At 32.5% G+C, this 144,179-nt stretch overlaps 5 protein-coding genes across 5 annotated transcripts; 2 read left to right on the forward strand and 3 right to left on the reverse strand.

The window, feature by feature from the left end:
* Positions 1-14,080: 14,080 nt before the first annotated feature.
* On the forward strand, positions 14,081-19,942 carry LOTGIDRAFT_225566 (hypothetical protein). Its single transcript, XM_009050117.1, has 14 exons — positions 14,081-14,255; positions 14,813-14,924; positions 15,088-15,139; positions 15,372-15,475; positions 15,700-15,806; positions 16,179-16,243; positions 16,470-16,571; positions 16,852-16,915; positions 17,177-17,277; positions 17,657-17,796; positions 18,123-18,181; positions 18,556-18,667; positions 18,945-19,084; positions 19,414-19,942. The coding sequence occupies exons 1-14, from the start codon at positions 14,156-14,158 to the stop codon at positions 19,584-19,586; spliced, it is 1,431 nt and encodes a 476-aa protein (XP_009048365.1). The 5' UTR covers positions 14,081-14,155; the 3' UTR covers positions 19,587-19,942.
* Positions 19,943-20,576: 634 nt separating this feature from the next.
* LOTGIDRAFT_238413 (hypothetical protein) lies at positions 20,577-22,869 on the reverse strand. Its single transcript, XM_009050118.1, has 4 exons — positions 22,635-22,869; positions 22,113-22,215; positions 21,447-21,547; positions 20,577-20,902 (listed from the first exon to the last, which is right to left on the reverse strand). The coding sequence occupies exons 1-4, from the start codon at positions 22,663-22,665 to the stop codon at positions 20,826-20,828; spliced, it is 312 nt and encodes a 103-aa protein (XP_009048366.1). The 5' UTR covers positions 22,666-22,869; the 3' UTR covers positions 20,577-20,825.
* A 4,062-nt stretch (positions 22,870-26,931) lies between these two features.
* LOTGIDRAFT_238414 (hypothetical protein) lies at positions 26,932-30,789 on the reverse strand. Its single transcript, XM_009050119.1, has 4 exons — positions 30,712-30,789; positions 28,474-28,579; positions 27,929-28,029; positions 26,932-27,358 (listed from the first exon to the last, which is right to left on the reverse strand). The coding sequence occupies exons 1-4, from the start codon at positions 30,740-30,742 to the stop codon at positions 27,285-27,287; spliced, it is 312 nt and encodes a 103-aa protein (XP_009048367.1). The 5' UTR covers positions 30,743-30,789; the 3' UTR covers positions 26,932-27,284.
* A 4,382-nt stretch (positions 30,790-35,171) lies between these two features.
* On the forward strand, positions 35,172-42,598 carry LOTGIDRAFT_238415 (hypothetical protein). The gene is made up of 16 exons (XM_009050120.1): positions 35,172-35,234; positions 35,460-35,580; positions 35,952-36,079; positions 36,664-36,708; positions 37,381-37,440; positions 37,739-37,853; positions 38,067-38,191; positions 38,624-38,665; positions 38,988-39,090; positions 39,368-39,495; positions 39,873-39,914; positions 40,376-40,438; positions 40,556-40,670; positions 40,915-41,039; positions 41,649-41,684; positions 42,503-42,598. Exons 1-16 carry the CDS (start codon positions 35,180-35,182, stop codon positions 42,580-42,582), a joined length of 1,383 nt encoding a protein of 460 aa, XP_009048368.1. The 5' UTR covers positions 35,172-35,179; the 3' UTR covers positions 42,583-42,598.
* A 9,775-nt stretch (positions 42,599-52,373) lies between these two features.
* Positions 52,374-60,257, reverse strand: LOTGIDRAFT_140188 (hypothetical protein; the record flags this gene model as incomplete). The annotated part of the gene is made up of 5 exons (XM_009050121.1): positions 52,374-52,528; positions 53,907-54,008; positions 54,946-55,045; positions 58,394-58,501; positions 60,159-60,257. Coding segments are annotated over 5 exons (564 nt in total), but the record flags the coding sequence as incomplete, so codon positions are not given.
* Between the last annotated feature and the right edge of the window lie 83,922 nt (positions 60,258-144,179).

A 144,179-nucleotide genomic window follows, 5' to 3' on the forward strand; every position in this document is an offset into this window, starting at 1 on the left:
CAAATTCATCATGAAATGTAAGTTGTCACATTTCATCTTCATAATGATGATATATAAGACCAATGATGTAAAACATGTTAGCTATGTTATTTTCAATGTAAAAAAAAAACAAAAAAAGACATGAAACGCTCTCAGTATCAATCAAATTCAATTCTAAAAGTGCAAATTATAAAATTCGCCAAAAGGACATGATTAGTTTTTCTTATCTACATTATGAAAAAAAAAACTTGTTTTAATGTGATTTCTGTGGTTGTCAAAGTTCCGGAAACTATTACAGATGCAACTATTTGATCTTGTGGCAAAATATGAAAATGTTTCAGTAAATGTGAATCGTCATCATCAGACGACTTAATTCTTCTGAACAATCTTTTGTTAGATTACTTATGTTTTGCTTATATTAAGATTTCCTCTTCAGTTACTCTGCGTTTTTTGGAGATTTTCTTCATGATGATTCTTTTGAAATGCTTAAATTTACACATGTGTATAAATAGTTGGAAAGCATAGAATCAATGGTATGGTTTAACGCTAAGTACGCTTAAAGAAAACCAATTTATATATGTGTTTACTTATATCATGTTTTCAAAACGATTACCAACAAATTTATATCCGAATATTTTATTGGCTTCCTGTTGATTAAGCTACACTTAATTTTTGATTCCGTCCGCTATTATGATTCATGCGATATTTATGACTCGGGCCATAAAATAGCAATGAAAATTTATCACACAATGTGTTACGTGTACTATTGTTACAAAATATATTTTTGAATTCTAAAAGCAAAAGATATAAACATATTTTTGTGATTGGTTTCGAGCAACACCAAATCTTCCCTTTCAAACTCAAATAAATTTCAAAGCCCTTTAATGACCCAGAATAATAACTACTCGAATGACCCAGAATAATAACTACTCGAATGATCCAGAATAATAACTACTCGAATGATCCAGAATAATAACTACTCAAATGATCCAGAATAATAACTACTCGAATGACCCAGAATAATAACTACTCGAATGACCCAGAATAATAACTACTCGAATGATCCAGAATGATAACTACTCAAATGATCCAGAATAATAACTACTCGAATAATCCAGAATAATAACTACTCGAATGACCCAGAATAATAACTACTCGAATGATCCAGAATAATAACTACTCGAGAATAACAGCTTGAATGATTCAGATTTAAAAAAAAGATTTCATAAATCAGGATAACAGCCTGGATGATCCAGGATAATGACAGCTTAAAAGATATGTTGTGGAAAAGGGCTGAATCCCATTCATCTATGGTATGTCTACATCCTGTTTGTCTCCAATGAATGAACACCAATGCCCTTCAGGAATCGTGTAGTTAATTATGTTTGTAAGCTTGGATGGTAATTGTAATTGTACAATATGACCTTGGCGAGTACACTGGACAAGAAGCGCGTACGCCTTCTGCGGACACCTTGTCTTCTATAACAGCTTGGATTTCTGTTTCCAGATGCTCATTTCAGATTTACCCAATTAATATTGTCATTCATTTGCCATATAAGACTGTGTTTTTTTTCTCAGACGATTGAAGCGCTCTTAAATATTGTATTATCTGTTGACAAAAAGTATAAATTAAAATATTTTATGACGATAATACACACCAAATGTGTGAGTGACATACGTGACATAAATGCAAAGCAATTGTAAACCAAATATGACATCGATTGTAATCAGTTCATTTCACGGGTGTTAAATTGGAATAACTTTTCCACATTTATAATGAAGTTGATAAACGAGGAGTGAAGGCAAGGTGACATGTTTTCACCCTTTTGTTTCATTTGTTCCATGAACGAAATGAATAGGTAGGGGCGTTTGCTTTTTGATGAATTCAAATAGTTCGACCATGACGAGACGCAGTCGTCAGTACAAAACTAATTTTTTTGTTTTTAAAATAGATGATTTTGTTTAAGCAATTAGGTCTTTTTTATACAATGGTTTCCTCATTTGAAAAAAATATGAAACATGTGCTCTATTTGAGAATCAATTTACATTTTCAATGGTCTACAACAGTGACGTTTCAACGGGGTGGCGGTGAGAACCCAGAACCTCCACATCGAAAAGATGCTGCTGGCCCGGCTTTTAACCCCGATTTTAATTTTTTTTAAATTTTTTTATTACCTCTTAGAATGGACATAAAATTTATATTCCCAAGTTGGACCAAATGTCATGCCTAAAGAATAGAATCTCTGTATATATTCATTAAAGTAAATAAATATTGAAACTGGCTTCCAATTTGCCGAACTTTATGAATATATCGGATTATAGAGAGATTCTGTAAAGTTATGATATCAGGTCAGTCCACTGATAAACAAAGACTCATATTTGCCAGTTTTCAATGTGTTTTATCTCCTTAAGAGGTAGTATTCTTTCAGACAGTCTTCGAGCTCGTCGCATGAAAAATGCGATATCCTCCTTTAAATTGAATCATCCCATATTTTACAGGTTTTTAAAGGTACAAGTGTCATAATGGTTTTAACAACAAAAATGACAATAAAATATGATTACTATTTGGGTGTAAAAATATTATTATTACAAACATCTGTCACTGATACTTGCCACCTTGACTCTTTAGATCCAGGTAATCATTAAGGCAAACTTGATTATCAAATCAATAACAACATTGGAAAAGGTTTCTATGAAATAAAATGGGAGTTTTACGACCTACTTTTCTCATTCAGTTTGGGTTCATGAAAACTGGCAAATATTTGTAGTATGCAGTGCGAGACATTTTGCTTCATTAGCCTAACTTTTTGTTCGATTTTCAACTATCGAGGGATCTTTTAAGTACACAGCCCGTGGCACACAAACATTTAAAATATATGAAATTGTATTATAATATTTGACCCTGCACATCGTATCAGGTATTGAGTTGCACTTCCCAGTAATGAGCTGGCATTGAAGTATTAAAGGGGATTCAATCTGGATATTAAATTGACTATATCTTCTACAACGGAGAAAGCTATTGAGATGGAATTGGTATCAAAATGTAACTGATGATGCTAGGAATCCAGATGTACTAATAGCTCTACATACACCAAATGCTACTTAATACCTGGTTTGATGTGCAGGGTCACATATTCATGTTAAAGGAGCAGGGTTATCTTCATTATCCGTTCGACCAATCATATCTTAGTTTCAGACACAGAATATTTTTATCTTACATAATCAGTAATAGTGTTCACAGCTCATCGTCGAAATTTGAGCCTTCAAATCCATGTGTATCCATAATTATTCACATTTGAAAGTCAAAAATTCGATTCAAATTTTAGTGAGACTCTGCCATATATAGAAAACACATATATAGAAATAGACAGTGAAATTTCTAGTTTGAGGCATATTTGAAGGGATTATGTGATTTTCGTGCGTTTAAGTAATTCTTATGACTATTTAAACACATTCAAGACCCAAATCAATCCCTGAAAATGCCGACTGTTCACCTTAAAATTGCTCGCTATACATCTCTCTAAAACCACAAGATCTATGGCTAGAGCTCTGCAGCATATAATACTTTCATTTAAACCTAGGTAGCACTGTCTGAATTGACGACCAATCATTTTTTCCTTGGAATTAGCCGATCAATCTATCACCAATGGGTTCAGGAAACCATATCAGAAAGTCGTGCGAATAGGTAACGTATCTCAATGAAGTTTTCGGAGTACTAAATCATGATTTTGAGAACATTGACAATATCATAAAAAAAATATAAAATATGTTGGTTTTACAATGTCCTGGGTGCCCTTTTGATGAAATCCTAAAGTCTTCTCATCATTTGTGTGTACTGGAAATACAGCACCAAAATAAATAAGTAAAAGAAATATTATGCAACATCAATTCTATTCTATTGAAATTAAATTTAGTTACACATTTTATAAATTGGAAATATAACACCAAACCCTGGGTTACATTTTGCAATGCGTTTTGATGACATTAAATTTAAGAAAAGTCACACTTTGCTAACCTATATTTTTATTTCCGTATCTTTAGGGAAATTGACACAGTGACTTCTGAGTTAAAGTTCATCAATTTAGGCCAGTAGGATATCAATTTATTTTACTGCTATCATTGATCATCAATTACTGCTATGTATTGGATGACCAATGAACATGAGGTGAACGATAGTATGGGCAGGCTTCGACAAAGCCACACACGCACGATGTGCACAGGCACATTTTGCCATATCAATTGATTTAGGAGAGACTGTAACGAAGGGGTTATATTTAACATATGTATTTACCTAACAACAATTATTCCGATTCTGAATATATTGGCCACTGTCGGTACTTAGGAAGTCTTCGGGACGCGGTCGACTTCGTTTGTTCGACCATATAAATAAGAGAGAAAAATAGTTGTCACTATCGTGGGCAGTATACATTTTATGCAATATCTACTGAAGCAAAAGACAAAGAACAATGAGTTACCGCTAATTTGTCTCACCTTAGACTTTTATCGAGTAGGGCTTAGATTCTGTGCAGAAAAAGAAGAAATAAGTTTGAACGTATAGTAACCTAGTTACTATTCAAGTACTAAATTTAAGTACTAAAGCTGGCATGTGGATGGAACATGGATCAGTCGACTAGCACTTCTAAACACTAACCGTCCTTTGTCTTTTATTTACTGCTTATAATGAATCGTTAGTCCACAGTTATGCCGGTAGGTCTGCAGTTTCACACAAGTTTAGTAGTTAGTCATATTGAAAGATCAGGTATGACTGACCCAAGAATGACCACCTAAGGTAGACAGTGATATAAGAATGAAATAGTTTAGATAAGATATACTATATTTTCAATAAGTGACAAATAATTCGGTCATTTGTTCACATAAATGTAAGTAATACAGGCCAAATTTCCAGAATATTCACACTGAATCATCCTGCGACACAATGTAAACTTTAAGGTCGGGGTTTGTATGGAATTACCCATATTTAAGTCGACAAATATCATCGATATCAACCCGTACAAGCAAAACAAAAATCACGTTCAAAGAATGGCAAAATGGTAAAAGATGTATAGTAGTGGACTCCTCCAAAGAGAAGTACCATCAGGTGTTTCCAAAACAGTAAGCTTCGCGATACAACCAGATCAGTTCATACCAGACCAAACAAAAGATGCACGAAACAGATTTAATGTAGGGCCTATGTATCAAGCAGTACTCCATGGTGACCATAAAAATATAATATGTGACATTTGGAAATGGAAATTTTGTGGGATATATTGCAATATGATTACGAGCTAAAAATGTCTCCTCCCGTTCGGGTGAATCATTTGTACTATTGCTCACAAAGAGCCACATTTCCTCGATTAAGTAGGGTATTGCTTGGGTTCTACATAGTTCTAATAGGCGTACTCTTAATCACTCAGAATGAAATATTCGAATAATTAACCAGCCTATATCTTAATGAAATTCATTTTTGGAAGTTTGCATTTTTGACATTTTCTGTGAATTTCAGATATTGCTTTCCAGTGTCCGTGAACCACGTCAATCGAACTGGGCTTGCATGTGATCAGTTTACCTAGGTATAACACAAAACAATATAGTTTTCACAAAGTCTCGATTCTATGCAATACAGCGGTTTCTCATAGAAAGTGGCACGATCATTTGCTTTGAAACAAATTAATATATTATATGAAACGCATACATCTAATTCAGGTTTGCACGAAATGCACCATGAAACACGTCAATGTTGGAAATTTTCGGGCGTTACTATTCCGCCTCTTGAAAAGGCGTTAAAAGAATATACAATATACCACAAGATATAAATTTTATTTTCTAAAGTATGTTATCACTCTTAGACAATTTATGCTGTTTTCCTGATAGCTTTATAAACTATGTGATGACAAATGGAATGTGAATCCTGTATCGTGATTCGGAAACCACATGTCTAAAACTTTGCAATCTGGCGTTTGTGTTATCTATGTAAATCATTACTGAAATATGTTACATTTTGAAGTGGATTTCGCATTCCTAATAGAATGTTATCATATCACATTATCAAGTAAATTATGCCTAACCTGTTGGCTCTCAAGAAATTTGGTGATTCGACTACAGGTGTTTGTGAGAAGGTTACAAGCTTATGAATGACATCTTTTCAAACTGATTAATTTTCTCTGTTACGGAGCCGTAAGACAAGAAAATCCAAACAGTTCAAATGAAGTCCTGTTGCTCATGTATGTGAGTCACATTGTGACTTGACTGCCCATATCACCGGAGGATATGATGAAGATAAAAACACCAGCTTGCGTTGCTGATGGCAAAGTCATCGTAGAACCATCTTCACAATACCAAGTTATTACAAACTTCGTCTTATACTTTGACTGCATTAGCCATCTTTCTTGTATCGCTGAATGAAGCGATTTGATTGTTATGGCATATTGTTTACAGACTTTCTGTCAAGGAATCGGGTTGGCTGTAATTGCTTACATATAATCTAACGAAATCACTGCTCTGCTACGAAAAGGTGATTATTGCAGTCAAGGTATAAGACTGTAACCTGACATTGTGAAGATGAACATGATACTGGTGGATATAATGTTGAAAAAAAAAAAGAGTGGGCGTAACGACCAACTGTGGACCAAAAAATAAGCCTTCGCAATCTATTAGTTTTGTTGACTATACAAAGATTACAGTAATACTTTTTTTGACAGCGATATTTTATTCACATGCAAATTACTTCCTAGTTTAGAGAAAACAAATAGCGCTTACTAGAATGGTAACAATACTGATATTACGACAAAGTAGATAACGTGTTATGTTGTATTGGAACATTGTTGTTCAGAAATGTTTTATGCATGTTCTATACTTTATGGTAGGGTAAATTGCTACACCTTAGAAATTACCATAATATAATGTCTATTATAAGCATGTACGTGTATTATGGTCTATATACATGTACTCTATTATGCGTGGGTGGTTTTCAATTCCTTTGTTATGACTTGCTCTGACAAAAACCTCTTTACATATGCAGAAACAAACTAGAGAGAGTAGATAGGCATGATTACGATTTGAACATTACTAGATCAGAATAATTTGTCTGAAGCCAACGGTTGGACCTATATCACTACCAAGATGGTAGTGGCGGCGCTACCTTCCTGAGACTGGGGGTACAAATAGGGGGCAGACTGACTCAATGGGTGGATGGGTAGTAATACTAGGATGAGAATTGACAGCTCTATGGAAGTGCCATAGATGCAAGCCTCCAAAAGAGCGTCTGAGAGGGTTCTCTCCCAGAAAATTTTGGAAAATAGAATTGGCACAGCATAATTCCGACACATATTGGCAAAAACGAATAAAATGTGATATTTTTGAATTTCTTAAAAATGAAGAGGGATGGTGCATACCACTCGCGCCGCCACTGCATAAGGGCATTTGGTCTTTTAGGTATCGGACATCCATTTCCATGTATGTAGCAGACCATTCGGACACCTTCTTGGTATTACTATTACAATGACGAAATGCGCTCTTCGGTGTGTAAACTGTCATCTTTACCGTAAACCAGTTTATCATGACGATGGACCATCATGTGAAAAATGATGATTTATGTCTTCATTAAAATAAATGTGTAGATGTACTTCACGTAGATTTCCAAGAAAACGTAATGTATTCGTTACCCAGAATTATTCATACCCTGAGGCAATTATCCGCCCAAAACATCAGCGTGGGTTTTATAACTTTATAAATTACTTATATCATTGTTCTAATCCCTTAAGGTTAAACATGTAGAATACGACACTAGTTCAGAAAATAAGAGATAAGATATGATATTTTGCACCAAAAGGACACCTAACGTGCCTTCATACCATATTGATTACCAGTTAGATATGTTTGAGAATCGTGAAAGTGCTTATGAGTACCGAACACAAACACACAACTCGAAACTTGTGTGCTACTATTCGCAACTGGTGATCGCTATGATGTGAGAGTCCCTTTATCTTTTTTCTGGACAAGAACTTTTTAAGATCAACATGTCACAACGTAGCTCACTTATGACCAATTTTGACACCTTATAGCGCGAAAAGATAACTACAACATGTATTCATACACTTAAACAAACCTGTTCTGAACGAGTTTATCAAGGTTATGGGCTCTTTTGTAAAAGTTTACTTGACAAAAAAACATTTTTGGGTCATATGATCGAAGGCGAGCAACTAAGAGACTGCACACAATTTTATTGAAGGGGTTTAGTGAAATAGAGCTCCATGTACTTCTTTGGACGGCAACTCCTTGCAGTGTTCGATAATTGGCTAATTTCAGTCCGACCATTTTGACATAAAAAGTCACAAATAATACATTATAGAATCTTAAAAGCGTTTGTTTTTCTTTTTAAGTGGTACCATATGCCAGACTCCCGAGACTGGGTGTACAATAGATGGCAGACTAACTGGGGGGAGGGGGGACAACAGCCGAGGCTGAATTAAAAATGCGGCAACCCTGTCGACGCGTTTAGTCGCAAAACTCGGAGAGTTTTCTCTTGAGAAAATGTTCGAAAGATTGAATTGATTAGGTGCATTCTGACGCATATGTTGGAGCCAAAACGTGTAAAAATCGCAAACCAGTTTTCTAGGAGCCCCCCCCCCCCCTCCCCCCAGCCACTGCCAAATGAATATTTTACACACAGCTTTCAGGGGCCTGTATTCAGTAGACACAAATTTTACAACTAGTTCAATCTCTTACTAAGCTATGATTATTAAATTTGACATTCAAGTAGTATATATAGGTTAGGTATAGATTTTCCGAGTTGCTAAAGGCTATTTAAAGATCCTTTTGTGTTCGGCCTGCCTTTATATTGGGCAGATAGAAAAGCTTGCAATTTAATTCTTTTGATATGATATCTGTCGAATCGGCAAGTTTTCTAATGTGCAAAAAGCGTAAAAAAAAAAGCACAACACGTATACCACGCGTCACTCACGTGTAACGTTCATGTTTGATAGTGGTGGCTTGACAATATATTGTAAGAAGTAGGCGTAATCTTGAAAATATACTGAAAGCCCATGCAATTACTTTATGCAAAATGGTGATTATTGATAGGATTCGGGATTTGCAAAATAATTCCGAGTGTCACACACTGGTTCAACTGTTGTACTCTGAACGAAGTAAATGTTCATTTTGGTTTAAAGACAGTTAAAAGGAAAATATAAACTCTTATGAAGCGAATAAAAACATGACCTTGAAGATAATCATCTTTCCTTGAGTAAGAATGCGGTAGTTCAATAGAAATTAAACAACCTAGTGATTTCTTATTGGTCTATCAAGTTTGTCACGTGGCAATATAATATCTCGACGAGTTGGTCGGGTCAAATGAGAGTTTTAATTTAATTTGAAGAGGAGTTCGTGACATCTATACAAAAGCATTTAAGAAAATAATTGACAACACTGTTAAAGGGAGCTGATTGTAAGCTTCATTTTTTTCCCACTTATACTATGATTAAGTACAAACATAGGACTAATAAATTTAATTTTGAATCAAGGGCAATAACTCAGTTTTGAAGCGTACAAATATTATCATCATTATACTGCCTCAGAATAAAACAATATGTAGGAAATGTTCAAATTCTGAATAAACTTATCATAATTTCCTTGCAAATGGCAATAATTTGGTTTTCTTCCAGTATGGCTTCGGAACAAATCCAGAAATCATATAGAAGTAATAAAGAATCCGCACAAGCAAGACAATTCCGTTAAAATTAAAAGTTATGTAGTAGTGGTAGTAGTATAAAGGTGTTTCGAAAAGACTAAGTTGGTGGAACTAGATTAAGCGCTGTGGCAAGTAACCTTACTGAACACTTGATGTCACAATGTGACTTGGTTTGTCAACTCGGTACCACATACTTTTGTTAATTTAATGTGGTCATTATGAACCAACAAGCTACAAGATTGTCCTCCAAGATCTTTCTTCGGATTAATAGCTTTCAGTTAAATCCATGTCCCAAACCAGACTTGATTGTTCTGAGGGGCAAGTAATATATCCGGGGGGGCAATAGTGTATGTTGGTCGGTTGTCAGAATAATGTCAAAGAGGGGGGGGGGGGGGCAATTCATTTTTCCAAGCTAACCCCTTCCCCCACCATGTAGTTTGCTAGTAGCCAATAGCAGGAAATGTACTGGCTGCCTTACTGACTCTTTCGTGAATTGAGCATAAACAAAATGTTTATTTGCGGGGAATTGTCACTTCCCTTCACTACCACATTGTGCCTTACACGGATATATTTTGATATTTACTTGGCAATTTTTTTTTAAAAGACTGTCACAGCAGCAGCCATACAAAATTAGTTTCGAATGTTTTAGGGGATTTCCCTTGGCATTATTTATATAGTTCATTTCTTAGAATATGTTTTAAACATCTCTTTTTTATCCGATATCACTTGTAACGAACGCACCTATATTTAAATACAATCCAATCATTATTGTCATTGAGCTCTGAATTACCATAATATGGTAATGAATATATTATAATATTTCTATTCGAAAACAAACGGCATTTCACTTCATACTTGAAAGGCACACAAAACATGCAATAATTGTCAAGAATTCCAGGTACCTTTGTAGACTGAAGGTCGAAAAAATTGAGCTCTTTCTGGAGTTTTGGGAGGAGATGATATTGAAAAGCGTCTAGTCGTTCGGATGACTTGCAAAATGAAGCTTAATCCCGCTATCTTGGAAAAATTTACTGTATCCATTTTCTTTAGCTCTAGCTGTATCAGAAAAATAATGGTATAACTCTCAATTAGCTCCTTGTCTCAGTTCTATAGTATGAAGAAGTTACAATAGGTTGCAGGACGTAAAACTCCATTCATTTCATTTCAATTACAATAGGTTACCATACCAAACGGTTGTAGGCCTACGTATACAATTATAACAATAACAATATTATATTCGACTTCGATATTCGTACGTGTGCGAAATACTGCATATAATAATTTATTTTTTTTTAATTCTTCGGGATTTAACTTTTATTCGAAAGGCGTGCTTCATGGAAAAAAAAAACAAGCCCATGCAAGTCATACCGAAATATGGGAGACATTTGGGCTATAAAGTGTATGAATGATATGCAAGAAAGTTGTTAAATAAAATTATAAATTTTTTCTTTACCTTTCTACACACTGGTGTACATAAGCTAGTAAATCAAAATAGATTGATCAACTTAACCGTAATCGCACCTAACCTAACCGTTTTGAAAATAAAACCTAAGGACCTACACGGAGAATTGAAATAAGACTACTTACTCGAGATCGTTAATGAAGACGAGCAACTCGATGCATTGAGCGACGGATTTTATTTTCAGCTTTATAGTACATTTATTGTTGATTTCAAACTAATCCATGTACAGGCTATCATTTTTACAAAGCTTTGATCAGTTGAACGAATGACAAAAAAAACTTTAGTGAAAGCGTAAAAATCGATAGGGAAATACGAGCATAAAAATGTTACCGAATGCTATCCAAATCAATTCCTACAAAATGACTTTGTTATAATTATAAAATAATGTCGAATGGCCAATGGTGGTCGTAGCAACTAGGAAGTTTGCAATGTAAGTTAAACAAGCAATTGAACTATTTACATTGTTACAATATTTGGTTGATAGGTGTTAAACGAGGGCTGGCTGAAAAGACTTCATCTATTTCTCTTCATAGTTCCCTTCCAAATTTACACGTTTTACCAGCGGTGCTGTAAGGTATGGATGCAGGTCACCTTTAAAAAGCCATTCACGGTGGAAATGACGCCAACATTACCAGAAAAATGGCATTTTTGGAGTCAGGTGGATATCTGAGTAGCCAAATCGGAGTATAACATCATGGGCATAAATATTATTTAGAAAATCTTGTCACTGGGCAAGTTGGTCAACAGAAATATTGTAATATAGCAATAATAAAATCATCTTTGGCGAATTCTGGCAGTCAAAAGCTGATCGAAATAAATATAGAACAATTGAGGTGAATGTATCAATTTCACTTATTATATATTCAACGAGATTTTATTCAAATTTCAAAGGTGCAACTTAAGAGCATGAACACTAAATTACATTCTTAAAGGGATTGTAAAGAGGTTTTTTGAATTTTTTTTTATGTGTATCGGGAACACTGCTAGCACCATTCCAGTTTTTAATTAGACATCTGTGGTTCCTGCAATTCCACTAAAACTAAATGTTTGATGACGTCACTAATCCCAAAATATGCTTTGTCACTTATCGCAGAATCTGCTTTATCACTTAAGGACTTCATAAAACGTTTAGTTTTAGTGGAATTGCAGGAACCACAGACATTTGGTAGAAAATTGGAATGGGGCAAATTGATGCTATCAGTGTCCCTGATACGCATATTTTTTTTAAAAAAAAACCTCTTAACAATCCCTTTAAGTAATTGAAAGTTTCAAGTGTAGTGTATTTTTCTGTAAATTTGTAAAAATCGTTGGTTTTCTATAGATAAATATTATAATTGGACGAATGTAAATAGAACCATGACAAACTCTCAAACAGATCTCGAAGGCCTGTATATTATATTATATTAACAATAGATACGGTTTTACAAATGTTTCTATGACATTTTACAGGGATGAGCAACGCGACTTCTTCATTTTGGACCAAAGAATTAAAGGGGAATCCCCCAAAAAATCTTTATAGAAGAGAATTGTTCAAATTTTGCCAGGACAACGGCATTAGTTTGCTTATTTTCGATTTCCATCTGTCGAAGGATCATTAACATGCACAGCCTGAAGCACACAGGGCCTCGGTTTATTGTCTCATCCGAACGACTTGACGCTTTTTCCATGTCAGTCCCTCTTGGAAAATCGGGAAAAATTTGTTTAGTAGTGGACTCCTCCAAAGAGAAGTACCATCAGGTACCAAGAGTAAACATGGTCTGCTTCACTCGTGATACCCGCCACTTCTGTATAGGTCGCAATCAAGAGATACAATCAGATCAGATACCAAACATAAGATATTTCTGTCTTGTCAGAATGACTATGCATTATTTGTGGATTGTTTTTAATGTTTTATGTACTGTGAAATAAGGCAATAATTATAAATAACTATAATTATAATTTAAAAAAATGGTTAACTATTTGTTCAGCAATAAAGATAATCATTTCAATATCGGCCTCTCTGGTCAAGCGAGATCACATTCATCGTGAAAGGTTAGAATTCTCCCAAAGCATAAATTTCATAACTATTTTGGACATTGATGTTAATTTTTGCTACAAGTGCTTCCAATGGAAATGGCATCGATGAATACCCAGAATTCGATTTTTTGAAACGAAGTGCATTTTAAACCAAAAACCCTTGCAATATCGGATGTCCCATAGCAAAAAGTACAGAACCAGTGAGATCGGTATGTTCACATATTAAGGGAGGTAATCCAAAGTAACATGGTTAAATCAGACTACTCTCAAGTTATGTTTTACAATCGAATGTAAAATCACCAGTCTGGGTGGGTCTGGGTTTCTATCATAATACTTTACGGACTACCACTAACCCAGCAGTATTAACGATACAGCTGTATCTACGACACATCGATCGAAATAAGGATAGCATTCGGAGGAAACTTTTTGATTTTATTGAGAAATCAGTCTTGTCTTTGGCTTGATTTAATGCATGTTAATGGTAGTAAGAAAGAATCAATATACTCCTTAGTCCGATATGATAACCTGTTAGGGATAAACTATTCCTTCGAAGAAGAAAAAAACAGTCCTGAAAAAAATGGCACGAAACGTAAAGGTGTAAATAGAAGAGGTAAGGTGTAGATTATGGCTATATCACACCCCATTCGTCATAGTTCCTCCAATGTTAATCAGACTAGTCAAATCGAGTATTTTTGATACGATGATCGAACCCCTTACCTGGTTTTTCACAGCTTAAAGAGTTGTGGAGCTCTTGTTACTTAAAAGCTATCACGCTCATTCACATTAAGTAGCTTTGCGTGCATTTATAAAGCATGTGATGTTGTATGCAAAATCTATATTTGTAAATACAAGTAGGGCCTAATGGCTAAAGCATTAATAGCTCACAAATTCGTTACGTCAGGTGAGACATGTGACAAAAAAGAAGTATTGGGGTTAATAAATAGGACAGCTGTCTATATGTGAGTCGGTATCTGCATTGATCCGAACTATTACTAATTGTTTAGACGGATAGCATGGATGTCTTACTCTTTACATGTGTTATCTGTGCCTTATTTGGAGGATATGTTAACGCCAAATCGCCCCATATAGTGTTTATAGTAGGGGATGATTTAGGTAAGTGAATGAATATAATATTCATAGACTATATTGAATGAATAGATCTAGCAAATACGATGGTTATATAGGTCAAGGAAAGAGACACTTAAATATATGAATAAGGAAACAATAATGTCTAATAGTTCATGGGAAGATGTACGCAGATGACGATAAATTTACATTGGTAAAGACATATTTACAAGGATAACGGAGCATTTACATGAATTAATTGGCGTTAAAATCGATAAAGTGGCATTTACATTGTTAAAGACAACTTTACGTGGATAAAGACAAATTTACGTGGATAAAGATACTCTTACATGGATAAAGACACGTTCAGGTGGATTAAGACACGTTTACGTTAATAAAGACACATTTACGTGGATGAAGATACTTTTGAGTTTTACACGGATACACACACATTACATGGATAATGAAATATTGCATGAATAAAGAGACACTGGCATGGATAACGATATATCGGGATAAGACATTAAGCTCCCCAATTACGGATGCATGCACGACCATATATTCATTGATTTCCACACCTTCTGCTTATCAACCTTTTTTTGCAGGGTGGAATGATGTTGGATGGCACAATCCTGCGATGAAAACACCAAATTTAGATAAGTTAGCCCAAAATGGAGTGATCTTGAATTCAAGTTATGTTCAACCCCTTTGTACACCGTAAGTCTAAATGTTTCTTACTTCTCATAAATATTACCGTATCGTCTTAATACAAATTGCATTGAAATTGCTGCTGTGTGTTAGAATTGGGCGACGAAAGATTGCATAATAGGAAAGGCATACCATCCTCCCAGCCTCGTAGATCATATAATTTTTTTTTTAGATCGAGAACTGCCTTTCTATCTGGTTACTATCCATACCGAACGGGATTACAGGTAACATATTACTTGGATTTTAACTTGACACTAAAATATTAATATTAAATATTTTAACTTGAAATTGAAAAACTCGACACTAAAATATTACTTGGAACTTCACAAAAATATATTAATCGCTTGTAGATATCGATATTCGAATTTCGTCATCCTATGGGCAATACCAGGTAAAAACAGAATGATAACACATGAATGAAAACCTCTTTTACACATTTTTACAAACATGTTACAGCATTTGGTGATATTGCCGTACAGTCCAGCATATTTACGTCTAAATTACACCTTATTGCCCCAAAGGCTGAAAGAAGTTGGGTATAAAACTCATATGGTGGGGAAGTAAGTATTCTTAATCAACTTTTTATTTTAACTTAGCCTGGAAAAATACATTTTAATTGTGACCAAGTGACAGAAAAGTGGCATGTATAAAAAGAAAAAAAAATACTAGGATGGAGTAAATCTATCACCGGTTGCATGTTTGTGCTGAAGGTTTCAAATGGTATAAGTTTCGGCATTTGACAGTTTTATGAACATGAAAATATCAGTTCCAATGCATCTTGTAGATGGCATCTAGGATTTTGTAACTGGAACTATACACCAACTTATCGTGGATTTGATAGTTTCTATGGATATTACAATGGAGCAGAAGATTATTACAGTCACGAGCTATGTAAGTATAAGTCCTTCAACATATCAAACACTTAGTTTAAGATGGAACTACAGGAACCGCAGATGTCTGATCGAATCTTCTAATGGTGCAAATTAATGCTATCATTTTCCCCAATACACATCCAAAATTTAGAAAAAGAAATTAAATGGAGTTTACGTCTTGCACCTAATTCAATTCAAACAAAGATCAAAACTAATTAAGGAGCTTAACCTAAATCCAAAACAACATACATGTATAGCCAAAAATATTACAAGCTTGGTCGAAACTCAAATGTACAAGCCTAGGATGAAACAAAATAAGCTAACTTCACTCAGAAACTGGAATAAGCGGTCTGAACTGATGGGTATTTTTCTTATGTTCTGTTTATCTTAGTATATGGTCTGGATTTGAGATTCAATAAAACCGCTGTCCGGGATCAGAAAAACATTTACTCAGCGGTAAGTTAAGAAAAAACAAACAAACGGATGGCTTACTAACTTGAAGCATATGAACATTGAGCATTCTCCGTACTTCGTATACACCCTATCCAGATACACCATTTCTTGCATACAGCGACATAAAGTCGTTAAAAACAGTATCGTGTTCAGGTCGCATAAAACGTAGTTAAACCAAATTGAAAACTTTAAGAAAATTTAAGTTTTGATTAATATTTCTAACTTACAGATGAGTTTTACCAAACGTGCAGAAGACATTATCAAGGCACACGATAAGAAAGACCCCCTATTCCTCTACCTCCCTTATCAAACCGTCCATGCTCCTCTAGAGGTAAGAATACGTGTTATAAGGAAGAACACATGTCGTAAGGAAGAACACAATTAGATGGTAGATTCACTAGATTCTTGAAGAAACACATTAATACATTGTCAAATTTGGTCCCAATTTCAGGTTAGCAAGTAGACTGGACACGATTAGCTTTATCGATGGTTAAAATTAACAAAAAGATTTGACAGTCAATTCATAATAACATCATATCAAACTATTTCAACGGCAGCATAGGTCTAAGAAAGGGACCTTGCCGGGACGAATGTTTCAAATGTTGTTTTAGGTACCTAAAAGATTTGAAGAAATGTATAGTCACATTCAAGATAAGAATAGACGATTATATAGTGGTAAGTATAAAAACTAACAAACACAAAAATATTTCTAATAAATCATTATTTACAAGTTAGTAACTTTGTGTTCAAATACCACAAATATTGAAGATTAAATTCAAGAAAACTCTTACATAGAGCTATGATGCTTCAACGCTGGAAACTGGTCCTTTCAAGGCTTCGACATTGTTACTTTAAGTAAAAACTTTACGATGTATATCGAAAAGCTTTAAAATATCCAGTTTAATCTATAAGCTAATCATCCAGCACCATTTTAAGGAATGGTATCAGCTCTTGATGAAGGAGTAGGTAATGTTACCAGAGCTTTACAAGAGAACGGCTTCATGAACGAAGATATCCTCATCGTGTTTACAGCTGATGTAAGTGAAAGTCATTTCATTCTATAATGGTGAATTTGGTTCATGCTTCTCTTTCTTTATATGATGAGGGTGATTTTGCATGGGTTGGTTTCACTTCTTTGCTTATTAATATTTTAAATACCAACTGACAAGACATCTGTTAAGTACGTATCATGAACCACGCGTGGCCTCGAACGACTCATAGTATTCCGAATACGGATTCCGACATGGCCATTGTCCTCCCGAAGAAGTATGACGAATGGGGTTTTGGTTTGGACACGAACAACTATACACTTGTCAGTTTTACTGTCGACCTCTAGCAAGGAAATGAGAAAACAGTTTCCGCAAGTGATCCATCACAATATGAGAATGTAGCCTAACAGGTTTTTCATGACTTTAGAATGGTGGTCTTCCTGCTCAAGGTGGCAACAATGCACCATTACGGGGTACAAAAGGATCGATATGGGAAGGTGGTACAAAAGGAGCAGCATTTGTGTACAGTCCTAGCTTGTTGAAGAAGACAAAATACGTCAATACAGGGTAGGTCCGTAGAAACATTTCAACTTATAAGTTACTAACCCAGAAACGCCATTAATCGGTCGGTCAACTGTTTTCACACTAATTCTGTGTTCTAAGAAAAAAAAAGCAGATTAGTAGTTGTGGTTTACTGATTTTTGTCATGCTTTTACACCACTTAGGAACCAATAATGACCCATAACGATTCATAATGAATGCTCTAGACAAGACAAAACTCTTAATTTCACATGGGTCAGATTCTGGTCCATTACTCCAAAATGACTGTCTAGACTAACAATAACAATCTTACACCAGGATTTCAAATTAAATCCTTCAATTTTAACTTCCAGAATGATGCATGCTACTGATTGGTTTGCGACATTTTTGGAAGTTGCTGGTGCCAAACCAGGTAAATCATTGCTTTACCATTCCAATTCAAAATATTCAAACTTTAACCTTAGATGATTGTTGAAAAAAGGATGAAAGATACAACCTATTATTTGTAACAAGGATAAAAACTAATGATCAGTAGGATCCTTGGATCTTGGCCTCTGTGTCGACTGGAATAATGAGGAAATATAACGAATCCAAGGCCAAAGAACTTTCACACGCCGAACAAAATCAGAATCAACGACAACCATTTTTTCGAGGTGACCAAGCAAATTGCGTCATATATTGTTTACTCCGCTTAACCGACAAAGTTGTTTGAGCAACAGATTTATTGAATTAAATTCGTTAAAAAGTCGAACATATTGTGTCACAAAAGTTGTCTCAAAATTGTAGAAAGTGGAATAGACGGCATCAGTCAATGGTCGATGTTGAAATCTGATCAGCCAAGTAAACGGTCAGAATTTATCTATAATATCGACGAAAAGATTCCTAATGCCGGTATAAGGTAGGTAGATGTTGTTGATGTCATGCATTCATTTCAAACCCATGGCCTTATAACATGGGATCAAAATTCCTGATAATATCTGCACATAAACTATTAATATCTGTTAAAAACTCTTTGAAATGACTGCAGTTCATTTTGCATAATATCAGTACTACAATGTTAATTTGACGTTCTATATTGCCTTTTACTTTTAATGGATATACATATCGGCTACTTTTATACAAAATTATACATTTAAATAACATACTACTTCACCGCGCCCTTTTACATTGGACAGGTCGGGAGATTTTAAGCTGTTAGAAGGTAACCCAGGTGATGGTAAATGGTATCCTGTTCCAACTGTCGAGGCAGATAGAAACACCTCTTTGTATTATCTCCCTTTAAAGCAATCTCAATACCGGCTGTTCAATATCGCAGGTACCTTTTCACATTTTACTTTAATCGCTTATACATGTTATTACTTTCGGACGAGATAATAAATCGAGGGTCTTACGTGTTACAGACTGTGCACGTTAAAAATCCCGCGACAGTTGGAAATCGAAAAAGAGTAGGCTAATGCCGTTGTCCTGGCAAACTTTCCCCCCATTGTAATGTACACAGGATGGCGTTGCCTAGGTGCAGAAAAGTTTTTTTCCTGCTGGAAGGATCTGATCCTATTTTGTACATGGATGTGTCAATTTGACAATGCCGTCGGACATTGTACCAAAGGTCATAACATTCACCGTCAAATTAATATTATTTTTCAGATGATCCCACAGAACATGTTGATCTCGCCGACAAGCATCCAGACATTGTCGCCAAATTAAAAACCAAACTAGCAGAATACAAGAAATCGTTAGTCCCAGCATTCAATCCTGGGTTTGTTTTCAAATCCTTACCAATATTTTACGATGGGACTTGGAGTCCTGGGTGGTGCTAAAAATTTGTGCACTGCCGGCATCATTAGCCAAATCGAGAAGAAGCCAATGTAGAATCAAAATTTTTACTCACTGAAACATTAACCACTTTGTTATTTTGAATTTTGTTATAACTTAATGTTGTGTTATCGTCAGTCCAAACTAATATTTAATTCACTTATTTTTGCTTACTTTCTCGTTTACATGCTATTCCCCCAGCAAATAATGAAATTACCTCCCTTCCACCATTCATTTTTTTGTAAATAGACACGCTTACGTTTCATTTTATCATTCCACATAGGAGATCAACATAACCAGATAACCCGATATATTCATTAGAGAAACCATGTACGGTAGCAATAAAATATTATGTAAACTTACAATTCCTGTTTCCCATAAAAAGACCTTAGACCTTAAATCTTATTTTAACTTCTTTGGTTTTAAATGCTCCACTATGCCTGGATATTATTTCTGAATCACAGCTAAGGACCTGTTATCGGCATTTTGGGCTAAGATTTAAAAAAAAAACATCCGTGGAAAACCAATTCAAGTGCCAACAACACCCTGGGACTGAAATTTTGACATCTGAGCATTTGCAATGTATGGTCATTATGCGCTGATTAGCAATCATTCATTATCAATAAAGTATAAGTAACCTTGCGTAACTTTATCTAAATAGCTTCATATGACGCAATGAATTATAACCAATCAAAATGACTTGTCATTACAATGGAGTTGACCGTACTCAGCATACTTTTGGATATCGTGGTGTGTTTTGTTTTTTTACAAAACAAACCTTAACAATGTATTTCTAAAATCGTGTGGATTGGCTGGATGGAAAATCATATGGAATCATCAATAATTTATTACCTCGATCAATTAATACTAGATTCACTTGCCACAGTAAAACACTGAAGAAATATGTAATAATTTCGGACGTGTTGATTAACCATAAACCACAACAAAGAAACAGCAGAAATGGGTAACACGTTTTAGAACACATTATAGCAATCTAACTTTTATAAAACTTTATTCAAGTATAATATTAATAACAGAAGAATATGACAATTTATTAAAAAAAAATTTTTTACAACAAACAACAACAACAATTAGGAAGACAATGTCAATATTTTATTTTAAATTCAAGATGTGAGAAAAAAAAATCCAATTTTAAATTTCAATAGCAAATTTTGTTTTCACATTAGATTACATTTAAAGGAACAGATTAGTATTAACTGGAAAAGGAGAAAATATCATGAACATTAATTCTTAGAGAAATATTTAGCTACTGTAAACATCAGAATTGGTAATGTCCATCCCATAATTATAGCTGATGCTCCTGAAAAAATTTATAATATGTTAAATGAAATTCTGTACTAAGTCGGTACAATATTCAGTATAAACTACATACATAGTATGTACAAAATACAGATGTGATTTATTTATTCAATGGAAGATAGGGGACAAAATCATTGATGACCTGCAATACCTGACCAGTTTGGAAAGCTGCTAGTTTTGTTAAAATTTCAGATTTGCAAACCTGGATGTTCCCTTTTGTTTTTTCTGCGAGCAGCATGCATATCTCAGACTTTACCGGATCGATTTATTGCTCTTAATCGCAAACGATGTGTGCCTTTGTGATGCATGGATCTAGCTGTTCCCTCTACTCTGTTTGATTTTAGCCTAGACGTCTTGGGACGCTGATTGATCCGAATGCTTCTTTGAAAGGTTGTCCGCTAAAAAGTTCTTAGCATTGACCAAGCTACCTAGACAAGCGAACAGAACTCTATGAAATTTTGTGCCAACACGGTGGATGTTGAAGGTCCTGAAGTGACAGCTCTGCGGAATGAGTGTAGAAATGAGGTAGGTCTATCATTACTTACCACAACGTTCGTATTTGTGAAGTGTCACTTGTTTTTTGTAAGTATCATCAGCTCGAGAACACCCCTTATCGCGTAAACACTTGAAAAAAGGTGCCTTGTCTCTGAAAGGAAAATCAGTAAGTGATCAGAAATATGTTCATTTTCATGTGAATTGTTTATCTAACATGTCCATTGGTTATCCTACGATAGGACATTTGATTTTCTAAACAACATATCCTAGTTTATGTTAAGAGTACGTTTTGTTTATTTTGAAATATCTATATTGAAAAGATAGTAAAATCTGAACGTTATGGTGAAAAAAAAATAACACTGACTTAAACGAAAATAAAATTTACAATTTTAACGAAAAAGAAAATTTACAATGTTAACGAAAATTGATATATCCATGTACAACAGGAAACTGTCTAGCATGTGCCTCTTTAGACAAAGATCTGCAATCACAAGACTTTATTTTATTCTCATCAATTTTGTCGATCAAATCATGACCAGGCATCAAAAAATTACCTTAAACAAGGTTGGCTATTTCGACCATGATTTAAGAGCTATGATTATAAAAACCTTATCCGTGAATAGGTAACCAATATTGTTGATAAATAAACCAACATAATTTATAATATCCAAAAAAAGAATTCAAATATCATAACACTAATTAAAAATTTTTCCTACTCGCAAGTTGAAGCATCAAGTATGCCGAGATTGATGGTGCCACATTGAACTGTGGACGAAACACATCCCAGTTCTCCACCATTAACATGATTCAGGGCAATTGCTACAATACAAAAAAACGAATGGAATCAATTAATTTAGTCATGTATAGTATAACATTACAGCAATGCTGAACCCCCTTTTAGTTAAAGGAGCACCTCCACTATCCGTTTGACGAATCATACCTTAGTTTCAGGAAGGGATTATGCGATTTTCGTGTCGTGCGTTTTAGTCCTTCTAAAGACTATTAAAACACATTCAAGACCCAAATCAATCCCCGAAAATGCCGACTGTTCCCGGGGAAAATGTTCCCACAAAAAATCCAATTTTTATGCGTTTTGCAAAAGTGTTGATGATGACTGATATCAGCGTCTGTGCTTACACAGCAATGGTTTGATTTGGGCATATTCCTTCATTTTAAAATTCTTTTTATATTTGTTTTTTTTTTAATCCTGGAACATTAAAAACTATAAAACACCTTACCCAGAAGAGATAGTAGAACAATAGTCTTCATCTTCAGATTTTGATATGATCCTTAGGAAGAGGCTGCGATACGAAATGCAATTTGACTGCTTGAGGCAAAGGTGCGCATCTGCCTCTAACATAGTCTACGTGGATGTTTAATAACTGCACTCATCGTTACATGTTTCTGATTGGATGATGAAAGAATGTTTTAAAATCCTTTGACAAGTTGCTAGGTGGTGGTTGCAATATTTCCACCTCAAAACACGCGCTATAAAGGTGCAAAACATAACAAGTCAACTCACTTAAAACACAACTGGATTAAAATCTATAATAGGAGCTAAAATGATTTTCTTAGAATTGTGTTTCCTCGAAAGCCTCGATTACACCAAACGCCCTAAAGACCAAATAAAGCATTACATTTCGTTTTTTGAACACCACAAACGTTGTACCTTTAAGGGAAAGGCTAAGTTGTCTATCCGAAACGTTTCTCTTTCTGCATGAAAAGAAAACGTTGTTTGAAATGGTAATTTGTCATTTCGAATTGTTGTACATTAGCCATAACCAAAATTTCAGTCAAAAATGGCAAACAAATCATTCTGCCACAGTCGGGTGGTAAGAAGATTTACCATATCTTCGTTCGAAATATTCATAATCATATTTACGATCCGAACAACGAAACGAAACCGAAATTGGTAGCAGCTCGTATTGCAACAATAACAATATTAACTTTTCGGGTAGCGATTGAAATAACCTCCGGCAGACAAGTAGTTTTTTCAGCTGATGCTCTAAAAATAATTAATTTCTCAAAGAAATCCGCCGAAAAATAACGGGCAACAACTCGAAAAACATGATTTTTTTTACCAAACATTTTTTTTTTCAAAGTTTTATCTAGTAAAATGATTAATCTTGACATAAGTTAAGTTACTGTGGATAAATAGTACAAAAGTACTGACTCTGGAGCCCGTTTTTCAAAGATTCGTACGACTAAACTTGCACAAAAGGGGCATTCCACTTTTTGTAGGTCTAAAATATTTTTGAAAACTATCCACCAAAATCTAGAGTGCCCTTTACCGTATCATAAACTTCTAATTAAAATATTCAGCCGTTGAATTTTAAACGTCAAAAATAATTGCCTAATTGTAGCGAAATATATCTATATATTCAAAAGGTTTCAACAATACCAAAACTGGGTCAAACTGCACAAACAAGAAGATATACATAACATACTTATCAAATATTTTCAGGTATAATTTACGACGATTTTGATTATGAAACCTTTTCTGAAAAAAGCAGAATACCCCTTGATGTGAAGAAAAACGTTATATTTGACGCTATCGAATAGTTAGCTTTTACGTTAATCTACGATATTTTAGAAACTCGGTCCAGAGCTTAGCATGTGATAATATTGGGGAAAAAAATCTAATAATTCAATAAAATTGAAAAACTTAACAGAAAACGATGACGTTATGCATTCTTAGAAGTCACCGTTTCGCGTTTTTAGCTAAAAAGAAACCGACATCTTTCTGCGCCATTCCAAAAAATTCTCGGTTGGAGCTCTTCTACAGAAGTGTTAACGATGGCCTGACATTCTTTCACGATAACTACCAATTAACATACTTTTTCCAATACCAAAAATAAAGAATCTGGCTGAAATCGGAATTGGGTGAGAAAATATTATACTTTTCAGTAGATTAAATAGTATGTAATATACGTTCTTTTGTCTAGTTTTCCTTTTGGTTTTCATGATTGATTCACAAACTATACCTAGAAATACAAAGTGTTATCAAAACCGGATCAAAGTGTAGCTTAAACACGCGAAAAGTAAAAACATTATTTCGTAGAATTGCTTGTCATTTTTGTTATTTGGTCATAATATCGTAAAAATTATTGTGAAATTAATATTCAAACTGGTAATACGAGTAGGTCACATGGATTATAGAACAATAGAAAAAATATATTCAAAATTATTGGGTTTCCTCGCACGACAATAATTGTGGCTCTTGTAATAATGAATAAATGGGTTAGATTTCGGTTTTTTTTTATTACGTAGTGTTTGGGACATTTCTTTCATGAAAGTAGGAAATTTTATACGAGTTTTTGTATACTAATGGACAGGGTACCAGTACAGGTATCAAGGGGTGAAACGCTTTGCACGTTGTTGTATGTATGTTGTTTGCAGATGAAAAATAATTCGACTGAGCCAAATCTCACAGAATATCTTCATCGGTTCTGTTCGGATCGGGAAAAGCAACTAAACGAGTTTTCAATTTACGGAATCTCAGATACGAAGTGATTCGTATAATTACTGTTCGCATGGACTCTTGCTACTAGCTCTTATTTGAGAGTATGTATTTAAAAGTATCAAACGCAATGGGTAGATAAAAGATAAACCCGTGCACCGGTGGGAAATTAATACCTGTAATACAGCTATCTTTCTAATCCTTTTCGATTTAGAGTATGGCGAAGGTTTTTACATTATCGCTTACTGGACTTTATTCATATTTTATTTAATGGGATGCAGACAGAAACACAATCAGACCTTCGAAATTTAAAATATTTCACTTGAAGAAATATTAGTTACAGCTTTAACCCAATCCCAATGAAAGTCTGTATATATATACATGTATGTATAAATCTCTTGGCCAAAAGTTAGAAATGGCTATATTCTGCTTAACAGCCTAATGTAAACGATTGAAACTTTGGATAGTACGTCCGATTGGGGCTTTTTAAGGGTGTTCCAGTTAACCTTGGAGAGGATTGACTTTCGGATAGAAGTTATTGGTTTGATATTGAAGAATATCTGGCAATGTCTTGATGGATCCATTGATGGTTCAGCTTTTTATTGCTTTTGTCATGGTGATAATTCTAAAAAAAACTAGTGATACAAAAAATGAATGTGACTTTTGAATCTTGTCCTAACCGACATCCCTATATCACGTGCGAAATAAGGGTGGGGCCAAATTTGTCGAAATTCTGTATGCGCCTGACTAACGAAATAAAATGGATAATACAAACTGTCACATTGCTACTATGAGAAAACATTGACAATTTCTGTACGGTTATTTATATATATAAAATATAAAACCACCCACGTGTAAAACAAAACTTTGCATAATGCTTGGAGAGATTACAAATATTGCCTTTGTTTCAACTATTGAATGCATTCCAGGCTTTCGTTTGAAGTTTGAAATATCAGTTTTAAGTTGCTTTGATAATGGTTTTAGATGAAAATTGACGGAATCTGACAAAGGAAAAAACAACAGCTTTATTAATGACAGCACTGATTCTTATTGTAATTTTTATTTGGAGCTCCATTCCCCCACCACTACCTTTACATATTTCAACTGATATTAATATGACCATTACGCTACTAATAAATGTCATTTGCATCAGGATTCATCAACATATACATGCATATCAAGTTCCGTCAAAATGTCGCTTCTGTTGCGTTTTCAAGCTAAATTTCAAAATTTATGTTAAGTCGAAAGCAAAAACTGAAATCGGTTCAAAATGCTCATGCCTACCAAGTTTCATTAAAATCATAATGATACAAAAACACGTAGCATCTATCGTGTTTTCAAGAAAAGAACGGAAAAGGGCGACGGCACTGCGTCAACATTTCTATATGTTATACTTTTGTCAAGATTTACTTGAAATTACTGTGTATTTATTTTGAAAATATACTATGCTAAAAATCGAAATACATTCTCTGGGACGAACAACAAATGTACACTATACTGATATCACCTCACAAAGCAACATTTCTGTTTCTGTACAGTTATAATTTTACTGTTTAATAATTACTGAGTTATGCCCCTTGTAATGTAAAAGTGTGTCTAATCCTCATTACGAGGCAAAAGCTACAACGTCCAGGCCATTATTAATATCCTCACGTGCAATAATTATCATTAATATTAAGGACGTTTATGACGTAATCTGTAATAACCGCACAACGAAAGATTAACTTTTTACATAACCCTGATCATATCCTTTTCTAGTTGACCATTAAATCTCGAAAGTTATCTGAACTATATGGACTTTAATTATGATCAAGTTCGGCACGACGTGAGGAATAATGTACTTAGACTAAGACAATTTGGGCCAATTTTTTTCATAAAATCAGCACACATCAAAGTGATTCATGGGTGTTATTAGAAATTGGCCAGCCAAAGTCTCGTGAAATAGTGGTCAGAGTTGTCTATTAAAGTTGGTCTCATTTGTTTTTGGTCACAATCGTCCTATTGGTGCATGGTGTTCATTTCCTTCGGCGATGAAGGTTAAGAGACTAATTTGTTTCCAAAAAAACAACAAATTTCTGTCAGATTTTTGAATCAAAATATCATTTAATCATGATAATACAACAGCAAACATTTTAATGGTTCAATTGATACAATGTATATTATTTTGTACAACAATATATGACTAATAAAAAAAAAACAATACATAAGTTAACATGTTACCAATAAAATTTCCAAAAAATGTTTACATCTACATGCATGTGGAAAGCATTTATTAGAAGACAGAAATAAGAAGTCTTTTCCACAATTTTTCAATGTAAATTTCCATAAAAAATATTATTTAAAATTCTCTAAATTTACATGTTTGATTTAGAAAAATTAATTAAAGTCGAATTGAGTAAAAGTGTTCTGTTCTAAAAAGTGCTGTAGTTTATTTAAAGAAATATTTAGCTACTGTAAACATCAGAATTGGTAATGTCCATCCCATAATTATAGCTGATGCTCCTGAAATTACAAGAGAATTAAATTTAATACAACACCGTTTTGTTTTCTGTAGCATTTTTTTTATATACAGTGAAGGAGTAATCCCCCCAAAAAAAAATACAAATCAGCATTAAGGAATCTAATAATATCAAAGGCTTTTTAAAAGTTTTAGAAAACAAGAATTTTCTGTCGATGAAAAAGGGATTTAGCACCAGGTTCCAAATAACAAGAATTGTTTAAAAAAAATCAGGTATCCCTGTGGTATACGGATTTACCAATTTTTCAGTGGCACCAGACTCCCGAGACTGGGGGTACACATAGAGGGCAGACTCACTTAATGGGGGACAACTGTGACCATTTTAAATTGATTCCTGGTAATCATTACTTAAGATTAAAGTATACCATATACCAAGTAAATGAGCAAATACTACCGCTTTAAGATGATATTAAAAAAATCAACATATTCTTCTGCCTGATTTACTTATATATTTGGTTCCTACTATAAACAATTGTTAACTTGTAGGTGTAGTAAGGATTCAGTGGCAACCATTAAAATTATTACTAGTTCCGTAAAATGAAATTAAAACGTACCACAACTTTCATATTTATATGCTGTTACTTGTGCCTTATAAGTCTGGTCGTCTCGTGAACACCCCGCATCTCTCAAACAGGCGAAAAGGGGGGCTTTTTGACTGAAATAAAATCAAATATTATAAAGATCACACTACGTTCTCCTACGTTCACTTTACTTATTTCTTATTTCTTCATAATTTGATGATGTGCCGAAACACCCCTCCTGTGTTGTAACGGTTTGCAAATTTGTCTGAATGACCCACCCTATATCCTAATTTTGCCAGGACAGCTGTGTTAGCCTACTGTCGAAAGATTAGTCTGCTCTTTTTTCTGTCGGGCGAGTTTTAACGAAACGGGGGTCTTTTTCACATGACATTTCTAGGGTGGAAGTGCGCTTATTTCCAAAGTTAAATCTCTTAAATTTCTATATACTCAAAGACATTATAAGACAAATGGTGGTCCTACTGGAACCAGACGTAGTACTTGGCGGTACCATTCCTAATATACAAATAGACAAATTTATACAATTTACTAAGTAAATACAATAGAAACGGTTTACTTACTCGCAAGTTTTGTCCCCTATTAAAAGATCTGTATACTTAGCAGTACATGATCCGGAACCGAAGGCACATTTAATCTCATCTGAAAATACTTGATGACAGGTTACAGCTAAATAATAAAAAAAAAAATATTAAAATAGCCTTAATATACAATATGGATCAAATTTTGCTTGCAAACATACTTCAACTGACAGTGTCATTAATATAATGCATCCAGAAAATGAAATGAAATGAATGGAGTTTTACGTCCTACTTTTCTGTACCATGTGGGCTAAAGAAGACGGGCAACGCCATGCAGGGTGCATTGAGAGAAGATTTGGCAGGACAGTGGCATTAGCCTGCTCTTTTTCGATTCCCAACTGTTGAGGGATCTTTAACGTGCACAGCCTGTAGCACACGGGGCCTCGGTTTATTGTCCCATCAGCCCCTCGTACCTGCATCATTGACCCGGGTAACCGGGTTGAAAAATTCGAAGGTAATATCTCGACCTATGTCGGGATTGAACCCTGGACCTTCAGGTTAGGGAACAAGTGTCTAATTCACTGAGCCACAATAACACAACCAGAAGATTAATGAAATACTTGTCACACGTGAATTCTGGAAACGGTTACAGCCATAAATTCGTATTTAATAAAATATTTAGGCCAAATTTTGAACGTGAATTGTATAAAAGTTGTGTCTGCTAATCCTTGACAGGTTCGCCATCCTTTTGACCAATCGTACCTTAGTCTTAGAAACGGATTTTTTTTTCATTTAAGCTAATCAATATTAGTATTCACAGCTCATCGTCGAAATTTGAACCTTCAAATCCATGTGTGAGTTTTCCGTGTATGAAAGTTAAAATGACGACTCGCTTTTTCTTGAGACTTTGTACGAAATACATACGTAGAAATAAAAAAAATAAATTTCTAGTCTTAGATATTTTTGAAGAAATTTTGCGGTTTTCATACATTTCTGGTACTTCTAAAGACGCATATTCAAGACCTAAATCAACCCCTAAAATGGCAAACCAATCCTTTAAACACGAGCACTCAATGAAAGTCTATAATATTTATATCACTATATATTTGACCCTAAAATAAAGTTTGCTTTGAATCGGATGCTAAATAGCAGAAATATCTTTCATCAAATAGCCTTCAAGGAGTTTAATCAAGAACGTTGCCTTAGTTTAAGCGAGCTCAATTTAGTCATATCGTAAAACTTTCTTGGGTGATATAAACATTTTCATTTCTATCAGATAAAGATAGCTTGCCGGGAAAAATTTCAAACTTTCATCAAGATCCAATAAAAACTGCAGTCTTGATTGTGTCTACAAAATATATGGACGGACGGGACAGGGGCGACAGCAATATACGTCCATATTTTCGTGTGGGTGTATAATAAGGAGGTCTTTTGGAATGTAAATGAGCAACGAGCTAAGTGGAACGAACGCTGGTTTTGCCTTTTTCTTCTAGAATTTATACTATGACATACTCAGATTCAAATGCCCAACAAACCATTGTACAGCACCGTGTAGGCATATTTGTGAAAGTACAGATAATAAGTTATGAGATCTCACATACATGTACCTTAAACTAAATATCAGTTTTCGTGAAAAAAGGACAGTGCTTTTATCTTATCTCTGTATCCTGTATTCTCAAGTATTGGACAGTTTTATCATGCTAGCAATCAAACAATTTGAATAGCGTAATGGCTGATATCATATCAAATATATCCCGAATTAATTGGTTTTCAATAGGATGATTACAGAGTATTAACGGGCTAAAAAAATAAACCCAATTAGGAAAACATGGTCAATAAGTGAATTGAATTATCGTTTAATCCTGTACCGTTTTTTTCTTAGAAATTCAATATTTTTCATGCAGTTTTCTTTGTAATTTTGACCAGGAATAATGGTATCAACTGATTTTTAAACTAATTTAAGATAGTACAGATATATGAACTTTTCTTTTGAAACCCCTATTTGGAATTTTCGATGACAGGTCCTTTACAGTATGTACTTTATTTTGTTATGTAAATGGAAACTATTTTCGATTTTCTAATATCGCAGTGCCATCAATAATTGCCTATTGCCTTTCAGTCTAAGCGCTTTATTTTCTTTAGTCTTGATCATGTTCATAATGGAGTACCCATACATGTGCATTATATATTACATAATTTAAATTAAATCTATGTTTATAATTCTGCATTGAAATATATAAACGAAAAAAGATATAGGTTCTAATCAAGAAGCATACTTACCTAAAATAGCGAGGAAGATGAAGGCTCTCATTTTGGTTATGGGTATAACAGTCGTGTAAAATCCCTTTAGTGGTAAAGACAGAAAGGTGCGCGATTTATGGTGAGCCCCGATTTTATACTCTCCAATTTTAATATTCGTCCAATGAAACTTATGAAACCCTTGGCAACACCTACAATATTTTGAAATGGGGAGATTTTCTTAGCAGGTGATGCGTTGATTATTTACAGGATTGCGACATGACAGGGTTATCGATTGCAAAACCTCAAGATAAAGCATCCTGTTAAGGGGTTCGTTTGAACCATCCCAAAGAAGCCAGTAACGCCCGCTTATCTGTGCAATATCGGTCTATGTCTGTAGTCTATGTTTCATTATAGTTATTCAAATGGTGGATACTAAACAGTTTACCCCATACTTTGGTGTATCACAAATATTATAGAATGGTCTTACAGTATATTTTTACCGGTAGAAATGACGCTTATGGTCGGGAAATTGAGAACAAGTACATTCAGTACTTTGCATTCATTTGTAGACGAATATAATGTTTGTATCTTCAACCTTATGTTTATTGCTAAAGGGGGCCCATTTGCGTTCGGTTGTGAAAAAGAATAGCGGTCATCAGTTTCGAACGCAACTCTCATAGAACTGAGTTGTGAGTGACGCTCGGAAATCATGACCACTTTCATTATTCCCAACTGGCTATCGCTAAGAAAGCGATGTTAAAATCTTATTATATTGAGTTCATCATGACATAACCCCTGGGTGCATAATAATATAAAGTCATTAAAATGAAGAAAAAAAACAAATTTTTTAAAGGAACAGATGCGTCATTTTATTTGACCAATCATACTTTAGTCTCAGAAACGGGAAATTTTTTAGCTAAGCCAATCAGTAATCATGTTCACAACTCACCGTCGAAATTTGAGCCTTCAAATCCATGTGTGTCCAGAATTAACTGCGTTTGAATGTTAAAATGACGAATCGTCAATTTAAGATACTCTGTGATACATAGAAAATAGCGAGTTAAATTCCTAGTTTAAAGTACTTTTAAAGGAATTATGCGATTTTCGTACATTTCTAATACTTCTGAAGACTAACAACAATTATTCAAGACCCAAATCAACCCCTCAAAATGCAGCAACTGTCCCTTTAAAGTGGAGTTTATGTCCTCTTCTACTCTAAATTGGGTGCAGAATATGGGCAACGTCATTTAAGGGACAGATTAGCCATTTTCAGGGACTTAATAATTTCCAGAAGTACTAGAATTGTACGAAAATCGCATAATTTCTGTTTGTCTTTTCTATATAAAACAGATTTTCCAGAAAAGACGAGTCTGACTTTCAAATTTCAACGGTGAGCTGTGAACACTATTACTGAATAGCTTAGCTTAAAAAATTCCCGCGTATAAGTGTGCAATGAAGGAAATTGACAAGTCAATGTCATATGCTTAAATGAAATGGATTTAATTCTGATCACGTTCCTGAAACTTAATACTTGTCTATTTTGAGAACAGTTTGCTAGATTTTTTCTGAAGGTATAGTTTGCATCACATTTCTATGTATCTTTATCAATATTCGCTATAATGGACGTCATGATAGGTCGTCAATGATAATACTAGATAAAACAAAGTTCTTGGTAACTATTTATTTATATACCAAATTTGAGGAGGTATAATTTTGTTTGTTTAGTCAGAGAAATACGACGTATGATCCCGGACATTCATGTTATGACAATTATCAACTATATATCACCTAGTCCGAAACTTAGCGACTCTGACCTAGCTGAAAATCATATATTCAGATATTAGTACGAGGCAAAATATTATTGATCATCAATACATCAATAGTATAATATAACTGAAGTTTGACGGCCTACTACAAAAATAAATATTTATAATATATAGGTTATGATGATTAAATATTCGACTTATTAATACCAAATGAAAAACAAAACATAAGAGAAATTCCCCCATGTCTGTAAGCAGAAAATGATAGTTGCACATTCAAAAAATATAGCAAAAAAAAAAAAAAAAAAAAAAAAAAAAAAAAAAAAAATAAAAACAATCAGTATATAACAGATACTATACTTATACAAACCTTACTTTTCTAATTTCAGATCAGAATAAGAACAGAATAAAACCCCATATCAAGACCCTTAATCCTAATTTCTAAATAAAGTGTCTGCTCCACCCTAGGCCTGTACATTTGGGAGAATCAAACCCTCCCTTCCCCAGAAACCTAATTTTGTGTTTTACTACCATGGATAAATCCTTTTTTTTTTTTTGCCCGACATGGGTACGTTTGTAATAGGAGTGTCCGATTTCCAAAAGATTCCGACTTTAATTTGCAGTTCAAACAATAGTTTAACTGTAAATATGACCTTTAATAAATAATAATATATCATAAATGTGTCTTAATCCGTGCGTCAATGCTATTATCAGTGGCCAGATAGTGTCAACAACGTCTGGACAACGGACATATACATGTAGAAATCAAATAGATTAATATAGCTGTTTGCTGACGAAGCAAAGATTATTATCAGTTTGCAGAGGGAAACATCACAAAAAGCTAGTCACTGAGTGACATGGTAACGGTGCTAAGTGTCACAATGCATAATATTATCTAAAGTATAACAATGTACATAAATATCGATATCATCTTATTTAAAGAGAGTGTGGTCATTGTGCTGCCAGAATCTTAAATGAAACGAAATGGAGTTTTACGTCCCACTCTTCTGCACTGAACCAATGAAGGAAAACGGCCTGAATCTATAATTGGTTGTTGCGTCTAACTTTATAATTAGAGTTGTACCGTCTGCAAAGTATTAATACCTTCGTATTTTTCAACCAGGTTTCCCCTTTGTTAGTGATGCAGGTCGAAAGGGCTGACATGGAAATCGCGGGGCTAAAAACCATAGCTCGTGTGTCACAGGCTGTGCTCGTTACAGATCTCTCGGACAGTTGAAAATTGAAAAAGAGTAGGCTAATACCGCTGCCCTGGTAAAATTTCGTTTGCGTTGCCCGCCTTTGTTAGTTCACAAGGTGCACGAAAGTAGTCTGTAAAACTCCATTCATTTCATCAAAGAAGAATTATTAGCAATTTAGTTTCAATTTTGTTACTTCATTTGCTGTATGGCAGTGCTTTCGCAAAATTACATTACTGCAATGTTACAACCTAGAATTCAATTCTAATTTTAAAGGTTCATAAGGCGTTTTAATTCTTACATAATCATAAAGCGTTTGAAATCTAAACCACAATTGTCGGCGTACACAGGAATATGTGAGCTATTTTGTTCACGAATTTAACAACTACATAACATCAGTTAGTAAACATGTCTACATTTCGCTTGGACGGTACACGTTAAACGGTTTTATTTCGACAATATGTTTTTAACCTAGCCTCAGGCACTTTTCCTTGTTTTCTTTTTTTTGTGTTAAAGATGGATACCGTCAGTTATATTGTTATGAATATCACTCTGGCGCAAATGCAACGCAATCCAACACACGGAAACATCCTGATATAAAATAAGCACACATATCTCAGTATCTATCCAAAGGGGGGAGATGGAATATCATTAGGAAAAAAAAACAAGAATCCAGATATTGAATGCAAAATCTTGGCCAATCACAAACCTGCAATCTGATTATTAAGTCACATTATTGAGCACTCTACCGCGCCCGTTAAAAGATCATATACAAAGCATCTTTTTCTTTATTATAGCGCAAGTCAGTACACCAAAAATGTTTTCATCATTTTTTTAACTAACAAAACAATTACTAAGCTAATCAGCACTTGTAAATGAATAGTCCTTGCTTTTTACCACGGCCCGAGCTTTTTATGAGTTAAATTCACCACCCAAAAATACCCCCCCCCCCCCCTCCTCTCCCTTCTTTAAACTTATGGCTGTTTTTTTCTATTTATTTTTTTTTAGCTGCACAACAAGGAAAATAATTCTTACCAACTAAAAACAACACCTTAAGTAAAGGAGCATCAGAAATAATATATATATATATATATCATAATTATAGTCAAATTGTCCATCATTGATTAATATAAAAAACTAAAAAAAACTGCTTAATATGCAAACATCTTGATCATAAAAAAATCGTTTTTAAAGGAAAATTAGCCATAACTTCTGAGCATCTAAGTAATTGAGTTCACCAAAAAGACACAAGATAACCAGAAAATCATATGACAGTCTGTCCATACAGTTTTAAACAATTCGTCCGTTTTTTATTGCTTTTGGGTATACTATTCTATTTAACTCCAGTTTCAAACTGTGCAACTAGAAGAACTATGGTAGGGTAAGTCATCAAAATATAAATTCTAAGACTGTACACCACCCCAGCTTGAAACAATGGAATACATCAAATTCATTAAATGTATTGTCATGTTTTATGAGTAATAAATCATTTTGTAAAACAATAGACGCCTTTTCATCGATGTTTAAGTGGCACATTTGACTTGGAAAATGGCGACACGTTTAATTTTATTCCTGTGCTTTTTCACTATTGTTTCTTTGGCAGGTAAGCTGAATATAATTAAACAGAAAATTATAATATTTTATTTTTTACGCGTGATGTGCGCAGTAAAATGCATATAATGTAAAATTGAATAATTGTATGCGTAAATTCACGAGAATAGGGCTATGGACCAAAATTCGCTTTACTATTGAAATTACAGTGAAAATACCTCATTTTGGGTTATACATTATTGTGGAAACAAATAGATTTCGTTTGATCCTTTAATAGATTGTCTCAGCAACTCTACAGAAGTCAACCATTGTCAATTAGACAACCCCATACTTGGCTGTTACCGCAATGTCGCTAAAGAGATATTTGATGCTGGTGAAGACGTTGGTAGATACTGCAGGTAAGATAGCTTTGGGACAAGTTATTCTCCATGACATTGTTTGACCATTGCAAAAGATACATGATAGTTGAACACCGTAGTTTGAACGCAAAAACTATATTTCTATCAGCTAGCTTTGTTACAAGTAAATTCTTCATGACATGCCTTAGACATTGGTTTGCCATGGTAAATGATACATATATAAGCTAACAAAGTAGCTTGAACCCTCAAATTCAAATGCATATATAGGTACCGCACAAATACAGAAATGAGGAAAGGTTAACCTATTCTTCGAAAACGAAGATATGTTTTATGTCAAAGATATACCTGGATAATAAAGTAATGAACCGTATCTTGAAATTGCACATTCAGGTTTGTAAAATATTTTAAAGGGCCATCAAAGAATATATGAGCTGTTCAGAGAAAGTTGCCTGTGATTGTCATCTGGGAAATACTGATCTGGTTTTGAGAGAAATAACACGTTATGTTGCAGTTTACAAACATTACAACTGTAGCAAAGGTAAACTTTATGGTTAACCAAACAATTTGCAGTAATATGTTATATTGACCAACATGTTGTATCCTTGCATAAAACGAGATCAAAATAGTATGCCTTCAAGTTCATAGAAGTATATGGCAGATGATTTTATTTTTGAAATAAACACACTTCCCTCCTAGAAATTTCCTGTGAAAATGACCAACCTTTCGCGCTGAAAATTCTATTCTGTAATTCATCAAATTAAAGACAATCTAAGATCAATCAGACTAATTTGTGGGCCTTAGAATGTCACCTTAGAACAACCCGTAAGTGACCAATTATATTCTTATTGCTTGCTTACCACAAGTTACCACTGACATGCTTAATTATGTTAAATGTTTGCCAAATCAACAATCAAGTTATTAATTATATTATTCAGTGCCATTGAAGACTTTTTACCATGTTTTGAGGAAAGTGCTTGTAGCTGTGGACAGACCAATTATATTCTTATTGCTTGCTTACCACAAGTTACCACTGACATGCTTAATTATGTTATACTCTGTTTTAAATGTTATGATTTCGACTGATGTTGGTCACAGATCATAAAGAAACTTTCTATATTTCAGAACTGAAAGAAGATCTACAAATCACCCCTGGTATAACGTGTCCAGGTTAGAAACTTTTTCTAAGTCTAAAATCTAAATTACAATACACATCATGTTGTCACTTACTACTTACAATACACATCATGTTGTCACTTAGTAATTACAATACACATCATGTTGACACACATCATGTTGTCACTTAGTAATTACAATACACATCATGTTGACACTTACTAATTACAATACACATCATGTTGTCACTTAGTAATTACAATACACATCATGTTGTCACTTAGTAATTACAATACACATCATGTTGACACTTACTAATTACAATACACATCAAGTTGTCACTTACTACTTACAATACACATCATGTTGTCACTTAGTAATTACAATACACATCATGTTGACACTTACTAATTACAATACACATCATGTTGTCACTTAGTAATTACAATACACATCATGTTGTCACTTAGTAATTACAATACACATCATGTTGACACTTACTAATTACAATACACATCATGTTGTCACTTAGTAGTTACAATACACATCATGTTGTCACTTAGTAATTACAATACACATCATGTTGACACTTACTAATTACAATACACATCAAGTTGTCACTTACTAATTACAATACACATCATGTTGTTTACTTCATGTTATGTCTGTGGGATACTTCACTAACTTACTGAGTTTTATTTATAATTTAGACTTTTTATTTCGTAGGTGAATCCAAAGACACATACAATATCGATGAAGCTTTGAGGGTGTTATCTTTAGATACATGTAAGTAAACAAACCGTCAAAACGGCAATTTCTGACAAAGGTTTCAAACTGAAACTAATGTCCAAAACATATGAGTAGGAAAAAAAATCAACTTACTATAAAATAATATGTCATATGTTCAAAATAGGTTTCACTATTTTACACGTTTCTATATGTGTAGGTCGTATACAGTAGAAAGTGCAAAAACAAAAGAGAAAAATCAACGACGAAGAATTGCAAAAAGGCAAAAGACCAAATTGTTGCTAGTCAAAAAGAACACCAAAGAACACATTTACAATGAAAATTGAATCTATTTCAGTACCAAATGTAGGAATATTAAATCAGCATTGTGTTGGTATGAAAACGTGTTATAAGACGCTCAGTGATGCAAGCAGTGTAGCTCTTTACTCGAAAAATTTAACTGGGTTTTGCAGGTAATCAATTAAACAAAATATTAACCATAAAATTGATTGAAGCCGACCTCAGATCCATTGAGTGTGTGAATATTTGGTGACATCTACGTAGTAGAAGAAATGATTCAAATATCTTTGAAGATTTCTGAGAAAAACATAAACATTGTAAATCTTAAGTTGTTGGTTTTAAATGTTTGCCAAATCAACAACCAAGTTATTAATTCTATTATTCAGTGCCATTGAAGACTTTTTACCATGTTTTGAGGAAAGTGCTTGTAGCTGTGGACAGAGTCAGAATATGACCTTTGTTCTAACAATTGCAAATGAAAGACAAGCTTACAATGGATATTGCAGCATTTGTAAGTCCTTTTCCCCTTAGTTACTTGACGAAGATAACAATTATGATATAAATATAATTATATTAATGATATAAAGGAGCATAGGGACGCTTGAAGCATGATGTAATAAGACAGGATATCAGATCAACATACAATAATTTAGTAACAAGTTGAGATTATTCTGAATGCCAAGTAGTCTCCTATTCGTGGGCTATCCATGTCGATAACAGAATGGCGTTTGAACTGCAAATATTAAATAACTTATGACCTTTAATTCCTTTTTTGAGACCATACGTAAATCACCCTGCATCTCTGAATATAGTCTAAGAGAATTCAAACAACGAAATTGAAACTTAACTGTGCAAGTATAACATTACCAGATCACCCGCAAATATACAACTGTCTTTATGGATCGCCTTCCACACATCATATTCCAAACTAACTTCATTTCAGTAACAAAGGGGGTATTCTATGAAGCTGGAATCAAATGCCCAGGTATGTAAATTGAATATTCAACAACTACTGAACCATTGTAAAATATTTAACACTGTGAAACAAGCATAAAAGTTTTCTGTAAATTTGGGGGCTGATAACGACGTACATCTGTCATGTTTCACAGGGTTGTAGCCATTATTTCCGGGTATCTTCGGGAAGAAGTTGGGATCTTCAATATACCGTACCTATTTGACAGCACAGCCTCGGTTTGTCCCATTCGAACAACTTTAGGCCTATGTCTTTACTGCCTATATATCCAAACATGACAGGGATAAAAGCGGATAAACGTAGTTTTACAGCCTTTTTTACAACTTTCTTTTAGCTATCACAGATATTTGTGAACAAGAAAATCCTATTTACGACTGTTTTAAAACGTTTATAAAGAAAGTTCGTCCTTTTCGAACAGATCGATCGAAATCTTGTCCGTAAGTAATTCTTACAGTTTATAATTTATATTTCAAAATTCCCTCTAGGACATGCACACTCGAACCCTCCTCATGCTGGCACAAAAACACGAAGTGCATGTGTCATGTGACTTTACTTCCTTGACGACTAAGAAAATAGGTTTTAAATAGGCCCCAAATAACATATCAAATGGGTTGGAAAATTTCCAAATCGTATTCAATAGCTGAATAAACAGTTTTAAAACATGTTGAAATGAATTAAGTCATGCTGCAATATTAACATAATACTTCATTTCAGAGCATATAAGGAATATATCAAATGTACAGAGAACATGGCTTGTAAATGCGGTTTAAGAAATTCTGTTCCTGTATTGCACAGTTTAAAATCCTCTTTTGTTGGTTATGAGAAAATGGGTTGCAATAAAGGTATTTTAGGCAGTATATAGAGTTTGTAAACTTGGTTGGAGTACCAATTTACATGAACAAGTCGTATTTGCATGTATAATATTCTCGCACAAATGGCCATTAGTTCCTTTGTGTTCACGAGTTGCAGTAGCAAACTAGATGTAAGACCATCAGAACAGATGTTCAATTCTAACGGGAAAACTATGAAATATGTATTTTGGGCAAGTCTTTGCTCCTTTTATTCGAAATGCAGGAGTTGTTCGAAAAAATAACAGTAAAATTTAGCATTAGTTTTTATGTGATGAAGTACATAGGGCCTATATTGAGTTCACTACTATGAAAGTGGCGAACCACTAAAACTGCTGGTTTTCTTCATGATTTGGGCTATATAATTTCAGAGAGTGGAAAGTTAGATCTTCAATTCGGTGCCAGTTGTCCTGGTAGGTATTTCTCACAACTTTTCCCGATTCTCTACCAATTTCTGGCATTTTAGAAACGGTTCAGTAACTTACCGTGATCACGAAAGATATACATTTTAAAAATAATCGACAGAAAATAAATCAAAACGGAATAAAAATGAAATGAAGTTATACGTTCTACTTTTCTGCACCATTTGGGCTTATGAAGACGGGCAACGCCATGCAGGGTGCAATGAGGGAAATTTTGCCAGGACAGAAAATTAAAACGAAAATGGCAAAAGTAGGCTAAGGGTGTTTGTTTAAGGGAATTGGAATTTTCGAGCATATATGTAAAAGATATACATTGAAGACAATTGCAAGGTTTGAAATACTACAACCTTCGGAACATCCTTCATCATCTGTCAAATGCTAAAAGCAAGAACAGCACCATGTTTCATCTTATTTGCCAGGTCTTCTTATCAATTCTTTTACGTATTTTTCAGAGGGTTCACCAAACTATGGGAGTAAGGGTAACGAAGTTGTAACCAGTATCGGATTGATGGAAAGTAAGTGGAAAATTTTTTAACTAAACAATATTTTGTGACGTCTGATTATACATATATTAATTCACACTATTGCCGTTCAAAACTGAGACTTTAATTGGCCATTTTTTCTCGTTCAAGATGATATGGTTTTGGCTGTGATTGAACACTGTGAAGCCTTGAAGCCATGTTATTTTCAATTAGATAGTAGTACAGCTAAATCATTTTATAAAAAAGAAGTAGATGCTATGTGTCAGTAAGTACAAAGGCCTAATCTATCCAATAGTCGTTTAATAAGATTTAAGAGAAAAAATGCATGTATTCGCTTTTGAATAATAACGATGCTGAATGCACAAGTATATGTATTTATCAATTTTACTAAGTAAATAGCATATTTTATATTTATTTCTTCTCACTTATAATTTACAACATTCATAATAATGAAAAGGTTTGCATAACGCCCTTCTTTATATACAATACCTTTACAAACAATGTTTCAGAGCTCAGAGTGATTTTATCAAATGTGCTGAAAAGGCTGGATGTACTTGTAACAAGTATAAAGATACCAACTTTATATTGTTTTTAATCAAACAGAAATATTTACATCAACAGACTTGTCCACAAGGTAAGAAGTTTGTCATTATGACGTGGAATCTTGCACTATCTTCCATGACTTGGTGTAAGAGACGATGCTGTAAAACCCCAAAGTTGAAAATATTCTGGCATAGAAAATACTTTTAAGGCATCTCAAATTCTATTGATAACTGACACTGAAAGTGAATCTAACTTGATTCAGATTGAAATTATACTATGAAGCACAAGCTACCAAGCTACTTAAACAAAAAGTTCACTCGGAGGATGCTTTCATGAATGTCCAGCATGCCAAACAAATTAACAAATTCCGCTTTGTCATCTAATGGAACAACTAAGTAAGTAATATCAGAGGTCAAAATTCAAAGTCAAGACAGAATGCGAACAAAAAATAAATGGATGCAACCCAATTTAACAGTTAATTGTCATCTCATTTCCATCCCTTGACCATGTATGTGACCAGAATGTCTGTAAATTCACAGTTTTTAATGTAGAATATGCAGCTTAGAGCTACCAGAAAAAAAGTCTCACCGCTGGTATAACAGGAAACAAATACAATCAAGGCCGCGAATAAGTTAAAATACTATATGAATATCATAGTCACTTTTAAATTTTAAACCATTTATTTATATTCATATTTCAGACATAAGAGTTATGAAAAGTTTCAAACCGAAGTGTGGTAAGTGTTTTTGAATCTATAGTGAACAAATGAAACAAAATTTCTTTTAATCGCGTCCAGTTTTCACCTTTTAAAAATATATATATACAAAGTAATTCGGTGCATACTCTCAATTTAATAACAAAATGATTTTCTCCCATATTTAATTGCAACAGCATTAAGTTGATCTTACACGGCAAATTTTGCACGAGTTACTTTATTATCTATTAAAAGGCCTAGTTACCAAATGAATATATATGTCAAGTTCTCGTTCAGTCAAGGTAAATAACACTAATGAAGGTACAAGTATCAGGTTTCGTTCTGTGTGCTGAGCCTCTGAAAGCTATTTAGACAGATGTCAGCTGGTGTAGAGACAGACAAAATAGGCCCTTATAAATGGGTTATTCCGCATCTCCGCAGATTCGGGGGTTTTAAACCTATTTAGATACCTAAGATCTGCAAAACTTATGACACTTACTTTATAACTAAATTATAACACTTACTTTATCTTTATAACTAACTTATAACACTTACTTTATAACCAACTTATAACTCTAATTTTATAACTAACTTAAAACACTAATTTTATAACTAACTTATAGCACAAATTGTATAACTAACTTATGACACTAATATTATAACTAAATTATAACACTAATTTTATAACTAACTTCAAACACTAATTTTATAACTAACTTTTAACAGAAATATTTTAACTAACTTTGCCTATAACAGGAAAAAATAATTAAAATTTTTTGATTTTCAAAATAGACGGTATCAAGTTACAATTTTATGTTAAAATAGGAAAACTAAAGCTAAAAAATTTAATTTTTTTTTAGGTTCACAGTCCATCAACAAAACTTCAACTGTACCATGTATTTTAATTGTCTTCATACTTTTTACTCTTTTCTTTCAATAAATTCATTTACATCATCATTACTGTACGCTTTTAAATGTGTCTTTAGACAGTAAGAGCTGTGTTTTATTTCTACAGAAAAATATATGCAAACACACACACGAAGGATCGTGAAAGGGTAATATATAAAAAATAAACTGGCTTAAAGGGAAATTTAGTGTAAATAAAAGATAAAATATGTGTCAAATGTCGTATAACATGTCAGTAAGTCAATCACCTATACTGGTAAAGTCAGTCCACAGCGATATAGACCCAACTGATCCGTCAACATCAATAGTGTTTATGATACAAATCTCAACATCAGACTATATATAAAGTTTGAGTGTCATAAGTCATATGGAAATTGAAAACTATAGCTTTACAATTGTTTTAAAAAAATGAAATATCGGTAAAACATTTAATAACCCTCGTCTCTCTCCCCACCCCTTTTATAATAAAATTCTGATTTAAAAAGCACAGGATTGATATGAAAAAAAAAAAGAAACATCGCCCTTTGACCCAACAGAAGCATACAAATGTCTTCTCTTGACACCAACTTTGTGCAGATAATCATCTGTCATTGTTATTCATCACAATAAAATTCTATCAACTCAAGACCAAGATATTCTTTTAAAAAGACCAATTTTACCGAACAGACGACAATTTACCACCTCATCATAGCAGCTTTGTTTTGTTTTTTTTTTTTTTTTTTTTGTATTGGAAGCCTCCTTATTTTATTATGTCTTGAAGTTTTGTTTGGTTTTTGTATTGGTAGCCTCTTTTTTTGTGCTTTAAAATGTTTTCTTTTTGAAAATTCACGAAAAATTATACTCTTAAACATATGAGTTGTAATTTAGCCTACTGTTTGTTGACAGAAAGTGTAGTGTGTTGTGTTTGGTTTTAAAACAAAATGGCTTACCTTCAGGATTACGAACATTGTGCTTATTGGTACTCACTGTCCAAACACATTATTGTTCTTAATTGGCCAGATCCGTACAAATGTTATTCTTTTAACTGTCAACAATAACACGTTGTCAATTATATGCACGCGTTGTTTTGACACACACAAAAATGTACCTTCAACACAATCCAACTCGTTATGGAGTACAAGCACGTGCAAAGTAACGCTGACGTCTTGTTTTTTAAAACGGATGTATTTTCGTTTTCTAAAGTTACGTCTTGTACACTTTTAATTACAGTTTAAAGTTAAAATGCAACAATTATATCTGAACTTCACCGAAATAGTTCGTAAAATTCACAAAATACTTAGAAAGACACAACATAAACAAAAGTCATCCTCACTCAACATCAGGCGAACGTGCTTTGCCAAATATGTCGGTGGAGTCCATTTTGTCGAAAGGGGGGATGGGTTGGACATTTCCAGGTGTTTCTGGACGGTCAAGTTTTACGTTGTGATAAGTTATTCTAATAAAAGTAGCAACCAAAAGAAAATTTTCCATATAATCATTCACTCATAAATCTGTATTTGAATGGCTGATTGAGGAACATCATATCAGATACTCCAAAGCAAGTATTACTCTCTTCTAGTTGCGTTCGATGACAGTATCCAGATCAGAATATCACTTGATTCTGGACAACACTTGGTTCCGCGTTCAGTAAACTAAGCAGTTTCTAATTTTCAGAAAGCGGCGAAAATTCAAACTTGATCTTCGTTTGATGTTTGTGTGGTGTTTACTTCTGTTTAAATGTGAACAGAACGATGGCCGACCCACATAGGTGCTGACAAACTACTTCCATATATGGTCGAGGTGTATGTATACTATAAAAATCATATGGCAAAAAGTAATAATTGAAATTTCGAAGTTAATAGTTTGTATGTAGTGAATTGCCAATCCGTTCCTCGAACATTATTTATGAATGGTTTATCGGCACGTTTAGATGATGATATCGGATCTGTATAGGACATCCGAGGAACGGATAGGACAAGATTTAGGGCGAGGAAGTTAATAAAGGAACATAGTTCAGGAGTTAGTTATTGTGATAATAGAGTTTACGAATGAAATTAATAAGAGAACAGAGTTTAGAAATTAAGTTAATAAGAGAATAGAGTTTAGAAATGAAGTTACTAAGAGAACAGAGTTTAGAAATGAAGTTACTAAGAGAACAGAGTTTAGGAGTTAATAAGAAAATATAGTTTGAGAGTCAATAAAAGATATAGAGTTTAAGAATTGAGTTAACAAGAGAATAGAGTTTAGAAATGGAGTTACTAAGAGAACAGAGTTTAGGAGTTAATAAGAGAATAGAGTTTAAGAGTTAATAAGAGAAGAGAGTTCAGGAATGGGGTTAATAAGTTAATAGAGTTTAGAAATGGAGTAAATAAGAGAACAGAGTTAAGGAGTTAATAAGCAAATAGAGTCTGGGAGTGAAACAATTTTGTACAATCTGTTTTTAAATGAGAGAAGAGTTATCCATATATCTCAAAGAGGTATTGGCCTTCAATTAAAAGTTGATTGACATTTTTATAATTTATTCACAAAATATACATATTCTATATTCATACTTAACAATGATATGGGTGATAAGTGTTTTAATATTCAATTTACATATTACATAAATTAACAAATATTGACCTGGGCATAAAGGGATTATTTTAAAAAAATCTGAGTTTAAAATGCAAATTGCATTCGTTTCAAGTTTTTATCTCACTTTATTTGCCATCGGCAATCTGACAAAATTGTTATGTTTGTTTTGATCATTCAATTCAACCAATCAAATTTGCTGTTTAGGAAAATTTCCTTACAATATGTGAGGAATTTTAGGATATTCATTGCTAAACATTGACTTATATTGCCTTGCAAGAAAACAGGGTTCTCGATGCTATTTGGTCAAAAGTTCCACAGAACAGAATTTGAAGAAGAATTTTATCAGATCAAAGATGGCAAATGTAATAACTAGTAAAAACCATACAGTATTGAAACGTAATAAATATATGAATAATTATATGTGATAATATTCATGTGCATGGAGGTATCATTGAGTTCATAACATTTGTTTAAAAAAAAAAAAAGGGTGTGACAAGTTTTGATATATATAATCAACATATATATATACATCACATACATACAAATATTATGTGAAATATTCGCATTAATAATCAAATTACTTTCATTTGCGTGAAATACTTACATTAAGTATATTAAATCATGGAAGTGTCATCAACATATATTATCATTTTTTTTTTCCTATTTTTTTTTCAAACATGGAAAATATATATACAAAACCAGTTTTGTACATATACCACTTTGTTTTTAAATATATGTGCAACTTTGCTATACATAAAAAACATGTTTTGTTTTTTTGTTTTTAAAAATAAGTGCAACAGTTAACAAAAACATTTTAAGCTTTGCTCTGAACACATGTGTTAACCAAATTTGTATTTTTTTCCCCTAAAACCATCTTGATTTATGTTTTATGAATATGTAAAACTATAATTTCAAAATATTTATAAGGTTTCTTCCAAAAAGTGAAATGTTTCTTTTCAAATAAAATTTATCTGTGTTTTCAAAAACAGCTATCAGTGGTATTTTAGATACACATAATTTATCTCATGTACATATCTAATGCGATATCAGAAATGTATTTTCTGAAACATAATGATAATGCAGATAGCTGAAATTTAAGTTTAAAAGGATACTACCTCTTAGAATGGACATAAAATTTAAAGTCTCAAACTTGGTCAACAAGAGTATTTATTCATCAGTTGGACTTACCAGGTGTCATGACTAAAGAATAGAATCTCTATATAAGACGTTATATCCATTAAACTAAATAATTATTGTAACAGATTTATATATGCTAAATATGGCTGTGTCTCATTAAAAGATGACTCGTCTTTTTAACTTTCATATGCAAATAATTCTGGACACACATGGATTTAAAAGCTAAAATTTTGACAGTGAGCTGTGAACACTATTACTGATAAGCTTAGCTAAAAAAAATCCAGTTTCTGAGACTAAAGTATGATTGGTCAAAAAGAATGGCGCATCTGTCCCTTTAATGTCTTAAAAGTGATAATGAATATGCTCCCTTTGCATCACAGGCAACCTAATATCATTTAATTGAAGCCTGAACAAGAATATCCAGTCTGATAGTACTCTTAGTACACATATTTTGCAATATTGACATAATCGGTTGTGTTACATTGTCATATCTATGCTGAAAGAGATTCAGTTATTATTTTATCAACATTCATGTTAGCGATTGGGAAATAACCAAATATGACCTCACCCAGATTAGGCTTATTGCGAAATGTCTTCAAAAATATAATGCTGTATGATGATATATGTCAACAAAATTTCCTTTGAATTCACCATTGTATAGTATTTTTCCAAGCATTCGAATATGATCTTCTTAAATCAAGACGAGTTTTGTACACATTTCATATTCACATAGATAAAGTATTATTTGCCTGAATCTCACCAGGAAGAAAATGAACAAAAGACATCTGCTTAGGCTAGGATAAAGTGTTTAAGTTTTAGGAGATAGAAGCACTGACCTTGGTCAATGTTTCAATATACAAATAAAATATTGCAGGTATTTATTGAGCAATAGTTTAGTGTGATTCAGAGTCAGAAATTTTGCGTGGATACTTATTTGGTTTTGAAAAATGAAGTACAATCTAATAATTAACACAATGTACACATACATAAATAAATAATAATATAATGACTTATAAAATAATTAACATCAATAATATTTTATATAAATATATATTAACATAAATTTAACAATAATCATAATAAGCTTTTAAACATTTCATAAATTTACAAATATAGGTCTTTTTTGGTTTTCTTATTTTTCTTAGCCAAAGTACTCTTCAGAATGCTTAATGTGTTGATTAAATCAATATATTATTTAATTGTAGACAAAATTTCTCAAGACTTTATCTCTGGAAAGTGTTACAGGTAATTTAATCGATATATTATTGGATTGTAGACAAATTAATTCTCAAGACTTTATCTCTGAAAAGGGATGCAGGTAATTTAATCAATATATCATTTAATTGTAAACAAATTAATTCTCAAGACTTTATATCTGAAAAGGGCTACAGGTAATTTATATTGATTTTTAGGCAGAGAAGTGGAGGAAATTTGCAATATATATTGTGGATGTGTTTTCTCAGTGCAAGACTCAAAGAGTAATAATCTTTCACAAACAATATCAAAACTAACACTTGTCCATAAAGTTGCAATTTTTATTTTCTTTATTGCATTTATTAAAAAGTGCACAAATATGTAAACACAAAAAACGGGATTTGGTGTATGAAAAGATTATCAGGGCACATAACTAACATAACTGCTCATGAACAACTGACAAACTGTTCATGAACAACTGACAAACTGTTCATGAACAACTGATAAACTGTTCATGTACAAATGACAAACTGTTCATGAAGATTTTGGATTTTGATATTTCTATTGAATTTTCAGAAGTATTTTTTTAAATGAAACTGATTGTGAACACAGGACATTATCACACATATCACATTACATAGGGTTGTATCATATATATGGAATCACCATTAAAGGTGATTTAAAGAGGTTTTCTTTTTCTTTTGTACTTGTATCAGAGACACTGATTGCACCAATTTGCACCATTCCAATTTTAAGTCATACGTCTGTGGTTCCTGCAATTCCACTAAAACTTTGGATTTTCTGCTTGCATTACATAAGGCCCTTCGCGATTAGTGAGGTAATCAAACATCAGATTTATTGGAATTGCAGGAACCACAGACGTCTGATTGGAAATTGGAATGGTGCGAATTGATGCTATCCGTGTCCCCGATACACATAAAAATTTTAAAAAAACCTTTTCACAATCCCTTTAATGTCACATCACATTGGATAGTATCATTTCAATGTGAGGCATCACCATGAATATCACACTACATCACATCATTGTGATATGACCATAAATGTGACATCACAATACATATCACATCACATTGGGCTGTGATAAATGCTTCACATAATCAAATACATCAATTTCAATCAACATACGACATGTGATACAACAACAATATCACATAGATCCAATCAAATGAATGTGAACATCACATCACAACATATTATGGTGTGATAACTGTTTATTAATTATTGAGTGGCATTACGAGTCAAAAATCAAAAAAATAAATAAATTTCCACAGTGTTAATGAACACATATTTAGCCTTTGGTCCACAAACAACTTTTGACCTATTGTCTTATGAAAAGTGTGTTAGCCTTGCTTCTTTTCCTGATCCTCTTTATTCTGCCGCCTGATGGACACCAGCTTGTCACCCACTAGGTAATAATAGAAAAAACTGGTTAAAGCTGCAAACAACTGACATCCCATGTACAGATTTCTGTTTTCAGAGGTTGAATTGCTGTCTGATAATAATACATCAACTGAAGAGACTGAAAAAAAAAACAGGATATTATAAGAGTTTGGTTAACAAATCAAAACCTTTACTTCAAATAAATAAGTCCTTTCATAATATAAGCTTAAAAGTTATTTGGAGTCTTTTTTGCACTAATTTCCACTGTTTCTGAAATTTCGGACAAATCTCAAATGAAATGAAATAAAGATCGTGAAGAAGTGAGGGTGATTTTAAAGTAAAAGTGAAATAAAAGAAAATTTAATCAGCAAATTAATCTAAACTTCTTGAAAAAAAATAATAATCTGACAAAGACATTTATGTAGAACCAAATTCCATTTTTGTGGTACAACCATACAATAAGTGTTTAGGTGCACGATGTGAATATACTGGCATCTACATAAATATCTATTGCTAAGAAAATGATTTAATTTCAACTGCTCTGGTCCAAAAAAATTGGAATATGAGCATTCATCAAAACAATCTAGGCAGTATTTTCATTATAATATTTGAATTCATTCAAGCAAAAAAAAATTCATTTAAAATTTTTGAAATAAAATAAACACATCCTTTCTTGAAATTCATTTGGAATGTTTCTATTTATTACTTAAATATGAAAAAAAATATGAGAAATTATTTTACTATTGATCTAACAATGCATTGACATATTTCAGCCTTTTAATATTTTCTAAGGTTCTAGGGATATAACTGTCTTTATATTTGATTTACCAGCTGATGACATTGCCATATATTTAGGATCTTAAACGAGTGCTTATGTCTTAGGAAATGAGTTGCCAGATATATTTAATTTGGCAACAACTTTCATATAACATAAGCGGTCTTCACAATAACAGTGACAAATTCTATTTATCACACAACTATCAATAAATGTATATTTTCCTTTAAAAGTGTTTTTTTGAATTTTTCCTATCATTTTTAAGAGCATTGGAATAGCAATCTAAAAATAGTAGTGTTAGTCTAAGAATGTCTTTGCATTGATAAAAATATAAACATAAGCACACATTATTTTTCAAATTTTGTTTTTACAGAGGGCAATTACCACCCAAAATTTTGGACTTTTTAGGTTGAAATTTCTAGGAGAGAAATGTGTTTCTTTTCAATGTAAACTTACAAAAGATTATAATCTTAACACAAAGACATTCTAAGACTAACAGTACTATTTTTAGGTTGATATTCCAATTCTCTTCCAATAAAGAATAAATTTTAAAAACTTTTTGCATTGCCCAGACAATAATTTGTAAAGCTATCAAACTATGATTTTATGAACCTGTGTTATGAAGTTGTGACCAAGGTTGTTTATAAAGTATTTCAACTGGTAAAACAAATATTTAGACGACTATATGGCTTAGATTTAGGACTACATACATTTCATGTTAAAGTTACTCAGGGAAAGGTTACAATATTCATGCAAACACATGGTTAAAACACATAATACATTTACTATTAAAGACATTCTGATTGCTTTGGCCACAGTTCATACATGGTAACCATGATCATGGTGGGATTGAGACCATAAAAACTCCTGAATGGTATACAAATATATACCCAACTATATTCAAAATATATTTTTTCCCCTTCCTTTGTAGAGATTCTATGCCAAGTTTTCACCAGTTTTTAAAGGGACAGGTGTGCCATTTTGGGGGGTTGGTTTTAGTCTTGAATATGTGTAAATAGTCTTCAGAAGTACTAGAATTGTTTAAAATCACATAATTCCTTTAAAAATACTTCAAACTAGGAATTTTACTCACTATTTCTATATATGTCTTTTCTATATATCACAGAAAATCTTACATTAACGAGTCTTCATTCAAACACAGATAATTCTGGACACACATGGATTTAAAGGCTCAAATTTCGACGGTAAGCTGTGAACGCTATTAATAATGATTAGCTCAGCTAAAATATTCCAGTTTCTAACACTAAAATATGATGATTGGTCAAAAAAAAGGTCCCTTTAAAAGCTATTCTAATTAGTGAGTTCATGAGCATTTCAGGTTTCGTTTTGGGATCGTAAGTTCTAAGTTTTCTATTAATCATATCTTGTCAAGTGTGAATTGGTTTTACAAGCTGATAGTTCAATAAAAAAATTCCTATCCGGTATATGTTGGTCTTTATAGCTGGCCATCATCTAATTCCATCTCCAAATTGTCATGTTCTACGTCGTCAAGTTTAAGATTTTTGATATTTTTTTGGTTAGAAAAATTTTGAACAACAAATAAAGAAATTAGGTCATATTGCCTACAAGTATAATAATAGCTTTTACCAAAGTACTTTTTTTACCTTTAAAGAGATTTTTGTGAAGAGTATATGAGCTTGACAAAAAATAATTTTTGTTTTAAATGTTGAAAATATAAATATAATTTTTGCTAAATATATTGTTTATTTGATGTTCATGGTGAAGGTGGTTACTGTTTGATGTTTGAAGAAATATCATTGTGATGCACTACCTAACTGACTTCAAAGACCACAGGATTTTTGCCTCATAGAAAAGACACTAATATTGATCCAGCCTTAATGTAACTTCCGTTCGTATCAGTTAAATATAAACCACCAGAAAGCAAATATCAAATACAATGAAAAAAATATTTTTTGGTTCAATTTGCAATTGATTTTCTGACGAGCATAAATATATAGATTTGAATACACTTATCATTAAAGAAAACATCCACAAATCTTATCCTATTATTATTATGTCTGTACATATGCCAACAAAAACAAAGTTTGATGAAGCCATTACCAAAAGAAATATTTATTTTTAATAATCTGTAACTTTTTTTTTTTTTTTACTATGAAGAGGGCCTGCATCAAAATAATACTATGCATATCTGTGTTTTTGAAAGCAGGTCTAAAAAGAAAAAGTTTTTATTGAATCTACCACTAAAGTGAATCAAGGCTTCATTTTATTTTGGTAGATCTGAAACCAATCTAAGTTCATGGACATGTGACATATATTTCTAAACTCAAGCAAGAAAAGTCATGCTTTAACTGAATAACCCAACAATCATTCATAAAAAGGAAATCAATATCTAACAGGTCATGCAACCGAGCAACAATGTTAATTGTATTATTAAATATTAAAAAGTAATATTATTAATGGAATTCAATCAAAATCTCAAATCCTACTGTGCATCTAACATTGGTGGTAATTGTGGGGAAGAATGCTTCAGGCTAATAGGTAACATTCAATTCTAAATCTACTCAAATTTCTGGTTGGTGGTAAGGTTAAATTTCTTTTTGGAAAAATTGTAAAGATAGAAATGTTTAAAAACTGAAAATGCATGAAGCTGAATTAAGCAAACATGAAGAAAACATGGATTTGTGAAAAACTTAATTATCATGCAGACGCAATAAGCGTAAAAAATAAGGGCAAAAAGAACCAATGAAAACCGTCTGCACTTACACATTTGAACCAATCAGAAATTAGTAACAGTAGCGATAATCTTTGCCTCTCCAATCTCGATTACTAACACTCCAGTAGAAATAGGCACTGAACACGATGAGAACAAGCCGACAGCACATCAGAACTAACGGACTAACAGGCAAAATATCACGAACAGGGAGGGAAAAAGCTGAAACTGCAAGGCATGGACACGTTTTAATAACTATATCTGATACAAATTTTATATTCATTTCATTATCAGGCATTTTTGCTGCCAGCAAACAGAAAATTTTACATCAGCATTTCTCTGTTCATCTGTTTTCAAACTGCACAACAGTAATTTCTGAGTGGTCTATAAACGCATTAACAGAAAAAGGGCGTTTATAAGAATGGTATTGTTTTAAATTTGAAAAAAACATTTATCTTATTCATAGAAAATATTGAAATCATGGTACACACAAACACTTAAACAAACATAAAGATTTCACAAGAAATGAAGAAATGAAATAAACATGCTTCAAAAAGCAAGCACTTTTTCATCAAATTAAAAGAAAAGAGTCTACTTAAAATCAGATATAAACTAAGGTCCATTCCAGAAAAAAATGAGAAAAATGTATATGTTTAAAAATTTATGATGAATATTCGATCTATTTGAAGGAAATATTACATGTTATTGAAAATGGTAATACTAAAATGTTTAAACATGGAAATTTATACGGCAGCCGGTGCCAAATCAGTTCCATCGCATCTTTTCAGAAGTGTATCACTTGTATTTACTTGCTTTCATTGTTATGAAATAATATACTTTAACAATGTCCCCTCTTTCTGTATTCCTTAAATAAAATCATACATTGATCTTTGGCAAAACATTATTGAGATTCAATTAATTAATTTTTTTAAATTCATCAGAAGTTCATGCAAAATATCTTCTTCTGTGCCATATTCCTTCACAATCTAAGTATACAAATTTTACCTAGGAACCTATCAAATCCACAACTCAGGGCACAGAATTCTCTTATAGAAATATACCAAGGTTCATCAAAATCAGATAGAAAGCTAAGGCCACATGTGGCACAGAGTGCAAATTTGCATGGAAATCTGAAAAAAATTAACCTTCTAGACTTATTAGGTCATGTGCTAAAACAGTCAAAATTTGCAAAAAAAATCTTATACGTCAGAATCCCAATATGAAAGTATCAGCAGATTGCCAAGGTCAATGACCTTAGACCTTGTAATATAGGTAGAATAGAACATTTTTACAGAAGGGAATTAATACTAGGTACACGTATTTATAATTTATATATTTATATAATCATATTTATATTTATAATCGAAGTAGCAAAATATATACACAAGATATATAATATATGTAATTGTTTGAAAACACTCTAGCATATATATTTTATATATTTTCATATATAATAATTGATATACCTACAGAATATACAGTTGATATACTGCTTATTAGCTTATTAAACATTTTTTATTGCACCTTAGAAAAAAAAATTGGCCATAACAAAAATACACTAAACAACATTCACTTAGATATAATATATGGTTATATTTTTACTCACCGATCATTTGAAGAGTGAAATAAACAATACTTGACAGTAATGCCATGCGTATTATTTCACGATCTGAACTTTGTAATGTACCCCAATACACCAGTGATAAACCTGCAGTGAAAATAGTGAAAAATATTTCTTTTAGACCACATTCAAAGTTAAAAAATGTGAATCATGCTTAAAAATTTGCATCAAATTCCATCTTTAGGAAACTTGGTATGCATGTATATATTGATAAGATCTATGTCAAGCATAAATTTGGTGATAATCAGATGAACTCTTTTGGAATTATTGCCCTTGGCTTAGCACAAACATCTAAAATTCAGCTTATAGACGCTATAGCAAAAGCTCAATTCCTCACACAACTTTCTTGTTATACTGAGAAGTCAAAATATAATAAATATACTTACTGAGTATTACTGAGTAATGGCCAATGTGTATTATATTATCTACTTGTAATACGGAGCCAAATGTTATAAATATTCTTACTGAGGAGTATTACTGAGTAATGGCCAATGTGTATTATGTTATCTACTTGTAATACGGAGCCAAATGTTATAAATATACTTACTGAGTATTACTGAGTAATGGCCAATGTGTATTATGTTATCTACTTGTAATACGGAGCCAAATGTTATAAATAGTATTACTGAGTAATGGCCAATGTGTATTATGTTATCTACTTGTTATACTGAGAAGTCAAAATATAATAAATATACTTACTGAGTATTACTGAGTAATGGCCAATGTGTATTATGTTATCTACTTGTAATATTGAGAAGTCAAAATATATAAATATACTTACTGAGTACTACTGAGTAATGGCCAATGTGTATTATGTTATCTACTTGTAATACTGTGAAGTCAAAATATAATAAATATACTTACTGAGTATTACTGAGTAATGGTCAATGTGTATTATGTTATCTACTTGTAATACTGAGAAGTCAAAATATAATAAATATACTTACTGAGTATTACTGAGTAATGGCCAATGTGTATTATGTTATCTACTTGTAATACTGAGAAATCAAAATATCATACTTACTGAGTAATGCTGTACCATATAATCTAATTGGTAATGATAAATATTTCCCCTCTTCTGATTCTAAGGTGATGTCAAATAAATGAGATGGAAATGCTAATGCCTGAAAGGAGACAGAGATACTGATATTAATAGGTTGTAACATGTCACTAAGCCATTTAGTATGAATAATCTCATCAAAGGAATAGATTCATTTCCTTCCACTAGTATCAAATGAATCATGGGTTACTATTTTGATTCCTTTATTTTCAGGGGGTCACTATTTTCTTTCTGGAAATATTCTAAGGTTACAATTAAAAATCTCAGTGACTGACATTTGGTTAAAGTAGCTCCCTGAGGAGAGTTTTTGGCTAGGTTGAAATAAACAGTGACATGCAGAGGATCTATACTTAGAGTCAAATCAATCTGTGTAATGAAAACTAGTATTAATCTGTTTTACTTAAAGGGGTATTCTGTTTTTTTGTAAAGAGTTTTCATTATCAATAACGTCGTAAATGACACCTGAAAATATTTCTAAAGTATGTTATTTATATCTATGTATCTTCTTGATTAAACTGAATTTGTTTGAAAAGGGTTAATTAAAAACTGAGAGTAATAACTGTTAATCAAGCAGTTTTGACGGTATTGGTGTTGGGTTTGATAATGGCTCGATAGGATTAGTTCAAACCTCTAGAATTCGCAGGAGACATATTTCTCTACATTAGGCGTTTATGTTACTTAAATCCGTACAGAAGTTTTCTACCAACTTGCAAAAAGCATAACAAACTTGAAAACTTTGCATAATGCTTGTAATTTTCTTTGGCGTTTAAAAGTTAATGGCTGGATTCTTTAGTTAAATCTTTAAAATACGTTAAAGGGCACATTTCTCTAGATTTTGGTGTACAGTTTTCTCAAATTAGCCAAAAAAAATTTTGACCTATAAAAAAGCAGAATGTCCCTTTAACCTCAATTAATATTACTAGTATACTCTAAGAGGCATAAACACAATCGTAGCTGATTGATCGTTATCCTGAGCAGTTCTTAGTTGTGATAACCTTGACCTGTCTGGAATCAAAAATCTTAAATCAAGAAATCTGCTGGGAATGGAATTATTGTTAGCGGCGTTAGACACATCAATTTCTTGCTTGCATTATTTTCTCATTTTATGGTATTCTCCTTGATTCTATCAAAGCTTGATTGATTTTCATTGGGTAACCCAACTTCCTATAACGGATTACGCTTCATCAATTTCAATATAAATATATTTATTTTCTTGTCATACAGGAACAATGGAATAAAGAAATTGTTCTAATCTGATCTAAATATATATAAAATAACAGATTGCATCTCAGAATTTGTCTCTATACAGTAGAAGTCATGTCAATGCAAAGTCATGAATTCTATAATAGTTCTTTTATTTTCTAATTTGGTGATCTGAATTCACAAAAGACTATCAGCACCAGTAAGTTTTCTTTAACAAGAAAAACTGCATGGTTCAGTAGCTTAGATTATCCAGATAGACCAACAAAATTTCCTGACATGGCCACACAATCATCTACTTGTGTACTTGTGCAGTGTACAGCAAATGTCACTGTTGGCCAATTCTTGTCGGAAAACTTTTCAGCAATTAATAATATGTTTAATAAAAACTTGCTCATTTCTATGGTGCTTTTGTCATAACAAGTGTGTTCCAAAGACACCAAGCAATTGTAATTAAGCAACCAAAGATCCTTAGTCAACTATTGACTGAGAAAAGTAAAAAAAAATTGAATTTTGTTTATTATTTTTATGAGAATTGGAATAGTAGCCTCAAAATAGTACGGTCTTTGTGTTGATAAAAATATTAACAGGAGCACACATTTTATCTTCAAAATTTGTTTTTACAGAGGTCCATTTTCAGCCAAAATTTGTGTCTTTTTTGGGGTGAAATTTCTAGAAGGGTATTGTGTTATTGGATAAAATTCAAAAAAACTTTTTACTTTGCTCAGACACAATAATTGTAAAAAAAATCTATCCAGTTTTCCATGGAATGTTGACGCTATTCTTGGAGACGAATGTAAAATGGTAATGAAGGAAGGTAAGATTCCAATACAATGTTATAGCAATTAAAAAACTGAATATAACCAATTAAAATCACGTTATTTACTCGAGATGGGTTTGGTACTCATATAAGATTCATGAGTTTGCTCTGTGTGTGTTGGGAAATAATGTGTACATGCATGTTGATTGGCTAGTTTGAAAGTTCCTAATACCAGGTAATTCTTGAAAAATTCAACATTTAAAAGTTATATTTGTACTAATAAAACCTTTCAGATCTAGTCAACTGCTCACTATAAGTTTTTTTTCTTTTTTGTACGAAAGAAAAAGAAAGAAAGAACTATATTTTACAAGGATAACAACTTAGGTTCACAGTTAAAGATTCTTTCTACCAGCTGGTCCTTGGCCTAACCTCTTGGCAATGATCTTTCCTGGATTATCCATACCCATTTACAGCTGGGTCGACTGGAATTAGGAGTGAAGATGACTTATTCAGTGTTATCGGATTATCACATGCCGATTGAGAATTGATCCCACAGTAGCCATTTGGTCGACCTAACCAAGCAAATGACGTCATGTTAAGAACCAACGCTCTAACCGACTATGCTATAGAACCTCACAAATGTAGCATGTGCCAGCATGTTGGAAAGAGAAAATTGACTATTTACATTAAAGGAAGCCAAAAGGACGGAGAAAAGACAAATTCACAACATATTTTTTTCATAAAAGATTCCTTTAGATATATTTTTATGTCACAAACTTTCACGAACTCATCTGTAGTCTACATTTTGTCATAGCTTGCTAACATGCAAAGTAAAAGCCTTAGATCTGTACTAAAATTTATCATTTTTTGTGAACCAAATATAAAGCCATGTTCAAAAGAAACATTACTTTTGCCACTCTTATATAAAATTTCATCTCATATTATAGGTTGAATGGTTGTTTTTATTCGACAAACTCGAAACATTCATTCCAAATTCAAATAAGATTTTCAAACAAATGTTTCTTAAAACAATAACTGTGTTCCTACTGAGGGTAAAAGCCAGCTCTAAGCTAGCTTTCGTGTGCTCCCACTAGGCAAATTCCCAAACCGTCACAGTTCGGGAAACGAGAACCTTTCTTTTTGTTTTCTGCAATTTATAACTGAGAGCTATCTTAAATCTTAACTTAACCAGTGGAAATGCAAAATGGCAGTTTTATCTCGTTAGGCAATAGGGGGCGTACTGGTCTTTCTGGTCTATTGCATTTCTTACTGTTCTAAGTGTCAATAATAAACGACTTTGTGATCGTTACTAAAGTTGTTCGGGAATCAGTTAAACTCAGTGTAAGCGCAACACATTCGGCAATAAAGCTGGTTCTAACCTAGCTTAGAGCTAGCTTTACTTTACAATTCTCAGTGGAAACACAGTTATTGTTTTGCAGACAAAAGACTTACCCATAGTGCAACTACTGTGAAAATTATAGCTAATATTAATTGCCATATTCTTAAACCAGGTGGTAATCGTACATATAACTGATCACTGTGGCCTAATATCTGACTCAACTAGAAAATATAAAAATATATATAATAATAATACGCAAGCGAGAAACTGACAGAAACAAATTACATGAATTGACTTTTCACCTTTCAAGACATTGATTCTTGTCAACCTTTTGACTTTCAAAAATGGAGAAAAATTTGATTTTGAACGACAGCCAGCAACTTGCAACTTCTGGAAAAATCTGATCAATTTCTGAAATTTATGTGTTTCATTTAAGAATGAAAAGTTGCTGCCAGTAAGTATCAGTTGTTCATGTTCAACTGTCGAACAAAATTCGTGTATGTTGACCCGAACAGGCAGAATTCGCAACATCTAGTTGATTGAGGTTGTAAGCAGACAGTTGAAGTGAAGAGCACTCAGGAATCAGAGTGATAACCTCTTCCTTCCTTATCAAAAATTTTAAATTTCAAGGAGAAAAAGAAACAGCTTTTCAAGTCTAATTAAAAATATTAAGCTTTAGGCTTACTGGAATAGATGATAATAAAGTGGTATCTCATGAACAACCCCATGTATTTTCCTGTGTCCAAAACTTCATACACACTCACATAATATGTAATAGCTAATGGCAGATATGACTTTTATAGGATACCACTATGTCATAATCAATGCCAAGTTTAAAGATGGGTTTCCTTATTTTTTAGTGTCAAATTAAGCAACTATCATGTATTCTTAATCATATCATATGCATATAATTAAGGGTTTTAACCAATCATAAATGTCCAAAAAAAGACTTTTTGACCTATCTTGATCAGTTACTCATTGGAATTCTGCTGGTAATTCTCTTCAAATTGAGCTAATTATGAATTAATTATGGACATGTGAGACAAACTGGTATTTTTAGAACACCTACTTTCTTTTTTATAAGTTATAGCATTTTCATTTTCATAAATAAAAATAAGGCAACCCATCTTTAATGAAAGTTTATGTTTATTTTGAACCCATTGATCAAGTATGACCAAATTTCAAGCTTTAACTTTCGACAGATTGTGGGTTCACAATTCCACCAAAACTAAGACTCTTACGATGTCACTGTCACAAATGCTTCTGAGAGCACAAAAGGGATGTCATTAAATGAATGGTTAAATTGGAATTACAAATTGATGCTATCAGTTTCCCAAGACACATACCAAAAAAACTCTCTTAACAAGAACCTTTAATAAGAATTGACATATTGTTTTTTGAAAAACAAGCTTTCAAATCCCTAGCTAAATAAATTTCTATTAAACTTAAATGCCTGATCTATTAGTTTCTCAATAAAATTGAACAATAAACATATGAAAAAAAATTACCATGATTTTTTCAGAAACATTGTCCTTTGGGGCTTGTCATTGAAATGACACTTTTAAGGGATATTTCTTCTTCAGATGACCAAAATATTAAAATTTTTAAACTTGGTCTTTGTTCATCAATTGACTTACCTGGTGTCATAACTATACAACAGAATCCCTCTATAATCTAATAAATCTATAAAACTATGTAATAATTCATTAAACTATGTAATTTCGAAACAGAATTACTTAATTTAATAGATATATCGTCTTATATAGAGATTCTATTCTTTAGTCATAGCATCTGGTCCAACTGATGAATATATACAGGTAGCATTCCTTTTAAAGACGTCACAATAGCATTCCAAATGAGTGATAATGTTTTATTTACCTTTGATCTGTGAACATCACCATCATCTGTTTCACCAACTCCTAATAATTTTCTGGTTTTCAGGCGACTGTGTAAATCTCCACTACTGTGTTTTCTGAAAAACACAATTAATAAAGAAATTTAATATTGAGACTCATGTCCAAGTTTACTTCTGCATCAGTGAACTTATATTTAATTTAACACAACAGCAATCTTCAATATGACTTTAATGAAGACCTTAAAGAGATCTAGTCATATCAATATTTGTCATACCAACTGATCTTAAATTATGCTACATGAAGTTCTTTTCAGAAATAAATTCTGACTGTGTGTTCATATGCAAGTAACTACATCCCATGAAATGAAATGTGGGCTAATGAAGATGGGCAATGCCATGCAGGGTGCAATTTGGGAAATTTTGCCAGGACAGCGGCATTAGCCTGTTTATTTTGGATTTCTAACTGTTGAGGGAACTTTAACGGTCACAGTCTATAGCTGGATTATTGTCCCATGTCCATGTCAGCCTCCTTATCTACATCACTGACAGGGGAAACCAGGTTGAAAAATCTGAAGGTATTATCTCGAGCTATGCCAGGATTGAACTCTGGACCTTCAGGTTAGGGAGCAAGCATATTAACTCACTGAGCCACTGCACCTCCCTACATCACATGAAGTCTAAGAACTTGTTTTAGGAAAGGTAAAGGGCATGTAATTATTTGTTTTACTTGTAATACTGGTATTGGTTGTCATTGTTTGTCTACAATATATGCTTTTTTAAAGCAAAACAGTAAGAGTTTTCACACATCTATTATGAGATATAATGTAATGTAAAGTTTAATATGATTTTTTGTTGCTTGATTGCAGTTAAACTGTTATTCAAATTTTCTTTTTGAAATGTGACATAGGCACTAAATGAATTCATGAAAGCAAATTCAATACAAATATAACAATGTTTATTTGCTCTAGCATACAGCCCTGTCGTTAGGGTGGGGTCCGTGGGCGCTGGGCCCCAGCAAGTGGTAATTAAACACCAGTAAAACCTTCTTCAGTTCAGCAGAGATTGATTCATTTACAGTGTCTTTGTACAAAATCAAAAAGATAAAGATTTTGACACGTTTATGGTACCTCAAAATTGTCAGAAATGAGTTCTGGACCTTTAATTCTTCAAATTGAGTACAAAATCTGAGCCCGACAAGACTGCTAGTGTACCATCATCAATTCATATATATGTGAACCAGGCATGCGATGGCCCGTGACATCACCTAACATTAAGCTTATAGAAATATAATCCAGTCTATCAGTTAATATTGTCAGGTCTCTTACATTGGTAGCAGGATGACTTTCACTATATTCACAATGTCAAGTTATTATGACCTACAGCTTATAACTTGACTCTAATAGCCGCCTTTTTTAAATCGCATAAGTTTATGAATGCAGTGATATGACTGGATTGTACGCCAGCAAATATAGCCAATGAGAGGTCATAATGTTTACAGTCTTTCTGATTGGATTGTATGCCAGCGAATACAGCCAATCAAATTGCTTCATTCTGTGATGCTAAAAAATGTAGCTATTAGAGTCAAGGTATAAGCCAAGCGTTTTGAAGATAATACAGATAATACTACACCAATTTCTAGATTACTTACAGAGTTTCTCTATCTACATCAGTAGAAAGGTCTGGTGAGAATTAAAATTTAATACCTTGACTGCAATAGCAATTCTTTTATCACAAAGGCTTGTGAATGCAGTGATTTGATTGGATGGAACGGTAGCGAATACAGCCAATCAGTTGCCCTCAACAGAAAGACTGTAAACACTAAAAACGTTTACAGTATTTGTGTTGAGTGCTCTGATTGGCTCTATTCACTGGCATACAATCCAACCAAACCGCTGCATTTCTTGATACAAAAAGTGGCTATTGCAGTCAAGTATAAGACAAAGTTCGTAATAACTTGACATTGTGAAGATGATGAACTGAAGGTGCCTACACAATAACTGACCCTGTTTAATCAACAATAACAAGATGAGGTGAATTTGCTATCAATTATATAACATTATCAGAGTTAAATGGATTGTTTCTGTCTTCAACATTATTCCTGATAAGAAAGTACTTTATATGCTCTAGGCCCTCTGTTGGGATTAAATTTCTTTGTAATTTCTTATCAAAAAGTAAGATAATGGAATTTCTACGATGTTTTTTATGTCTTCTGTAGTTTTTGTATTTAAATGAAATAGTTAATACGATATGTTGCTGGATATTTTATATCATGTACATGTCAATCACAATAAAGTACTGGAAAAAAATATAAGAATACTAAGAACATAAACAACACTGATTTTATGAGATTGATAAGACTTAGTTTGTCATTTCAGTGGGGGTGCCATTGGGGGACATTTGTCATCTAGAAAAAACGTTTGCATCCCCAATTGTACCCCACTTCATTTCCTTCAAAATTTAAAACGTTGTTGCTTGTATATATTATATTTAGTCTGCTATTTGTACCTTAAGGCTCTGAAAACTGGTGCTGTCACTGGTCATGTGCAGAAGGGTCTTCCATAGTAGCACCCTTGACCAGCAACTATCATCAGCTTGGCAAGCCCATTGGAGGGTAAAAAAATTTGCACTCTAATGCAAAAAAACAGTGCATTCCTTCTACAACTAAAAACTTGGAATAACCTTATCTGATTGTTGTTTTAACAGCAGATTAAATTGGTATTGATCATCCTTGTTCATCTACAATTCATATACTTATTAATATCAGTCTGTATTCGGCCACCCATTCTTTCCAATTTCCAACCACAATTTAATATTTTACTGTACTGTATATATCAGATAATTAGTGAAATAAAATATATAGCATGCAATCAATCAAACTCCTTAAAAACATGACACCCACACATTAGATCTCATCAATATCCAACACCCACACAGTGGAAAATTTCAAGATTAATAGGCCAGTAAACATATCATGTCATTACAAGCTAGTACTAATAAAGTTTCATGGAATTAAACACAGAAGACTAATTTCCTAACGATTAGTTTCAGTGGGGCCAATGGGGGGAATTTTCTTATCTAGGAAGGCAGATAATGTATCTAATGCAATTATGGCAGTGGAAGTAGATGAATTTTTCATTTTTTCATTTATTGCCAGGAACACAATAAAGCTTTCAGGTTTGATGGAGCAACATGTAACCTTCTTAGCCTGATAAAATTGACCCCACCCAGTTCCTGATATCCAGAATTGGGATCAGACATAAAATGTTGCTTTTTACAAAAGCTTTTGATCCATTTCAGGAACGTATTTTTCACAAAAAGCCAAGTTTGTACAACTGTTTAAGAGTCCATCCATACATTGGCGACCAAATGTTCTACAATGTTCCTCTACCCCACATGATACCATTATACAGTCAAGGAGCATGGTTTGTCCTTTGTGCAATTTTTGTAAAATATATGCAAATATATGAGTAGGGCTAGGACTGTTGTTTGATTCATTTTCCCTAGTTTGCGAGAATTTTCGCCATGACAACCGTCGGTATCTATAAATAACTGAATCATTAATGAGTCCATCAACACATACCAGGCATTCTACAATGTCCCTGTGCCCCTCAAGGTACCAAAATAAAGTCAAAGTGCATCGTTTGTCCTCCTTAGAGCAATCCCATAAGTATTATGCATGCAAGGATTTAGATCACGTAAGATCCAGGTGAACACGTCAGCACCTACTGCTGTTGTAGATGTTTGGGGACAACATAAAGTGAGGCATGCCCAATCAGGGCCTTATTTGTCGGGCTGGTATCGTTAAAAATAATCAAATTCTGCTACATGTTAAGGTAACCTAATAATATCAAAAATGAATTCAATGCCTACCTTAGAAGAAGTTTCCAAAATGTATTCATTTTTCCTTTTTCAGAAAACTTAAACATATCTCATACCCTATCTCTAACAATACTAAACACTTCACTTTTAAATTATAATCCACATTTACACTCATATATTTCTATTGATCAATAAATCCTGATGAAGGTACAGTATCAGGAACGCACTCTGAACTATTCCTACACAAATTTTCAAATGAGAATTCCGTCATTTATACTTATTCTACAACCAATTGAGAAGAATAATGTCACATAAGGTACGATTTATTGATTAAGTTAGTGTTTAACAAATTTCTGATTCAGTTTCTGGAATCTTTCATTATTGGAAATAGGACTAAAAATTTCTTTTTCATGGCAAATCAAGAATAATTTTCTCACTTTTTGGACTGTTGAATGTTAAATTATTCTAGTGCTCTTGAAGTTGTATACAAGTAGCACTGTTTTTGAAGAAAATCCATTGATTAATGCAATTTTCTTAGATCAACTTAGGCTGAAATGTTAAACGCCTTGGAATAACTTTTATTCATACACCACAAAAGATGTTTCATTTCATTGACTTATCATGTTTAAACATCTTTAACCACCCAATTTTTATACTGATGAAAGTTCAATGTCTTGAATGCACATTCAATGTGGGTGTGAACACTCTAGTACTCTTTTCAATTTAAGCCTGTACTGCGACTATTTCACATGAAATGAGTTGATATCCAACACTAAAAAGTAAATCTCTATCCTGATGAAAGTTCAATGTCTTGAATGCACATTCAATGTGGGTGTGAACACTCTAGTACTCTTTTCAATTTAAGCCTGTATTGCGACTATTTCACATGAAATGAGTTGATATCCAACACTAAAAAGTAAATCTCTATCCTGATGAAAGTTCAATGTCTTGAATGCACATTAAATGTAGTACTCTTTACTCTAAAACATGGATGTTAACCAGAAACATAGATTGACATCAAATAAAAACATGTCTACCACCAATAAGAAACTTCAAGTATAAGTCTACTGTAACAGACTAATATCTAAGCTATCTCTGAGAGTTATTTACTGTAAGTTATGATTATCAGGAACTACAGACACTAGCTGACATTGGCGCTAGGTTAATCATACAAAGAAGATGTCAGCACAATATATCTTAGTCAGGGTGCTTAATATTCTTAACTCCTAAGAAGAGTTCCTACAACATGAACTTGTAATTATAGTGTAGAATCATGCTGTGAATTTTCTGCAATTTTTAAGAACTTTAAAAGGAATCTTCTTATCTTACTATTTGCTGGCCAAGAGGACAGTGAGGTGCCAGTAGAGTGAGGGGGGCATAAACACCAAGTGTACCCTCACTTCATTTCTAACAAACTTAAAAAATATAAATTATATCATCCAATATATGGTCAGAATGCACCTAAACAATCTTTTTTTCTTTTTTAAATTTGGATGGAGAACCCTTTCAGATGCCCCTTTGCACTTCCACAATCTCAACCTCAACAGTTGTCTCCCTATTAGGTCAGTCTGCCCCCTATTTGTACTTCCACTCTGATGTCTTCACTGCAAAAGTGTAACTGAAAATGTCCTCTAACCAATCGTAAAAAAAATAAATCTAGCATCATCCACCCACTGAATTTACTGAAATCCTTTAGAACTTTAACAGGAGGTAGCAAAAACATTGATAACATTATTATCATTCCTTATGCTGCATTGTTCTATTTCAAATACCCTACAAATAGACACAGGCATTGAAATCCATGTTCATGATGTTTCCACTATGTTGTTTTACTGAATTGCAGATGCAGAATCAATCATTTGGGCCATTCTCCCTACGCCTGACATAACCTCATAGCTGGCAGGTAAATTAGGTCATGTGACAATAGCTAAAATTTTTGTCTCCATTGTTGACATCTGACACTTAGACTAGAGTCTTCAAGGGAAATAACTAACATCTGACGTACTATATGGACTCACTCCACTAAAACATTTTATGCAAATGATTGTATACAAATGTAGTCCAGGCTATTTTTAGAAATCTTCTTTCTCTCTCCCTTATGGGGTTTTTGCATGCCTATTTTAGGGTAATTTTTGGTTTAGGTTTGGAATTTGATGTCTGAAATTGCATTATCTTTAAGATTTGGTGAGATGATGAGAGACCTACAGGCGGAAGGCTAATTCTAAATTATCTAGCAGATGAGTATAGCCGGTAGTAGTCTACTTTCAATTTTAGTAGCTCAAAATTTCATGGTCATCATATATTGAATTTTTTAGGAGACATTGAGAATTGGTCAGGCTTTCATTCGACATATTGGAAAGCTTTCAACGAGATTTCTGGAAAAAGTTGTAGAAGGTTGAATTTCGCATTTTAACATGGGAAAAGATGGCAAATGAATTAGTGGAGTGAGTCCATATTTTGTAACCTGGATAACAATTCCCCCTTACAATTAAATAAGATTTTCTTCCAGCTGCATACAAGGTTATTGTCAGATAATGGCCGCCGTAGATACAAATGGTCCAGGTTGTGGCATAAGATACCATTTCTTTTCCAGTTTTATTCAGTTTTCCTGTACTTGAAGCATCATAGAGCTTGAAGTTCATCATTTAATTTCAGAAACATTCATTCGTTAATCTACATTGGTCTATTTCAAATACACCACAAACAGACACACATGTATTGAACTCATGACATTTTCATATAGTTTTTAAATGAAATGCAGCTATAGGTTATGGCATCAAAGTCCATTCTATTTCCTGGTTTGTCTGTACTAGTAGTATATTTAAAGGGACAAGTGGGCCATTTTCTTGACCAATCATACTTAAGTTTCAGAAACTGGAATTTTTTAGCTGAGTTAATCAGTAATAGTGTTCACAACACACCGTCGAAATTTGAGCATTAAAATCCATGTGTGCCCAGAATCATCTGAGTTTGAATGTTAAAATGACGTCTCTGTGATATAGAAAAGACATATATAGAAACAGTGAGTAAATAGTATGAAGTAATTTTAAAGGAATGGTGAGATTTTCGTACATTTCTAGTACTTCTGAAGATTATTTACATATATTCAAGACTCAAATCAACCCCCCAAAACGGCACACCTGTCCCTTTAATATACCAAAGAAGATAAACTACTGAAAGGATTCTCTCTATATAACACTTCAGATACATGTTATATAGATCTTGATGCCACAGCATACTGTCAAATCACATCCTGAATGTTTCTACCTTTTCAATAACAAGATGTGAATAGGAATACTAAGTTTTGTCCTAAGGAACAAGGAATAAATCAGTTATCTAGAATTAAAAATTTATGTTATTTTGTCTCGGCCCACTTGTTTGTCAATTAGATAATAACATTACATGATAAAACTATTAGAATATGAGATATGCCTGAGGTTGAATTCTGAAAAAACAAAATGAATAGTTTTACGTTCTACCTTTCTGCACCTTGTGGGTTAATGATGACAGGCAACGCCATGCAGGGTGCAATGAGGGAGATTTTGCCAGGACAGCAGCATTAGCCTGCTATTTACGATTTCCAACTGTCGAGGGATCTTTAACGTGCACAGCCTGTAGCACACGGCCTTGGTTTATTGTCCCATCCTAATTACTGGACGCTTTTTCTATGTCAGCCCCTCTTACCTACATCACTGACTGGGGGAAAGGTTGGATTCTGAATTTTATCAAATATTTCTTCGGTACTTCGGTGTCAAACCTTTTTCTTTCTGTTTCCACTTGCATTACCTTCCTTCCCCTTATAAACCCATACTATTTCAAGAATTTCTCTAAGGTTTTCCCTACAATCTTTTCCATATCGGAGAATATAGTCTGACTGAACAACGTAAATTAAACAAATTTAAAGCTAAACTACAAAGCGCCTTATTATCTCCCAAAAATATTCACAATTACCCCTTTAAGGTTGATTACATCCCCTGGTTAAAAGCGTCTAGTAGAATATGAAGTAATCTGATATTGTCATCATTTCGTGGGTGACCGCTTGACACCTTGTATATATGCCATAATTGGTCATTTGATAAAAGCGTGGATCTTGTGATCAAATTCTCGTATTCTTAGCTTGATTGTAAATAACTCAAAAAACACTAATTAAGTAACATGTATATAAGCAGTCAGATTTAAAACCTCGTAACATATATTATTATACGAGGTTCAATGTTCCTTTTCTGCGGATGAAAACGAAAAACCTCTAATACTGTATTATTATACGAGTTTTTGGCTGAATAGGCCGGAGATTTCAAATTGTTTTACAAGGTTTATATTTTCAAAGAATGAAAACCACGTATAGCGGTAAAAAAAAAATACAAAAGATTTCAACAAAATACGGTACAAATAGTTTTTTGTGTTTTTCTCAAAAAGTAATTCCGCGTCATATATTATTATACGAGGTTTCAAGCAGCCACCTACGATTTGCTAATGACTTGGTTAAATAATAGCTTGATTTAAGTTTCAGTTTATGATGCAAACATAGTCAATTTGTTGACATCTATAAATTCTATGAAATTTAAACTAAACCTGAATTACCAGGTTTAATAAAGAGCGCAACTCTTCATCTTATATGCAGTGTGCAATAAGGGAAATATTTCTAGAACAGTGCTTCATAAACCCTGTTTTCATGTCCTGTCTGCAAGAAAATCTGTTGAACTGTTCTCTTAGACCTTGACTCTAGAATAAAGGAAATATATGAACTATCTAAGAACTGTATATTTGAATCTGATAGTAGTAATTAAGCTGGTATAAAACTAGAGATGCTGAGATTACTAAAATAAGATAAAATCATAAAGATTTCTGATCTTCCCAAATCAATATAATCAGCATGATTCTAATATGCTTGATATACTGCCATTAATATATACACCATCATATTGAAACCTCAGTGAGAGATGGAAATGAAATGAAATGAATGGAGTTTTACGTTCTATTTTTCTGCACCTTGTGGGCTAATGAAGACAGGCAATGTGCAATGAGGGAAATTTTGCCAGAACAGCGACATTAGCCTGCTATTTATCGGTATTCTATATTATTATATATCTTTTTATATTTCCAACTGTCGTGGGATCTTTTATGTGCACAGCCTTGATTTATTGTCCCATCCAAACGACTAGACACTTTTTCCATGTCAGTGATGCAGGTAAGAGCGTCTAGTAATTCGGATGGGAGAACAAACCCGAGAATTGGGAAACCGGATTGTAAATTCCGAAGGTATCATCTCAACCTAGGCTGTGATTGAACTTCGGACCTTCAGGTTCAGTGAAAGATGGAATCCATTTTGTAACTAATATTTCTACAATATAACCAAGTAAACAATATTAACAATGTGAACTCTCTGAAAGGGATGAAGAATTGATAAACCCAGTAGCATCTGGTTTTCTGAACAATGAGCATGACTGTCTCACTTCTGACAATAGTTCTGTTTCAGCAAATCTCCAATTCTCTTAGATATTAACTTAAGAGCTTATTTCAATTAATGCATATTTATCTGTGCCAGGCTGTTAAACAATGAACTATATTGGTAGTGCCATATTAACAAAAATAAACAAACTAAGTACTAACATCCGAATAGCAAAACGAAATCTGAAATGCAAACAACATGCTGGCAAAACATGGTAGTAGCCAATTAACTCACATGAGGAAGTATATCAATTATAAGTGAGTAAGTATTTCATAATGAAAAGTGGTATCAGGTGTCTAGAAGAGTAAGCATACCCTGTATGGCACTACGAAACATAGCAATACAGAGGAAAGGAGAAAAATGTCTAATAAGAAATTTATTTTATTCTATTTCATATCTACATTCAACAAAGCAGAGATAATTTTAATCATCTATTACCTAGATATATTTTATCAAATCAATTAGGCTACATGCAAATCAGGTATGCTTTTGTAATCTATATTATTGATAATATTGTCAAGACAACTCTATTCAACAAATCATTGAAATATACACTGAGTGATAAGGAACACTGTGGTCCGTGTTTAAATTTAACCTTATTTGCTTGGCTATTGTCATTGGTATTAACCTCTGTTGGCACGTGCAAGACTGGTGACCTTGATTAAATAATCTTTACTGGTTATGAATATTCTGGGAAAAATCAAAGTCAATGTTAAAAGGAAATTCCGCCATTTTGGAGGGTTGATTTGAGTCTTGAACATATGTAAATAGTCATCAGAAGTACTAGAAATGTAGAAAATCGCAAAAATTCCTTCAAGAATTCATCTTTCTATCTCTATATATGTCTTTTCTACATCCGAGTCTCAAGAAAAGAGGTGCCTTTTTAACTTTTAAACAAGGATAAATCTGGACACACATGGATTGGAAAGTTCAAATTTGGACGGTGTACTATTACTAATAAGCTCAGCTAAAAAAATTCATGAGGTCACTTTACAGACCACTTGATAGAGAGATTCTTCCTAAACCTAATTTATCCTCGAAAAAAATATTTCATGTCAATCTTGACTTTCATTTCTTTCCAAGATCTACTATATCCACTTCAAGTTTGATTGTAATAAACGGAAATGATCAAGGTACTAGACTGTCAACACAGTAATAATTAAAACTGGTTGGTGTCTACTAATATTACCAAGTCTAAATCATCAAATATTATCATTTGTCAGGTTTGACTTAGATTCTTATTATCAGTACACTCCATCTTTTCACGTTTTATACCATAAATTTCACCTAAGGTTATTCAATGACGCTAATCAAAAGATATTAGATGCGAACGTATTTCCCAATACATAACCATTTTTTACACCAGGCCGCTGTTAGCGATAAAGTGTATCAGCTGTGATTAGAGATAGCTTGCCAGGTAAGGTAACATACACTCACTGGCAGCTGTCAGAAATAATAAAACAGTCTATAGTGACTAAAGTACGAATTTCTCTCATAAAAGAAATTTTATTAATTTAAATTCAATGATATATATATTTATATATATTAGTAATTCCACAAAATTTTTTAAAATCAATATCAATATCCCATTGGCCAATACATCAAATCATTATATCACACTGCTCTGATATCAAGGGCAAAAAATTATTTCAGTGAAAAATTATCTGATCATCAAGAAAATCGATAGGGATCATCTTCATAATGACATTGACACACAAAATCAAAAGAATCTATAAAGAATTGTAGCCTGTAAAGTGAACACAAACTAAATATGAACGGACAGACGGACCGACGAATGGGCAGACCCACAGGGTGATTACAATATACGCCCATCTTATGTGTAGACGTATAAAAATGCCCATTGATCTACATTACATTAAAGAAGTTTGTCAATAATAATTTAATGGAGACCGTTCTCAGTACGCTTATCTTTCAAACTCTCCTCAAAGAAGTTTAATTTAGTCCTTGTAAACAACAATGGAAGAGGTCGCAGGTTACTATAAAGGTTAACATTTATATTACACCAATTTATCAAGTTCGTTCTGAGAACCGTTCAGAGACCATCTATTTGAGGTGGGCTAAACAAACACAAACTTCATCCGTTTTGTTCCTAGAACTGTTTTTGTGCCGACAATATACGTCCACATAGAGAGATTTGGGCATATAAAAAGTAAACCTTTAAACCAGTTTGGCGTTGATTTTATATATAAAACTTTCAGATACGTTAAGAAATTCATCTCTAACAGTCAGTTAGACAAATATTTAGATGACAATATCCCTATAATGGACTTACTGTTAATGGTAATATGGAAGACTATAACTATGGTTTTATTTATTATTCAAGAAGTATTTACTTAAGGTCAAGTCAACAGACCTACAAGGGGCATGTATACCATTGATCAATAAGATTGAGAGATACCAGTGACCAAAGGGACCAATTCATAAACCTTTATCAAATATCCTTTCAATTGTGATTGATTGAACCTTAAGTTTGTCCCCATGGAGAAATAAATATGGTACATTACATTAACCTTTCTTGTACACCTTTACATTATTTTTGATTCAATTAATACTAATGAATGACAAGTTTTTTGGGCACTATCTCTCAAATTATTTTGCCTGGGTAGGCCTTACGAACTTCATTCACATTAATATATATACTCTATTATTTTAAAATTATTTAATTTGTAATTAGTATTACTTTATAATTTAATTTCAATACTTTATAAAAATCACATTGATGTAGCTGAATTTTCACCTCGGCCTCTGCTTGTGTAACTTCAATTATAGTTTTGTTAATTTTTGCGGTGTCATGCAGGTCTAGAGGCCTATGATAAATAATTCATTTACATAGCTAAAAGCTTATTTAAAAAGTAAAAGCAATTTGGAACTTAAAATTCACGAATTTACACACTTTGAAAAAATCTTCTGACTTTTCAATCCAGATGTATGACTGTAGGCAAGGCTCTATCTAATGACACTTACTGCTTGTACATTTATATGCAAATAATGTCTTATGAAGTTTTGCATATAATATTTGCATAGATCCAGTACAGTCCTCCAATTTTAAATTTTGACTTCACTTCTTTGATCATTTTTGGATATTAAGGATTTGATTTTGTCATTTTAAATGTAATTTTTCAACATGATTAATTTTTTAAAGGTAATAACTCTCATAGCAGAGCAAAAATGGGGATGAAGTTGATCTGTCAACTCAAACAGTTGTCACCAGCATCAAAAAATCAATCATTTAGAAAGACAAAAATGATTTTTACTTCAATATACATCATATACAATTCGATACGATTCGCAGATTATCATTATAAATTTTAATTTTGGTTAAACAAAGGAAATGATGGATCACAAAAGGGACTATTTTGACTCACTAAATGCAAATCGATACTGTTTAAATTGAAACCTGCTTTAAATTGGTCTGAAGCACAATTGTAAATCTGATTATGTCCCCTTATTAACATGTTAAGAATTACTTGATAATCAATCTATACTCTATGGAACTGTGAATGCAAAGTCATGGGCAATGAACCGCTATATATTGAAAGACAAGATTCAACTATTAGGTAATTTGGCAAGAATGTAAACTTTTCATGAGAGAACGCTGTTAAAAGAGTAGTTTGTCAGTTTTCAAGATATCCGCTATTACTGACAGAGGCCTCTGATATTTACCGTAATAATTTACTGACTATTGTACTGTCATATTTATTCATGTTAGGCCAATGAATTATCATAAAATTCGAATTATCATGACACATCAGTATGTCATTATGTGGATGTGTAACTAAAAATATTAAATATTGTCTGGAGTCTATGGAGCTTCTTAATTTGCATTTATCTCCCTTTGACCTTCTATTATTTTGTGGTAATTTCCAGATTGAATGCAATTACATTCTTGATATTTGCATGTTACTTAGATACTGAATATGAAATTCATCATAGGGTTATAGGATTATATTGTGTCTGCTTCTTCCACTTGAAGGGTTCATGGTTCATTTTATCCAAGTGGTTAAGAAATTCATCAAGCATTTTAATACTGTTACCATAAGGCTTCACAAACAACTGTATTTGTCTTGTCATGAAAATAATTAGATTTTCCGCTTTCTTTTGTAGGTCATAAATATTTTGACTCAAATTTGTTAAAACTTTACACCAAAATTTTGAGAAATCTGCCCTTTAACTAAAGAAATCCAGTTGATAATTTTTAAACGCCAAAAATATTTTAAAACATTACGTAAGGTTTTTAGTTGTTATGCTTTTCGGAAGCTGTTTGAAAACTACTGCACGGTTTTGTGTAAAATAAACGCCTAATTGTAGAGAAATATGTCACCTACATGTTCTAAAGGTTTCAACTATTAATAACGAGCCATTATAAAGCCAAACACCAAAACTAGGTCAAACTGTTTAATTAACAATTAGTACTCTCTATTTTTAATTACCTTTTTAAAAAAGTTTTCAGTTTGATCAAGGAGATACATAGATATAAATAACATACTTTAGAAATATTTTCAGGTATATTTTACGACATTATTGATAATGAAAAATTTTAACAAGAAGGCTGAATGCTTCTTTAATATCAAACTTAAAGTTCAATCTAATAAATGTATAACTTTTCCTCAGAGTAGTTAAGAAACCAATTTGACCAAAGATCAATATCTCTGAAAACCCATAATTTCAGATTTTCTTTTTTAGAGATAAAAAACTCAAAAGGTGAGAATTCTTAGAAATTTAATTGAATTCATATCGTGCAAAATAATACTCAATTTCCAAATTATGTCAAATTACCCATATAATAGAGATTATTATCTGATATTGGTTTCCATAGCAACAGCAATATAAGAATGCTTTAAGAAATGAACTTGTCACAAGGAAGGCGGAAACACTAATATGCTGTAAGATTAAGAAAGGATTAAATAAATAAATGTGCCGAACAAGAAAAATAAAGATTAATAATATTTCAATCATTTGTGATATTTTTTATTATTATCAGTTTTAAAGTAGTAAATCAATAAGCTTAGCCATCTTCCGTAGGATATATAACAAAACAACACATAGGATACTGTAGGATGATAAAAATCATTACATTTGTACTTTTCTGAAACTGACCTAAAATTGAAAAGATGTTTTGATGGTTTCTCTTGATCGTGCGGATGATATGGAAATGGAAAATCCACCAAGCATGGTAGGAAAAAAATCCAGTCTGCTACAAACTGAATGTTTATGATCCCTAGAAAATTGCAGCCTAACCAAAGCATGTAAATTTTCATGACTGTCCTGACGAATGGGTTTTTGAACAAGTTGCATGTATAAATACCATTCAATAAAGAACACAAAATGTTGTATGCAATCTACTTCCGCAAAGGGCTTCACATGTAATCTTTGCTCTTGGCAAAATCATGCTCTACTCTCTGGTAAATATGCTACCAAGTTGACATCAGTTGATCATGCTCTACTCTCTGGTAAATATGCTACCAAGTTGACATCAGTTGATCATGCTCTACTCTCTGGTAAATATGCTACCAAGTTGACATCAGTTGATCATTCTCTACTCTCTAGTAAATATGCTACCAAGATATAATCAGTTCCTCATGATCTGGACCCATTTGACCCCTTTTGTATCGTAGTGATGGCATAATCAATCAAGACTAGAACTTTACTAGTTCTTTACTTGACGTACTTAAATCTGTCCATTAGGTACAATTCAAACCTTAATGCCTACTCAAAATATGTACAGAATATAAAGCTATAGTCTTTGAGAAAAAATAACCTTCCTTCAAGCCTGCAAGGCACAGTGGAATTGTTTGCCTTGAAATGGAAAATTCTTGTTAGCACAAAGATGTAATAGTGAGGAAATCAAATATTTATTGTGTGGTTTCATTTACCAATGCGAAATTAATCTCCAATCCAAATCTGTTTAAACATGGCAACAATCAAACCGTTTAAGATAAATGGTTCTATAAGCAGTCAACGGAATTAATTTTGTTGGAGGCTATAGAAAATGATTAGAGAGTAAATATAGTGATTTGGAAGCAGACGTCATATGGACAAAACATTTAAAAATTTAAACAGTAGGTATTGACACGGGATTGATCATCTGTTAAGTCAGCGGTATGTTGGTAATTGAAATTGATGATACGATTGGAGCCTGACGGCAATTCTAGTCTATCTATCATCTGTGGATTGTCCAGAATGATATCAGAATCAATGTCGAACCTAGAAGAATATCGTTATAAAAGATAATTTCATAGACTTTACCCATAGGCAGTGATGTTGAGAAGTCTACAAACTGCATATGATGTCAAACTAACTTCTGTCTTATACACTGACTGCAATAACGGTCTTTCTTGTATCATGAAAGTTTGTAAAAGCAGCCGTTTGGATTGTAGGCTAACAGATACAGACAGAGGCCATAATGATTATAGTCTTTCTCAGGGGCTCTGATTGGATGTTTTTGCTGGTGTACAATCCAATCAGATTGCTGCATTCTGTGATACAAGAAAGGTTGGTATTGTAGTCAAGGTATAAGACAATGTTTATTGGCGAGATGACAAACTGAGGAACAGATGCCTACAAAATAGTTAGCAAAAATTACTAATAACCTGTCAAATGAGTTTTGTGTTGGCTCTTATTGGTTCCTCAACAAGAATCTTGTTCACAGTCTGTGACTCTTGTATTTTGAAAATTGTAATTTTCTATGAACACAGCTACCATGGCTGCTGAAACATTGACCTATTAGAAACCTTTCTCAATAATTGCATACATACTGTATTAGAAAAAACATTGTAAGAAAGCAGAAGTAAAGCATGTCATTTGAAGGAAGTAGACTGAAAGGTAGCTATTTTTACCGTTACAGGCAAGAACACTGAGTGGCAGAACACGAACTTCAATGTCACATTGTCAAGCAATTAATTGAACAGCAGACTCTTGGTCCATTATCAGAACATAAAAAAATATCGTAAGACACAATTAGTAAAAAATCAATAATCAAAAAATCAGCTTTTTGCTACCTCGGTATAATATTCAAATCAAATTATTAAAAAGAGATTATAAACAAAGTTGAATAGTGGTTGTCTACAAGTTGAAACAAGTCCATACAATCATTACATTATGTTGAGCCAAGAGACTAGATCCCGTCTGGATAACTGTTATTTGAGGAAAGCCATTAAATTCTAATCAACAATTACCGATTTAGATTATTTTTAGCGCCCACAAGTGGTATATTTCAATCACAGTGTGTCCTGCAATGATTCCAATGTTTCAATACAACCTGTACTCAATATATTGATAAGCCTTGATCCTTGAAATGAATATTGTGGTGTACAGAAAATCCAGATTAGTAAATACAGCAATCTGATTAGATAATAAAATTTGATTTAACATAGATATTAGTCACTGGCCAATCAGATAACTGGAACACTAAAATCATTTGAAATTAAGTTTTCGAGCCCCTGCCCCTGATGGAGCTCATTCAGCATCTGGGAAAAGAATACCTTAAAAGAGTATCCTTAGTTTTGTTGAAAAGTTGTAGGGGGCCTTTATTGTGGTGACATATTGAAGGGTATTGCTTCATAAAAGTGGTAGCTAGAGCAGGATTCATTGTATTTACAGATATTGGGAGTGATGAACAACCCACAGTCTCTTAGTTGTATCTTTAATAGACAATTTTGTCAATCAAAATCTCGTCCAAAGTATGGCAAAATTGAGATTAAAAGTTGTATAGTTGTGGAATCCTCCAAAAGGAAGTACTATGAGGTACTACTTCTATGGTAAAATCATGGAATACAACCAGTTCAATTCTTGCATGACCATACAAGTTAAGCAAATTTTCTTGCTTCTCGGTAATGACCATAAAGTTTTCAACAGAGTTGTTCAGTGAATGAAATAATAAAAGAATAAGGCAAAATTCTTATTGGTTTAATGCCAGTGGATATTCTATGTTGGTCTATTCCACAGGTGGTTGTTGGACTTAAGCTAGGCTTAAACAAACCTCAGGAGATTAACTTCCTTGTCAGTGAGTAGTTAATAATATAAAAGATGCTCAAAAAAACTTATAACAAAACACAAGACAATATTATGGAATATAACACACTTCTTTAATAAGGTTGGGCACGTTATATGTCCCTAACCTTATTAAAGAAGTGTGTTATATTCCATAATATTGTCTTGTGTTTTTGTTATATGTCCTCCTCACTTCTATATGTTGTTCAAATCTTATAAAAAAAATACTTGATTTTACTTACATTTTATAGACATTATCTTCATTATCAACAGACATCTGTTTATTATTGATAGACATTATTCCTTTAATATAACACAGTGATAATCCACGCTAGACACAAGAGTCTTGTATTGTTCACAAAGGTTTCAAATTAACAGCTACTAATCCTTTTTCTGACGAGTTTATTTCAGTTCATGTTTGCCCTTAATTAGACGTTAAGCCGCTATTCCATAGAAAGAAAAATCATTGGCACACTTAAAATAGATTTTAAAAAATGGATTAGAATGTTGAAATCTGATTTTAAACAAAACAAGTTGGAAAACAATCGATATTTCTTTGAGTAATACAATAATTATAGACCATACCTGTCAGAAATTTAAAGCATTGTAAATCCTGTCTGAAAACCTTCAAGTTTAAAAAATAATGGTGATTGTTTAGTCCTTCTAGCCATATAAAAACAACTAGCATTCAGCCAAACTAAAAAAAAATCTATTGAAATGGAAATTTTTCTGCTAATGAATAACAAATAAATTTAAAACACTGTAAATCCTGTCTGAAAACCCTCAAGTTTTACAAAATAATGGTGATTTTTTTTAGACCTTCCAGCCAAATAAAAATAAAAAACTAAGCTTAATAAAGAACAAAATAAAAAAAAATTCTTTAACATAGAATTTTGTTTCGATGAATCACTGGACAAATAAATGAGTTCAAATTTGTTACTTGGAATTTATGTCAAAATAATAATGAAAAAAAAAATAAATGATGTTCCAGCCAAGAAAATAACTTCTTAAAATTTGAATTTCTTGTAAGAATGAATTACTTTACAAATACATTAGTTGCATTTTATAATTTTGAGTTTACATTGAAATGTTGAAATACTGGTAAAAAAAAGTATAAAATATTGATTTTATGGCCTTCGGGCCAAGTGAAAAAAAAACTAAACCTCACCCAAAGTCAAAAAAATCTTTTGAAATTAAATTTTATACTAATGAATGACTCTACAAACAAATTAATTGAATTCCTGGAAATTCTATCAAAATACAAATGAAGAAAAAAAAAGAATAAAAATTTCAGGAAAAACTAATCACTCAGCAATTCTTTCCACAATTTTATGTATACATCTATAATTAAAGTAAATAAAAAACGCGACCTCTGTCATTAACAGGAAATCCAGGGAATCATTCATCAAACGAAAGACAAATCTTCTAAAACCCAACTGGCTTTGAGAGATTGATTCCTGTGAAATATTTTGGCGCTATTTCAAAACACTGTCAATAATAGCCTGAAATTAAAGAAAAACATGACTTGTTGTAAAACCATCAATAATCGAAGAAAACACACAGATTTTTTAAAAAAATGATCGAAGTCTGTCTGTATCTACCCACAATAAAACCCAGAGCTATGACTCAACATAAGAGCCATATCAACATTGCTTCTTTGTAAGCAAATAACATTCAAAATATCATCAAACAAGGCTCAACAACTCCCAAAAGACAATTAATCATATTTGGTAATAGAACACATTTCATTTTTCATCAAATAGAACTTTCTTCAACTTGGCAATGGAACTCATTTTCAGATTTCATCAAATAGAACTCATTTCAGCATTCATCAAATAGAAATTTCTTAAACTCGGCAATGGAACTCATTTTCAGTTTTCATCAAATAGAACACATTTCAGCTTTCATCAAATAGAACTTTCTTCAACTTGGCAATGGAAATCATTCTCCGCTTTCATCAAATAGAACTTTCTTCAACTTGGCAATGGAAATCACTTTCAGCTTTCATCAATAGAACTTTTTTCTACTTGGCAATGGAAATCATTTTCAGCTTTCATCAAATAAACTTTCTTCTGCTTGGCAATGGAAATCATTTTCAGCTTTCATCAAATAGAACTCATTTCAGCTTTCATCAAATAGAACTTTCTTAAATAAGGCAATGGATCTCATTTTCAGTTTTCATCAAATAGAACTCATTTCAGCTTTCATCAAATAGAACTTTCTTCAACTTGGCAATGGAACTCATTTTTAGATTTCATTAAATAGAACACATTTCAGCTTTCATCAAATAGAACTTTCTTCAACTCGGCAATGGAAAACATTTCAGCTTTCATCAAATAGAACTTTCTTCTACTTGGCAATAGAACTCATTTTCAGCTTTTATCAAATAGAACTTTCTTCTTCTTTGCAATGGAACTCATTTTGTGCTTTCATCAAATAGAACTTTCTTCTTCTTGGCAATGGAACTCATTTTCAGCGATCATCAAATAGAACTTTCTTAAACTTGGCAATGGAACTCATTTTCAGCTTTTATCAAATAGAACTTTCTTCTACTCAGCAATGGAACTCATACTCAGCTTTCATCAAATAGAACTTTCTTCTACTCAGCAATGGGACTCATGCTTTCATCAAATAGAACTCAATTCAGCTATCATCAAATTCTTCAACATGGTAATAGAACTCATTTCAGCTTTCATCAAATAGAACTTTCTTCAATATGGTAATAGAACATATTTGGCAATGGGATTCATTTTCAGCTTTCATCAAGTAAAACTTGCTCCAACTTCTAGCAAAGACAAATGATCATAAGTGTTAATGGAACTAATTATCATCTGTAATCAAATAGAACAGTCAAACAAAACAAATTTCAGCTTTCAACAAATGTAACTTATTGCCTATATAAAAAAAAGAAGCTTTATTCAAAACAGAGGCAATTTTCAGCTTTCAGCATACAGAAGTAATTTCAGCTTTCTTTAAATTGTCAAGAAAATGCGAAGCTCAATATCAGGATTTAGATCTCCCTTTTGACCTTGTGTCTGTTGTTTCCTTTCAAAAAGAATCTTTACGTTCTGTCAGCAGAATTTTGAGGCAATAAATAATAGACTTTAAGATAAAAAATATCGAGAAAGTATTGAAAATAATGGGAAAAAATGATAAGGCTTTTAATCGTACCAGAACACATTAGAAAATATGACCAGCTTTTAAGAGATCAGAGTCATAAAATACAAGAGATAAGATAAGGTAGGAAAAATCTTAAATCCCACTAATCACCGATAAAAAACATAATATATTACCTTTCATCCTGGTTGGCTAAAAAAAATGGAAGGAAAATATTTTGTTAACATCAAAAATCAAAAAAGATAGGCCTTGCAACTTATTACAAAATATGCCTTTATTTCTAAAATACCAAAGCAACACTTATACTGTTAATACAGTATACACTATATTATGATGATAAGTTATCAAAGACAAATCAATACAAGTTCTGGATTTTACTTAAACAAGCCATAAGTTTAAATCTAAATCCTGCTTTGAGCTTAATCAGCATTCAAGACAAATTTCTGTATTCATAAAAGCTAAGAAATTGTTACATTTTGTAGCTGAAAGCTGAAACTTAGTTGAACAAAATCACATAATTAAAAACTTGTCATACACAAAATTCTTTCCTATAAAAAAAAACAATTTCTTATAACTAAATAAAAATCATTTCCATATCTGCATCAATCTGCTATTTCAAATTTCAAATAAAAAACACACAATATTTTCTTTCAAGAACGTTCATCCATTTTCCTTTTTATAGCTTTTTTTCCTTCCAATAAAATTTCTAGAACAGCTCTCTGATTCCTTTCTCTAATTTTCTTGTAATTTCTAGAACAGCTCTCTGATACCTTTCTCTAATTTTCTTGTAATTTCTAGAACAGCTCTCTGATTCCTTTCTCAAATTTTCTTGTAATTTCTAGAACAGCTCTCTGATTCCTTTCTCTAATTTTCTTGTAATTTCTAGAACAGCTCTCTGATTCCTTTCTCTAATTTTCTTGTAATTTCTAGAACAGCTCTCTGATTCCTTTCTCTAATTTTCTTGTAATTTCTAGAACAGCTCTCTGATTCCTTTCTCTAATTTTCTTGTAATTTCTAGAACAGCTCTCTGATTCCTTTCTCTAATTTTCTTGTTATTTCTAGACCAACCTTTTAAATGTTAGTACACTAATGCTTTATACCAAACCTCCTTTAATTCCTTTCTCCTTTCCAGATCAACTTTATAATTTCTTTCTGGATTATCTCTCTAATCCAGTTCCACTTTAGTATCTAACTTCTTGTTGAAACATAATAATCTGACAATTCACCTGTATAAGATAATCTCTTGTACCTTTTAAGAATAAATAACACGCAATACTGCTAAAAAACTAGATCCATCAAATTCCGGTGATTACAACAACTGGCTGGAGTTTGATCTCAATCCTTAGATAATCCGAAGATAATAACATATGCAAGGTACCTTTCCAATATACTTACAGCAACTGTTTAGTGCTAAAAGTTATTAAGTAAAAAATCTTGGCAAGTAAAAGTATTTTTAATTCACTATCAAGAAGAGGCTATTTATGATTAATTTATTCACACTTGATCCACATTCAAAATCTAATGATTCAAATCAAATGTATCCAATACAGTGTTTCCTACTGTAAATCAAATGCATCCCACACGTTTCTAAATCAAATGTCTCCAAAACCTTATGATTCAAAGTCAAACATATTGAATACCTAATGTATCAAATCAAATGTATCCGAACACATTATGATTAAAAGTCATCAAATGTATCCAATACCTAATGTCTCAAATCAAATGTATCCAAAAACTGTAATGTTCAAAAATCAAATGTATCATAAACCTAATGTTTTGTGCTGTAAATCAAATGCAACCAACATATAATGTTTCAAAATCAACTGTACAAATACCTAATGTTCAACATTCAAATGTATCCAATACCTAATGTCTCAAATCAAATGTATCCAAAAACTGTTCAAATATTAAATGTATCATAGACCTAATGATTTGTGCTGTAAATCAAATGCAACCAACATATAATGTTTCAAAATCAACTGTACAAATACCTAATGTTCAACATTCAAATGTATCCAATACCTAATGTCTCAAATCAAATGTATCCAAAAACTGTAATGTTCAAAAATCAAATGTATCATAAACCTAATGTTTTATGCTGTAAATCAAATGCAACCAACATATAATGTTTCAAAATCAACTGTACAAATACCTAATGTTCAACATTCAAATGTATCCAATACCTAATGTCTCAAATCAAATGTATCCAAAAACTGTTCAAATATTAAATGTATCATAAACCTAATGTTTTGTGCTGTAAATCAAATGCAACCAACATATAATGTTTCAAAATCAACTGTACAAATACCTAATGTTCAACATTCAAATGTATCCAATACCTAATGTCTCAAATCAAATGTATCCAAAAACTGTTCAAATATTAAATGTATCATAGACCTAATGTTTTGTGCTGTAAATCAAATGCAACCAACATATAATGTTTCAAAATCAACTGTACAAATACCTAATGTTCAACATTCAAATGTATCCAATACCTAATGTCTCAAATCAAATGTATCCAAAAACTGTTCAAATATTAAATGTATCATAAACCTAATGTTTTGTGCTGTAAATCAAATGCATCCAACACGTAATATTTCAAAATCAACTGTACAAATACCTAATGTTCAACATTCAAATGTATCCAATACCTAATGTCTCAAATCAAATGTATCCAAAAACTGTTCAAATATTAAATGTATCATAAACCTAATGTTTTGTGCCGTAAATCAAATGCATCCAACACGTAATATTTCAAAATCAACTGTACAAACCTTATGTTTCAATATATCCAAACGCACAATGTTACAAATCAAATGTATCCAAACACAACTAACAAATAATGTTTTAAAACCAAATGTATCCATTAATAACAAAAAAAAACCATCTAATTACATTTCAAAATCAAAATAATGTTTCCAATTCCTATTTGTTTGTGCTGTCAGTGAAATGCATCCAACAGTTGATGTTAAAAAAATCCCATGTTTTGATACCTAGTACTGTACAGAACTACTGGCTCATAGAATTGCATCAGAGTTAGCCTGCTTTGAAGTAGAAAATTACTTTCACACCAAAACATATTTATCAAGTCACAAAGACAGGTGGTATTCTTAGAAAACTTGTCTTACATATTACAGCTACTCTACTTGTTTCAATAACCCATAGTTTAAAGAAGCTATACCAGAATTTTATTTCACATTTCCATTAACCAGTATATTATGAGTTTAAAGAAGCTCTCCAAGAATAATGACACAGTATCTCAATATGCATAAATTCAATATCACAATAACCTAATATAAATAATTTTAAAGAAGCTATACCAAAATTTTTTTTCATACATATATAACCATTGTATGTGTCATTTTACACAAGCTATCTCAAGAAAATATCACAATAACCCAATATGAATATATTTAAAGGAGCTATCCCACAATAATGACATAAAAAACCCTATATTATTATGAATAAATTTAAAAGGGGCATCCAAAATAACATCACAATAACCTAATGTGAATAAGTTTAAAGAAGCTATACCTTATACTGTTATTTCTATAACCTGATATGCATCGATTTGAAGGAGCTATCCCAGGATAAAATCACAAACCAAATATGAATAACTTTAAAGAAGCTGTACCACAACATAAGTTCATATTTATCATACAGCTATCCTAAATATGAAATAACAAGATCAGATGAAATAACAAGATCAGATGAAATAACATGAAATTACAAGATGGCATGAAATAACCAGATAGCATGAAATAACATGAAATAACAAGATGGCATGAAATAACATGAAATAACATGAAATAACATGAAATAACATGAAATAACACTGAGCCCTGACACTGTGCTTTTTTATCACTACACTGCACCTCATAAAATAAAAACACCTCATAAAGAGACAAAAATGAAAAAAATATTGATACATTGTCTCAGAATTTCTGAAGAATTCTATCATGAAACGCATTTTTGTGAGTTCATAAATCAAAAGAACAAAATAAAGAACAAATAACTTCCTGCAGACGTCATTAAAAAAAAAGTCCTCTTAGACTTTCTAATTACAGAGCTTCAAAGACCACATCAACTTTTGAGAATCAGACGCAAGAATGAAAATTGAGAAAATGGCTGTTGTGAACCAAACATCATATCTAGTTGCTGTGTTGAAATTTCAGACATTTTACAGGAAATTGGAAAAGAACCAAAAAAAACCCAAATTATCTGTATGCACTAAAAAACACTAAAAACTTTCTTCCAATAAAATATATTACATGAAATGAATTAAATTAAATCAAATAAAATTCAACTTGACTTTTCCAAACTTGGCTAATGAGGAAGAAGAACACCATAAAGTGCGCAATGAGTACATTTATCAAGCAGTTCACCTTTCCTTTATCAATATTAAACTGTTTTAGACATGCCTAATCTGTTGTACAAGAAGGCTTAATTTCTTAAACAATTCACATGACAGGGTGAAACTATGGGCTACTTTGGGTTTGTTATGATTGAAATGAAAAATATAAGAAAATATCACAAAATTCAGTTTGATATGCCAGGTATGTCTTGATAGATGTCTTGATATGTCAGCTACGTCTTGATACGTCTTGATATGTCAGGTATTTCTCGATATGTCAGGTATGTCTCGATATGTCAGGTATGTCTCGATATGTCAGGTGTGTCTTGATATGTCAGGTATGTCTTGATATGTCAAGTATGTCTTGGTATGTCTAGATATGTCAGGTATGTCTTGATATGTCTAGATATGTCATGGTATGTCAGGTATGTCTTAGTATGTCTTGATATGTCAGGTATGTCTCGATATGTCAGGTATGTCTTGATATGTCTTGATATGTCAGGTATGTCTTGATATGTCAGGTACGTCATGTTATGTCAGGTACGTCTCGATACGTCGGGATCAAATACAAACCCTCAGCATAACAAATCACAACAGTCACCTCTTCATCAGATAGAAAATACATAACTTTACTCACACAATCAAAAGACCAAAAATTAAAATTATGCACTCATTACCACAGAGGAAATTATAAATAAACCTATTCTTCATACACACTTTAACGTACCAAGTTTAAGAAAAAACGACTGTGAAGTATCACTCTACTACACTAATAGTCAAACAGAACTCATTAAATTTAATGATGTGTCTCACTAATTAATATATCAAGTCATTAGGTCTTATTATTAACAGAGATGGTTTCAATTCAGAGAGATGGTTCTATTTCATAGAGATGGTTCCATTTCAGAGAGATGGTTCTATTTCAGAGAGATAGTTCCATTTCAGAGAGATGGTTCTATTTCAGAGAGATGGTTCCATTTCAGAGAGATGGTTCTATTTCAGAGAGATGGTTCTATTTCAGAGAGATGGTTCTATTTCAGAGAGATGGTTCTATTTCAGAGAGATGGTTCCATTTCAGAGAGATGGTTCTATTTCAGAGAGATGGTTCTATTTCAGAGAGATGGTTCCATTTCAGAGAGATGGTTCCATTTCAGAGAGATGGTTCTATTTCAGAGAGATAGTTCTATTTCAGAGAGATGGTTCTATTTCAGAGAGATGGTTCTATTTCAGAGAGATGGTTCTATTTCAGAGAGATAGTTCCATTTCAGAGAGATGGTTCTATTTCAGAGAGATGGTTCTATTTCAGAGAGATGGTTCTATTTCAGAGAGATGGTTCCATTTCAGAGAGATGGTTCTATTTCAGAGAGATGGTTCTATTTCAGAGAGATGGTTCTATTTCAGTAAAATTATGTCCTTTGATAATAACACTGTCTTGATGCTACTCAGAGCCATATTACAATCAGAATAAGGATGGAAAACCCATTTTATTCCAATACTACAATATCTAAGGGTTTAAATAGGATGGGCATCACCCATCACCATGTTTAACAGAGTTTTACCATGCATTTTTAGTACCCAAAAAACCTGTAACAAAGTGAGAGTTTTTATAACCTCAGAGTCTACCCTTTTGACCATTACCCATGCATTTACAACACTGCAGTCAGACTCAGAATTTAAATCCAATGTAATCCTCAGAAAGGATATTCCTGTCTTCTAATTTTCTTTTAAAGGGATTGTAAAAAGGTTTATTAATTTTTTTAACTACTTCAGGGACACTGATAGCATCAATTTGCAGCATTCCAATTTTCAATTAGATGTCTGTGATTCCTGCAATTCCACTAAAACGAAGTGTTTGGTTATGTCCCTAATTGCAAAATAGGCCCTTCGCAATTTGTGAAAAAACTAGTTGTAGAGGATGTTTGAGGAGTCACAGACATCTGATTGGAAATTGGAATGGTGCATACATATAAAAAATTTAGAAAACCTCTTTACAATCCCTTTAAGACATATATCGTTATCTCCTTTAATCAGAATAGTTAACAAGTTTCCTCATTAAAATTAGCTAGTTTCAAATTTCAAACAGTCTAATTGGTGAAGTGACTAAACATATGGTTTGTATAAACACCATTACAGAGCAATTTAAATTCTGTAAAAGCTGTTCATATTCAGTAGAGGAATGAATTAAAATAGTTTTAACAGAAAAACAAAAATATGCCAAAATATGAAGGTATTTGTAACCTTAGACTATAGTATTAAGATTAGATTGAATAATTTAAGTGATACTACGTCTTAGAATAAACATAAAATTTAAGAATATTAACTTAGCCAATAAGAGCCAGTAGATATACCTGGTGTCATAAATAACATAACAGGATCCTTATATAATCTGATAAATCCAAAAAACCTGTTAATTATCCATATATATGTAATTAACTATTGAAAAACGCTTAGTATTAAGATTAATAATTACTTAGTTTTATGAAGTTTCTAATTTTCCAGATTTTACAGGGATTCTGTTGTAACTTTATGACATCAGGTAAGTTCACTGATGAATATATACTCATATTGACCATTCTTGAGAACTTAAATTTTAGGTTCATTCTAAAACGTAATATCACTTTAAAATATGATATACTAGATTTTAAAAAACAAAAGTACAAAACTGATTTGACAAAATGAAAATACCGAATACAACCCTCAGTCCTTTTTCTATGAGGCAAAAATCCATTTGTCTTTGAAGTCAGTTATGTGTTTCATTGTAAAGGTTTAGGTAGACTCTAAACAGTAAACACCTTTACCGAACACATCAAATAAGTCATATAATTAGCATCATATCATATTAAAACTTGTAAGTTTTTAAACAAAATTTACTTTATGTCAAATTCTGCATGAAGCCTTCTGGCCCGGCTTTAATATTCACTTTCCTAGGTAATAGAGCTCCATGCTATCCATCTAAATGAAAATAAGAATAAAATCTAGCAGAACCCATCTATGCCTTCTGTTGTTCATGCAGATATTGCCAATTATATAACACTAACAATGGTGTATTATTAAAAACTGACTAATCCATATTGTTAGAGGAAATTTTTTTTCTTAAATTGCAGACATACCAGATGTCAGAAACAAGATACAGATAACTTAATTTATCTTATATGACAGAGGAAGCAACATTTTGACAAATTCATCCATTTAATCTAAACAGAGGCCTCGTAGGCTACAGGCTTTGCAAATTAAAGATTCCTTGATTGTTTGAAAAAGAGTAGGCTCATGCTGCTGTCCTGGTAAAATTTCCTACATTGCACACTTAATGGTATTGGACATCTTCATTAGCCCATAAGGTGCAGAAAAGTAGGAAGTAAAACTACATTTCATTTTCATTTTAATCTAAACCAGTTCATATTTAATAACTTCAAGAGAGTTTTTTGTCCATTCATAAAAACATGCTATCATACTTTGTAAAATTAAACATTTCCCACCAACAGATTTAATATTACCAACAAAGCCTGAAGATATTAAAGATTATAGCATCATAAAATATGGTTGGTTTATTATTACTATGGAAACTAAGTTCAAACTAACCATGAAATTCTCATAACCCTTGTATAGCATACAACACCCAAAAATCTAATAGTATCGAAAAATTATTAAGTTCTGGTCCAAGCTTTATATTTACGTGTTGCAGTTACAAAATCCAATTTTTTTATCAAGTACTAATGATCTAACGGCAAAAAATGAAAATAAAAGTCCAGCTAACTTTTCATAAGCAGAAAATCATTCATAAGTGAGCAATTATTTCGTAATGGAAAGTGATATCAGGTGTCTAAAGAGCAGGCATACCCTGCTCCCTGAAACTGAACTAACATTATTGCAAGATGTATATCAAGAATTTGCACAAAATACTGCAAAAAACAAAATATTGGCAAATATGTGATTTTTGTTTGAATATTTCTTACCAAGGATTATCAGATCTTGTTAACTGATAATCTCTCAACAACCAATATGTGTTCTTGGTACTGTAAACATGTTTCTAATAACATGCTGCCCTAGGTAACACTTTCCACTCATCATTCTCTCAAGAAATGTCTGACTAAAAACAAAGCTTGGCAAAAACATCAGAGATAAACATCTTATCATTGCAGTATTGTTCCTGTATTTACAAATGTATATAAGACAACTTGACATTTCATCAACTTAGGTCAGGCTAGAACTGGGTGCTATTTCACAGATTGAGATAGTGGACCACAGCCATATACACCCATCGCGGCATGCGGATGGTAAATATTAAAGATTTTGGGGCAAGGGCAATAACTCTGCTTCTTACGGTCAAAAATAGCTCAAATTCGAACTTGATCTTCGTTTTAAGAATATGTCTACACATATTGAAATTCATTTGATTCCATCAAAAAATCTAGTTTACTGTATCGAGGTTAAAGGGCGATAACTCCTCAAAACTGACGTAAGAGGCCTAAATCTTGAAAAAGCCTTAAATTTAATCAGAAGTAAATTAAACTTTCTTAAACCTTTCGATTTAGGTCCAATAACATCCATTTTAAGTTTCATCAAAATCGGTTGAAAACTAAGAGAGCAATAGCATATTAAAGATTTTGGGGCAAGGGCAATAACTCTGCTTCTAAAGGTCAAAAATAGCTCAAATTCAAACTTGATCTTCGTTTTATGAATATTTATACACATACCGAATTTCATTTGATCCCAATGAAAAATCTATGTAGAGAGATGTGGGCGTATAATAATGAAATAAAACAATTTTACAAAATGACCTAAACAATACAATTAATTATTTTCATTTTTGCGTACTGCATACAAAATATTGTGTCCAACAGCAGATTGTGTGATACAAAAGCAGTGAGAAACCATGTTTTCACATGTGACTGATTCACCTCCAATAGGAGTTTTCAATTTTTCCATTACCCATCTCAGGGTCCTTGATTGATTTTATTACCCCTTCTTCCCCATAAATCATTACTGTTTTGTGATTTTCTCTTAAAGTTTTCCCTTCAGTCCGTTTTATGTCAGTGAATATACACTGACTACATAAAACAATTTAAATTATTGTTGTTAAAAACTTTTAACAAAATCACCCCTTTGGGGATAATCACCCCTCAAGTTGAATTAAAGGTACCGGTATGGAAGAAACTTGAAAACTCAAAAAATTGTAAAATATGAGAATATTGAGAATAGAGATCTTTAGGCTTCTTTTTCTGGAATTTGAAAGAGAAATAGTCACAGAAATCACAAAAACAGGCATGTTAAATACTATGAAATGTTGAAAAAATTTCTTGTTTACTTTTGACTTTAATTTACATTTTCAGAATAGAACTCTGCTTCAGCCTTAACAACAGTGTAGTTTAACATGGATTAAAAACAGATACAATAACATTTTCCTGTGATCAGATTGTTTTTCCTGAGTATGATTATATTCAGAATATTCAACAATGAAGCATTGAAAAGTTTGGGTTCAAGTTCACCTGGTATAAGAATATATGTATGGTAAGGAATCTTACTTGAAACTAACCATTACATTTCTAGGAGATAAGGCAAATCAGAAAACACATCAATATTCACCCAAAAATTCCTTGAACGTATTTCCTTTACCTTTATCTAGTGTATCAACATAGCTTACATTCAGGTAATTCAACATTTAACATAACTTTCAATTTCTTCCAAGGCCATTTTTTTTTTAATGGTATCTATTTTCATTTCAATCAACCCAATTACTAAAACATGGCATCAGTACAGTTGACAGACAATAGCAGGAGTTGGCATCATAATAATAGAAAACAAGAAAAGAATTGTTCATCTGTTATACTGTGTCTGGTAAATAACTTCAAAGTAAATATAGAACTGTTTAATACAATGGTTATTTACTGTAGGCTTTATCTACTGCTGATTGAAAATAACATAATTTCTTATAATTATAATCTTATGAAGTGTGCAATGAGGGAAAATTTGCCAGCATAACAAGATTAGCGTACTATTAATAGTGGATGTGTCTCGCACGAAGCTGACTACACTATTTACAAAACACCTCATGGTGATCTGGTTGTATCTCATGATTTTACCATTATAATAGTGGTACCTGATAATACTTCTCTTTTGAGGATTCCATTACTATACAACTTTTACTCCTGATTTTGCCATTCTCCAGATGTTTGATTGACAGAATTTTTTTGGGTGAGATTTTTCTTTTTACTGCTAATCTGTGATAACCTATCTTTAAAATGCAGATCCCAAAACACAATTGGCCTCAGTTGATTTCCTTTTCTCAACTTTCTTTGACTGTTTTGATACATTTTTATTAATTAGATTACAACATAATAACATCCACATAAATTGAAATAAAGAAATTCTATAAACAACAGTGTCTATTTTTCAACAGCAATTAATTACCATTATTGCCCATAAATCTCTTTAGTCTATGTGAAACATGGCCGACAGCTGGGCTGACGTAGAGTGAAATTACTTTATCTTGTAACCATCTTCACAATGTCAAGCTACTCCGAACTTTGTCTCATACCTTGACTGCAACTGCCACCTTTCTTTAATCAAGGAATGCAGCTATTTGAATGGATTGTATGCCAGATAATTCAGCCAATCAGAGCCCTCGACAGAAGGTCTGTAACTGTTATGACTCTGTCAAGGACTGTGATTGGCTGTATTCATTAATGTACAATCCAACGAAATCGATGCATTTACAAACTTCTGTGAAGGTGGCTATTGCAGTCAAGGTATTAGACAGTTTGTAATAGCTTGACAATGTGAAGATGCTGATCAAAAAGATCAATCACACAAAAAAGTAGTGACTAGTCTTGTTCAATAAAAATTTGTGAGAACATTAACATGCTTGGCCTCAGAATTTTTTATGAAATCCAAACAACTACACATTTTTTCCATGTTTGTCCCTCCAACCTGTATCAATTACAGAGGGAAATAGAAAAGAGAGAATAGAAAATTCCAGATTGTTTCCTGGATTGAATCCTGGTTCATTAGGTTAATGCACGATACATTCTATATATAAATGTCAGTCCAACTCAGTCTGTAGTTGTTTACAGAAGTTATTAATATCATTGAGACACAATTTAATCCCTGTCTCAAGATCTAGTACGTCTGAACTGTATTTTCCACAAGACACAATCAGCATGATATTCAAAATAATGACCTTGGTAATGTGGAATCTGAAGCTAGTTTTAAACCTTAAGCCCTGTTTACATTAAGGCGATAAAATCGCTAAATTGTTACTGTTTACACTACTACAATTATGAGCGATCCGAGAACAGTTTCATAATAGTAGTATAAACAATCTACAGTTTAAGATACATTTTAAAGGGACAGGTTGGTCATTTTTTGTGACCAATCATACTTTAGTCTCAAACTGGAATTTTTTAGCTGAGCTAATCAGTAATAGTGTTCACAGCTCACAGTCAAAATTTGAGCCTTCAAATCCTTGTGTGTCAAGAATTATCTGAGTTTGAATGTTAAAATGACGACTCATCAATTTAAAAGACATATATAGAAATAGTGAGTAAAATTCTTAGTTTGAAGTAATTTTAAAGGAATGGTGAGATTTTTGTACATTTCTAGTACTTCTGAAGACTATTTACATATTTTCAAGACTCAAATCAACCCCTCAAAATGGCACACCTGTCATTGTAATGCAAATCATCGCAAAAGAGGTAATTGTATATGTCCTACTAACCCTGATGAAGACAAAAACAATACCTATGCCAGCCATTTCATCAGCTCAACTGTAATTTATCATCTGTCAGAAAACAGATAAATTTGTAACAGGGCTTTAAGCAAGGAAACCAGACTTTTATTGCTAATGTATATCATTTTACTACAAGCAAAATAGAACAGAACACCTGATGCCACTCTGAAATTTGATTTGTCAAATTTGCATTCCCATCAGTGTCAGTGGCATTTCTAAGAAAGGGTGAAATAGAGGTCATAGAATTGCCAAGAGGGACTTAAATGCAAATTTTCCTATGCTCAGTGATAAGAACTCTGAAAGCAGGTGGGGGGATAGCATATAGAATCAGTTTCAACACAAACGAGTCTGACAAAGTGAATTTGCACTCAAAATAAATGCATTATAGAAAGCTTTACAAAACAAGGGGATATACTTGAAAAGTGTATTTGGTGCAGAACACTGAATTGCTAAGTTAAAGGCAGAACACCGGATGCCAGTATAAAACTGGATCCTTCCATTAGCAGACACCAATTCTTATTTCTTTGGTATTCTGTCACATAAATTTAAGTGTATTCAAAATTACACTCATTGAGTGTTAGAAAATGAATTTGCACTCAAATTAAACAAAGTATAGAAATTTTTTATACAGATAATATAATTGAAAGGTACACTTGGTGCGAAACATCATGTAGAGAATACATTAAATTACACTTATACAAAATGTCAATTCTTCTTCCTGATTGGATTTGAATTGCCTTCAATTATTTAAAAATTTTCTTGATAGAGCAGTAATTGTTGTCCATAAGTGTGTTGTGTAATTCTCAAGAATATCAAAATCTTTTAAAGTGTACACTTGTCTTTCTAGGTTAGATCATCCTGTTCCTTCCTCTGAATTGTTTAAAAGGTAAGTCAATCTGATCAAAATGGAGGACCTACAAATGGTTTCAATTATCTATGCTAGACACCTGTAGCTATCTGTATCTGAATAGCGCTCAATATATCTGAATATCTAAATCTTAATATGTCTGAATATCTCTAACTACATATCTCTGTCTTCTGAATGTCTCTAACTATATCTGAATGTCTGTAAAAATATCTGAATGATGTCTCTTAAAAAATCTGAATGTCTTTTAACTATATCTGAATGTCTGTAAAAATATCTGAATGATGTCTCTTAAAAAATCTGAATGTCTTTTAAATATAACTGAATGTCTCTAACTCTATCTGAACCTTGCCACTCTGTTCCACACTTCGAAACTCAGAGTTAACAAAAAACATCTGATTAAATTGATACAAACTTAACTCCAAAAAAAATCTGTTATTAAAATTTTAAATCTTATAAATTTTCTAGCCAAAACTTAAGACTGTTACTTTAAGCTGACTGATATGAAAATGTTATTTACTTAGTAACGGTATTAGTACTTTGAGATGTCAAAACAGCCTGTTTCTGGCATTTTTTATCTTCACACCTACCTCCATGAACTATAAACAAAGTTAATCTATCCCACAATTCTACAGATCAACTGATTTACACAATCAAGTTAAGAAAATAGATCAAATGGAAGAATCTTTTACATGTACTTCATTGAACTAATAAAGTCATTTGTAAGGATAATATACATGAACATATTTTAAACTCCACCTAAACAAAATTGTAATTCTTTATGGGGCAATATGCAAACTTGTCATTATCAAAAAATTCTAAAGTATGTTATTTATATCTATATATCACCTTGATCAAACTGAATTTGTTTTAAAAGGGTTAATTGAAAACTGAGAGTACTAATTGTTAATTAGGCATAGTCTTGACTTGACTTGATATTATTAGTTAAAAACTTTAGAATAAGTAAGAGAAATAATTCTAGATGTTTATTTTGCTTAAAAATCTCCTCAAAAGCATAAACGAACTTTAAAAACGCTGGCACACTTGAGATTTTACTCAAGATTCGAGTTGACGACAAACATCAGCGACCAAGACTGTTTATGTAACCACACCCTTAGAGCCAAGGTAAACTAGAAGATATGTGCTGTAAAAAATACATTACATCTAAAAATCTAGTCAACCAAATAGACATTAATCAAACTAGTAAAATGGAACGTGGAAAATTCCTAATGGAAACTGTCCAGGAATTGAACAACAAGAGAAAAACAGGAAGCATATTTTAGCAATATTCACTTCCTATATTGATTACCATTTTTTATGGTGTCGAATCATCACATTAAAATGGCTAAACCAGAATAGTAACTGCAGTTATTCATGCAATAAAGGACAAAATATAAATACACATTTAAAGGGACTGGTAAACCATTTTTTTTACCTACCATACTTTAGTCTCAGAAACGTGAGTTTTTTAGCTAAGCCAATCAGATATAGTGTTCAAAGCTCACCGTCGGCTTTTGAGCCTTCAAATCCATATGTGTCCAGAATTATCCGCAATTGAATGGTAAAATGACGACTCGTCAATTTAAGATATTCTGTGATATAAAGAAAAAACATATATAGAAAAAGTGAGTAAAATTTCTAGTTTGAAGAATTTTTAAAGGAGTTGTGCGATTTTCGCACATTTCTAGTACTTCTGAAGACTATTTACAAATAATCCAGATCAACCCCCGAAATGGCGCACTTGTCCCTTTAAAGATATAAATCTAAATGAAATGTAATTAGGTTTTCTAAAATTTGTATGTGTATTGGGGACACTAATGACATAAATTTTTCTTTATTAGAAATGTACGAAAAATCGCATAATTCCTTTAAAAATACTTCAAACTAGGAATTTTACTCACTATTTCTATATATGTTTGTTATATATATCACAGAGTATCTTAATTCATTTTAACATTCAATCGTGGATAATTCTCCACACAATTGGATTTAAAGGCTCAAATATATTTTGACGGTGAGCTGTGAACACTATTACTGATAGACTTGGCTAAAAATTCTGAGACTAAAGTATGATGAGTCCAAAAAAACAAGAACTCATTTAACATTCTACCGGTTGTTAACCAGACTTTTACAATGCATTTCTAAAATACATAAATGAATCTACATTACATTTCTTTAACCTTTCAATATATAATAATTCACCTTCTAAGTTATTTAAAAAAAAAAAAAATTGGCAAGTTTTTTAACAAATATCAACAACATGTATATATTGAATCTATTTCTGTAATCTGACTAATGTCCTCATTCTCATTGAACTAACATCCATGTTATCTTATTAAATTATCCTTTGTGAATTGAACTTGTCAGTACAGCAATTTGTACTAAATCTAGATCTAATTTAATCAAAACGGAGGCCATCACTGTCTTGCAGAATACTATAACTAGTAATAAGCAATGACATTAAGTGTTCTCCAATTTATCAAAGATTAGTTCGCGATAGCTTGGGGATATATTTGATTTTTAAAACAATGGGCCTATTACATTATTCAGATTTTACATATAGGAATGCTACTAATAGATGATGCCAGGACTACATGAGCGAATGATGTAATTATGAATGTATATTTCAAAAATGAAAATGAAATGAATGGAGTTTTACATCCTCCTCTTCTGCACCTAATTCGGCTAATGAAGATGGTCAACGCCATACAGTGTGCAATAAGGAAATTTTGCCAGAACAGCGGCATTAGCCTACTCTTTTCGATTTTCAACTGACAAGGGATCCTTAACATGCACTGCCTGTACGATTGGACGCTTTTTCCATGTCTGACCCTCTTACCTACATCACTGACAGGGGGAGACCAGGTTGAGAAATTCATCGGTATAATTGCGAACCCCAGACTTTCAAGTTCGCAAGCAAGAATCTAACTCATTGAGCCACCGCGGCTCCAAACGAATAGATGTCAATATATTTTATAATCATACTTAAGTTAAATGTTTACTGATGTCAATTTGTATTATCTATCCTTCAAATTAACTTAGTAATGAAATATCAAAGGCTGTCTTAAGAACAATCTCTAAATAAAAAAGGCTAACGAATAACCCTGTTGCCTCTAATTTTCTTCTGATCTAAAACAGCTATTCAATTTTGTAGAAGAGAAAAATGAAAGTTCAATAATACATCATTATATAGGTGTAAAATTAGCGCCATTTTACTTTGAGGTAGTGTGAAGCAGGAAATCTTCCGCTATCAATTACAGACTATCAAAGCCACAAGAAGCCTGCAATTCCTGTGAAAATGACAGTTTTATTATACTCATTAGCTCTTTCCCTTTCCCATTAACAAGCCTTTTAACTTTACATTAATCATACCCTGTTGATCAGGTCTATGGAACAAATCTATGTAATCCAAATTATCCAGTAAACAATCGAACCAGCTGCCAATTTCATTGACATTTCCAGTCCAATCTAGTGGAATAATGACCTTACTTACTATTGACGATCCAAATATGTCCATTGAATTAAGGTAGACATTTTGGAAATGACAAGTGTTCTCATTGAGATTTCTTCAGACTGAAGAATACTAATCTGAATTGCTTCTAATAATAAAATGTCATATTGGCAGACTTGTTAAAATGGTCCAGACTTCATTTATTTTGACTTTTATACGATTCAAATAAAATCAAGTGAATTGTCTATTTCACATTATACCAGTGGTAGAGTTTCTAAAGCTGTCTCCATACTAGTCTTATTTCAATCAGTAATCTTGATAGGTGACCATATGTCATGCAACCCTTTTAAAGGTTATAGAGACAAACATGTTTATATCTCTGCACTAAATACCAGATTATCAAGAGAGTTATTTTGGTTGGCCTTGGCTTAACAAAAACTTAAATAAGCCAATCAAAGGAACTTCAAAAGCGAATCGAAACATAAAAATGATTTTACCAACAGTTTAACTGTCATGGAAAAAGCATCTAGTGGTCCCAAAGTGACAATAAACCAAGGTTCTGTGTACTACAGATCCCTTGACAGTTGGAAATCGGTAGAGAGCAGGCTAATGCTGCTGTCTTATCAAATTTCCCTCAGTATACACTACGTAGCATTGCCCGCCTTCAATAGCTCAATTATGTGCAGAAAAGTAGGATGTAAAACTCCATTGATATTTTTTTTTATTTGCAGAAGTTCAGAGAAAAATGAAAATACAGGCAATGATATAAACTGAATAAAAACCTGGAGCAGACGTCTTAAGAAAGGTACTTAAAGAAGTTAGTGCACACAAGTCAGGCATAGACAGAACCAACAGTGGTAATGGTTTTTACATTCACAGTTTTTCTGTTATTAACATAACAATAAATCCACCGCCCCCCCTTCTTTTTCAGATGAAATGAAAGTGCAAGAAGTTCACTGATCTCTATTTCAAACAATTTTTTAAGACATTAATTTTTATGGTTCTTCATTGATTCATTAATGAATAAACCAAATAAATGACATCAGTATAAGCTATGTGGACTCTCTGATAGGATGCCAAGTTGAAAAGCCTGGTCATGGAGAGGCATAAGGTGTTCTTGCAGGGTGAGTACACCCTGCTGTGCTAGATATACTGTAGCAGTAGTACTCAGGCTTTTTGTGTAAAATTAATATACCAAATAAACAATATAAGACTCTTCAAAAGCCATGTTGAGTTGACAGTAACTTAACTTTAAGGGATACAAATTTGATTATTGGTACAACCATTGAGTACAGTTCCACAAAAGAGTTATATCATCGCCATAATCTGGAACCATAATCAATAAGCACTTATTCATATCTGTTAAACATAAGTCTACAGAAATCTCAAGGTAGCAGAAAATATTAAGGCTTATTTTCCTGCAAAAAAAATCAGAACTTTGTCAGTTTAAACTCTTGACATGACAGAATAAATTGTCTCATTCAGAGTGTTTATTATCCGAGAATTCTCATTATCTGAAAATTAATTCTGCTGATAGAAATCCCTGACTAGTTTATAACACCATGTTATTTTCTGTACCTATTTACGTTCACAGCTAGAACATCCTGATTTTCTGAAATGACTAGTCTCCAAACAGCATGCAATAAATGGCACTGCATGGAACATTTATAACATAATAGCATACTTTGATATACTGAAATTACTACAAATAATCTATTGTATAAGAAAAATAAATGCTGATTTCTATATAGATCTACAAACTTATTCTTTAAATTGTCTTTAAAAAGATTTAAAGGAGCATTCTGTTATTTTTCTTGGTTGAAAATCTTTTTCCCTAATTCATGATAATTTAACACCAAAATCTCAAGGAACGTGTCCCTTGATGTATCTGAAAGTTTTAACTAAAATAAACCACTTTACATTAACTGTACTGATTTGAGTTAAATAGAATAATGTAGAGAAATATGTCTCCAACTTATTCTAAGGTTTCAACTCATAATGTCAAACAATCTCATTTGTAAATTACACAAAATCTAATAAGGAAACCATCAGATTTGTAAATTACACAAAATCTAATAAGGAACACCACCTGATTTGTAAATTACACAAAATCTAATAAGGAACACCACCTGATTCGAAAATTACACAAAATCTAATAAGGAAACCATCTGATTTGTAAATTACACAAATTCTAATAAGGAACACCATCTGATTTGTAAATTACACAAAATCTAATAAGGGACACCATCTGATTTGTAAATTACACAAATAAGGAAACCATCTGATTTGTAAATTACACAAACTCCAATAAGGAAACCATCTGATTTGTAAATTACACAAACTCTAATAAGGAAACCATCTGATTTGTAAATTACACAAACTCTAATAAGGAACACCATCTGATTTGTAAATTACACAAAATCTAATAAGGGACACCATCTGATTTGTAAATTACACAAAATCTAATAAGGAAACCATCTGATTTGTAAATTACACAAACTCCAATAAGGAACACCATCTGATTTGTAAATTACAAAAAATCTAATAAGAAACACCATTTGATTTGTAAATTACAAAAAATCTAATAAGAAACACCATTTGATTTGTAAATTACACAAAATCTAATAAGAAACACAACCTGATTTGAAAATTACACAAACTCTAATCAGGAACACAACTTGATTCGAAAATTACACAAACTCTAATAAGGAACACCATCTGATTTGTAAATTACACAAAATCTAATAAGAAACACCATCTGATTTGTAAATTACACAAATTCTAATAAGGAAACCATCTGATTTGTAAATTACACAAACTAATCAGGAACACAGCCTAATTCGAAAATTACACAAACTCTTATCAGGAACACCACGTGATCTGCAAATCACACAAACTATAACCATGAACACACATTATGAACACCACATGATCTGTAAATAACACTAATCAGGAACATGAACTGATCTGTGAATTACACAAACTCTAAGTATGAACACCACTTGATCTCAACTGATCTGTAAAATACACAAACTCCAACTAACGAAAAAAAAATCAACAGATCCCATAACTTCAAACCTAACATATATCATTACATGAGTTAATACTGTATAATTTTCCATCAATCTAGCTGAACTGTCTGTGTCTATCTATTTGGTATCACCAATGACATGAAAATCATATATTGCTATGACATATGAAGTCTTCTTTATATAAAACACAACCTTGTAACTTACACTAATAAAGAAAACTTAATTTAATATCACTCTGTCCTTCTGCTCTGTAATACAAACACTCTTTCCCAAAATTGTTGTTATACACTTTATCAAGAATTGGTGTTATTACTGTACTCTTATGTCTTCCACTTTTTCACAAGAAACCAGAAATTGTCCTCACATAACCTAGCAACATGCATTAGACTGGCACCATATTGTATATGTTGTTATGTTTCCTCACTGTACTTGATGAGAATGATGTAGAATAAAGCAAGTTAAGATTCTGTGTAATGGTTGTCGAGACGTTATAGAGCTGGAAGAAAATAACGCCAATCAATCATCCAGTCACTTGATCATGACAGCTCAATAATTAAAGTAATATGCTTCAATATTTCAAATTGAGATTTCCATTATATGAAGTTCTTCTTCTTGAAAATATTTTGCTATCTTTATCGACAAATTTACACAGGGTTCAATAGACTGCACCTGAAAAAATGGCTTGCATTTTACTATTAAATCACTCAAGATATGTGGGTACTACATAATAAGAGGCATAAATTCATGGATCTTTTTTATTCTATAATGATTTAGTACATTTTGTGAAAAGATGAATCGCGGGATTGGCCAACCCACAATATCCATAGAATAAAACCACTCCCTTAGGTTGAGTTCACATAGGAGTATACAGTATTTGCTGTACGCTATTCTGTATTCGCTAAACATGAACTGCTTACTTGTGATCATCCATTATATGAAGGCATGTGCTTTAAAATTACAATAACAAATACAATACAATTACAAAGGAGTCCTATTGTTTCTAATATATCCTATTGTACACAATACATTGCAGCTGCCACAGCCGAACATTACGGTATATGTTGCCAGAAAATCAAACTTTCATGACACCTACTATACCAGTGGTTCCCAACCTTTTTCATCCTTCACACCCCTGGAGCAATCATCTGGACCTTTCAAACCCCAAAAATTTGTTTCATTCACATTTCCAGCATGTGATGATGAGAGGTGTTCTCTCAATTTAAAATAAATTTTTCGCCTACACAAGGTTTGCCACACCCCACACCCTAGTCCCACACCCCCAGGGGGTGAAAACACCTCAGGTTTGGAACCGGGGCGCTATACCATACAATACTCAGGTATACCTTGTTTTGAATAATGCCATCTTATGAGTCCCAGTATAATGAAATTACCTTGTTTGATTTTAGGTATCCACATATCCTTCAAAACATGCACCGTATACCCCAATAGTATATTTGCATGCTCAATTAATACAGTTCAATTAACAGCTATCTGTATCACTTAACTACAGAATAGAAGTAAGACATTCAGTTCATGTACAACTTAACAATATATGCCATATTGACAGACGGAATCTTAATGAAAATATCCCTGTATAGATATTGTTTATGACATCATTAATAGAAATATCTGGATTGGTGAAGGTTAATGGCCACCTGAAATGTTATCAGTTTTTTCCTAAAACTACATAAAAAATCTGATGTAAGATTATTGAATAAAACTGAGCTATGTCATCATTAATAAATAAACCAAGTACAAACCATGCAAACCGCAAAACTAAACTCGAAATCCAAAAACAACATTTTGGCGATATATTTGAAGAATATATGTCTTATAATGATTAACTTATAAAAGTGCAACTATATTCCTTGACCTTTGTCAACACTCAGCTGTTTGAAAAAGGTTTGAAAATGATGTAAACAAGTTTCTCAGGTGTTAAATTGTTTTTACCAGCTCTCCAAGGAGTTCATTATTTGTATTTATAATAGGCATGTCTGTGGCTGTCTTTACCATATAGCTCTACTGATTTCCCCTGCAGCAGGTCAAATGTGTTTTATGTTGTGGTTTTATATACTTTATCAAGGCCAAGATAAGTTGTTTTCAAACAAACTAAATCATGTTTAAAGCTCATTTTTTCTGGCTGTAGCTAGCTATGCAGTGTGCAATCAGTAAATTTGTCAATGAGTATGATACTACACTGCCTCTGATTTGGGGATGCAATGGGGAGTATTTTGCAGGATCTAATCTAGTTTGTTGTGTAAAAGTCTATTGCCTATGAATAAGTTCATTTATCCTTTATAATTTCATTCTTCAAATATAAACGGGTATGGATAATTTCAGGACAGATCACTGCAAAAAGGTTTGGCCAAGGCCAAGATATTGAGAACCTATTGTCTGAGCAAGGTACAAAGTTTTTTTCCCCATCATTTTTTTGAGAATTGGAATAGCAGCCTCATAATAGTACTGTTAGAATGTCTTGCGTTGATAAAAATATAAACATGAACACACATCATGTCGTTTAAATGTGTTTTTACAGAGGACAATATTCAGCAAAATTTTAGACTTTTTGGCGTTGAAATTGCTAGGAGAGAAATGTGTTTCTTTTCAATGTAAACTTACAAAAAATTATACTTTTATCAACACAAAGACATTCTAAGACTAACAGTACTATTTTGATGCTGATATTCCAATTCAATTAAAAGATATAGAAAAAATTCAAACATCTTTTTATTGCTCAGACAACACATTGTTATCCTTGTCACATACAGTTATTATCTGTTTTATTTCATCTTTCTACTGCAATATTCCTTTCAGCTTCCAAAGGATGATAGTACATTGATTCAACTAGAGTGATGAGGTGGGCTAACTGTTGATGTTACAGATAGCTGACTATTGTACACAAGGGAGTTTGTTTGGTATGAAAGACCAGTAGTTATATAGACATTCATTTAAATCAAACCGGTCAAATTAATGCTGTTTGTCTCCTGTTCCTTATTATAGACCGATTTGTCCGCCAAATTTTCTACTGTGAGAAATCTATCAATTGTCATTTTCCACTAGGGAGAACGGAAATATACAGGAGGTCCTAATTGGAGCCGGCAACATCAAATTACTCCTGAAAACCAATGGGTTGTCGTTTGAATCAAGTCATCTTCAGACGACATCTTATGTAAATTGATTTCAACTACATTTAGTTCAAATTATTTGGTGTCCATTTTACTTCCTTTGATAAATTGACATAACTATTTCTCATTCTAACAACAGTACACAGTCATTGCTTTGAAAATCAAATTTTTCCAAATTTTTGGGATGTGTCCTTTCTAGCATTAAATTTTGGATTTCACTGTACTTTTTCTTGACAACTGTGATAGTAAATATGTATTGTGAAAATCATAGTTGATGATGAAGATGATTATTTATTGATGTAGAAACATACAAGAAGATACATAACAACCCTGGGGTAACATTACAACACAAACATATAGATGAATAAGATGATCATGTTTACTTGCCAGACAGCAGACACACTACCAAGTGAAGCTCACGATCGATCTTTCGGCCCAGTATCTTTTCCATTTCTGGCTACTCATGCGCATTACAACATATATATTTTTATTTCAATATATTTAGGGAAACCCTTAGCTCTTTGCAAGTTAGAATGTCCAATGAAAACAACATGAAAATTCTAGGTTGTGGGAAATATCAATGATATGGTAGGGATTATATTGTGATTCTGTCAAGTTAAAGTTATTCTGTTTGATCAAGTCGCTATTTTTTTGGTGGTGTGTTTCTATTTTTTTTTTGTTGTGTATGTTTAGCAGCTTTGACGGGCGTGTATGCTTACTCCTCTAAACACCTGATACCACTTTTCATTATGAAATACTTACTCACTTATAATTGATATACTTCCTCATGTGAAAAGTTCATTAGCTGCTACAAATGTTTCGCAAAAATGTTGTTTTGGATTTCGGGTGTTATTTAGGATCATTTGTACCTGTTTTTTTTATTCACATGTGCTGATATCTCCACTAGAAAACCTTCGAACTACTTTCTTATAACTAGGTAATTTGATTATCAATTTTCCAAATCAAGCCAAACTAAAACACATGAAGTATTGGTGTAAAAGTTTTATATCAGTAGATATCTTCAAAGAAAATATTGAAATATTAATCAATTCTATGGTTTCAGTGTTGATTAAAGCAACCTATAAATCTAAGTTATTAACATCAACCATCAAATGAAATCCATTATTGAAAGAATTCCAATATCTCACCATATCATAAATCATCATGGTTCCTGACAATTGTCTTTCAGGAACAATGCCAATTTAGACATAGTCTATAAATAGCAGTAATAACAGTTATGGTAATGTATCTTGTATTTAAGTCAATTATCTACGGGTAGGCATATTTACCTAATTGACTCCATGTATCTTGTAATATCACGATACATGATGTATCCTGATACATAAACTCTATACACTACTACCTTCATAATGATATTACATAACTTAACATGGCCTAATCCTTTAAACTTTGAGTCAATGAGCAACACAAAATGAAACACCTGGCCTCGTATTCTCTAAACAATCTTAACGCTAGGATATCCTAGAATCAATGTTAGAAGATAAGAAACTGGGACATCCTAGCACTAAGATCCTTTCGAGAATACATGGCCAGGTCTCTAGGGTGAAGATAAATTCTCACTTAGCAGATAACTGCTCACAATGCCTGTAGTGTTAGAACTTAATTGTAACGAAAACTTATTTATTGTACATTGTAACATAAAACTGAAACATCTGACTTTATTCCAGCATCTAATAGCAGATGTAGACTGGTGTAGAGACAGAAAAAGAAGGTCCAGTTAAATGGAAACTTTCTGCATCTCTGTTTAATCCATTTTAACAATAGGAACTCAAACATTCGTTAAGATTAGCATAACCCTGTTTCAGTGCCTGTTGACTCATAACTTGTTACCTTTCAACCACCCTGACCTCTAATCTAGCTAATACCAGGTTTAAATTTTGGTTCACAATGTAGTAAGTAAACATTAGTGAACACTTCTTTAAGCCTGTGCCAGTGCCTTCTGTTGAATAATCCTTAATTCTTATGACAGGTGTAAAACATAATTCAGAATCATAATAATAACATTGTGGTGCACTCAGTATGGAAATATTGTCCTTGATAAAGATTTAGCAGATCCTCATGGAATTTTCTTCTTATAATAAATGAGACACAAGGGATCAATATATCATAAAGATCACTCTTAATTTCTCTTTTAAATGCATCTGATAAGCCACACAATTCATGTCTGAGCATTTTAATGTTATCATGGACGGGAATCGAATACAAATTACATTTCTATTTTCAGTCAGCTTTTAGAAGTCAGATAAGCAGAAGAGACCATAAACTTCTACATATGCCACAGTGGTTGTTTGAGCTTAATGTAATAAGTTTGGAGTTAATACCAATAATACTAATAATAGTAATAGATGAGATACGCAGTGCGGTGTACGATACGAGATTATAGATATGGTATAAAATAGTAGAAGTGAATCGTGTTAATCCGCATGGTGTTCACTTCTTCCCTTTTCTACTGTATCCATCTATTCCTCCTCTATTCGCTGCTTTAGACTGCAGGCTCTCACCCCTTAATACCTATCCTTGACCATGCCAGACTATATGAATATCTCCTTGAAGGGGTCAACAACTTACGAACTGTGTAAACATCAATACTTTCCTCTAACGCTGGGTTAGAACACTGTCTTTTTGTGGCAGTGAAATAGCTGAGTCGGTAGTAAGTTTGATTGTCGTCTGTTAGGCGATTAAATACCCCAGGTTTTGCGAATCTTGCCCAAGATAAGAAAAATTCTGATTCCTGTGCCTATCCTTTCAAGAGTCAGCCCTGTGTGGGCTCTCAAACTGTAACATCCAAATATATTGACAATACATTGGTGGCAGCTACTACACCAGACGAAAGACTAACAATAGAATTTATTTCACTTGAGTCTGTACTTTTTTTTCCCTATTTCAAATAAACTGTAGTAATAAAAGACCAGAATTATATTATCAGTTATTGAATCCGCCCTAGACTAGGCTATATTAAGAATTGCATGTCAGAAGACAGTTAAGGGAAATGTATTAATTTATCTTATTACAAATTACATGTAATGAGAGAAAAATCTATATAATACAATATAGGGGTGAAAATTGGTTTCACAATGAAACATATAAATGAGTAAACACTTAACACTTACAACTATCCCTGAGGACAAGCTCTAGTGTAGTTGATTAGAGCATTATGGCTGGTTCACACTACATGAAGGGCAGTTGGCCAGAGAAGAGCTGAGACAAGCTGAGCATCATGGTCAGGCGTTCACATATAAACAGACCAGACAACCTGAAATCTATCAATGTCTATTGAGGATTTTGAGTGTGCTCTCCTTGATAACCATGTTGATTGAACCGTGGACAAACACCAGCTGTACACAGGAAAAAATACTTTTCCCAGCGTGATTCTCTGTGTCTCTCCGGACACTTATTTCAAGCCTTGACAGTTAAACATCTGTTTAGTGCATTTTGCTACACCATATGTGCTTCAAAACAATACAGTAGTGGATCTTTTGGGATTTATCGATTTAACATGAACATTGAAAGTTCATTTCCATGATAGCAAATAGCAGACTGCCATTCTTATCAGATCTTCCATCTGATATTTGAAAACAAGGTTGGAAAATGGTGAGAAACTATCTTGTCAATTTTATGGCATTAAACTCAACATATTTGTTAGTCTGACTCCGAAACATCTACCTCTATCCTGACCTCTGATGGATATTTTGACAGTTGTCAGCTGCAGAAGAGTCAGAAGAAAAAGGCCCTGTTAAATGGGGATTTTCCACACCTCTGGCTATTACCTTAACTTTCGTTTTGTTAGTATCACATGAGTATGTGACCTGTGACCTTTGACCTTTTGGCTGCACAAGCAGTTTTAAATGGCCAATGCGAGATCAGTTTTTCGGGGGGAGGGGTTTATGTCCCAAAAATTATCACTTATATAGGCCACTGGAAATTATAGTCGAGTTCAACTATAATAGAATATCAGAAAGGTAATTGATAAAGGTCACAAGATCTAAATTATTCATGACCATAATTTTATATGTAGTGCATCTACTGTTTCGTAACAAGTCTCTGTAGAATTTCCATTAACTATAATTATTGTAGTGTCTAGAGACAGTCATTCAACTTCACAAACTTTGTTTTTACTAGCGTATTTATCTATCTTATGAAAATAGAGACATATATTATTAATTTGAACAATGCCAGAATCGACAGAAATGGAAATACAAGTTCCATTTTTTTGGCCTGATATAGGCCGAAACACCAAGCAAACACATGCAGTGTGCAATAAGGACAATTTTGTCATGATACCAACAGAAATTTGGTTCTGTATCACAAGCAAAGCTGAAAACAATGCAATCTGTTTATTCTACCCTAAGATAAGCGATTCAACCTCTGCATTGCTTACAAAACAGTTTAAGTCTCTATAGAGACAGGACCATGACTGTTAATTGGATCAATATAATGCCATCACACTAATGATTTCTAAAAGAATATTGATAACTGAAATGTATTTCTTCTTAGCACATTAAATATATACTAATGTGTTATCATTAAGACAAATTGCATTAGGATTTCAATCATTTTATATTTTTATATATTGTGACTTTCTGTATTTTTTTTCTCCAAATGTTGTAAATTTAATATTTCTTTGAATACATAAATACAAAATTTAATCAACTATATCAGTTATAATTGGAGGAATAATTAACTACATATTTAGAAGGCAAACATGCAAAGTAATCCATTCGTCTATTTATGGTAACAGCTCGAAAAATGAGTCTCAGAATGAGAGAGTATTCATGACTTGTTTTTTTGGGGCAAAGTCCAAATAGTCTAGTGAAACTGTATAGAACACCTAATATTCATTAAAACACTAAGATATATGGATATACTACTTCTGCATTTATTTCATACTACGGTTTGAAACACATACAGGTAATATTATCAAGTAAAATATTCATGTTTTTTTAACAATATTATACATAAATTACAAATTAAACATATATATATATAAGCAATGGTTTCAGAAACAAGTCAAAGCTTCTATTAATCTCTTAACAAACTGTTGGGGTTCTATTTTATAAAATATAAATATAATAACTAAACTAATAAAGTTTAAATTATAACATATTCTACAAATTTACTTGAACATGTCTTTCAGGTCATTCTTTCTTGTAAATAGTTTTAACTTCTCTTATATCAGGTTATTTTTACACATTAACTTTCTTAAAATAGCCTCATTTTATTCTCCAGTTTTTGTCAGAAATTGCAGAAAATCCATTTTCCATGAAAAAAATATTCGAGATCTAATTCTCTTGAGAAGAATATGGAATTAGTTAAAAAATATTTGGAGTCATTATCTGATTTTCAACTTTACTGAATGTAGACTGAATGTCTCTTATTCAAACAAAAAAAATTATTCATTTTTACTATGAAAAATAACCAGAGAAAATCTGATATCACATGACTTGTCAACAGTCTAATTACAACATTTTTTATTAGCTTTTGATTTTAATATACCCACCTCCATTAAGGTCTCAAGACAGCCCTCTTGAACATTCATCAAATTAACCTTTTGACCTAACCTGATAAACAAAGCATCACAAAATACCAGCACTGGAAAGGGTAGAAAGTTAATTGGTATATTGGTAATAAAAGGTATATTTGAGGAACGTTCAAGAGGGATGTCTCTAACAGAAGTGGCTATATTAAAAATTAAAACTAATAAAAAAAATGGAACGAAAGTTTGGTCTAAGTTTAATTAAACTGACATGTCAACTTCCTATAATGATTTATGATTTCACAAAATCCCTTCACAGATTAGCACCAAGTGTTACAGAAAGATGATCATGTCCTCATCCACCAGTGACACTAGCAACAGTACTTAAAATAGCAACAAAACCATGAATACTAAAAAAATAACAGTCAAAAGTACCATTGTCAATGCAGTCCACATAAACAAACTCTGTCACAGAAATGCACCAAGTAGGGTAAGCAAACAATCAATCACAAAATACATTAGCAACAGTACTGAAAGTACCACCTTCACTATTCGTTAGCCTTCAAATCCATGTGTATCCATAATTATTCACATTTGAAAGTTAAAAATTCGACTCTAATTTTAGTGACACTATGCCATAGAAAACACATATAGAAATAGACAGTGAAATTTCTAGTTTGAGGTATATTTGAAGGGATTATGAGATTTTCGTGTGTTTTAGTAATTCTTAAGACTATTAAAGCATAATAAAGACCCAAATGAATCCCCGAAAATGTTCCACCTTGAAATACTAGACAAGTATCACCCATCAAAACCTTAAATAATAAGAAACATCAAATCAAAGGTATAATTGTCTAGGTCAACTTCCTAAAATGGATTCTATATTGACAATTTAAGTAGTATCGCATCACAGTTTGCAAGTCAAAATTACCACCTTTGCGATTCAATATTTCTATGATTAGCCAAACTTTAAATTTATCATGACGATCAGCTATTTAAATCAAAACATATATTTAACGTTAAAATCTTCTACCAAATCTATAGATGAATCAACTATCAATAACCTTCAGAAACTATAAGTAAGATCGATTTGAAGTCTACTGGAACATTTTGAATTGCTTCTCAATTTACATGCAATGAAAATGTAACTTTATTAGACTAAAGTGAAATTTGGTGTGATAATTTGTGAATGGAATTTTTCAATCTGAAGTGAACCTTGGCACCTAGAAGAATGACTCCACCAGTGACACAACATCATTAGGCCAAACCAATTCATTTTCTTGTTTTACAGATTTTCTTTGGTCAAATCTGTAAAGGCAGGAGAAAAAAAAAGAAAAATTGTGTCAGACATTAGAGTGGTTGAAAGGTAACAAGTAATTATCCAACAGAAGGCTCTGGTACAGGGTTAAATCAACGTTCATGAATGTTAAGGTTAATATGTTAAAATGGAAATTCGTAGGGAGAAAATAACTTCACTAAAGACAGGATTACCCTGAATTTTCCTACTTTCTCAGTATTGATTTGATCATAAATCAAATATTTTATTAAAAATGAAGTATCTGATGATGATTTTTTATTTTTCATCAGAAATGAAGGTTGTTTTTTTACCACAGAGCTTATTTTTTTTTTTGATTTCTTGAAATATAAAGTAGGATTTGTAAAACAAGAAAAAAGATAGTGGACCACAGCCATATACGCCCAAATCGGCATGCGGATGGTAAATATTCAAGATTTTGGGGCAAGGGCACTTACTGTATAGAGGTTAAAGGGCGATAACTCCTCAAAACTGACGTAAGAGGCCTAAATCTTGAAAAAGCCTTAAATTTAATCAGAAGTAAACTAAACTTTCTCAAACCTTTCGATTTAGGTCCAATGACATCCATTTTAAGTTTCATCAAAATCGGTTGAAAACTAAGAGAGTAATAGCATATTCAAGACATTGGGGCAAGGGCAATAACTCTGCTTTTAACGGTCAAAAATAGCTCAAATTCGAACTTGATCTTCGTTTTATGGATATGTATACACACACCGAATTTAATTTGATTCCATAAAAAAATCTAGTTTTTAGAGCGTTTACAAGCAAATGTTGACGGACGGGTTGACGGACCGACGGACGGACAGGGGTGCCGACAATGTACGTCCACATAGAGAGATGTGGGCGTATAAAAATTGGTCTGGCCTTAATTAAAATACCCGGAAAACTATGTCAATTGTTATAAATTGTGAATTGTTATAAATTAACAAAACCAACTTGCAGAGATGCTCAATGTTCTTGCTCCAGAGACGAGAGCACGCTTAAATTCAGTTGCAGAGACAATCCTTTAAAGCTAAAAGAATGAGCCATGTTCACAGTGCACTTTAACTGAATGTGGAGTTCAATATTTGTTCTTCATCATAATTGAAAAGCTACATGTTCAAATCGATAAAGAATTAATATAATGTGTCAAATTGTCATTTAATAACTGTACAAATTCAATTATGTTATTTGACAAGCCTCCAGGCAAGTTCCATACTTTGGGTAATCATGAGGTTAATTGCTCTGTGTTTGTTAGGTATTTATACTATATCGTGGGTGACCGCTTGAAACCTCGTATAACGATATATGACGCAGAATTACTTTTCGAGAAAAACGAAAAAAACTATTTGTATGTTAAAATCTTTTCTAATATTTTTTTTACCGCTATGCATGGTTTTCATTCTTTGAAAATATAAACCTCGTACAACAATTTGAATACTTCGACCTATTCAACTAATAACTCGTATAATAGTACAGTATACGATGTTTTTCATTTTCATCTGCAGAAAAAGGAACATTGAACCTCGTATAATATAATGTTTTATGAGGTTTTAAATCTGACTGTTTATATATGTGTTATTTAATTGGTGGATTTTGGGTTATTTACAATCAAGCTAAGAATACAAGGTTTTGATCACAAGATCAGCGCTTTTACAAGCTTTCGAACGGTACCAAAAAGTCAAAATGACCAAATATGGCATATACGAGGTTTCAAGCGGTCACCCACAGATGTTGTATTCATTTCAATGCCTTCTGACAATATTTTAGGAGCAATTTTGTGTTTCTTTTGCTGTCTTGCCTTTCAGAAATTCCACATCAGAAATTGCTAAGAATTTCACATATTGGAAATCATGATAAGGTCTGACTTAATGAAACCTTTGTAATATTTTTTATCTAAAATAATGTTTCTATTATTAAAAAGGGATTAAGGATATTACTGAGATTATCTTCTGAATCAATAGAAAAACTATTGATGTAAGTAAGCTGGTGCCATGTCTTTACAGAATATTGCTGGTTTAATTATTTGTGCTTATTGTACAAATTACAAGGGGTCCATATTTGCAAATGAAATGAGTTTTATTTCCTATTCTTCTGCACGTAATTAGGCTTCTGAAGACACACCATGCAGTGTGCAATGATGGAAATTTTGCCAGGACAGCGGCATTAGCCTACTTGTTTAAATTTCCAACTTTTGAGGAATTTTTAAATTGCACAGTTCGTAACACACAGGGCCTCTGTTTACTGTCCCATAGAACGACTAGACGCTTTTTCCTTGTCAGCTCCTCTTACCTGCATCACATACAGGGGAAACTAGGTTGAAAAATCTGAAGGTATTATCTCAAACTATGCCGGGATTGAACCCTGGACCTTCAGGTTAAAGCAAGCATCTAACTCACTGAGCCACCTTGGCCCCCATGAGATATTTGCAATAATTATAGATTTCTTTAATAATATAAATATAGAAATAACTTCCCCTAGCTTTACTCTAATATCAATACTGATATTCAATTCATTTAATAACCATCAAGATTTCCACTGAGATGTAAAAACGAAGTCTGGTTGGATTTGAATAGCATCACAATATCCTTATTATTAGTTCCTGCTAACTTGTCATGGATATTACCTTAACTTCAATACATTTATTGATTGAACCAAATACTTTTTACAAGATCTTTGAAGATACAAGAAAAATTCAATTGATTCAATTCATATCCTCGTTTCTTCATAATGACGTTCTGTGGTAATGAAGATGGGCAACCAAAAATAGTTACCATCAAGAATAATTGGTCAAACTTTAAAAACAAAACTTTCCTCAAAATATAGTAGGCCTGTATAAAAGCACTAATACAAAATCTAATGAAACACCAGAAGATCTATATATTACTATAGAGTACGAAAACCTAATTAATTGATTCAATAACCAAATAGTTTTTAGTAGAATTTTGAAAGGAATATTTCTTCCTAATGAAGTTCAAAATTATAAATTTAATGAAAATGGTAAACCTGATTTAGCCAAGCATTAATAGAAGAGAAGCACAATTCGAAAACACAAATTACAGAAGAATATTCTAAGATCATAGATGTCTTAATATTTCTTCAATTCCAGTTTCACTTTGAAGAGTGAAGAACTGAAGTCTAGTTGGTCTACAATAAGGAGAAGGTGGAAGTGATAATAGCATGAATATCCAGGTAGATTGACTTGTCATCAAAACATTTTATCTTAACCTGGTTAGACTGTTGTTACTTCGGCTATTGTGTTTCTATAAATTACAGACAAACTTGACTTCAGACGATATTTCTAAAAAGCGTCAAAAAGCATTGACATGGAAAAATAAAATATTTAGACCACGGCATCCTTTTGAGCAAGTTGGAAATACAGTACGAATAATTTGGAGATTAAAATGTATTTGATGGTATATTTCTACTCCAATAGACCACTATAAAATCAATGATTATGCTGCAATGGTATTCTTTATCACTTGCACATGATGTATCGTTTGATCTGTGCTTGAAATAGAATTGATCGTAAAAAAAAAAACTTTTGAGGCTCACTCACATGTAAGACTAATAATCAGGGCTGTTGATTTGGCTCTATTTGCCGATCATGACCAAATGATACGAAAGAACTCTTATTACTTTCACTCACAAAATGCAATCCAAGCCAAAGGGAAGATGACCGAAGATGTACTTTTACCCTTTGGTCAACATGGCGTGCATTAACTGATCAAGAATCCATTAATCAGTTTATTGTAAGTCCTAATTAACAAATCAATATGGCCCAGAAATTAATAGATTTATATATATATATATATAGTAATTGCTTTATATGCTTTAGGTCTATATTCTGTCCAGACTTTTAAACTATATTATTACCTTACAGTCCCTGGTTCCCAACTTAAGGTATTTCACCCCCTGGTGGTGTGAGACTAGGGTGTCAGGGGTGTGGCCAACCTCGTGTAGGAGAAGAATTCATTTTGAATTGAGTGAGCAGCTTACATCATTACATGTTGCAATTGTGAATGGAACAAATTTTTGGGGTGTGAAAGGATTATCTATATAATATTTAAAGATGCAGACTAGTTGAAAAGATACTAAGTTTGTAGACAAATCACTGAAGTCAATTTATCAATCAATCATTTTTTTCAAAATGGCCTACACACATCATAAACTTTCAAATCTTGATCATATTTTCATTTCATACAAATATATACAAAGAAAGAAGTAGGGGTGTCCAGGTTTAGATTTGTCATTGATCCCATTGGAAAGTTTGCAATCTGATTATCCAATGGAGTTTAATGGAGGGCCTATTGGCTGTGGATTGTGTAAGATCTGGGTTGGTGCCGAGTCGTTTGATTATTAAGTAGTCAAGATTTCAACTAAAGTGTCTCGGTAAATGGAAGTGAGAAGCAACTGGTGTATATGTACCTTTCTGTGATATAAACAAATTTCTAACTTACATTCTCGTATCACCAAAATCCACATTTAAATTAGCATCACACATTTTGAAAGTCTGGTGTAGAATATTAAATATTAAACAGAGAAGTTAATAACACTATATTTACACTGATAATAATATTACCAGGAAATGAAAATATTTCCTATTTTATTTGATATATGATGAGTGTAAAGTTATAATTAGATGTAATTAAGTTCAGTAATTAGGAAAAGCTAATTAGAGTATGTCATAACTGAATCATACTTATTTTGACTTAAAGTCATACTATGTTTAAAGAGATATTCCACCTTTTTTAAAATCGTAAATTATACCGAATATATTTCTATAATACCGATATGTTATTTATATTCCTGTATCTTCTCAATCAAACGTTTTTTACAAGAGTTAATTAAAAACTGAGAGTACTAATTGTTAATTAAGCAGTTTGACCTAGTTTTGGTGTTTGGCTTTATAATGGCTCGATATCATTAGTTGAAACCTTTAGAATATGTAGGAGACATACATGTATTTTTCTACATTGAGGCATTTATTTTACTTAAGTGCGTTCAGTAGTTTTCTAATCGCTTTCAACAAAACGAACTTAAAAACCTTTACGTAATGTTTTTAAATATTTTTGACCTTTAAAAAATTAAGGTTGTATTTTTATAGTTAAAACTTTCAGATACGTTAAAGGGACACATTTCTTTAGATTTTGGTGTATAGTTTTCGCAAATTTGAGCAAAAAATTCGAGCTACAAAAAAAGCAGAATGTCCCTTTAACATCAGATACCATTTGAGTAAAATGTCAAATTTTTCGGGGATTGAGAAATGTAATATAGTAAATATGTCAATATTCAGTGATGCTAATGTTTCTATGGGAAACAGTATTCTTTTCATACATTTCAGATTCTAAAAATTATGATTTGATTTCATATATTAAATTGTTTAACTAACTGCACAAACAATACTCTTTCAATGAAGGTTATGCCTACATGCTTGTGCTTCTGAAAAAACCCTATAATTCCCAAAACACCAATATTTTCAAGGAATGACTAAAATCATAAAGTACTCAAATTGTATCAATGCCATAGAAAATAAATATATATGTAAGAAAATATACTCTACATTCTGGAACACCAACATGAGCTATTTACTTTATTTTGTGGTTGCTATTTAAGCCAGAATTTGTGATATTTGCCACATAACAGCCAAGGGGTAGGACTATTGCCTGAATTTTAAGCCTACCCCGTGTGACTGCATTTTGGTATGATGTCAGCACAGGAACATTGTAGAATATCCCTAATACTCATTAATGCTTCAACTTTGTACAAAATTATGCCAAATTTGACTTTCAACATGCAGAAAAGTCTCAAAAACTAGCAACTCCCAAAAACTATTACATTTTGAATCTGGCCTTATAGGTGCTAATATCCCATACTGCTAATATCACATACGTATATCAAGTCTAAGAACGCAGGTAGGGCTACAATTACATGTAAACCAAATTTATTTCATTCCTCATAATCTTCTTCAACAACTTATTGGTGTATTAAGGGTGGGGGGCTTGTAAAAGGTTTTGTTTTGAAGTGAAAATAAAGCCCTGTAAATGCTCAAACGTAATCTCAAATCATCTGAAATCCATTGACTTCTAGGGGTCTCTACTAGCCTCCAGACCTCCATTCTCAAGGGGCTTCAGTCCTACAGGCCTCACCCCGAGAGAAATACCTGTTATTTTTGCCCCTCCCCTTCAGGCATTTAGACACGCTACTGACACAAAACGTAATAAAAGAACGATTTTATCATTGGTGTGAAGAAACCATTGTGTATGATACAATATAATAATATAAATGGTAACTGAATGACAAGGAAGTTGAAAGGTTAAATTCTATTGTTATATTTTCCTGTTAGAGACAAAACATTGTTTATCATCATATTATCACAGGAAATATTACATAATTATTCAAATTAAATCATTTTGTTAGTTTCAAATGTTTCCTATTTCAAATTTCACGGGCACACTAACATTAAGTCCTATACTATACAGAATTTGATTTCAACCACTTCTACCTAACCACCATGTTTGCATATTAATATTACTTACAGATGGGTTTTCTTATTTTTTTTAGGGTCAAATTAAGCAAACTATTTGATTAATTGGTACTTCTAATGAATTATCATGTACTCTTAATCATATCATTATGTTCTTCTTGCATATAATTAATAGTTTTAACCAATCATAATTGTCCATGTAACAAAAAAGACTTTTTGACCTTTCTTGATAGGTCACTCATTGGAATAATTTGTTGGTAATTCTCTTCAAATTTAGCTAATTATAAATTAATTATGGACATGTGAAACAAACTGGTATTTAGTCATTAGAACACCTCTACTTTCTATTCATATAAGTATTACCATTTTCATTTTAATAAATGAAAATAAGGGAACCCATCTTAAAGTTTTTCAATTTAAATTGAAATTTGAAATCCAAAGGAATATTGAGACAATTATATATAATTTGGGTCATATAAATGCCAACCAATGAAAAAATGTTCATTTATAAATATAATATTACATATTTCATGGTGACAGCTTGAAACAATATATGATGAGATATTACATTACCAGAAAAACAACGTAAAAAACTATTTGCAAGTGTATTTTGTTCAAATCTTTTTTGTTTATTTTTTTTTAACCTTGTATAATATAAAATTATTTTATGATATTGTTATATGACTGTTTATATACGTGTTATTTAATTGGTGTTTTTTTAGTTATTTACAATCAAGCTAAGAATAAGAGATTTTGATCACAAGATCCATGCTTTTACAAGCTTTCAAGCAGTCACCCACGATATAAAGCATTGGAAATAGTTTGTTTTTTTATAAGGTCAGATCAACTTATTTTATTTTCTTACAGATCCTCCTACCCCAATTTTCAAGAAATCAGGAAAAAAATAAACCTTCATTCCCGCTGAAGACAAATCATCAGAAATTCCTAATAAAATACATGATTTTTTATTGAGAAAGTACAAAAATCCTTGCTTTTTGAAAAGGTTTTCATATCTCTCCCTTCCTCCACACAAATTTGGACTTATTTTTCACCTGCTAAAATCTATCGAACAAGAAAATAAATTGGTCTGGCCTGAAGAATATTAATCATATGTGTATATATTACAAAATTTGAAAGATATTCTAGCAATTGGCACCCACTCACTGTGAATCCTGTGTAATACGATGTGATTATTTAAAACGATGACAGCTGACTTGAAATGTAGTTCTGTATATAACCATCCATAAGTTTATCAAAGTGCTGACGGTTCAACTTTCATAGTGTTCAGTCAATAGTTCTTTCCCTTTAACCACCATAATGATTTTAAACAACTTGGAAAAACGATAACATGGTTTGTCAGTTACTCCCCTTTAACTACTGTCTTTGTTTCCAATACACTGGAAACATGAGGCATATTTGTCGGCTGATTTGATTTGGTTTCAATTTGCTAGTACGATTTGGTGCAATTTCGATTAGATTAGCAGTGGTCTACAAAGGCAAAATTTGCTATCGGTAATTAGGCAATATGGCTGCCTCCCCTCACAACAAAAGAAAGTCATCTATTTAGATTATTATTATTGTTGGAACTTTCCCATGCCGCCATCTTTAAAAAGTCTAATCTAATCGCCTAACCACCACCTCGGACAATTAGAGTGATCAGCCTAATCAGTTCAGGTAAACTTTCTCACAAATGTACCGATAAACTAAACTTCCTGGCTCACAAATGCACAAAATAGCTAATATATCAAATCGAAACGGCCCATGAAAACGCCTTTAATCAAGATTTGACAGATTAAAATTTGTTAGCCTCTGACATTTTCAGATTCATTTTAAGCCTTTAGGATAAACAGTTAAAAAATAGTTATAATATCTGTTTGATTTTTAAAAGTGTTTTTGAGTTGATTTTATCAAGAGATGCGAAACAAATGGGTGAATGGTGTTGTATATCAAGAATAAATGCATTATATATCAAACAAATGTTTTCTACCTGTTTTCAAGGTGGTCAAAAGATCAAAACTCAGAAAAAGATCGTTAACTTTGAAATGGGCTTTTGAGCCTAAGAAATCTTTTCCAATGGATAAAATTGGTGACATTTTTCAAATTAGGCAAGGGGAAAGCCCTGTATTTGACCCATTTCACTAGTCTTATCGTTTGCCATTTTAAGGCACGAGCACAAACTAAAATATTTTATTCTCCGACATCAACAAATATTAGAAAACTTAGGAGAAAATCACAAAATAGTAATTATATGGTGACCTTGGGTAATGCAATCAAAAAGGATTCTGAAAGCCCTGTATTAAATCCTACAAATTCTCCACTTTTCAGTTGTGTGAAACATGACAAAAAGATGTTAAGGTATATATTGTTCTTCATTACGTTATTGATGCAATCTGACATCATCGTTTTTATCACAGCAGGAAAGTAAGTTGTAAAGTGGTTCAATTAAGAATGTTGTGAATAAAACAAACAATAAGCTTGATTTGACCCTAAAAACTGTGGACTTCCCACTTTAGAACGAAGCCAGTAGAATCTTAATTTTCTCAGAGGTTAAGACATTTTTATTTGAACATGAACATTATATTTTGATATTTGAAGGTATGAGTATATACATGAAAAAAAAAATTATAACACAACTTGAATCATGTTGTTACTCAGAGTTTCACGCTATGTGATCTTCAGACAACTGAAGTTGAACAAGTAGAACTTATTCTCATGTTTTCATTTCAAGACAAGTTCGAAAGCCTTAAAGAAGTGTGCTTGTAATGATGGAAAGCCTCTTAGTTACATCGTTTGGTTTTATTTGTGTAGGCTTTAGCTCTGCTATCTGGATATTTTGTAATTTTTGTTTTTCAATTTAATGTTATTTGAGTGTTCGGTGCTATTTTCATTTTTTGATGTTTAACCAATTACATAACTTGTCTAGAAATGTAGACATGAGAATAAATTTTACTTGTCAAACTTCAGTAGAGATGCAGGCTGAAAATAGGTCATTTGCCTGGAGATCATTAGCATGAAACTCTTGAGTTATAACCTGTTTTTTGAGGTTCTGTCTTAGTATTTCTATATGTATGTATATGACTGGTGTAGGGAGTATGTTTTCAATGTGAATTCATATCGAACGATTTGATAATTTGTGATCAGAATTGTGCTGGACAATCAATATATCTATGAATCAATGTATTGTGATACAGTATTTCATGACTTTCATGTCGCATTGACTGGTTGTATTTCTGTCATGATGATGGTCATGTGTTAAGCTAATTGCTATGCTATTCGCTATGCTAATTGCTATGCTAAATGTTATGCAGCAAGTCACCTTTTGAGATTTCAGGCCCAAGACTTTATATTGGCCTTTATATGGTAGAGTATAAGACCACAAGAACGCTTTGTAACCTTGTATAATTGAAGCATTACATAAAAACTGAAAAGTGTGAAAGCAGAGAGTAAAACTTGAAATGAATTCTTCAATTATTGAAGGAAAGACTACGAAATGAAATAAACGTCTTACCATATTATATTCTATAAATTACACACTTACCTGAAAAGAAAAAAAAATTAATCATTAATATAATTATATATATAAAGGAAATAATTATATAATGAAGAGCTATAATTGAGATTTCTGCCTTCTTTTTTATATCAGTGAATTGAATTTAACAATTTGAATTTTGATATGAATTTTGATATCAGCTTCACTTAAAATGACTTTGGGTTGATAAGTATATAATGACTTCCTTGAGTGGCATTTAGTAACTAGAGGTATGAATAACTGGACACAATTATATGGATAACAATCACTTTAATAAATGACTTGCAATATTTCAACAATGATGTTTTTGTCTTTATCAAGCAAAAATCGTCGAAACGTAGAAAGTTATTTATTTAAGTAATTGTTATCCATATAATTGTGTCCAGTTCAGTATATAATGCTATCTAATATATACACACCTTTCTCTGATAAATTTCATCCAAAAAATGACTTAAATTTCAAAATATAGAAATATGTGTCCATGCAGTACAGAATGAATCTTCGCAATCTAACAGAACGCAAGTTTAAAGTTCTGTGTAAAATTTGATATTTTCCCATAAAAAAATTTGAATAACAAGAATTTTTGAAACTATTTTTGTTTACTGTATTTTCATATTTCGAAGTGATTATTGACGGAAATTTAACTTTAAGAGTTATATAATCTTGAATAACATAAAAGTTTTAAGGAAAATGAACTTTGGTAATTGGCATTGATATTAATACAATATATAGCACTTGAATATTGGTGTCCGGCTCTAGTAATTGAACTGTTGTAAGGTTTGGGGTCATTTATGGCTGCCATTTATGTTATTTCAATTACTCCTCAGATGGCTGTGGTTTCTGTTGTTAAAGAATTGCTCAACGCTATATAAAGTCACTAGCGCTAAAGCGATCCTAAGGACCTTAGAGATAGCTACTCTCTGACTACACTGTTTTCTGAATTGAAATTTGACAATCATTTTCAAAATGCCACTCAGAGTCTTAGATTGTCTTTGTGTTGATGAAAATGTTAACTACTGGAAAAGTTATTATTTGTAGGTATGATAGTCTTGTTGAAATTGTAATATTAAAAATCAATGCTATCAGTGTCTTCTGATATACATAAAAAACCTCTTTACAATCTCTTTAAAAATGGGTTTCCTTATTTTGAGTGTCAAATTAAGCAAACTATTTGATGAATTGGTGTTTCTAATGAATTATCATGTATTCTTAATCATATCATTTTGTTCTTGTTGCATGTAATTTTAAACCAATCATAAATGTCCATTTAAGTACAGTCTGGATAAACGAAAAACGACTTTTTGACTTTTCTTGATCGGTCACTCATTGGAATTCTGATGGTAATTCCTTTCTAATTTAGCTAATTATGAATTACTTATGGGCATGAGAGATAAACTGGTATTTTTCCAAGTCATTAGAAGACCTCTACTTTATATTCATATAAGTATTGGCATTTTCATTTTCATTAATGAAAATAAGGGAACCCATCTTTAACCTACATCTTGAAATTTTTTCTGCTGATTAATTCATATCTGATTTCAAGTTGCTTTGAAGTTGAAGGAAGTAGTTATATCAGTACTATTAATTTAGACACATGAACTCAAATTGATATGCTCTTAGAACTAATTTACATCCTACTTTTCAGAATCTGCTTGAATCAATGCAATAAAGTGCATTGAGAGAAATTTTGCCAAATGTCATATTATATATCTATCAATATTCATAGCCTGGGGAAACACAGGGCCTCACTAAATTATCTTCAATTATTTCAAGACCTCTGGTCACATTCCTGAAATTGATGAACTCAAACTTTTTCTTGGCATGTTTTTTGATTCCCAGACAAAAAATGTGTCTAGAACTCTCTAGATTCTCAACCTGGGTGTGGGACTGGGGTGTCGGGTTCATGGACAACTCTTGTAGGAGGATGTTTTTTTAGGGGGATATTATATGGTTCCAAAGAAAGCAGGAACAGCCTTCCCACTGAGCATCTTCTTGTGGCCGCATGATTATATATCCATTATTGTATGTGATTATTATGCTTAGTTAAAATAAAAATGATAAAATTTACAATGTTTTGAATGTCCATTGTTTTAGGGGTGTGAGGGGTTCAAATGATTACTCCATGGGTGTGAAGGCTGAAATAGGTTGGGAACCAATGGTCAAGAATTATCTGCATTTGAAAGTTAAAATGACACTTGTCTTTTCTTGAGACTCTGTAATATATAGAAAAGATGTGTATAGAAATTTCTAGTTTGAGATATATTTGAAGGGATATATTTATGTGATTTTCATTCAGTTCTAGTAGACTGAAGACACTGACATAAATTCAAGATCAAAATCAACCCCTAAACATTGGAAAACCCTGGTCTTTAAAGATGGGTTCCATTATTTTTAAGTATCAAATTAAGTAAAATATTTGATTAATTGGTGTTTCCAATGAATTATCATGTATTCTTAATCATATCATTATGTTCTTATTGCATATAATTGAGAGTTTTAACCAATAAAAAATGTTCATGTATGTACAGTCTGGATGAACAATAAAAGACTTTTTGACCTTTCTTGATCAGTCACTCATGGGAATTCTCTTCTAATTTAGCTAATTTTGAATTAATTATGGACATGTGAGACAAACTGGTATTTTTCCAAGTCATTAGAAAACCTCTACCTTCTTTTCATATAAGAATTAGCATTTTCATAAATGGGAACCCATCTTTAAATGAGTTAAAAACACTGTCAACCAACCATGTATTATATGAATCTGACACTTGATATAATATCAGTATATGTGTATAATATACCACATGTTTCATCAGTAATATTATCTTAGAGACTCATAAAATAACATTCTTTATACTTATTACTGCTATTATATAACAACTGGTGTCTAATTGATATACCAGCTGAGAGCTTCAACTATCTGTCAACTTTCAGAAAAGAAAACCTGACTTCTCTATGATTCAAAGTCTAACATTGACATTGGAAACTGAGACTTGTTTCAGTTCCAAAGCATCAGGGACACTGATAGCATCGATTTGCATCACTGAAGTCAGACTGACTTCAAATGGAATGGTGTAAATCGATGCCGACTTCAGTGATTCTTGTAATTCCAGTAAAACAAGGCGTATTGTAACATCATTATTGTAAAATTCCTTCTTTATCAACAGCAGCTTTTGAGACAGTGATGTCATATAACACCTACTGTAATTGCAAAAACTACTGACTGAAAACTGGAATGGTGCAAATCAGTGTCCACCACATAGAAAGTTTAGAAAAATAGGATCTGAAACGAGTGCTTATGTACTATAAAATTTAGGAAATGAGCTGCCAGATTTAATATTACCGGAGTCTTGGCTTGAAAAAGTGAAAGATTCTATTTATCACACAACTATCAATAAATGCATATTTTCCTAAAATTCCTTCCACTTTTCTAAATAGGGCCTTCATTTGGAAATCAACCTATTTACACCTTTCTACAAAATGTCCTTCAGCGTAACAAAATAGATCTTGGTAAAAACAATCATGTGATTACTAAATTGAAACTAAATCAAAAGTTATTTTATTTGGAACAATTCATGCCCTTGATCTTCAAGTCAACTGAGTCATTAAATTCACCGAATGCCATGTTGTTCTGTTTATATGGTGCATGAATACAAGACCTAAATTGCATAGTTATTGACCTGTGCTATGAGTTCATATCATTTTTATGAACCTGTGTTATGTAGCGGAGAACAGAAGTGTTGTGTGATAAAACCTCTTTTCTACCCCTTTAAGAATGTCACATTCAGTTGATAGAGATAATATGACTTATGCAAATGGAACAAATTATGAGACTTTTGGGCAGTGGTAAGAAAATTTTCAGATTGTGGGAACCATAACCAAAATTCTAGAGTTTAATGGTTCTAAGTTCTAAGAACTCCCCATTCTATGATCAAAAATCAATTAGAAAAGAAAATGTTTGCAGGAATTATCAAATATTGATAATTATTAAGCTTATTTCTCATCTTGAGAGCTTACAAGCTGTTCTGGAAACAGTTAAGAAGAAATTAAAGGTACAGTGATGTGTTTGGGGCATAGTAGGTTTATTAAGCCCAACTAGTTTATGATATTGTTTATAAATCATTATGATTTATTGTTTATTTAATTGTTGTTTGTTTATTATGCTATTTTCATTCCTTCGTCATTTTAAATAAATGGCATTATCACACACTATCTGGTTTTGATTTATCATGGGAGATGGTGAGGAAAGGGAGAACACAAATATTAATCCAATAATAAGGCATTTTACAAGCTTTCCTGATGATGATTGTATACCCAAAACAAGTGTCAGTAGCATGAGCTTTAATCAATTAAGTAGCAAAATGATATTTCCATGTAAGTCGGCAATATATCATGTGGATAAGCCACTTTAAAGAATGGACTCAGTTACCCTCATATACCATTCTTAATTAACTATAACCAATTTCACATTAACTACTGCCAATTTCACCCTCGATATAATTGGCCCATATCTTCTGCTGGGAGCTTGGTCTATCGTTTGTGTTGCAGTACAGAAATTTACATCAACGATAATTATTTTCTTGCTCCTGATATGAAGTAATGAAAATCTTGTAGGTCAGAGGGGGTCAACTTGGAAATAGCACCCTGTTGTTAAAAAAGGATAATAAATCAAAGTTTCATGTGCAGCAGACAATTTAAATGCCTTGATAAGTGAACTTACTTGACAAAATGTATATTAATGCCTGTTCTGGTGAAATTTCATTAGACCATGGTTTTTTCATGTAAACCTCTTTGACCATTTTTAATTGAAGGGGAAAATCCAAGTGGAAAAATCAGAAGGGATTGAGATATGCTAGGATCAACCATCTTTTACAATTTCAAAAAATCATAATTTAGACTGCCCTGTTATCTGACTGTCAATCACTAAATTGGTTTAAAGGTAAACATTTTCAACTTTTAGGACATGAATTTGCATATGCCGGCATTTCAGCCAATCACAAGAAGCTATTAGACAACACAGACAATCAAATCTTGAAAATAGGTCGACGCATGAGAGCGTCTGCGCGTGTGTTTATAATTTGGACAATGACGCTAACACATGGTAAAGTCTGTTTGTAATCGTCAGCTGATGCTGTCAACTGGTGTACCGTTATCTTGCTTATTACTGCGTTTGAAGTATAAATCCACCTTAAGAGCCTTATTTAGCCACAAATAATTGTTTACATTATACTGTTGTGAAAAGAAAAAAAAGAAGTGTTTCTATTATCTATGTAGACTCCCTTAAGAATAAAAAAAAAACATTACTTAAGTTTCAGCAAATTTACTTCTTGAAAGAAAATATAATTATCTCACGTTAAAGTCTTCAAATAAAGTAAAATAAGTTCCGTAGACATACTAAATTGAATAGAGTGTTTGAGTTCTCTCTATATAATTGACTGGACTGTGAATCTGTAAGAACAATATTGAGTGAAGACCCACAGTCTATGACATGTTGTCGGTATATTTCTAATTTGATCAGTTCATGTCATCCAATAAACCTACTTATCAAATCTACTGACTTCTATAACAAAGTGTTTTAATTTCACAACCCCAGACAATTCAATGAATAAGCGACAAATATATATTAATTTGATCACAGAGAGATAGCTGACAACCAAAACATGACCAAGAGCAGTCAATGTTTCTATGTTACATAATAAAACTGCTGTTACATAACTCTGTATGCTGATTCAGCAATACCATCAACGTAAAAAGAAACCGTGTGGTATTGGGTCAGGAAACAAAAAAGGAAAATGAAATGAAATGAAATGAATGGAGTTTTACGTCCTACTCTTCTGCACCTTGTGGGCTAATGAATACAGAGGAAACAAAAAAGGAGAGGAGAGTACCCATAGAAATGATGTCATAAAGGATATACCATTAGCCATCTGCAATTATACCAAAAATACTTAGTCATCTGCATATGCAATAAATCCCTCACTAAGTCATCTGCTGCGCAGGTTTTGAGTATGAGGATTAAAAATTCAAAGGTCAACTGCTTCCATGTATCCTCACACCTAAAACCATTATAAGCCATTTTTTGGGGGGCAAATAGCCAATGAAATAGAATCTGAGGCTGATAAACTGCCAATTCGATTCAAACAACCTTCATCATTGGCTCTTATCTTACGATGGCAAATAACCATTGAAATAGATTCTGATAAATAAACAGTTCTATATAAACATCCTTCAAGTTCAACAGAGAACCAAATGACATGTTTCAGGATATCCGGTCTAAACAAGGTCTTTACAATAAGATTTCCTCTTGGGATACGTCCTGAAATACTTTCATGAATAAAAATATGATTAGTTTCCTCTTTGTTGTCTTTACCAACTATTTTATTTGTAAATCATATCTCTACTTCCTGATGTTTACCGCTAACATTGTTTAACAATCTGAATAGTATAATGAGGCCTGTTTAATGTGACACGCCATTCTTAATCTGTCTCTTATAACCAAACTCCCTCGTAATTTCTCAGGAAGTGTTGTTGCCAGTAGTGTATTTAGACCCATGGCGTTCCCCCCAGACCTGTTATAGGTCTTATTTTGAAGTGAAAATTAAGCCCTGTAAATGCCAAAAATTAATTCCAGGCCATCTGAAATCCATCGGCTTCTAGGGGGGCTCTGGCAGTCCCAAGACTCCTTAGGCTTTAGCCCTTTGACAGCTCCCAGACCTCATGAACCTTGGAGAGAGACACCTCATTTTTACCCCCCCCCCCCCCTCCTCAGGCATTTTCTGGTTGTTGCATAGCTTAATTACTGCTTACTTCTATACATTGTTGAAGTTCATAAAAATTCAGATTCAGTCTGTTCATCTTAAATATATACATAGACTGTTCATGTAGAATATAGGAAATATCATAGCCAAGAGTTATGACCTGAACATACCATGTTTCTATCCATGTAAACTATTACCTTCTATTTCTGATCTTTAAAATTCAAAATTCTGTTACCATTTTCTACCTGTCTTGTCATGGGAATAAGTCCAGAAGAAAGAAATTTGGTTTTCTATAATAGGTGATTAGAACAAAATATGTTATTTGTAGTAAAATACTCCCTTGATACTTGACTTCCGTATTCTATCTTCTCAATGATCAGTCATTGAATTTGAATGAGAGCGTTAAAAAACTCCTTTTAAAACAATAGCAAATTAGGTTCACAATAACAACCTTAAAGGGACATTCCGTGTTTTATAAATCAAAACTGAAAAATCCAGCCGTTAATTTTTTAAGGCCAAAAATATTTGAAATAAATATGTAAGTTTAAGTAAACTTTTTATGTTTGTTATGCTTTGTAGAAAATTACTGTATGGGTTTAAGTAAAATAAACACCTATTTGAAGAGAAATATGTCTTTTACTTATTCTGAAGGAAACCTAAAAACTAAAAATGAGTCTTTATAAAGCCTGAACACCAAATCTAGGTCAAACTTCTAAATTTTTAAATTAACCCTTTTCAAACAAATTCAGTTTGATCAAGAAGATACATAGATATAAATATCATACTTTAGAAATATTTTCAGGTATAATTAATGACCTTTGGGATTAAGAATTTTTGGCTTACTTTACCCATTTCCAAACCTCTAGGCACTGATCTTTCATGGATTACCTGTACACGTTTACAGCTGGTTTAACTTTAAAAATGAGAAAAAAATGATTTATTCAGGGTTACCAGACTGTCACATGCTGACTGTGATTACAACCCATAACCACTCTTTGTTTGAAGTAACAAAGCAAATAATGTCATTTATAAATAGGAATATACTTTTTTTATATATATCTTTTGATAAGGCAGATTTCTCAAGAAATGACGAGACGTCATTGTAACATCAAACGTGGATTTGAAGGCTCAAATTTCGATGGTTTGCTATGAACACTATTACTGATTAGCTTTGCTAAAAATTCTGTTTCTAAGACTAGGGTACAATTGGTCAAACGAATGGCAAAATTGTCCCTTTTAAACTTAAATTTCAGAATGAATAGTCAATTGAAAAGTTTTTACACATCTAGATAAGTATAGAGCTTTTTCTCTGGTATATTTGATGCAGACTCTTGATACATACTCTGAAAATACATCTGTTTTTTTCTAGGATGGTTACTGCCTTAAAATGTTTAATGTCTATGATAACGCTGACATGATATATGATGAATGTGTATTCATATCAATTCACAAGGGTTCTCTTTATGATACTTGACTTCTGCTGTTATTTCACACTTTTCTTATCTTCACAATAGAAGAGTTTATGCAAATACTGATTGACTTGTAGTAGGTGAGTAACTTGGGAGTTCATTATAATAAACTTTATCAAAGATAATCCTTAGAGCTGTGTTGATGATACTTAACTTCTGGTGTCATTTTCAAACTATTGTTATCTTCAGAATGAAGAGTTCTAATATTTACAATTAAATACAAAGATTTACAAGTACGTTGAAGCATTCAGACGTCATTTCAAGAAACATCATTTATGTACACAAAAAAAGAATTCTGGCTTACTAAACCGACTGTGGCAAACTTGTCAAATGACCTAGATATACGATCATGCTAGGCGGAGATGGGGTGCGCAATCCATCATACCCATGAATTCCAACAGAATATGATCAAGTCCTAAATTCAGATTTTTTACTTTCACCAGAAAATTGTTAATCTTTTAACATGAAGTTCCAAAAATAAAATCACGAACAGTTTATGTACTGGCACCAAAGACATAAACCAGTCAGGTTTGGCACTCTACAGGCACTTTGATGATTCAGCCATTTTGTATTGGGAAAAGTTGAACAACAGAATATAACCAAATTACATCGAAAAAACAAAGTAAAACACACAAGAAGTCAAGAAACTCTTATCTACCAAGTACCATTGAAAGTCGTAAAGTAAATATATTTTAGAAGATTGGCATTAAATGAATCCAACAACCATCCTAAATCATTTATAAAAGATGGAATTAAATGACAATATCAGATGTCCATGAGAAGAAAAGCACTATCTTCTGCATGGAGTTGACACAGACCAAACTTCATGATTTTCAACATTAGTCAAGAAGCAATGCTCTAGTGTACCATGTGTTAAAAGCAGGACTTGTGAAGACAATTAGAGGATGAAGATGGGGTGCTGCAGTTTTTTAAAGTGTTTTTCAGTGCATGTCAATTGGTGGTGTTTTTCATCAACCAAAGAATAGTATCATATAAAATTCATTCATTTCAAAAACCTCCAATAGTTTTTAAAGGATAATTATCATGATGTTGGAAAGGAGGCAAAATGGCTTACTTCACCAATGATAAAAATCTAGAAGTCTCAATATTTGATCCTTTCTAAAGTCAACATTCTTGATAAAGATGCGGGTCTTGGTCAGAGACTTTTGTCACTGATTAGTCTTGTCTTCAGTTTCAACAACTGGCACGGGGACACGAGGAGACAAAAATCTCCAGTAGGTCAATTTCCACCATGTTGATAATCCAGTGCGGAGCATGTAATTGAAAGGAAAAGGAATCTGATTGGATGATGACAGTCTGTCTTCCAGACGATAAAACCATCAGAGACAATTATCAAACTAGTTTGATAATATAAATCCTGTCGGCGACATGATAATCTTGTCACAGGCACATGCAAGATTTTACTCAAGATTCGAGTCGGAGACAGAAATCTCCAACCAAGACTGCTTGTGTGCCTCCATCTTGTGAATGATACAGACTGACATACAAACAAAGATAAATATCAAAATGTGAATATTTATGCCTTTTCTGATTAGAATACTGAAATGGACGTAGAAGTTACATACAGCACATGACCTGGCAGAAATCTTAATGATGCATTACAAAAATACTAAATACCTCATTTCATTTCATTAGTAAATATAACACAGTATTGAAATAAATCAATTCATTGTCACAAGAGTGTAGTAAAATTCTACAGTAATATAATAAAATGTTAGAAAAAGTAAATATTGCAGGAATTCAATTCCAGAACATTTAACTTTATTCTACAGGTCTTCTATGTTATTTAGTTTTTTTTCTTCAGATCATATGGCAATTTTATCTTTGGTTTATGATCAATGTTTAAAGACTAAGTTCATAGTAATTCACATCTTCACAATGTCAAGCTATCATGAATTTTGTACTCATACCTTGACCGCAATAACCATTATTCTTGTATCATGGAATGCAGCGATTTGATTGGATTATACGCCAGTGAATACAGCCAATATTAGTACTTGGCAGAAAGGCTGTAAACATTGTGGCTTTGTGTTCACAGACTTTCTGTCGAGGCCTCTCATTTGCTGTATTAGCCAGTGTACAATCCAATCAAATTGTTTCATTTACAAATTCATGATAGAAGAAAGTTGACTAATGCAGTCAAGGTATAAGGTGAAGTTCATAATAGCTTGACATTGTGAAGATGATTAATTCACTATCATGCACTTCCCTATTAACTTAAATTGTTTAGTATGGTAAATTATAGACAAGTCAAACAATTTAAAGCCATTAGATAATACAGCTAAGTTAGAAACTATCAAAGTAATATCATGATTGAAATTTAATGTTTTTTTGATAACTTTCAATAAACCATGAGTTTTCTGATGTATTAACATATATTTTGTTTGGGGTTTTCATCGGGGGGAGTGAGGCATTGCAAGAAGGGCACAACCAAAATTGCTTCATTATTTCAACCCTCTGAACACTGAGTGTAAATGAAATAAAACTCCATATACCCTGAACTCCAATATTATAACGTATGACCGTTATGTGACCTTATAATAATCTTTATTTTGCATGGGTCAGAATTAGACCCTGTCTAACCTACAGTCCATGGGAACAATATCATGAATGAATGGATGAAAAAAATGATCACTTGGTAAAAGGCGTCTTTACCAGCCGCTTGGTTATACAATTCGTAATTATGTTGCTGATAAACTGGCCGTTGACTATGATAGACAGTAAAACATATATTTCACAAAATATAATAAAAATATAATTATATGTATCGTGGGTGACCGCTTGATGCACAGATCAACCGCTTATTCATAGCTTAATTATAAATAACCCAAAAACCACTAATTAAATAACATGTATATAAATAGTCAGATTTAAAACCTTATAAAATATTATTATTATATGAGGTTCAATGTACATTTTTCTACAGATGAAAATGAAAAACATCGTATACTGTACTATTATACAAGTTCTTATTTGAAAAGGTCAGAGTACTCAAATTGTTGTACGAGGTTTAAATTTTCAAAGAATGAAAACCATGAATATAGTAGTGAAAAATATAATAAAAAAGATTTTAACAAGAAACATGTACAAATATTTTTTCGCATTTTTCTCGAAAAGTAATTTCGCGTCAAATATTATTATACGAGGTTTCAAGTGGTCACCTACGATAGTTACTCAATTTGGGCAGTCAGTATAACTTTCAAGAATTCAGAACTACAATAAAATCCAATTTCTTTGCACATTTTTATTTAATTTATCTAATAGTAACTCAGGTGAAGTTAAAGCTATTGGTATTCAATTGAGAATTACAATATTTCAAAGAGGGCCATAACAAGATTATCAGCAATGACAAACAGGAACCAAACAACATGTTAAAGTATAGGGCCTTAACAAGATTATCAGCAATGACAAACAAGACCAAACAACATGTTAAAGTATAGGGCCATAACAAGATTATCAGCAATGACAAACAAGACCAAACAACATGTTAAAGTATAGGGCCTTAACAAGATTATCAGCAATGACAAACAAGACCAAACAACATGTTAAAGTATAGGGCCATAACAAGATTATCAGCAATGACAAACAGGAACCAAACAACATGTTAAAGTATAGGGCCTTAACAAGATTATCAGCAATGACAAACAAGACCAAACAACATGTTAAAGTATAGGGCCATAACAAGATTATCAGCAATGACAAACAGGAACTAAACAACATGTTAAAGTATAGGGCCATAACAAGATTATCAGCAATGAAAAGCAGGAACCAAACAACATGTTAAAGTATAGGGCCATAACAAGATTATCAGCAATGAAAAGCAGGAACCAAACAACATGTTAAAGTATAGGGCCATAACAAGATTATCAGCAATGAAAAGCAGGAACCAAACAACATGTTAAAGTATAGGGCCATAACAAGATTATCAGCAATGAAAAGCAGGAACCAAACAACATGTTAAAGTATAGGGCCATAACAAGATTATCAGCAATGACAAACAGGAACTAAACAACATGTTAAAGTATAGATTTTTGAAGTAATTTCATTCAATACCTGTGCGGTTGCATGTGTTTACTTAATTTACCAAACAATCTCCCTAGATAATCAATAGAAAACTAATGTCTTGTCACGCTAAAGTATGTTTTACTGAAATTCCTGGAAATCCGGAATACTGGAATAGAGAATAGCAGTTGACAAAGTCAACATCACAGGAATAAGATAAAATTTGTCCCAATCGATTTTAAAGAACAATTTTAATATAAAAACTAATAAACAGTACAGAATAAAAGTTGTCTTTATAACTTAAACCAAAGAAATGAGATTACATTTCACTACAACTTGAATTCAAAGGGATATTGTCTTATAATTTTTTCCTTACAACTTGTTACTTAATCTGTAACTGTATCACTCTTCAACATGAAAATCTGACACATAGTATGTCTACAATTAACTAAATTGAATGCAGCTCTATGATCAAGTCACTATTAAAAGGAACAACAACAATTATTATCAACATTAAGAAAAGTAATTCACTTCCAAATTTCATTTAGGAATTTTTGCTAGAGTAAGGTTTTAATCATCATTTAGATTAGATCTTATTTATAATTTCTGTTTTCGGAAGACAATGTGTTTCTAGTATTAGAAATATCTGTAATAACCTTATGTTATCATGTTTCAACATCACATATAAATTCTGAAAAAAAACACTACTGATGACCAAAACTTTCAGCAGGTAAAATCAGAACCTGGATCAAAACTTATCGAAAATTTTTCGACCCTAAATAAGAAACAGACTATCCATACAGATTCTACTGATTAAAGGGGTCGGCACATTGATGCAAACTAGAAAGACTTCACAAACTTAGCTTTGCCAGTCAATAATTAACCTCTATAGATAGACAAAATTCCCAACATTTTCAACATCATTGACCAAAAAATGAAATGAATATGAATGAAAGGTCCTACTTTTGTGCACCATGTGGGCTTATGAAGATGGGCAACACCATGCAGGGTGCAATGAGGGAAATTTTGTCAAGACAGTGGTATATAATTGACCAAAGATAAGATTTTTACAACATTTACAAGCAAAAGGACATATAACAGAACTGTATTCTACCATATGTTTGGCGCATTGTAGCTTTATTAAGCCCAACTAGTTTGTGATATTGTTTATAAATCATTATGATTTATTGTTTATTTGATTGTTGTTTTCTTTATTATGCTATTTTCATTCCTTCGTCATTTTAAATAAATGGCATTATCACACACTATCTGGTTTTGATTTATCATGGGAGAGGGTGAGGAAAGGGAGAACACAAATATTCTTCTGTGTTTTTTGTTCTACATTGACCAACACATCTCAGTTCATTTCTTTGATTATTAGAAAACATCAGGACAATTTTGAAGAGGTGGTTGTAAGGTCATATTAACCAAATAGTAATTTTCTAATAATGATATAAACATAAGCAATACCTTGCATAAGTAAGTATTAAACTTTTGTGTCTTCAACCCAATTTCCCCTAGGTAGCCATCATATCAAAAATTAACCAGTATTGATTAAGCCCACTCCACTGTGTTTAGGGGGTGCAGAAATGAGATTGGTGGCATTTATATCTGTTCAATCAGATCGGTAGAAATGATAGAAATGAGGTCATGTAAACAAAACACAACATCACTTTGGTGATGTCGCCCTTTTGAAGAGATTTCCAAATTATTATTCCAAAGTATGGTTTGATTTTCCTTCGGCTTCGTTTCTTTAACGAAAATCTAACTCCTTTCTGTACTGTACATATTCATCAAAACACGCTGATTTCGTTTTGTTTACATACAATAACGATTGATTTGTTTTGATTGGCTGAAATTTGCTACAAATACAGTAGGGATTTGATTTGATTGGACAATATTTAGCTATGAATACGTAATTTTTCTCACTTGTGTTACCACTGCCAGAAGGAAGTATAATGAATGGGGTTGTGATTTGAACACGATGTTCAGTAACAATGAGAACACTTCAATGAAACTTGAGTTGATGTAATTTTTACCAAATAAGACTTTATAATAATAATGATATGAACCTTGTATTATTAAAAATAAAATTTTCCCATGTAAAATTGACGAATGTTCATGGCTAATAAAGCTTGTATGTGATATCGATAATATTTACACCCAGTAATTTTTAAGTCAATATTGAAGACCAGAAGATCAGATTTCTTACAAATTGATTCGATTGATTCTTTCTCTAGTTAAAGGTAATACCATAGAAAAAGTAAAGTGTAGATAACTTTCCAGTATGTGTCTGCTTTCATCTTGATTTTCTTCACAAGATGTGCCAATCAGTTCATTTAGTTTGTGAAATTTTGAACGAAGTTTTACGTCCTTTTTTCTGCACCATGTGGGCTAATAAAGACAGTCAACGCCATGCAGGGTGCAATGAGGGAAATTTTGCCAGGAGAGTGGTATTAGCCTGCTCTTTTTCGAATTCCAACTGACGAGGGATCTGTAACACACTGGGCCTCGATTTATTATCCCATCCAATGACTAGACGCTTTTTCCATGTCAGTCCCTCTTACCTGCATGACTAACAGGGGGAAACCAGGTTGAAAAATCCGAAGGTATTATCTCGACCTATACCAGGATTGAACCTGGTTAGCGAGCACTGAGCCAGCACAGCTCCAAATAAGATTTGGAAATATTGCTATGGAAATGTAGGTCACATTCAGATCTCTTTCTTGAAATGCATCATTTCACCAAATTCATTAATTCAAAAACAATTTCACCTTTGTGTGTGCATATACCTTGATTGAAATAATATCAAAAATAGAAAAAACACAAAGAATAAATTTTTTTTAATTCTTTGTGAAGATTTTAAACAAGTTTTCTCTTCCCCAATATCAAATATAAAAGGATTTTATTTTTTTTGTAGACATTTTACAAAAAAAGAGAAAAACGAATACAATGAATCTCAATATATCTTGAAGATCATTCAACACACCTACAAAGCATGCAAGAACAAAAGAAAAAAAAGGAAATTCTCAAAAACCTCTTTATTTCAAGAAGACTAAATGGTAACACGCCAGCAAACATCTTTTTGATAAGACAAACAACGGAATAAAAGATAAAATTGAACTGGAGTAAACTTGCTTCTTTCGGTCTCTGATTGGGTTTAAGATGGGTTCCCTTATTTTCATTTATAAAAATGAAAATGCTAATACTTATATGAATGGAAGGAAGATCTGTTCTAATGACTTGGAAAAATACCAGTTTGTCTCACATGTCCATAATTAATTCATAATAAGCTAAATTAGAAGAGAATTACCAGCAGAATTCCAATGTGTGACCGATCAAGAAAGGTCAAAAGGTATTTATTTTGTTTATCTAGGCTGTAAATACATGGACATTTATGATTTGTTAAAACTCTTAATTATATGCAATATGAACATGATATGATTAAGAATACATGAGAATTCATTAGAAACACTAATTAATCAAATAGTTTGCTTAATTGGACACTACAAAAATAAGAAAACCCATCTTTACTGATGACAGCCAACACCTAATGTTTAATTACTGATACAATTCCACCCTAGGCCTGTACATTTGGGAGAATCAAACCCTCCCTTCCCCGAAATCAAATATTCATACAATGAGAACAAATTTAACCAGAAAAGGGGATTCAGCCTACTCATTTTCCATTTCAACTTAAGCACACAACTAGATGCTTTTATAGGGTCAGTCCCATAGACCTGCATTACTGACAGAGAAACTGAGTGGATCCTATGCCCTATAAACCCAGATCAACACCAGTTCAGCAAACAAGAAACCTGTAATAAATAGTCACTGAGTAACCATTATGCAAAATTAAAAGACAGAATGGTTCCATATCAACAAAATCATTAGCATCTGTTAAACTACAAAAAAAGTCATATAAGCCTGATAAATGGGAAACCATATAAGAGAATTATGATCGTTTCATCTTCTATAAATCATTGGACAAATATGGAAACATCCTGGGGGACAGTTAAACATGTCAATATTAATAGTCTTTTACCATATACAGATACTTTATATTATGATCCTGTCCTTAATCACTGTGGTATTAATAATGATTTGTCTTTTCTCTTGTAGGTCTTCCACTGTCCAATCGATACCTAACCAACCACTACTATTTGACTATCATTCAAAAAGAATAACAATTATGGCGAGTTTTGGAAGAATTCTGATGATCAAGTAACTCATGACATACTAGCAAGGAGAAAGTTTTACTGACATGTCATTCGACCTGATCAGATCTGAAGACTTCTCCACTACCAGTTGAAAATTATACTACCAAGCCATCCAATTGATCCAGAGCTTACAAACAACTACCATAACTACAAACAACGAAATAGTCAGTGATATCTGTTAGCTGAAAGCAGACATTCATTGGTTATCTACCAACAAACCAATAAAAATCTAAAAAAGTTTTTTTTTGGCTAGTATGGAAAGAGAAAATGCCTTTAAATTTAGGTGCCATTATGACTGAATTGTCCATGATTTTCCATTCTGCTCTGTGCTAAAGCCAAAACAACCTTGACAAGCAAAACAACTAAAATTATTTAATAACATAATCGAATTATTTTCATCCAAATGAATGGACAGCTAACCTGGACCTACAAAATCATTTTAGTTTTTTACAGCTTACAGCACAATAAGCTAGCACATTCCTATCTTCTGACATAATCGAATTATTTCCATTCAAATGAATGGACAGCTAACCTAGACCTACAAAATCATTTTAGTTTTTTACAGCCTGCAACACAATACTAGCACATTCCTATCTTATGACATAATCGAATTATTTCCATTCAAATGAATGGACAGCTAACCTAGACCTACAAAATCATTTTAGTTTTTTAAAGCTTACAGCACAATAAGCTAGCACATTCCTATCTTATGACATAATCGAATTATTTTCATTCAAATGAATGGACAGGTAACCTGGACCTACAAAATCATTTTAGTTTTTTAAAGCTTACAGCACAATAAGCTAGCACATTCCTATCTTATGACATAATCGAATTATTTTCATCCAAATGAATGGACAGCTAACCTGGACCTACAAAATCATTTTAGTTTTTTAAAGCTTACAGCACAATAAGCTCAAAAACAGTCCAAAACAGTTGTTAGCCAAATCAGACTTAATTAGAGGCAGATGGTTTTGTCTAACACATTCAATAGAACTACCAGACTGCCAGCGACACAAAGATTAGGAGGAAGAAAAACTCATTTAGTCTATTGTACTTCAAGACTAACTTATCATCAAGGGAATTGTTTGAATTGGCTTAAGAACAAATTGGATAGACAAACTGGTATAATGTGACATATCTATGTCTGTGTTTAATCTTATTGTTAAATTGTGTGGTATTGGTAGGACACCAAATAATAACAAAATAGATATACTAATGCTGTATTGGTTTCCTTTGGGATGTAGCAGGTTTCTTAGAAGTGGTGATTACCACTAATTTCTTATATGTTATACATCATATATAACGAATATGACACTCTGTTGCTCATTATCTGTAATTAACCACTTATAAATAATATGAATTCAGATTGATGTCTATACAGTTCGAAAGTTGTTGACCCCTTCAAAGAGATATAGCCTGGTATAACCAGGGTGACAACAAAATAGATAAAGAAGCAAACTTTTATGGGTTGGATAATGCTTGAACATAGCAAAGTGCAAATTGTGCATGGTATGATCTGTTGACTTACAAAACTGCTGTGTATAATTTTAAATCGTTTTCACCTTCAAGTTACCCTCTGTGTTCACCTAATAATTACCTCAAGCAATTAAGTTATCTATTATCATAGAGTATTTTTATTTCTGTCTCTGTTTAATCAAGTAGAAAAAAATGATTTTCTTCTTATAGTTTGACATTTCAGATGAACACAATTGCATAAACATATTACCTTCTTTCAACTATCTTTCTACTGAAGTTCTCACTATAATGACTTGAAGTCTCACAGAATCAATCACAACTTGATTTAGAGTCTGTATGCATGAGTCTCAGCTTGATTGGAAGTCTGTGTGCATTAGTCTGAACTTGATTTAAAGTATGTCTGTTTAAATCTGAAGTCTACCTGTATTAATCTCAACTTGATTTGAAGTCTACCTGTATTAATCTCAACTTTATTTGAAGTCTACCTGTATTAATCTCAACTTGATTTGAAGTCTTCCTGTAATTATCTCCACTTGATTTGAAGTCTACATGTATTAATCTCAACTTGATTGAAGTCTACCTGTATTAATCTCAACTTGGTTTGAAGTCTACCTGTATTAATCTCAACTTGGTTTGAAGTCTACCTGTATTAATCTCAACTTGATTTGAAGTCTACCTGTATTAATCTCAACTTGGTTTGAAGTCTACCTGTATTAATCTCAACTTGGTTTGAAGTCTACCTGTATTAATCTCAACTTTATTTGAAGTCTACCTGTATTAATCTCAACTTGATTTGAAGTCTTCCTCTATTTATCTCCACTTGATTTGAAGTCTACATGTATTAATCTCAACTTGATTTGAAGTCTACCTGTATTAATCTCAACTTGGTTTGAAGTCTACCTGTATTAATCTCAACTTGGTTTGAAGTCTACCTGTATTAATCTCAACTTGATTTGAAGTCTACCTGTATTAATCTCAACTTGGTTTGAAGTCTACCTGTATTTATCTCTATTTGCTTTGAAGTCTACCTGTTTTAATCCCAACTTGATTTGAGGTCTACCTGTATTACTCTCAACTTGATTTGAAGTCTACCTGTATATATCTCTACTTGCTTTGAAGGCTACCTGCATTAATCTCAACATTTGAAGTCTGTCTGCATTGGAATGAACTAGATTTGAAGTCTGTTTAAATCTGAAGTCTACCTGTATTAATCTCAACTTGATTTGAAGTCTACCTGTATTAATCTCAACTTGATTTGAAGTCTACCTGTATTAATCTCAACTTGATTTGAAGCCAGACTTCATTATTCTCAACTTGATTTGAAGTCAGGCTGCATTTAACTCAACTTGATTTGAAGTCACACTGTAAAAGTCTCAACTTAATTTGAAGTTTGACAAAATTAGATTCAAATCTGTATAAAGCCAGAGTTTTGATTTGAATTTGCTACCACATCTTTTAAATTGTTAAAGTTAAGTTAATTCAGGACTGAAAAATAAGTTGATTGATTAAATGGCAATAAGTAATGACAAGTATAAAAGACATACTTTGGACAGTAAGATTCAGAAAGTGGGAAGTCTTGGATCATATTTCAATATAAATCACAACATTTCATGGTATAGCAACCTTTATAGAATTTTGTACATTACCATTTTAAACTTAATAACCTTTACAAACATTTATGCCTCCATAATATTTCATAACATGTTATTCCCATTAAATATATATAGTATGTCACTGGCATGACTTCTCTTAACTTGATTTCCTAGATTGAGAATCCCTAGAGTAGACTTAACCTTAGGTTACATCACGCTCACTTCTGCTTCAGTGGCCTATCAATCATATATTTATTCGTATTGGGTTCAATGGGTTAAATATATCAAACATATAAAATTTCAGTATAAGGTTTTATAAGAGAAATTCTCTTATAGAAGCACTGGCCTAGGTCACAAGTAGGGACTGTGAATTTCAGTATTGGAATACATCAATTTGATAGAATTACCTACTTCTGGAGAGATTTACAAGATAAACAAATAATTCAGAAAAGTAAACCGATTGTTTCAAGGAGTTAATGAAAGGGGATCTAATCTACCATGTACTAGAACATTACTCAGATTATTATTCATTTTGTCGCCAAACGTTAGAGATGTTAGGGACTTCATTATAATTCTTAATAAAAGCGTTTGACAATCTCTGAGGCATAACAAGAAGATCTGCAATGGAATGATTGGTTGAATTGAAATGAATCGCGATTGGTGTCTTTTTTATGAAGAATCTTGAAACGATGACCGCTTAGACAAGTACGCAACTTGTGTTGGGTTTCGCCAACATATTGTACATCGCATTTTTTACAGGAATTAGGTATATGATGTTTTTTATCGAAACATGAAAGAACGCCAAGGTTTTATAAGAGAAACTAGCACTAGTCTAGGTCACAAGAAGGGACTGTGAATTTCAGCATTGGAATACATACATCTGGAGAGATTTACAAGATAAACAAATAATTCAGAAATGCAAAGTGATTGTTTCAGGGAGTTAATGAAAGGGGATCTAATCTACCATGGACAAGAACATTACTCAGATTTTTATTCCTGTTGTAAGCAGTCACCAAACGTTTAGTATAGATGTTTGGGAATTCGTCCTGAAGTTCTGTTTAAAAGAGTTTGACAATCATAGAGGCATTTCAGTGTTCCGCTTTAGATCTAGAACATATCATGGAAATTAAAGAGAAGTTTCACTTTCATCATCTGTTCACCCAATCAAAGCGTTTGAAAGTTAAAATGATGACTTGTCTTTTCTTAAGCCATAGATAGAAAAGGCAAAATAAAAATAAAAAGTAAAATTCTATGTGAAGGTATATTTGAAGGGATTATGCAATTTTGGAGCAGTTCTGGTACTTTTGAAGATCATTTACATATATTCAAGACCCATGTCAACACCACAAAATGGCAAAGCATGGCCTTTAATGATAGCCAATTTAACAAGAATATTCTGGTCAAATGATCTTGTGGATATTCTTCCTTCAAGTCTTTCTAAACTAAATCTATTAAGACATTGATGATCAAAGGCGTAACTAGGGGGAGGGGCAAGGGTTTCTTAGGGGGTTGGGGTGGTTTCTCCTGTTGATGATATGATAATAACATATAATTGGTAAACAGATAACTCATACAACAGTGATTATCAGTTGCCTATGTTTGTGAACAATGAAAATGGCCACGAGTACCAAACACATCTCAAAACTAAACGTATGACTGGAATTCTTATTCACAACCAAACGCAACTGGCTACAATTATGGTGTGAGAGGAAAACTGCTGAGGCTTGTCTATTGAATAAAGTTGTTGCAGACCTGAATTATCTGGGAAACAGACTATATGGATTCAGTTTGTTAACCCTTTCAATTCAAGCGGCCACATAATTACATAACATATACCAGAGCCACTTAACTGGCTGTTACCATGTTACACCACATAACATTAACGAGATACGATTTACAATATATTAATTGGAGTTCAGGGTATATGACTTTTTTTTTTCATTTAAACTCAGTGTTCAAAGGGTTAACATCGAGCAGTAGCTTTCAATTGCTCAAGTTCCACACAATTGCCATCATTATGAGATCATAGTAAATCAGAAAAACTCATCAAATTATGAATAATATAGGCAATGTCATGACAACCTAGATATCAAATGATCAAACCAACAAACACTAATTACTTATTCATTTAACAAAATATAATGGAGTAACATGAATTAATTTCATAATAGTTTTGCCATATCAAAGTGTTCAGTTGCAGAAGATCAGAAAATTCAATAAATGATGTATTTTAGATGGATTTAGCATCACAATAAAAATCTGTACAAGCAAGATAAATCTGTTAAAGGGTTAAACCGATTTATTTTCAATATGAAGAATTATGCGTGAAACTATATCTAAAACCTATATATAGTTTCTATAAATTTACCTGGCCACTGAGGAATCGTTTAAAACATCAAATTTTAAGTTTCCTATTATAATTGATACGAGGCTGGTGTTTTCTTGTGAATGGTTTCTGAGCATCTGGGACATGCGCAGAAGGTTGTGTTTATAAATTTTATATTTTATTACGTCTCCCTGTTGGAAATATGTGTAGTTAAAGCTGATTGGTTCAATTGGACCACAAAAACTCATTGAAAAAAAGGGTCTAGCCCTAGTTTGTAGTAATTTTAAAGGATTTACGTAATTTTCGTACATCTCTAGTACATCTAAAGACTTTTTACATATATTCAAGACTAAAATCAGCCCCCCAAAATGACACACCTGTCCCTTTAATGATTTTAGAATACAATGAATTCATGATGTTTTTAACCCTTACATGGTCCTGGCTATCATATAGCCTAAAACTTGAAAAGAATAGCAATCCTAATACTTTGTATGGTCAAAATGTCAATATCCTAACAAGGAATAACTGTGCCTAGAAGCCACAAATTTGTGTCTGGAATCGACGGCTAGTGTATTTTTGTTAGTAATTAGGCCTACAATCTCAGAAATCATTAATACAAATTCTTGTGAAATGTCAAATCTACATGGTCAATAAACAATTCCTAACTATAGTTCCATTCTTGACAAGTGAAGAATCAAATTTGATGTAAACGAGTTTCTTACATGAACTTGGAAACAAGTTGAACTTGATTAATGAGAGCATTATAGTGTCTATCCTACTGTAGAAAATTACCAGCTTTTGTGCGATTTCTTTAAGCAAGTAGAACTAAGACTGGAATAACGAGGAGATAGTACTATAGGGATGCCTGAAGTACTCCACTGCCAATAATGAGCCAGAGAGAGATTTGTAGTCAATCTAAAAGTACATTAGACTTTGTGGACAATTATCCAAGTGAATCTGAAAGGACAGCTTGCCAAGCAAAGTAACATATGCAGACTGGCATCTTTCTTTCAATTATTTCAACAAGTTTAGTTAAATTAGTCAGCTGAAGCTCCCTGCCAAGAGCCCAACAGTTACACATGTACGCTCAAAGCTATGAAGAACTTTACTTGCCACAAGTTAGCAGTTAGCAGAATGTTGAAAACAACACATTAAAGGGGAACAGTCAGCATTTTCGGAATTGATTGGGGTCTTTATTATGCTTTAATAGTCTTAAGAAGTACTAAAACACACGAAAATCTCATAATCCCTTCAAATATACCTCAAACTAGAAATTTCACTTCTATTCCTATATCTATGAGCTATGAACACTATAACTGATAATGTAAGTTAAAAAATTCCTGTTTCTGAAACTAAGATATGATTGGTCGAACGGATAGTGAAGCTGGTACATTAAAGTTACACAATAATCATTGACACCAACATAATGGAATCAACATTTTAAATTAGTCAAACTATCCCAATTAGTTTATAACAGTAGCCTTTATCTTAAGAAGAATCTTAAGGTTCATTTTATGAAAATCTTATGATCGATCCATTAAACTAGAAATACTTCATCTGAAATAAGTATCAGAGGTTATGTCGGGGCAATGTTACGACAACCAAGTTTGTTTCTGTTTGGATTCAGGCTAGAAACCAAAGATGCTTTTGTTGGAGATTAAACAATTTCCTTTTACTTGTTGAACCAATTTCCTCCCAAATACAAAACAAATTTCCTGCCTCCACTTTTCACACTATTATCTAAAACGAGTCGAAATCAATTCCTTTTACTGCAAAATAATACTGTTGCATGACTGTAGAAAGGCTCAGGCTATTGATTAGTATTTACTTTGATCTTAAAGTAAGAATCAATGTATCTAGAACATTGGCGACATCCATCTGAAATGCATACATAGGAGAGTTGATGACTCTAGTGAACTTAAAGTCCATGTTTCGCCATTTTCCAGTCTTAAATATATGTAAATAGTCTTCAGAAGGTACTAGAGCTGCAATAAAATTGCATAATTCTTTCAGAAATTTCACTTTCTATTCTATTAAGACAAGTTGCCATTTTAACTTTCAAACTTGGATATTTCTGGACATACATAGATTTGAAGCCTCAAATTCGGATGGTAAGCTATGAACACTATTATTGATTGGCTAAAAATTCCTGATTCTGAGACTAAAGGTATGATTGGTCGGTATGATGTTCATTTCCATCTTCCTAAATTGTACTCTTGCATTTGTTTTACTGAGCTCATTTTCATCAGTTACGTCCCTTTTTAAATTCGTCATCAAGTCGCTATTTCTTCTGTTGGCGCGATCCTATATGTTGTGTACGTTGAGCAGCAAAGACATGTGTGGCGCAAGGCAGGGTATGCTTTCCACTTTTCAATATGAAATACTTACTCACTTATGATTGATATACTTCCTCATGTGAAAAGTT

The sequence above is a fragment of the Lottia gigantea genome, assembly GCF_000327385.1.
Source record: "Lottia gigantea unplaced genomic scaffold LOTGIsca_145, whole genome shotgun sequence".
Lineage (NCBI taxonomy): Eukaryota > Metazoa > Mollusca > Gastropoda > Lottiidae > Lottia > Lottia gigantea.

Coding starts and splice junctions, on each gene's coding strand:
- LOTGIDRAFT_238414 (XM_009050119.1), bottom strand. CDS start 30,742: ATGAGAGCCTTCATCTTCCTCGCTATTTTAG. Junction 28,030..28,473: donor ATAGGGGACAAAACTTGCGA/GTAAGTAAACCG, acceptor ATTTTATTTCAG/TCAAAAAGCCCCCCTTTTCG. Junction 27,359..27,928: donor ATATAAATATGAAAGTTGTG/GTACGTTTTAAT, acceptor TTGTAATTTCAG/GAGCATCAGCTATAATTATG.
- LOTGIDRAFT_225566 (XM_009050117.1), top strand. CDS start 14,156: ATGGATGTCTTACTCTTTACATGTGTTATCTGTGCCTTATTTGGAGGA. Junction 16,244..16,469: donor AGAAAAACATTTACTCAGCG/GTAAGTTAAGAA, acceptor TCTAACTTACAG/ATGAGTTTTACCAAACGTGC. Junction 17,278..17,656: donor TCATCGTGTTTACAGCTGAT/GTAAGTGAAAGT, acceptor TCATGACTTTAG/AATGGTGGTCTTCCTGCTCA.
- LOTGIDRAFT_238415 (XM_009050120.1), top strand. CDS start 35,180: ATGGCGACACGTTTAATTTTATTCCTGTGCTTTTTCACTATTGTTTCT. Junction 39,091..39,367: donor GATCGATCGAAATCTTGTCC/GTAAGTAATTCT, acceptor ACTTCATTTCAG/AGCATATAAGGAATATATCA. Junction 41,685..42,502: donor AAGTTTCAAACCGAAGTGTG/GTAAGTGTTTTT, acceptor ATTTTTTTTTAG/GTTCACAGTCCATCAACAAA.
- LOTGIDRAFT_238413 (XM_009050118.1), bottom strand. CDS start 22,665: ATGAAGACTATTGTTCTACTATCTCTTCTGG. Junction 22,216..22,634: donor TGTTCTACTATCTCTTCTGG/GTAAGGTGTTTT, acceptor TTTGTATTGTAG/CAATTGCCCTGAATCATGTT. Junction 20,903..21,446: donor TCACAAATACGAACGTTGTG/GTAAGTAATGAT, acceptor AAATTTTTTCAG/GAGCATCAGCTATAATTATG.